This window comes from Phodopus roborovskii, unplaced genomic scaffold (genome assembly GCF_943737965.1).
Source record: "Phodopus roborovskii unplaced genomic scaffold, PHOROB, whole genome shotgun sequence".
NCBI classification, from domain to species: domain Eukaryota; kingdom Metazoa; phylum Chordata; class Mammalia; order Rodentia; family Cricetidae; genus Phodopus; species Phodopus roborovskii.
In genome coordinates, this window is record NW_026126434.1 from 28211595 (window position 1) to 28322003 (window position 110409).

Below are 110409 nucleotides of genomic sequence, written 5' to 3' on the forward strand. Positions count from 1 at the left end.
CCCACCCCCACTCTCAGCTCTGCCAAGAAGACCCATGTGGACCCTCTGGTGGTGGTGCACACATTTGATCCCAGCACTCTGGAGGAAGAGTCAAGGGAATCTCTGTGAGTTCTGATCTACGGAGAGAGTTCTGGCTACACAGAGAAACCCTGTCTTGAAAAACAAAACACCAAAAAAAAAAAAAAAAAACCACTACCTCTGCCCTTCCCTGGCTCACATTCAGGAGAGAACTGGGTGTTGAGTAAGGGTAGGAGAATGTATTTTGAAGTGGTGAGTCCAAAATTGAAAACAGCTCTGGAGAAAAGAGAAACAACACAGGACTGTGGCCAGGACCAGAATGGGTGAGGCTGGTTTTGAACACTAGACTTCCAATGAGGCAATTCTGACCCAGGTTTGCCGCAGACTTCACTTCTCTTTATTGTACCCCTGAGTTGATCTGCATGTGTCTATGCTTCCTGACTCGCCTGACCGTGAACTCTCACTGTGAGTTCTGAAATTCACCATTCTAGGGCTCAGAAGAATGCTCATTTAGTAAGAGCTCCCCAAGCACTGGTTCCCAACTAGATCTTTAGAGCCTAGAGGAAGACAACACCAACTGAGCAGGCCACAGGGCAGAACCTATGCTACAGTTGAACCAGGCAGTCAAGTGTGTAGATGGGAACAGAGGGATAGAATGAGTGCCCATTACAAAGGGGCTTGTTAGGTTGATTTACACGGTATAAGCCATCTTCGTGCTGGAGAGGCTGCTCCATGAGGCTGGGTGTTTGGCACTGAAGGGTTAGAAGATTTCCGAAGAGCCACAATAGTCCTTGCAGGCCCACAGCAGACATTGGAAGGTTGACGAGGTGGGGGTATGGTGGCAGCTGACACAGCAACGAGACTGATGTATCCACAAGCACAGACTGAAGGCAGGCAAGCAGACTTCTTAAGTCAGGCCTCCCCGTGGGAAAGTGTCTTCTCCCCTCAGTCAGTGATCCAGACCAGCCTCCACAGTGGATGGTGTTCCAGGGAGATCTGGAGGGCTCTGGGCAGAGCTGTCCCACAAGGTTTGCTGGAGGTGCTGAATGACAGCTGAAATCCTGGTTAGCCAGATGGCACAGGAGTCTGGGAACTGTTAGGCAAGGTCAGCACCTGCACTGAATGCAGGGTTTTTGGTAGCCTGGGGCTGATGAGACCCACCCTCTATTTCAGCCTCAGGTGAATTCTCCACACCTCAACCTGGAGTTTCCCATCAGCCCCGGGGATGGGTGGGACTGGCATGGGTGGGACTGAGTTCACTCAGCTCCCCAGAGAACCCTCAGTGACTCAGCCTCGTGGGGAAAGCTATTTAAGTAGAGTGTCTGGGACCTAGGGAAGCCACTGACACACCCAGGGCTGGTTTCATCATACTGACAGTGACAGTGGTTACACTTTCCTGGTAGGGTGCTGGGACCAAAGTATGCAAATCACTTAGCCTAGTAAATGGGAGAAATGGTGCTTACCTTCATAACCACAACTGTATATACTCCCATGTTTTCTCCCAGTGTTGTGGAATCTCTACCCCCCCAATACAATGCTGTCTACATAACAAGAGGCTGATTGCCCACAAAGGCTATATTTGGGGGAGACTCCCCCCCAAAAAGCAAGACACAGTTTCCCTGTGTAGCCTTGGCTGTCATCTTACAATTTGCTCTGTAGATCAGGCTGGCTGTTCTTGAACTTATAGAGATCTGCCTGCCTCTGCTTCCCAAGTCAAGCACTAAAGGGGTGGGCAATCACTGCTTGGCTTCCCTGCAAAGGCAAAGGTTCTTACAGAGCTGTGAAGAAGGGAAGGCCAGAAACCTGCCACTCCGTTTTTCATGCACTGGCCTAGCTCAGTAGTAAAGTGTTTTCATGGAGACAGATTGGAACCCAGAGGGTGAGGGTTGAGAAGGCAGCAGAGAAGCCAGTGAGCTGCTCTCTATAATAATAATAATAATAATAATAATAATAGTAGTAGTAGTAGTAGTAGTAGTAGTAGTAGTAGTAAAGCCAGAGGAGTCCACAGCACAAGATTTCCTGACAGGACACGTGCTGTCCCTTAATGGCAGACTTTGGAAGAGTGATAAGAGCTGGGAGGGTGCTCACAGGGGACAAGGTCGTGGTACAGTGGGAAAGAGAGGCTGGAGGCTGAGAGGGAGGCAGCTGCCCTCACAGGAGGGGTGGACCTGGTCAAGACACCAGGAGGGCTCTGAGAAGTTGCTCAGCTACCACAGTGCTCCTCCAGCATGTGCAGAGCCGCAGGCCCCACCTCTGGCCCTGTCCACTGAGTATAGTGCTGCCCCCTGTGATCCCAGCACCCCAGAAGCAGAGGCCGCATGGTCAGAAGGTCAGTTCATCATCATCCTGCACAAAGAGCTTAAGGTCAGCTTGGGCCACTTGGAAAATCAAACAGGAGGCCATGCAGGGTGGCACAAGAATTTAACCAGCACTACAGAGGCAGAAGCAGGCACATCTCTACAGGTTCGAGGCCAGCCTGATCTACAGAGCGAGTTCCAGGGCTGTTACATAGAGAAACCCAGTCTCGAAAAACAGCAACAACAAAAGTGAACATCACCCTCAACTGTCCAAGGCCACCTTAGGAAGATACATTCAACTGTCTCAGAGAACTCAAATCCCCTCCTCCTTCCTTCCCCTTCCCCCCTTCCCAAGCCTTTTTACTATCTGTAAGAGGGGGAATTAAAATCTCTCTTCTGCCTGCCCCTCTCCTGGGCCTAACACACAGTATCAATTACCAATCCATTATTCATTGATTGATTTATTTATTCCTACGCCTGCTCAGCACTGTCCACATGTCTTTTGTGTCTCACTGGCATCTGAAAACCCCTCAGGGACAGCCTGGCTCCTTGCTCTGTGAGGCACAAAGTCTGAGGGAGGAGGCCTTGGACTGAGGGAGGGAAGGACATTGTTGTGGAAAGAAAGCGAGGAGGCAGGGACACTAGAGAGGTGGAAAATGTTGGGGAAAGCAAACCTCGAGGTGCAGGAGCAAGGATGTCTTCCTTGAGCAGAGGCACAACCCTGGAGGGAAGGTGGGGGGTGGCACACAGAAGGGAGGGAGGAAAGGTGGGCTGGGGGCAGGGGACACAACAGGAAGGCGGGTCAGGTTCATCTCAAGGCAGCTCTGCAGTCAGAACCTCTGGAAGGAAGCTGTTCTAATTTAGGAAACGTGGACAGTCCATGTCAGTTCCTGAAACATTTTATTTTGGGTTATACGGAGATGGAATGTGTGGTAGAGTCTGTTCTCATTTTTTTTTCCAGCTTTTGGCTGCTAAGGTCCGAATGCAGCCCCAGCCACGCCTCAGCTCTACACATAGCGCCCCTGGCTGTCTTCTCGCTCCCCCCTTCTATTATTTATTTATTTATTGAGACACGGTTTCTCTGTGTAGCCCTGGTGGTCCTGAGACTCACTCTATAGACCAAGCTGCCTCGAACTCACAGAGATCTGCCTGCCTCTGCTGGGATTAAAGACGTGCGCCACCACCGCCTGCCTTAGCTTCTGACCTCTCCCTGGCCCCTGGAGCACTGCGATTACAAGCATGTGTCATCATGCCCAGTTTTGGGGTTTGTTGTTGTTTTAAGTTCTAAAAAAATATTATTTTCACTTTTTGAGACAGGGTATCCCTGGCTGTTCTGCAACTCTCTCTATAGACCAAGCTGGCCTTGAACTCACAGAGATCTGCCTGCCTCTGAGTGCTGGGAGTAAAGGAGTGTGCCACCATGTCATGGCTTAAAATGATCTAGTCTTATTATATGTGTTCGTGGCATGAATGATCTGTGTGTCTGAGGACAAGTGGCACACTGCACGTGTCTGGTCAGGAGACAACTCCTTCTCCAGCTGGGACCCCCTTTCTGCAGCCCTAGGCCTGGATTGATAACCAGAGGCCTGTGCATGCTCGCCAGGCACCCCCAGCCCAGCCACCCGTAGAAGGCCAGGGATTGACTTGGCTTTTGGTAGATGGGAATTCTGAAACACAGAGAGTGGAATCAATCAACTCATTCAAGGTTACACAGCACATTTGTGTCAGAGCTGAGGCTAAAAACAGACCTCTGAGCTGTGCCTCCCTACTTCTCATGGAACCTGTTTGGAGGCTAGGAGATGGGGCAGGAGACCTGACTGGCTGGGCCTTGGCTGCCCAGTGCAGTGTTTATTTTCTGAGCCCTCTTTCAGCACGGTGACTGGCAATAGGCTGTGCTGAGAGACAGACTTTCAACCCCTCTGCCTCACCTCACTTCCTACCCCGCCCCACCCCCACCCTACCCCCACCCCATCCTCACCCCACTACCTCCTACCCCCACTACCTCCCACCCCGCCACCTCGCCAGTTGGCCTCACACTTGCACATTGTGCAAGCATCACCTGCCTGGTGGACAGAGACTATTGCCAGCAGCACCTTAAATCCCAAGACCAGGGTGTCAGGAGTCTTGCAATTGTAGGTTTCTCTGCCTGTGACTATTGTCTGGAAGCCACACCTCCTCCGTGAAACCCTTGACCTTTGGGAGGTGTCCAGATTTAAGACTGGAGGCAGTTTACCCAGGAACACACAGACACTATGTCAAACGGAGATTTCTCCGTACCAGGTTCTTTCTGAATTTAAGGCATATGAACCTCGGGGAGACTGTGATTACTAACCATCAGAGAGGTTAGGTAACTTGAGCAATGTCACACAGCTGGAAAGGTTGGAGCTGCAATTTAATTCCAGGCAGTCTGGTGCCAAGGACCACATCCATCCTCTGGGGCTTGACCCTCACTGTGGTACAGGTGGCTATGGCTTGAACACTCTCGCCACCTAGTGGTATTGAACCTCAAATGCAAGCAGAATTCCCAAGCTGAGGCAGCGCCCATCTCAATCGGTGAGGATGTTTGGTGGGAGTTGGGGATGGTATTAATTTCTCATCCTCCTGCCTCCACTCCCCAATCTCCTGGAGCTGTTCAGACAGATGTGAGCCGAACCGCCACGTGGGCGCTGGGAAGTGAGTGTGGGTCCTTTGCAAGAGCAGTGTGTGCTCATAGCTGCTGAGTCAGCACCCCAGCCACTATGGTTGTTTGAGACAAGGTTTCACACTGTAGCCCAGGTTGGCCTTGAACTCAGTGTAATCCTCCTGCCTCACTCTCCTAAATTCTGAGATCACATGAACAAGTCCCACTGTGCTCATCTATTCCTTTTGGTTATTTTAAAAATTACTTTTATTATTATCAATGTGTGGGGGAAGGTCAGAGAACAACTTCTTAGAATTGTGGTCTACTGGATTTGAACTCAGGCCCTCAGACTTGCATCTTTGGGCAGCAAGTACTTTAAAACCATCTTGCTATTTCTATCCAATTTTTTTCAAGTTACTATTTATTTATTTGTATCAGGATGGGGGTGGTAGGATGTGTAGAGGTCAGAGGCCAGCTTTTGGGAATTGGCTCTCTCCTTCTACAATATGGGTTCTAGGGATCAAACTCAGGTCGTTGGTGTAAGGATTCAGGAATCACCCTGGCAATACCCTGGTCAGCTCAAGGTTCCATGACTACTAGTCTGCACGCAGGTGCAAAGGACCTCTTTAAAAGAAAGACCCCTGCCCAGCCCACTTACTCTCTCTTACCTGCTGTCTTTCCCCCGTTCCCTTGTGACAGTGAGGTTTTCCTGTCTCCCTCTTCTGTCTTCTCTCTGTCTCTGTGTCTCTTTATCTTATTTTCTTACTTCCCCCTTAATAAAACCTTCAATGAGCCACATCTACAGGTCTCTGTTTCCCCACCTGCCCCCACGACTGCAATCCTCATGGTCCCAAAACAGGACCTGGGACCCACCACCTGCGGTCCTAACAACTGGGCTTGGCAGCAAGCATCCCTACCCATTTAGGCACCCCATCTACCTGTAACATTAATACTTAGAGCCAACACGGTGATGCACACCTGTAATCTCAGCATTCAAAAGACTGACACAGGAAGATCGGGTTTCAAATAGGTTTGGGTGATAAAACAACGCCTTGTCTCAAAGAATCAGGCATAAAATACAATAGTTGGAGGAAGGGCTGTCTGTGAGGGTACTGTTTTTGCAGGGTTGCAAGGCTTTCACGAGTGGCTAGCTTTTCAACCATGCTATGTTAGTCATTCCTCACTGTGACAAATGCCTGAAAGGAGCCATTTAAAAGCAGAAGGGGTTTATTTTGGCTCATGGTTTGAACCCAGAGTCGGCTGGATCTATTTATTGCCTTCAGTCTGAAGCATAGTGGTGGGAATATGTTCATCATACCAGCCAGAGGAGACACAAATCCCTGTACTACTGGGCCTCCCTTTCTCACTCTTTTTTCTTTTGTTTTCTTCCTCCTTTTCTCTCATTTATTTATTTATTTATTTATTTATTTATTTATTTATTTTTGGACAGGGTCTCACTATGTAGCCCTGGCTGTTCTAGAACTTGCTCTGTAGACCAGGCGGGCCTTGAGATCTGCTGACACCACCATGCTCAGCCTGGGTCCTCTCATTTTCAAATCCTGTCAGGAAACAGATATATGCAAACGTTTGCTTTACTTACCCAGCCCCCACTCTTGGCTGCTTTAAGACAGTGTCTCACATAGCCCAGGATATCCTTGGATGAGCTCTGAGAACTCCTGACCCTCCTGCTCCATCTCTGGAGTGCAGGGATTACAGCTACATCTACCTCCCCCCACTTCTGCAGGCTGGGCCAGTGCCTTACCCCCCCCAGTCACGGAGCTGCGTCTCTAGCCTCTGCCACGTGTTGTTTTCCTTATTTGAAATGGTCTTGCTTGGTGGTGGCGGCACACATTTTTAATGCCAACACGCAGGAGGCAGAGGCAGGCAGATCTCTGTTTGGCCAACCTGGTCTACAGAGTGAGTTCCAGGACAGCTAGAGCTACACAGAGAAATCTTGTTTCTGATGGGGGGGAGGATTAGCCATTACACACCAGATAGTGCTAGAGACATGCTTTGGTAGAGATGAGGTGGTGGGGGTGGGAGTGGGGATGGGGGGTATGTGCCCAGGTCCCAAAGAGGGTGTGTGGAGTGGGGTAGGGAGGAGGAGATGGCATGATCTGAGGGTGAATTGTGATGGCTGCCAGCAGTGTTCACTAAAAAACAAAACAAAACAAAAGCAGCTTTAAAAAAATATTTTATTTATTTATTATTTGTACAGTGTTCTACCTGCATTGCCTGCATGCCAGAAGGGGGCACCAGATCTCATTATAAGATGGTTGGGAGCCACCATGTGGTTGCTGGCAATTGAACTCAGGACCTCTAGAAGAGCAGCCAGGGCTCTTAACTTCTGAGCCATCTCTCCAGCCCCAAGAACACAGCTTTTATATTCTGCAATTGCACACAGGATTAAATAGGAGAAAGGGGAAAGGGGCATGTGAGCTGGGGAAAGGAGGGGCTGAAGAATCTAGCACTGACCTTGATGATGGGCACCAGTCATATACTAACAAAAGGGGCAGAAGTTCTGCTAGCCAGAAATAAGGAGAAGGCTGCTTTAGCAAGAGGGAATGGAGACCCTTACACCAATGCCTGACCTTGGGAATAGGACTTCTGGCAGCCACTATACTACAAGTTCTTACTATATGGCTGTTTCCCTGTTTCCCTCATAATGTTCCCAAAAGGGAAGATCCTGATGTCTTATTGTTTTCCCATTATATCTGACCATTCTGATTTCTCTGTGTTTATTTATTAAGGTTCATTTACTTACTATGTATATAGTGTTCTCCCTGCTGGACACAAGGTCTCATTACAGATGGTTGTGAGCCACCATGTGGTTGCTGGAGATTGACTTAGAACCTCTGGAAGAGCAGTTAGTGCTCTTAACCACCAAGCCACTATCCATCCCTCTTCTCTGTATTTATTAACTGAACTCTTGCCTTTAATAGCCTCAGGCTCTGCATCTGAATTGTAGGTATTTTATCCTTGGGATCAGGTGTGTCTAGTAAACCTCTAAAATTCCTGTTCTTGTTAGGAGGGCACAGTAGAATTCCTGGTTCTGAGGAGGTGGGGATTTTTTCCCCCAAAGAATTATTTTGTCCAGAGAGGCTAGCAATGTACACATTTTCATCTTTTCCCAAAGCCTACACAAAATTTCCCAAAGGTAAAGTATTAATAGTGAAAATCATTAAAAACAAAAGTTAAAAGGTGCTGGAGAAGTGTGGTCTGCAATGTGGAAATGCTGAAACTTTGCCAAGCAGCAATAGTTGCCCTGTGGTCCACGCCACGGTAGGACGTTGGAACCCACATACTTTTGATAAGGAAATGGACTGCGCTGATGTGGAACCCAAGGCCAGAGCTCCAAAGTTTGCATCTTGTGCCCCAACAGTCTTGCTCTTGGCTACAGGGCTGGGAACACCCACAGGGCTGGGAACACCCATGGATCTCTAGGCAGATTCTGAATTGTAGAATGCAGTCACTCTCTGATCCCAGCTGTCACCTGCTTCTTTCTCCAAATCCAACCCTGTTGGAAGGAAAGGGGAATCTGTGCAGAGACACTGCCCAGGGCTCTTGGGAGCCTTCTAGCCTGTGCTCCCTACTTTTATGCTTTTTGGTCTTTTGGTGTGTGTGTGTGTGTGTGTGTGTGTGTACATATGTGTGTATATGTGTGTGTACATAGTGTGTGTCCGTGTGTGTGTGTATGTATGTGTGTGCATATGAGTACATGTACATGTAGTGGTATGTGGGAGGCCAGAGGTTTGCATCAGAGTATCTTTCTCAATCACTTTCCACTTTATTTTCTGTGACAGAGACTCTCACTTGGAACTCACTAATTGGGCTAACTTGGTTGGCCAGTGACATCTAGGGCTCCTTCTGTCTCTGTCCCCTCAGCACAGGGATTACATGTATGTTGCCACCACATCTGCAAGTTTTACCTGGGTGTGGGGAATCCAAATTCAGGCCCTCTGGCTCACACAATTAGTTAGCTCCTTACTGACTGAGCCATCTCTGTCTCCCCAGGTGCTGGTCTTAGGGGGACATTGTTTTATTTTATGTGTGTGGGTGTCCTGCCTGCATGTATGTCTATGTACCATGTATAACCTAGGATGTGATCTTGTCTCAAAAAACAGAGTGGAGCTGGAGAGGTGGCTCAGTGGTTAAGAGCACCAGCTGCTCTTCCAGAGGACCTGGGTTCAGTTCTCAGTACCCACATGGCTGCTGAAAACTGTAACTCCAGTTCCTGGGATCTGACACCTTCACACCAATACACATAAAATAAATTTAAAAAACAAAATAAAACGAGCTAGTGTAGTGGCTTAGCCCTTTGATCCCAGCACTTGGGAGGCAGAGCAGTGGATCTCTATGAGTCTGAGGCCAGCCTGGTGTAGAAAGCCAGTTAGTTCACTGTTGTAGAATATTAGTTGAAGATGTTGTTGCTGTAGAACATTTGTTTAAGATGCAAAGATGTGTTGGCATTCTTTTATGTTGCATTTGTCTCACTCTGTGAAGCTGTGTTACTTTGCCTGTCTAAAACACCTGATTAGTTTAATAAAGAGCTGAAAGGCTAATATCTAAACAGGAAAGAGGACAGTTGGGGCTGGCAGGCAAAGAGAATAAGTAGAAGCAAGAAATCTGGGAAGAGAAGATTGAGGAGCAAGAAAAGGCAGAGGACATCAGGGACCAGCCACCCAGTTACACAGCAAGACGCAGAGTAAGAAGTAAAGAAAAGTATACAGAGTAGAGAAAGATAAAAGCCCAGAGGCAAAGATAGATGGGATAATTTAAGTTAAAAAAAGCTGGCTAGAAACAAGCCAAGATAAGGCTGGGCATTTGTAAGAAAGAGTAAGACTTCGCGTTATTGTTATTTATTTGGCATCTGGGTGGTGGGTCCCCCAAAAGAATCAAAGAGTGAAAAACAACCAGCTACATACAATTCAGTCTAGCCAAGGCTACACAGCCAGACTCTGTCTCAAAAGCAAAACAAGTGAATGATGGGCTCTTCTTTGTAAGGGAGGTCACTGGATGTCCTGAGGATACCATCAATACAATATAAAAATGGCCTCAGGAAAACAACCAAAGCCAGCAGCAGCTTGGCTATCCAAGGACTGGGTGAGGCTGGTGCACTAGGCCCCCACAGTCAGGAGTGGAGACAGCTCAGCTCTCCCTGTAGAACCCTCTGCTTCTGAAGGCCAGGCTCACTCTCTGTTCCGGAGTGCAGGTTGGAAGCCAAGCTGGAGCCAAGCTGGAAAGGAGTGGTTGGTGTCTTCTGCCAAGGGTGAGTCCCACCACCATCCAGTGCTAATTTTCCATTGCAGTTTTAAGAGTTCTTGAGTCTGTGATCACACCATCGTGAGCTCATCTGACCTCAGAGGCTGAGCCAGTGAGCCTGGTTATCACTTGGATGGATGAAAGAGTCTCATGCAGTCCGGAATGACTCGCTGTGTACCAGAAGCTGCCCGAGAGCCCCTTCACCCTGCCACTTCCACCTCCTACTGCCATTTCACAAAGCTACCTGATGTGTGTGCGTGTGTGCGCGTGAGCATGCGTGAGTGCTACCCATGTGTGTGTTCAAGTGCTTGTGTATGTGTGTGCACATGAGTACACGCATGCATTCTCAAATGTGTGCATGCATGTGTGTATATTAATGTGTTTATGTGTGCATGTGTGTCTCTTTTTTCTTGGTTTTTCAAGACAGGATTTCTCTGAGTAGCTCTGCCTGTCCTGGAACTCACTCTGTAGACCAGGCTGGCCTTGAACTCACAGAGATCCTCCTGCCTCTGCCTCCCAAGTGCAGGCATGAGACAGTCTTATGATGTAGCCCAGCCTGGCCTGGAACTCAAAATCCTCCTGCCTCAGAGTCCAATATTCTAAGATGGGAGCTGTGCTGCCATGCCAGACTCAAGCTGCATGTTGAAAATCAGATCAAAGATGTTTCCTAGTTCAGTCAAACTTAACGACACGAAGTAACTGGGAATGGACATGAAGGTAAGTGTAGGGTGATGCTCAGACCTCCACAGCACCCAAAGGCTTCACTCATCCTGTGTGTCTTCATGCTACTGCCCCTCCAGAGCTGCCATGGGAGCAGATACTTCAGGCCTTTCAGATGGAAGTTTCCTTACAGAGGGAAGGGATGCACGTGAGACTTGACCAGAGGCAGAAAGTCATAGCAAGGCATGCCTGGCGTCCTAGCACTTGAGAACTGAGGCAGAACCACCATAATTCAAGGCCAGTCTGAGCTACATCTGAACTACAGAGTGAGACTTATCCAATAAATAAAAATAGCTGGACATCTTTGCACATACCTTTAATCCCAGCACTTAAGAAGCAGAGGAAGGAATAGCCTGATCTACATATTGAGTTCCAGACCAGCCAGGACTACACAGTGAAACCCTGTTTCAGTAAATAAATAAATAAAATACAAACAAAAACAAGAGTGAAATCTTCACTTTGACTGGATAGAGTTAGGCATAGAGAGGACAGCTGGAGGAGGCTGGGAGCCCTGTCTCCAGTTTACAAAAAACCAATTCTGTGGCTGGGGAAGTAGAACAGCCATATGGTAACAGCCTGGCCTGCCCTGCAGCAGCTCAGACAAAAAAAGCTGAGACAGGAGAGCAGAACACACCACCCTTTTCCCAGTCATTGACAAGCTCCAGGGGCGGCTCTTCCTAGCCCCATGGAGTTGCCTAGGCTCAGCACCACACCCTGAGTGCAGTCAGCAGGGACCAGAAGAACCACAGTGGGGTTGTTTACATTACCGTTTTTTTTTTTTTGTAGTAGTAGTTGTTGTTTTTTATTATTATAAATGTCATAGGTAGCAAACAGACTGGATTCTTTTGTTTTTCTGAGACAGGAGTTCTCTGTGTAGCTTTGGCTGTCCTGGAACTCCTGCTCTGTAGACCAGGCTGACCTAGAACTCCGAGGTCCTCCTGCCTCTGCTACCTGAGTGTTGGGCTTAAAGGCACGTGCCACCACGCTCAACTAGACTGAATTTCTGATCCTCCTGTCTCTCCCTTCCAAAGCTAGGGCTGCAGGTGTGTGTTTTATGTTCAGTTTATTGGGCACTGTGGTTTTGGGGATTTCAAACACAGAACCTTACACACTCTAAGCAAACACCTTAACAACGAACGGAGCCACAACCCCAGCTCTGGAATGACTTAAAGTGACCTGACCTGTCAGTCCATCTGCCTTTCATTCATCTGTCCTCAGCCTGTGTCCTGGGTGAAGCAAGGTGCTGTAATGTTAGAGAGATGGGTGTTTTCAGGTCAAAGACAGAGATAGGCCAGCCCAGCGCTCTGGGGCTATGAAATGCTTTAGAGCTGTGCCCACCCAGCAGTGTTATTTGTGGGGCTGTCTGTGAGCTGATAGGTGCTTTCTTGATGCTCCATCTGGCCTCATTGGCAGAGCTCCAGGCTTGACTTCCTCCTGGCAGGGCCATATGTCCTGCCAGCCCTGGGAGGCCTGAGAGTGATGGGGCAGGAGGCAGCTGAGAGCTAATTCCTTTCCACAGTCCTGGCTGCCAGACCTGACACTCCTAGAATCCACTGGTAACTGCCTGCCTAGGTAGGAATGGGAGACTGGGAGGCCTCGTCCACCCACATCCTCTGGTGATGTCACTGATGTAGCCTTCATTACCCAAGGGCCAGGTGTTCTAAGCAACTGAGATGGCACCTGCATGGGGTATGGGGTTTGACAAGCCTAAACTGGAATCTTAAAAAAAAAAAAATGATGTGTGTTGGCATTTGGTGGTAGCACATTCCTTTCATCCCAGCAAGCAGCAGCAGGCAGATCTCTGCTGAGTTTGAAGCTAGCCTGGTGTACAAAGCAAGTACAAGGACAGCAGAGGTTACACAGTGAGACAAATAAACCGGGCGTGGTGGCACACACCTTTAATCCCAAGCACTTGGGAGACAGAGGCAGACACATCTTTAAGAGTTCGAAGCCAGCCTGGTCTACAAAGTGAGTGCCACGACAGCCAGGGCTGTTAGGCAGAGAAAACCTGTCTCAAAAACAACAACAACAAAAGGAAATAAATCAATCTGTTTCCACAGGACAATCTGAGTCAGAAAAAGACAAGGTTCACTACACTGTGATGTCACAACTAGCAGGTACACTGGGATGCCAGAAACGTATATCAGATCCTCTGGAGCTGGAGTTATAGGCAGTTGTGAGCAGGCTGGCTGGGTGCTGGAAGCTGAACTTGGCTCCTCTGGAAGAGCAGCAAATACCCTTAACCAGTGAGGCATCTCTCCAGTCCCTTAAAAAGGTCATCAAGAAATTAACAGAGATAACCTCTGTGGGCCAGCACACCCTACACACAACACAACACACACACACACACACCTGGAGTTGGTTTTCCTGGTGTCAGGACTGGCAGCCAGAGAACCTTTATCCACCTAATTACCTCACTGGTCATAAGATGGTCAGATTTAAAGCCAAGTGTTGTCTTGTACCTGCAATACTCATATTCAGGAAGCAGAGGCTGGAGGATCATGAGTTTCAGCCAGCATGGACTATGTAATAGTTGTCTCAAAATGAAGCAGATTTGGGCACATTAGCAAAGCCTTTAACCCCAGCACTAGGGAGGCAGAAAGCAGATGGATCTCTGTGAGTTTAAGGCCAGCCTGGTCTACATAGACAGTTACAGGCTAGATCCAGGCCATAGAGACTGCTTACGAAATCATTACTCACTCACTCACTCACTCCTCACAGAATCCAGGACTCAAGACAAAAGTTCCAGCAGGCTATAAGTTGGGGCCATTTCCTGGACTCTGCTTTTCTCTCCTTGGCACGGAGTCTGATGTCCTGGAGGACAGAGTCTGATGTCCTGGAGGACAGTCAGACCAGGCAGGTGAGGGCAGGGCCAAAGGTGTGGTCGCCTACAGAGGAGTCCACCCTGTCTGCCTTGCCTGATTGGAAGGGACCACCAGACTCCGTGCAGAGAAGTCAGAGCTTCATTCACCCCACGCACCAGGTGCGGCGCGGGGCATGCGTGCATGGGTGAGAGCGTGTGCTGGGAGCCTATCAAGCACCGTCTAAGCTGCCCATTACCCACTACCACAACCCCCTGCGCTGGGGAGCTTTAATGGGGCCTTGCGGCACAGATGGCTCTTCCTAGGAGTCTCTGTGTGGGTGGGAAGAGGCGACGCGCTCGAGGCTTGCAAAAGCTATTCTTGGTGTGTGAAGGGCGATGTGCGAAGAGGTGAAGCCTAGGGCGTCTACTGAGCTTTATGTAGGTTACTGTTTGCGGGGGAAAGAACGTCTGCATCAGCTGCATCCAAAGCCCTAGAGGTCAGCTGCGCCACCAAGGTGCTGCCCGTAGGGGGCGCTGCTCCCCCAGATTGGATTTGAAATCCTGGAACTAAGGGAAGGAACTGGAAAGCCCACACCAGCCATCTTAACTCATTTCCAACCAGGGGCCCCAAGAACCCAGTCCTTGGTTTCTTGCCTGGGTTCCAGGCTTCAGCTGCTCTGCTACATCCCGGCCACCAGGTCGCCTTAAATGCATCCTTTATTTTACTTTGGTTTTCGAGACAGGGTTTCTCTGTGTAGCTCATGGATGTCCTGGAACTCACTCTGTAGACCAGGCTAGCCTCGAACTCAGAGATCTGCTACCCTGGTGCTTGGACTGGACTAAAGGCATGAGCTGCACTGCCTGGCTCTGTTTTGTTTTTTAAATTTCAACTCTATTTATTCATAAATACTTTCTTTTGTTTGTTTTTGGAGGAAGGGTTTCTCTGTATAGCCTTGCTGACCTGAGACTATAAATTCAAGTTTTTCATACACACACACACACACACACACACACACACACACACACGTTTATTCCAGCCAAATTTCCCCTCACCCTTACTTTTCTCATATTCCCCCATCCACTCCTCTGAAGCTCCATCCAAATTATTAGTATGTTCTCAATATATAACAGGCATGTGAATTGCTTGATGAGGAATGCATGTTGTGAATTTGTTTGTTTGTTTTTCGAAATAGGGTTTCTCTGTGTAGTCCTGGCCATTCTGTAGCAGGCTTACCTCAAACTCAGAGAAATCTGCCTCCCTATGTTTCCACTGGAACTAAAGGTGTGTGCCACCACCCCATTGCTGGACTTAAAATACATTTTTCTTTGAGACAGGGTTTCTTGTATAGACCTGAGTGACTTGAAACTATAAATAAATATTTTAGTAATTCTATTATTTTGTATTTTTTATTATTCTATTGTTTTATATATATTTATTTAACTTCCAATTCCCCTCAACTATCTTCCCATCCACTCCTCCTCCACTGTCTCTTCAGATATAGATGGTCCTCTCGTGGTTATTAACCAACCAACATATATAAAGTTGCAGAAGGGGGCTGGAGAGATGGCTCAAGCTGTTAAAAGCACTAGCTGTTCTTCCAAAGGACTCGGGTTCAATTCCCAGTACCCACGTGGCAGCTCACAGCTGTCTGTAACTCAAGTTCCATGGTTTCTGACACCCTTATAACAGACATATATGCAGGCAAAATCCCAATGTACATTAAATAAATAAATAAATAAATATTTTAAAAATAAAGTAAAATAAAGTTGCAGTGAAAGTAGGCACCTCCTCTTTTATTAAGGCTGGATGAGGCAATCCAGTAGGAGCAAAGGATCCCAAAAGCAGGCATTAGAGGCAGAGATAACTCCTGCTCTCACCGTTAGGAGTCACATATGAAGATTTTGTTACACAACTGTAACATATATGCACAGTGCTCCCTGATTGTTGATTCAGTCTCTGTGAGCCCCTGTGAGCCCAGGTTGGTTGGTTCTGTGGGCTTTCTTTCATTCTTTCTTTCTCTCTTTCTCCCTTTCTTTTAAGGTGAGCTCCACCACTGCTTGGAGGTTGTTGACTTTTTTTTTAAAAGATTTATTCATTATTATGTATACATTATGTCTACAGTGTGTTCTGCCTACATGCCAGAAGAGGGCACCAGATCTCATTATAGATGGTTGTGAGCCACCATGTGGTTGCTGGGAATTGAACCTAGGTCCTCGGGTGCTCTTAACCTCTAAGCCATCTCTTCAGCCCTCTGTGTGTTTTCTCTTCTTTCTTTCATTTTTTTTTTTTTTTTTAAAGGGGAGAGATAGGATACAGTCCCCTACTACCACAAAGTATGTAGTCAAGTTTCCCTGCATTTGGGAAACTCACAGTGGTCAGTATACTCCAACACTCCGAGTGCCATGGGTGAGCTTTGCCCTGGGAAAACCACTTGCTTGATCATGGTGTCACCCTTGCTAGCTAAGTATTCTGTGGGTTTTCTTGTGATGTCCTTGACCCCTCTGCCTCCTACAGTCCTTCCTCTCCCTAATCCATAGTATTTTCCAAGTTTGGCTCCGGTCTCTGCATATCTTCCCATCAGTTGCTGGGTGGAGTTTCTCTAATGATAATTGGGCTAGGCACCAATCTATGAGAATAGCAGAGTATCTATCATTAGGAATCACTTTGTTGACTTTTTTTTTTTTTTTTTTTTTTTTTTTTACCATTCCTGTTTGCTTCTATGACAGGTCTCTGGGGCAACCTGCCTCTGGCTTCTGGCCCTCAGGGGTGAGAGAGTATGGGTCTCCAATTGGGTGTGATATTTACAGAAGCTAGACTTTGGTGGCAACCCAACTGTCTATCCACTGATGAATAGAGAAACAGGGGACAGGGGTGACTTTCAAGGCCTAGTCTAGCGATGGAGGTGGGACAGACAATATCAATGCTCACTGCTGTGACATTAGTCAAGGTAGAGTGTACTGCAGTGAGTGGAGAATAGAAAGGGTACCCTGAGGAATTACTGGCCATATTCTATTCCTTGGCCTAGGTCAGTGGTTCTCAACCTCCATAATGCTGTGACCCTTTAATATAGTTCCTCATGTCGTGGTGTCTGCCAACCATTAAAATTATTTTTGTTGCTACCTCATAACTAATTCTGCTGCTATTATGTAAATATCAGATTTGCAGGATATCTGATAGGTGACCTCGTGAAAGGGTTGCTCCCCTTCCAAAGTGGTCCAGACACATAGGTTGAGAAACACTGGCCTAAATGGATCCACGAAACACTGTCCTGGGGTGTGACCTGGAGACTGACTGGGTTTTGCACACGAAGAAAACATACAAGTGTCCCTGCTTCTCTGTCTGTGTAGGTGAGTGTATCCCTGAACTGACAGCTCTCTGCCAAGAACCCACCCAAGCGCTATAAAAACACTTGTGTCTACTGACTGCCAGCAGGCGGTAACTGACACCCAGCACTGGCTCCAACCATGCAGTGGAGGAAGGAGGACCTCGCGCATGCGTCCTGGCGCCGTCCTCAGGCACCGCGGAGGCCACCTAAGGTGTCGCGCGGGTCCTGCAGGGGGGCGGGGCCACGCAGCCCGGAAAAGACGCTGCGCCGAGCACGCCCTTTCCTTTCCGGCCTCCGTCTCGGACCCTGTAGCCGCCACGGTGAGTTTCTCCGGGTTTGGGTTCTATCGGCCTCCATCCGGGCCGTGGCGCTGCCGTGGCGGGCCTGCGTCCTCGCGGGGAGACGGAGGGCTCCTTCGCCCGCCTCACGGGCCGTCTCGCTGTGGCCACAGGGCAGGGGTCACAGTTCTGGGACGACGAGGACTCGGGCTGACGAGCAGTGGCGACCCGGTGGCCGGGGACGGAGGAGCGGAATTTTAAGGTCACGTGTGGCGGGAAGCACCTGGGCCGGGGGCTCGGCGTCCGCCTGCTCGGGTCACTTTGGCGGAGGCACCTTATCTCTTATCCCTTGTCTGTCCGTCCCCTCCAGTCTGTGCGCCCCCACTGTGGAGGGGAGCTTCACGTCCTTTGCCCTAGGGTCCTCTGCGTCACAGGAAGCTGAGCCCCTTTCTCGGAGTTTCCTTGGGTTCTTTTAGGGAAAACCACACGACTTAACCCTAAGAATGGCCGCAGGTTCTGATGGTTACCAAGTTTTGTGGCGTCAGGGTCGGTGTCCAGCCTCCTCTCCCTGACACTTGCTGCAGGGGCTGTGACAGCGGAGCAGATGTGTGCTGCTGCTTCCGGTTTGCTCTTCGTCCTGGCGGAGGGGATCTTGTCCCCGGACAGCTCTGCAGTGGTGGTCTTTATGCGTGTGAATCTGCCATGTTGTCTCACTAGCTTTCACTCTGGCAACAGTGACTGTTGGAACTCGTGGCCGCAATGCTGAGGGAGTGCTTTTGTTTTGCTTTTAGAGACAGGATGTCTCTGTGAGCCCTAGCTGTCATAGGACTTGACTTAGACGAGGCTGGCCTCCAATGCACAGATACCTGCCTGCCTCTGCCCTCTGGATGTAGAGATTAACCTGTCCCAGCCTTGTTCTTTTCATGATCACTTCTTTCTTGCAGATGTTGATGCCTAAGAAGAACCGGATTGCCATCTATGAACTCCTTTTTAAGGAAGGAGTGATGGTTGCCAAGAAAGATGTTCATATGCCCAAACATCCGGAGCTGGCAGACAAGAATGTGCCCAACCTTCATGTAATGAAGGCCATGCAGGTATGGAGTGCCACGCAGGTGGAGTTATTTGTCTCTTGAGGTGGGCTGGGCTGCTCTGGAAGGAGGTGAGGTAGATCCACTGAAGCATGTCTCGGGGCAACGGCAGAGGCTGGTGTAGTTGGTCCTTTTTCTGATCTGTTTGTCCAAAAGGACCCTTGATCTGCAGGGATTCCTCAGCCTTGGCTTACCTACTGCATGGCTGCTCTGCTCCGTTTTGTCTGCTGGTTATGTGTTTACGGTGGTTCTGTCCTGCAGTCTCTGAAGTCACGAGGTTATGTAAAGGAGCAGTTTGCCTGGAGACACTTTTATTGGTATCTTACGAACGAGGGCATCCAGTATCTCCGAGATTACCTCCACCTGCCTCCGGAGATTGTGCCTGCCACCCTGCGCCGTAGCCGTCCTGAAACTGGCAGGCCTCGGCCCAAAGGTACGGATTCCAAATACCACAAGAGCCTTACAAACCACTTTGTGGGAGTTTTTGATTGTATGTTAAGAATTATTAAGGTCTCCTGAAGCTCATTGCCCCAGCCCCTGGGGTGCTGGGTTTACAGGTGTGTCCTGTTACTTCCAGCCCAGAAATGCTTTTAGAGTACATTGGTGTCAATTTTAAAGACACTGTAAAATGGGAGGTCTGGGGTCAAGTCAGAATTGTTGAATTGAATGAGCATTAAGCTCGAGTAAAGAAGTGTTTTGTGTATTTCCTTGGCAAGGGGAACTGTAAGGAGTATGGTTTTTCCTCCTGCAGCCGTGCCCGTCCCAATTAACACACCAAGACTCTGTATTAGATACAATTCTGTTGGCCAGTTACTTGTTTCTTATTGGCTAGCTCTGTCTTAATTATTAACCCATTTCTATGTATTTCCATGTGGTCTCCTTACCAGGGAGTGGGGCAGGCATCTCCTGGTCTCTCCATGCTGACTCCTCCCTACTACCTCCTCTTCCCTCCTTGTCTCCTAATCCCTCCTATCTTCCTTTCTTACTGGCCAACAGTATGAGAAACATATACATAATGGCATCTCCCAACATCTCCACTTTTCTGTCTAAATAAAAGGAAGGTTTTTAACCTTAACATAGCAAAATATATCACACAACAGTTATCAAATAAGAATCACAGTTAACACTAGTCCATTAACATTTAGCAAGATTAAAAGAAACTATTCTATCATCTATCCTATATTTGTGAGTCTAAAGTCCTATATGTAACTTATCTTTAAGCTTAACTAAGGAAAACTATAACCATAACTATCTGTCTTCAACTCCTTCAAAGACCACAGAAGGATATTATATAAACTCTAGAAATGACAGAGACAACTCACTGCCTGGTCACCCGAAGTTCTTTTGTAATCTTCCATTTTCAGCCCATAGGCCATAGTGTGTGTGTCTGGCAGACTCTTCAGCAAAGCATGAAAGTTTAAACTGTCTTCTTGTATTGGCAGTTTGTCAGTCACTTTTCTCTGTGTCCTGCAGACTGTCTGGCAGACTCTTCCATGAAGCAGGAACTCTGTAGCAATGTCCATCTTGAGTCAGCAGTCACTTTTCTGTGGGTCCTGCATGTCCAATTTATACAGGATAACATCAAACAGTCCAGACAAGAGCAGTATCTTGTCCAAATGGCTAGTCTTTCCATATTGAAAGCAAACTCCATAACTCCTTTCTTCAAGGTCCATCTTCCTTTCTGTGGCAGGTGGTGTTGCCAGGAGCAGTTATGTCTCACTGTCAAGAAAACCCTAAACCATTTTAAATGCCATATTCTGTAGGTCTTTGAAAGGTTTGAAGAATTCCTATCTAAAATATATCTATATATCTAGAAAACCTAACTCATATAGCTGTTTTTACTATTATAGGTAACTATCTAAAATCTGTACTAAATTATACATTACATTTTTAAATGAACTATATAAACACAATACCTAGACAAAAGGAGAATATACACATCACAAAATTGACCTTAAATTGTATCAATAAATGAAAATCCATTCCAAAACAAAGTTCATTTCTATACCATAATTCCCTTTTTACCTTAGAAAGAATATTGGTTATGATCATCAACCATTTATAACCAAGCCCACTTAAATGGAAACAAACATTTATAAACAATATTTGGGAATTTGGGCGTCGTTCTTTCCAAACTACTTCTTGCTGGTAAAGGGCGCTGTCATGGGAATCCTAGGAAGACACAGAAATCCTGGTTTTAGCCTGCAAGGCTGCTTTGTCCAAGCTGTTTTGAATGTTGGATCACCTGGTACTGTTTCAGGTGGTCTGGCTTGATCAAACCACATTAGTCTGGAAGGAATCCACAGCTTTTTATTTTTTGTGGAAACAAAAATAGAAATCCTTTTCCCCAGTAACTTGTCCTTGAACTTAAATCTTGGAGTCAAAGCATTTTTAAAATATATAAATTGAATTAATCCAGCAGTATTTCCCTTAACATTTGCTTCCTCAGCAGTCAAGCAATATAAAGACACTATCATGCCATACAGTACACAGATTCTCTACTACACTCTACTATTTTTTCATTTTTTGAGAGTGTTTCTCTGTAACTTTTATCTGTCCTGGAATTCACTCTGCATACCAGGTTTATTTTGAAATCACAAGAGATCTGCATGCCTTTGTCTCCCGAGTGTTGGGATTAAAGGCGTGTGCCACACACCCAGTTCCTCTTTGTCTTTAAAACTATTTTATTCTTTTTCTCTCCCAAGCCTACAAATATTTTAGAGCATACTGTAAGCCTTTAGCGCTTTTTCTTAATGTGAATCTGTCTTTACTGTAAATCTTTATCTTTGTCTGGCCACGAGTCTTTTATCTGGTAAACAACAACATTGCTAAAGTGAAAATCATAGCTGTGTCAGCCTTGGTTTATCAGATGGCAGCGGCTATTAAGTGTGGTCTGAGAAGCTAGGATTCTGTGTTGTGTCTGGAACTGCTGGCTCAGTCTCTTGAACTCAGAGGCTGAGATGATAGGGTAGGGTAAAGAGATTGCTGAACAGGATTGGGTTTGCCTGGAGAGGGATCTCACTCAGCACAGGGGCTTGGTGCATACAGAAGCACCTTGAGGTATGCTATTCCTTGGGTGGGCTTGGGCCTACCGTGTGTATCTCTGAAAGTTTATTAAGGGGCTGGTAGAGGCACATGCATTTAATCCCAGCATTTGGGAGGAAGAGACACTGTTGGAATTTCAGGACAGCCAGGGTTGCCCAGTGAGATTTTATGAGTCCCACAAAAATCAAGAAAACGAAGAAAAGGTTTGGTAGTTGGGAGTGGTAGCAGTAACTTTAATCCTACTTTCTTTCACCCAGGAAGAAGGGGCAAGCAGGCTAGACTCTGCCTCAAAAAAAAAAAAAAAGGCATTTTAAGTGAATATATGCTAAATAAGTGTGTTAATGTATTATGGCTTGTGGGAACAAATTTGAAAGTTGGGTCTTCCCTCCATGGAATCTGGTGATCAAATTCAGGTCTCTAGGATTTCACAGCATCTTTTATGAGCTGCACTATCAGTGGCTGCTTGCTTGGTTCTGGTTTCTTGTTTGTTTTGGGATTCTCTGGAAACCAGGCTGGCCTTGAACTTATTCTGCCTCCAAGTACTGGGATTAAAGGCTTGGGTCACCACTGACTGGCCGGTTTGTTTTAGTTAAGATGTGAACTAAATAGTGACAGTGGAAATTTTCCATCTACATGGAAATTTATTGCTGCTATTCTGCGCCCAAGGAGTTGGTGTCCCTGCGGTCGGGGTTTCTGATGAAGCTGGAAGCATACTGCACTGCCTGTTTTTCCTGCTCTCTGTTCCACTCCTGCCTTGTGCTCACGGTACAGTTTTGTTTCTGTAGGTCCAGAGGGTGAGCGACCTGCAAGATTCACAAGAGGGGAGGCAGACAGGGACACCTACAGGAGGAGCGCTGTGCCCCGTGAGTATCTCGTCTCTAGCTGGGGTTGAGTCCAGATTTTAAGCTGCCTTGGGTGGGCTGTAGTCCAAGGTGGCCAGAAAAGGTCCTTGGTGTGAGAATTGGAGGATGGCTAGTGTGTTGGAACGCTGAAGACCTGCCCTCAGCAAAGCTGACCTCTCAGGAGAGTGAATGCAGCATGCTTTCTGTCTTCTGTTGCCTGACTTCTCTGTAAGAACTGTGTGGAGTTTAGTTTTTGAGTAGAGGAAATGCTTGCCTTGAGCCACAGGAGCAGGTGTTTGTTCACCAGTTAGTGTGTGTCGGTGCCTGCTGTGTGCCAGACACTTTGTGGGGATCTGAGAGCAGGTCTTAAGTACTGCACTTTTTTTTTTAGTGGTGGAGGGTACTGTAGTTTGCAGGTGTCTGATAGCTTTACAGAGAGGTGAGGATTGCGCTCACTTTGGAAGAGCCAGGTGAGGGACTTCCGACTGAGACCTCTAGAGGAATGCAGAGGGGCCTGGGACAACAAGGGTGTGGGCCATGCTTTTCCTTTCTGCATTCTGTGTACTTGGAAGTGAACACATGGCCTGAGTGCTTTCCCCAGCTTAGTGGGGATCCTCACTGAGAGGGTGGGGCCTGTGAGGATGACATGGGTTATTCTGCACATTGGTAGAACTGACTTGTTTGAGGACAGGAAGTAGCCAGCAGCAGCCTATGGTGTGAAGGGGACAGAGGAGTGTCCCCGTTGTAATACTCAACTGGAGCTGTGTTTGTTCTGTTGGCCGTGACTCCTCACCCAATCCATGGGAACTGAATTTCAGTATAAAACCTATACTTAATGGAAATGTTATTTGGCTGTTACTGCATTATATTTAGCCCTAACTTGTCATTTTAACATCTGGCCTCCTTAAACACTGAGATATCTTACATTACTTTCCCTTCCCTCTTTAAAATGCTACATGTCATGCTTTACAGTTTGAACTGGGGCTGTTGTTTATTTATTTTTTGAGCGGCTCTTGTCAAGTAGTCCTGATCTTCAGTTTCTAAGTTTTGGGTTCCAGGCATACACCTTGTGTCTGCTGCTTTCTCGTAATGGATGTTAGATTTTATTTCCATGGCTCCTCACTGCATACCTTCATGCTTCTCTTGGCTGAGCTTCCTCTACCAGCTTTCGTCCTTTATGGTCAGAGCAGCTTTCCTAGAGGGAGGGGGTGGTTAGTGAGTTGGTTTCTATGCTGCCAAGCAGCACATTTAGTGAGTTTGGAATGATTGAAGTATCTGAGAAGGGGGAGGGAGCAGATGCAAACAGTGTTTCCACTACCAGCTTGATGTGATTGCATCTTGGTGGGGTGCCTATGGCTTGTCTTCCTTAAAACCCAGAGATCAGATCTTAAGACAACTCTAAATTGTTCTCTTTCCAGCTGGTGCTGACAAGAAAGCTGAGGCTGGGGCTGGCTCGGCCACTGAATTCCAATTTGTGAGTATTTCCTTGTTTGCTTTTCAAAGTTACTGCCACATGGGCTATCCTAGTGGGTTCTGGGGATGGGATTACACACACACGCACATGTACATTAGGATCAGTCTTGTGGTAGAACACAGTGTGCAAATCTTGGTGAATTCATGTTGATGTCATGTTGGTACCTATGGCATGCTAGTATGATTGGTTTTGACCCAGTCTCTGAATTTGCTTTTTGAAATTTGAGATTGAATTAAACACTGGAGATTCTGTGAGTCCCACAGTAGAATTGCTGAGTCAGATTACCTTCAGGTCTGATCTTGGTTCCCCCCCTGCCTTATTTTCTCTGATATGGGGACAATAATAATATCACTATACAGGTTCTTGTAGACTAGCTAATCCAAGTTGCATGCTTGGCTTGGGGGCTGCAGTCTCTGGAGTCCTGTGGCAGGGCTTCACAGATAGTTGCTCTCTGTCTCATACAGAAAGGTATGTAGAGTGTGAACCCCCTGTACAAGGGACCTTCCATGTGTCTAAACACTGAGCAGTCTCGACCCCATTCTAACAATAGGGAAACAGAAAAGGCCCCACGGCCAGTAAGAGGTGAGCCTGGGATACAATAGTCTGTGTTCCTCTGGCTTGTTTACTTTTGTGGCTGTCTCCAGTGAGGTCTGAGATCTAGAAATCCCAGAGGTAGAGCTGGGCCTGCTGCTAATGATCTTGTGCTTTGTCTTGCAGAGAGGAGGCTTTGGTCGTGGACGTGGTCAGCCACCTCAGTGAGCTTGAAGACTGTTTTAAATAAACTTTAAAGAAAATGTGTTCACTCTGTTGTGTAGCCTAAAAGGGACTGGTTTAAGTGTCAGTATGTGAATGGATGTGACTTTGACAACTCCCCAAGCGTCATATCTGTTTTGGGCTAGAGTGGGAATGATCTAGCTGCCTTTCCACCCCACCCCCCATGCTGTAGGGTAGAGGGTTTGCCTAGAATGTGAGGCCTGGGAGTCAAACCCTGACATTGACAAATAACTTAAAAGTACCTGAACCACCAGGCTTGTAAAGGATGAAAAATAAGCTACTGAGGATATTATTCTGGCACCCTGGGGAGAAAATGGATGGCAGTTTTCTGGGGAGATCAAGTGACCTTGGTTTGAACACCAGGTAAGAGGCCTATTTTCATGGCCATATATGCACATAGCTCATTGTGGGGCCAGAAGAGAACTCAGGTGTGGTTTAGGGTTCCATCATGGTCACTGACCACCCGTACTTTCAGGTTTGGGAGGTTGGCAAAGCAGACCCAGGATAGGTTCAAAGCTGCATTGTTGGGGAATATTATCTTCAGGTGTGTGACTTTTGCTTATGTTGCATATGTTTAAATGTGTGAAGCTGTGTTCTTTGACTATAACACCTGGTTATCTTCATGAAGAGCTGATTGGCCAGTAGGTGAGGCAGGAGCAAGGATAGACAGGGCTGGCAGACAGTATGAGAGGAGAGGCGGAGGAATGAGAAGGTCACGGGCAGCCACAGTGTAAGAAGGAAAACAAGATAGACAAAAAATATGGGAGCCCAGAGGGAAAAGGTAAGATGAGTTAAGAAAAACCGGCAAGAAACTAGCTAAGGCTAGGTATTTGTAAGACCCCATGTATAATTTATTTGGGAGCTGGATAGTGGGCCCCTCAAAAGAGCCAAAGTAGAAACAATGCACACATAACAAGTGTATTTGGATTTTGCACTAGGGCCCATATTCAGAGCTATAATTTGTTCTGGTAGTCCTTGGTAGTTTTGACCACTAGATGGCAGTTTGGTGGCTCAAAGAGAATTGTGCCTTTTGCTTGACCCCAGCAGTGGTGTTTGGGGAAGTTAATACTCCTTGGGATTGTTTAATCTCTGAGGGGCAAGTTGGCAGTCTGTCCAGCCTGTAAATAGATTTCCTCCACCTTTGTTTTTCTCTGCCTAAAAGGCTACTTTTTCAACTGGGACTCTGCAAATTTTATGATTACATTAGTTGAGGGTTTATTTTGAGGTCCTGCTCTAACTCAGATGTGGTGGGTAGAAGGTATGTATGCCTTTCCTTTTTCCTCTTTGAAACAGTGGTGTACACTGTTAATCCTAGCACTAGGGAGGCAGAGGCAGGTGGATATTTTTTTTCCCCCTCCTTTGAGAGGGTTTCTCTGTGGCTTTGGAGACTGTCTTGGAACTAGCTCTTGTAGGCCAGGCTGGTCTTGAACTCACTGAGATCTGCCTTCTGAGTGCTGACTAAAGGCATGTGCCATCAATGCCCAAAAGTGGATCTCTTGATTACATGGATATAGTGAAACACAGTTTAAAAAAAAAAAAAAAAACCAAACCAGGCTGTGGCTCTGCATCCTAGACAACCCTGTGTGATGATAACAGGCACAGGGCTGTCAGACCCAAGGTCTCTTGCTGGTCATTTCTGGGGGGCTCAGGTGTTCTGAATAAACAGATGTTCTATAATGCCAAGTACCAAGTCTTCTAAGAAAATGGAGGGCAGGAAGGTGGGCTGATGAAATTGTTCAGGGCAGACTTGTGTGAGGTCACTTAGGGTAGGTTAGAGACATCAAGAGATGGAGATTGGGTGAGGGGAGTTCCCTCCAGGCCTGGTGATCTCAGTTCAGTTTCAAGTGCACTTGGTGAGTGAACCAGCTTGTGGAATGTTGTCCTTGGACCTCTGCATGTACACTGCATGCTTGTTCAACTCCATTCATGTAAACATCTGGAAAAAAGTTCAGGGGCTGGAGATAGGGCAAAGCAGTTTTGAGCACTTGGCTACTCTTCAGAGGACCCAGGTTAGATCCCCAGAATCCACATAGTATTTCACAACTGAAACTCCAGTTCCAGGGGAACATATGTGCAGGCAAGTCCACAGCCATACCATCCTGAACATGCTCAATCTCATCTTTAAAAAAAAAAGCCTGGTGATGGTACACACCAATAATTGCATTACTGTGGAGGCAGAGCAGTCAGATCTGAGTTTGAGGCCAGCTTGGTCTACAGAGTAAATTCCAGGACACAGGATAGCCAGGACTGTGAGAATTTTTTTTTTTTTAAATCAATAGTTTCCATAGATGAACATAATTATTTGCCAGTTTAAAAAAAAAAAACCCCACTGGTGAGGTGGCTGGGTGGCAGAGTGCTTGCTTTTCAGCTTTTTAAGGACAAAGAGGTGCACTACAAATGCCTATAACCACTGCTGCAAGGGGCCTGATGCCCTATTCTGGTCTCTTGTGCACGCATAGAAATCTTCTGTTTGAGTTTTAAAACAAAACTGTGCAGACCAGGCTGGCCCCTGCAGTGCTGGGATTATATAGTGTGGCCAATAGATGAATTTTAAAAAAACCAAAAACTTCAGAATTGTGGTGAGAAAATGTTTTTTGTTAGTTCCCATACTAACAGGCTGACTGAACTCACTGTCCTGTACTGCTCAAGTACAGGCACTACGGGTCTGGGCTACTGGGCAGGGAGAGAAGTGGGAACCTTCAGGAGTACAGGGGTTTCAGAACACTGCTGCCTACATTACAGAATTGGAACAAAGCTGGGGGTTGCTCAGTGGCTGCTCTGGGCACTGAGTGGTCCAATAAGATAGTGGGTCAACAGCAAGAAAGGAAGGGAAATCCATTTTCTCAGGTTTAGAAAAGGAAGCTGGGACAGAATGAGGTCATTGGTGGGGAGGGGGATGAGAAGAAATTGTTTGGCGGTTCCAGTGCATGGAAGCCCTGGGCCACTGCTGTTGAGAGCTGCTTTATTGGAAGCTTGTGATAAATGCATGGCCCAGGTCCAGAGGAACAGCCACTTGAGCAATCAGCCCTGCCTGAGTGACTGACACATCAAAGAGGCCATTGTGTGGAAGAGGACACTTTAAAAAAAAAAAAATTATGTATAGTGTTCTGTCTGCTTGTATCCCTGTAGGTCAGAAAAGTGCATGAGAACTCACTACAGATGGTTGTGAGGAACCATGTGGTTGCTGGGAATTGAACTCAGAGCCTCTGGAAAGGCAAGCAGCACTCTTTTTTTGAGGGGGGAGGGCTTCGAAACAGGTTTTCTCTGTGGTTCTGGAACTAGTTCTTGTAGACCAGGCTGGTCTTGAACTCACAGAGACCTGCCTGCCTCTGCCTCCAGAGGCTGGGACTAAAGGCATGCCTCACCACTGCCCAGCCTCTTTATAGTTTTAATTTGTATTTTGCTGTTACTGATAATGTTCAGTGCTGCTTTGTACCTACCTGTCCAGTGTGTATTTTCTTGTAAAATATCTATATAACTACTTTGTGTGTGTGTGTGTGTGCGCGCGCGCGCATGCATATGCGCTTGCACAGTTCTGGCTGTCCTGGAACTCAATCTAGAGACCAGGCTGTCCTAGAACGCACAGAGATCCTGCTACCTCTGCTTCCTCAGTGCTAGGATTAAGGAATGTGCCACCTCATCAGGTAAATTTTTAATGCAGTGCTGGGGACCGAGTCCATTGTACAGGGTAGATAAATTCCCAGTCCTCTTGTTTTTTTTTTTTTTTTTTAAACATGTCTATCCCAGTTCCCTCTCCCTGTCCTTGTGACTTTTAATGGGTGTTTGGTGGCAGAAGTCAGAAGAGAGCATGGGATCCCTTGAAATTGGATTACAAAGCTGGGCAGTGGTAGTTCACACCTTTGATCCCAGCACTGGAGAGGCAGAGGCAGGTGGATCTCTTTGAGTTCAAGACCAGCCTGGTTTGCAAGAGGTAGTTCCAGGACAACCTCCAAAGCCACAGAGAAACCCTGTCTCGGAAAACCAGAAGTAAATAAATTGGAATCACAGATGGCTGTAAATCACATGTAGGTCCTGGTCTACAAGTCACCTCTCCAACCAGACCTTTCTACATTATTTTATTGGTATTTTGCCTTCATATATGTCTGTGTGAAGGTGTTGGATCCCCTGGAGCTGAAGCCACAGACAACTGTAAGTTGCCATCGGGTGCTGGAATTTTAACCCAGGTCCTATGGGAGAGCAATCAATTCTCTTAACCACTCACTCAGCCATTTCTCCAGCTTTTAATTTTTTAAATCAGAAAAAAAAAAAAAAAAAAAAAAAAGTTCAGGTGAGTTCCAACCCAGCCTAGTCTACAGAGCAAGTTCCAGGACAGCTGGGGATACACAGAGAAACTGTCTCAAAAAACAAAAGCAAACAAAGAAAGGTTACTATGAATGTGGACACATAGTCGTAGAGTGCATGTGAGTACAAGTACAGTTGAAGACTGTGGGTTCTCTCAGTGTGTGGGTCTAGGGATCTAACTCAAGTTGTCAGGCTCCATGGTGGGGTGCCTTTACTTACTGAATCATCTCTTGGGCCCCTCTAGACTACTGAGTATACTAAATACAATGATTAAAGTATGTAATAAGGGCCAGTCAGTTGGCCCAATAAGGTTATTTGCAGCCAGGCCTGACCATTTGAGTTTAGTATCCTGGTCCTACATGGTGAGAGAGAAAGAATTCACACAAGTTGCCCTCTGACCTTCACACAAGCATCATCATCACCAACACACACACATAAATATTTTGTGATTTACTGATAAATCTTGGCGTGTTTTTTTTTAGACAGGGCTTCTCTGTGTAGCCCTGGCTGTCCTGGAACGCTGGAATATCCCGGAGCTGGGATTAAAGGCTTGTGCCACCACTGCCAGTCTATTATGATAAATCTTGCATATCCTGACTGTTTTCCAAAGGTTTAGTGAATGGTGATGGGGCTGGGTTTGGTAGGAAATTTGGACCCACTTTCACGTTCTCCAAGTGGGCCATCCCTACATATACTTTCATGATTTACGTACTTGTGCTGTACACACACACACAAACACACGGTATCTTTTTCCTTCTGCTCTTCCTGTTTACCTTAGGAGGTTGCATTTTCTTTTGCATGCAAGTGGTTTACCCCTCAAGCTTCACCCCTGAACGGCCTTTGCCTTTTTTTTTTTTTTTTTTCAAAAATAAATGACTGCAGGACGCACATATGTCCTAATGGCCACTGCCTGCGAAGAGCAAACAAATGCCTCGCCCATTCCCGATTGCGGGCCGCTAGGGTTTGCCAGTCTGCAGCGAGGCACAGCACCCCGTTTTCAGCAGACCTGGGCTGTCACATTCACTCATGTCATCTGAGCGGCGCGACCTTGGGCCAGCCTGTGACGCACACCCGTTGACCTTGGGGGGGGTGGGGACTCTGCTTTCTGCCCAGCGGCGCCGCGGACCGCGGGGTCTCGGGTGGTGGCCACGCGCCGCGACTCGCCAGGCTTCCGCCGTCCGCAGTCCTAAGCTGCCGGCGTAGCGGCCGCTCTGGGTGCAGACGCTCTTTTGCGCCCGGCGCGCGGGGCGGGTGCGATTCCCGAACGCTGTGTGCGCTGCGCTGCGCACGCGCGACGGGTCCGTGGGCCCGCGTGCCCTTACGCAGCTGACGCAGCGTGCCCAAAATGGCGGCGCGGTCGTCGTCGGGGGCGGCGGCGGCAGAGGGGGCGGTGGGGGTGGCAACGGCGGCTGTGACTGCGGCGCAGGGCCTGGGCCGGGGGCAATGAGGCTGACCCGCCGCAGAGCCGTGTAGCGGACACACAGACCCTCCTCCCCGCCGCGGCCGAGCCGGGGGCGCGCGCGCGCGCGGCCGTCGCAGCAGCCTGCCCTCTCCCAACTCCGAGGCCCCGCACGGCACCCCACCAGGGCCCGGAGGATGATGAAGCTCAAGTCGAACCAGACCCGCACCTACGACGGCGACGGCTACAAGAAGCGGGCTGCGTGCCTGTGCTTCCGCAGCGAGAGCGAGGAGGAGGTGAGCGAGCCGCCGGAGCGGGGGTCGGTCTGGAGGGCTCCCGACGGGGTTTCCCTAGGAGAGGCACGGGGAGCGGAGGGGACGCGCGGGCCTGAGGCCGGGGGATGGCTCTCCGCGACCGGGGCGTCAGGGGCCGGCTGCCGTCCTCCTCAACACCCCCAACACGGGCGGCAGCTCTGACCCGGGAAGGGCGGCTTCGACGCTTGTCAGCTCACACGTGCACAAGGCGCGGGCCGGCCTTTGTGGCGAGCCGAGCGAGGGCCGCTGGCCGAGGAGTTGTGGCAGCGGGCGAGCCCTGGCAGGGATGGAGCATCCCGGGCGCTGTGCACAAGCGCACAAGCCGGTGCCAGCCGTTTGATTCTGACGTTGAGCCGATGAGGCCGTGTGCTGGAGCCGGAAGAGAAAGCATACTGGATACAGTATTTTGTGTGTGTGGACCGAAAAAACGCACAAGCATTGCCCTGGCAATTTTCTGTTGTGCATTATAGGATAGTGCTAGGAAAATGGAAAAATTTGGAGTCTGTTTCTTTTTGCTTAAGGGACTTAAAAAAAAAATCTCTGCTTCACAAAATGAATGCAGAAAAGGCGCGTGTTTTGTAAATCCACAAAGAATAGCTGCTTTGGAAATTCATAAGATGCCTGTGGGGACACATTTCTGTCGTGTGCATGGAGGTAAAATGGCAGTTAGCTTGGAAACAATGAAGGACAGTGAAACTAGGTATGTTCTGTCACGGAGGTCAGCGGTAGGATGTGATGGCAAGGCTGCAGTAGAAGTGCATCGTGTTGAAATGGGGGAAAGGAACTTGACCCGTTAGTTTTGAAAAGCTGTGATGAAACAGGCAGATGAATTGCCAGGAGTCACTGTCCGGAGATATTTAATAGTAGGAGGAGGAAGGAATTTAAATGATGGCCTGAAGGAAATCGGTGAAAGCGCTCATTGTATTGTTGAGGGATTGCTTGGGGCGCTTACAGCAAAACAGTTCGGAAATGTATACTTTGTTACTTTGCCTTTGTTACAGAGGTCCTTAAAAGAGATGCTTGGGGGGGGGGGGGAGGGCGCGGGCGCTGGTGTTTTAAGTGATGAGTGGTTTTAGGATACATTCTTAAGTAAAGTAAAAGTGTCATTGATGGTGATGGTCATTGATGGCTTTGTTCTCTCCATTATCACATGTGAAGTCAGATGGGATTTGGGGCAGTTAACTGGAGGGAAAACTAATTAGCATAATAACATGCCTTTCCACAGTACTGTGGTCGTCTGTACCCCAGTTTTAGTGGAAGGTTGTGTAATTTAGTCACATGAATGCAGCAAGACTTAAGATCATCCTAGAGGTTGAAAAGGTGAGTATTTTGGATAAATACTGGAAACTTAAGATCCTAAACAAAGGAACAACCGAGTTTTCATTTTTGGTTAAAAGTTTTATGTGGACTGACAACAGCCTTGATGTCTAGGCTTATTTGTGTGTTTGGCAGCCTATGGCCTTGTGCAGGTCAGACCAGTTATGGGACTTGATTTTTAGGAGCTTGAAATTTTAAACTGTTAGAAGAATTAAAGCATTTGCTTGATGGTGGAGTTTCCTTTATTGAATGTCTTTTTGCACACTGGTTAATGAGCAGAACAGACATACTAATCTTGAATTACTGGTTCAGTGGGTGCTATAATCATAGTCTGGTAAGAAAATAATGTTAACGGACACAGGCCTGTGTTAGAGACTTGTTCTGTTGAGTGAAACAAGCAGGCAGAGCCCACTGAGGTGCAGCCCTCTGTTAGGTGGCATTTGTGGACCAACACTCTGTGTGAATGTACAGGTCTGTCTGTGCCCAGAGGAGTTTTTGATAATCTCTTAGTTCAGAGGGAGTTTAGACCAGAAACTAATCTCTAGGGTACTGTTTAACTCTCAGATTATATAATTGTGTTGGGAAGGGAAGTGATTTGTTAGTTCCAGGGAAACTTCTATGGTCTCAGTAGATGTGCCAGGAACTGGAAGTGTTAGTTGCCACCATTGTGGGAAAAGTGAAATTCACATTTAAGAGGGCATTCAGCCCAATTTTACTTTATTTTTTTAATTGGCACTGATGTCTTTAATGAAAAGAGAATTGTTTACAGACTATCATTAGCACAATGCTACAGTAATAAACAAGACTTTGATTTTTAAATTTAATTAGCCAGTGTCAAGAGAAACATGAGGTGAAGAGAGATTAAAACATTAAAGAAATAATTGACCAAAAATCACTCAGCCACAGAAAACTGTAGTTACAGGTCCAGCAGTGAGAGCAGCAGAAACAGATGAGGGTGAGGGTGGATGTGTGCTTAGCAGGTGTTGAACACTCAATGAAGGCCAAGCTCTCTCTCTCTCTCTCTCTCTCTCTGTACAGTAATAGGAGAGAGCAAGCATTAGGAATGAGCTTAGAGCCCATCAGGAGGGACAGAAAAACCTTCTCTTCCAGGGTGTAGCTGTTGTTTTTGTTGATAAATTGAAATTAACAGGAAAAGAAGTCCCTGCTTATGGGTACTACCAACTGTTCCAAGCATTTCTGTGAATGGGTGTTTGAGTGAGCTGATTTAGTTGTTGTGGTGCCTACCATGGTGCCCCAATGATTGCTATGCTCAGCAGCTGGTTCCCAGCCCTCTGCTCCCTGCAGTTGAATGGTGCTCATGTGTTAGTTTAGGTTTGTCATTCTTGTCATTGTGGAACTTAATTCAATATGAAACTCCCATTCAAAAAAGGATGACTCTCTCTCTCTCTCTGTGTGTGTGTGTGTGTGTGTGTGTGTAGAGGCCTTTCAAATACTTGAGAAAGACTGACTGCATGTCATGAAGGAAATCCCTGCTTAGTTATGTGCATAGGCCAACTGGAAAGGGCTGAACAGCTACTATAGGACTTTGCTCATAGATACTTCCTAGTGTTTTCAGATTTGTATCCCATTTAGAGGCAAGACCTAAGCATAGGTCATTCATTATGTGGGTGGCATAGGAAACAAAGTGAGATGTTCATTCACTACTTCTTTTTGTTTGTTTTGGTTTGAGACACATTGGAGCCTAGGCTGGCCTTAAAGTCCTGATCTTCCAGTCTCAACTTTTTTTTTTATTTATTTTTATTTAATTTTATATAACAAAGTCCAATTAAATGAAAACAAACATTTATACACAATATTTGGGAATTTGGGCGTCGTTCTTTCCAAACTACTTCCTGCTGGTAAGGGGCGCTGTCTTGGGGGATTCGAAGAAGATTCAGATATCCTAGCTGTAGTCTGTAGGGCTGTTTTGTCCAGCTGTTTGGAATGTAGGATCAGCTTGTACTCTGTTTCAGGCGGTCTGGTGTGATCAAACCACATTAGTCTGGAAGGAATCCACATCTTTTCATTTTCTGTGGAAACAAAAATAGAAATACTTTTCCCCAGTAACTTGTTCTTCAACTTAAATTTTGGAGTCAAAGCATTTTTTTTTTTTTAATTTATTATTTTACATGTCGATCCCAGTTCCCTCTCCCTCCCTCCCTCCCTCCCCTCCAGCCCTCCCTCCCTTCTCTACTTTTTAAGTGCTGGGAATACATGTCCAGCTGAAATACTTGTTTGAAAAACAAGATGGTGGGATGATTAAGCAAAGGGTTGAGCATGAGGAGTGAGCCTGGCAGACAACGAGGGAGAGAAAGAGCACTGAAGTCAGATAAGTGGAAAAAAGGGGAGAGATGATGTTAGAGCCAGAGCAGGCCTTCCTAAGCAAGGGACGCCATCTGACTTCTGGTCAGTGATGCTGAGTGCACACCAGGTGATGTTCCAGTGCCTGAGAGAGTCAGGGCAGCCATTACCTAAAGGTCTGCATTACCCCAATGAGTCTTTTGTTGTTGTTGTTTTGTTTTTAGAGACAGGGTTTCTCTATGTATATCAGGTTGACCTCGAACTTGGATATTCACTCGCCTCTGCCTCCCAAGTGCTGGATTTAAAGGTGTGCATCACAACCTACTGGCACAGTCCTGTGAGTCAGTTAGATTTCCTCTATGTGCTCTGTGTGGTATGTGTGTGTAATGTAAATTTGAATGTGTGCGAGTATGGGGACCTGTGTCTGCCATGCCTCTGTGTGGAGGTCAAAGGGTAAGTATCACTCCCTGTTTCCACCTTTTTGCGGTAGGGTTTCTTTGCTGCTAATCAAGTCAGGCTAGCTGGTCTTCACTTCCTGTCTACTGTAGGAGTGCTAACATTGCAGATGCATGCCACCCCATCTGGCTTTATGTGAGTTTGAGTGATGGCTAGCACCTTACGTGCCTTATCCACCCCATCTCCCAGCCCTATTTCCTAAAAGAAGGTTGCCACCTAATGGCTTTCCATGGTGAGGTGTTAGGTTTGCCTGGCAGGTTGCTGTTTGTGCTTTCTCAGACCCTTGAGCTCACCAAGTCGATGGGGAGTGGACTGACTCTGGAGATCCTCAGTGGGTAGAGAGACTCTGGTGGCCTGAGTGTTTGTCTCTGAAATCCCTCAGAGGGGTGGGTGGAAGGACGTCACTACAGACCACACCCTCCAGCAAGCTCTAGAGAGGGCAGGAAAGCCCTGGTGGCAGTCTCTGATGATAACCCTGACAGGGCTTCAGCAGATCTCAGGCTGGTGGGGGAGTCCTTGTGCAGGGTGTCCAGCATTACATTGTTCTAATGTTAAAGTAGGGGCATTTCTGTTCTTCATCTCTCTAAATTGGTCATGGTGACTTTTATCTAATTCCCCTCCTTCCTAGGGTGTGGGTTTGGTCTGGTCTGTGGTCATACCGTACTGTACCTCTTTTTTTTTTTTTTAATTTCTTCTCCACTATGTTGTTTAGGGAGGCCTCTAACTCTCTGTGTAGGTCAGGATGGTCTTGAACTCTCTCATTCCTCCTGCCGTGTTCAACCTCCCAATTACTGGAATTACATGCACTTACACAACCCCCCCCCCCCCCCCGTGACCAGCTGCCTTCTCTATTCTACTTTTAGAACCACTCCTTGCCCTAGCCCTACTTTTTGCTTTTAGATGGTTTTTATTTCTCAATCACAAGTTACACATCTACTGTGTGCAACCTGTATCTTTCTTCATCACCTGTTACAGACGAGAAGGATCTTTATTTAGAAACACACTTATTGTCTTCCTTTTTTTTTTTTTCTTAAAAGACAGGTTTTCTCTGTATTGCTTAGAGCCTGTCCTGGAACTCACTCTGTAGACCAGGCTGGCCTCGAACTCACAGAGATCTGCCTGTCTCTGCCTCTGGAGTGCTGGGATTAAAGGCGTGCGCCATCACTGCTCAACTGCCGTGATCTGTGTCTCTCCCGTGGCCCTTCTTATGGATTCCTTCAGGTTACTGACTTGGTTGCAGTGTGTGAGGCACAGTCTTGGAACTGCTTCTACTAAGTAGTTGGGGCTTCATTCTTGTTATTTTCCGAAGTTTTATTTTTAGCTCTGAACTCTTCTGAAACCAAAACTAATGGCCAGCAGTCTACTCCATAGTTCCATTTGGGAACCAGATTGGTGTCTCAAGTTTCAGGTGGTGGAATGATTTTTTTTCTGGGGGGGGGCAGGGTTTCAAACTGAGATTTTTTTTTACTCAGTTTAAAATCCCCAAACAGCCAGCTTCAAAGACCTGCCTCTCCTATAAAAAAAATCAGACTGTATATTTAGGAAAAGAAGTCTCTGTTTTTTTCTGTTGCATAGTCACATTTTTTCTTGCTGTGTAGCTCAGGATGGATCCTTCAGGGTCACCCTTGGCTTTTCCTTTTTCATACTCAATCTAATCTGGCTGGAATCCCAACTGCAGCCATCTCTCTCCAGCCTTCCCTGTGCTGTTCTAGCCTAGTTCACTTTTGCTTCTTTTCTGGGCCTTTGCCATGGCTTCTTAGCTGGCCTCCCTGCCTCTGCCCTTCTTCCTCCCATATTATTCTCCACCCCAGCTGCTAGGATGACCCTTCTAACCCAGAAGTCAGATGGTGTCCCTTGCTTAGGAAGGCCTGCTCTGGCTCTAACATCATCTCTCCCCTTTTTTCCACTTATCTGACTTCAGTGCTCTTTCTCTCCCTTGTTGTCTGCCAGGCTCACTCCTCATGCTCAACCCTTTGCTTAATCATCCCACCATCTTGTTTGTTTGTTTTTCAGTACAGGGTTTCTCTGTAGCTTTGGAGCCTGTCCTGGAGCTAGCTCTGTAGACCAGGCTGGCCTTGAACTCAGAGACCACCTGCTTCTGCCTCTAGAGTGCTAAGATTAAAGGAGTGAGCCACCACTGCTGGATCTCATCAGAACATCTTTATGAAGCATTTTAAGCCAGGCCTACTTACTTTAGAGTGCAAGCTGGTCCTTAAGCTAGGGACTTTGTCTTTTTTATTTACTTATTTTAACAGTTGATTCTCTGTCCTGCAGACTTAGAATGAGAGGTGCTGAGTAATGTTTGTTAAACCTGTGAATGGATGGATGAGTCCTGAATAGTCTGTCTTTGCCATCGAACCACTGTGTAATGGAAGAATTAATAACCACAGCTCATGAAATGCTAGTATATTGTAGGAACACATTAATGAGTGTGTCCTGAGAAATCCTCCATTTTCCCACAATTCCAGAGTAGTGAGAGGGTGTTTGGTAGTGTTGGGTAGCAACCCAGTAGAGTTTGTTCCTTACATTGTAAACTTTTTTGGTGAAAGAAGAAATTTTAATATTTTATTATTTTTAGTTACATGTTTGTGTGCAGGTTTGTGCATGTGTGTACAGGTGCTTACAGAGGATAGAGACAGCAGATCCCTCTGGAACTGGAGTTTCAGGTAGTTGTAAACTGACTGATATGGGTGTTGGGAATCAAACTTGGGTCTTAGTTGCTGAGGCCTCTCTAGCCTCAGGAGGGAGATTTTAAGATAGGTCATCCTGTAACCTAGCCTGTCCTCAAACTTATGTATCCCAAGCTGTTCTTGCACCTGGCAGCCCCCTTGCCCTCAGCCTCCTGAGTGCTGGGATTACAGACATGTGCCACCAGGCTTAGCCCCTTCTCTGAATCTTACTAGATAATCTTCTGGAAGAACACACGGGATTTCTTTAGACATTGAACTGTGCCATCTGGAAGGATCTGTGTAGTGTGATTGGCATATCATATGATAGACCCCAAGCCTTTAGTACCTGCTCTGGCTGTCCTGAAACTCATTCTGTAGACCAGGCTGGCCTTGAACTCACAGAGATCCCCCTGCCTCTGCCTCCTTAGTGCTGGGATTAAAGGCGTGCTCCAACATTGCCCCCATGTATCTGGAATCTTTTTAGCGATATTTTTGTCCCAGCTCTGTCCTGGAATCTTTATATCCGTGTCTAAATAGACACAGGCTGAAACCAGAGCACCCTAATGGTCAATGGCTTGATGGTGGTTCAGAGCTGACAGTGTATGTCAGATTTGTGGCTTTGTTGTTTTGTTTTGTTTCATTTTGTTTTGTTTTTCAAAATAGGGTTTCTCTGTGTAGCCTTGGTTGTTCCGTAACTCGCTCTGTAGACCAGTCTCCACTTTTGGCCTTGAACTCAGAGATCCACCTGCTTCTGCCTCCTGGATGCTGGGATTAAGGGTGTGTGGCACCATGCCCAGCAAAAGGAAAATAAATTTAAAAATATGTATTTCTTATGCATGCTTGTCAGGACAATTTTGAGGAGTCGGTTCTCCTTCCATGATGTGGGTTCTAGGGATTAAATCAGGTTGTCAGTCTTGTTGGCAGCAAGTCCCATTGTCTGCTCAGCTATTTCTCCAACCCCAAGAAGCAGTTAGCTTTTATGAGGTGCTTTTTGTGTGTGACTTAATGTGGACTCGCATGGTGCTCACCCTCAGGGATTTATGTGGTTATTAAATGCTCTCATTGCTGCTGCTTTACCAAGGTGACTCAGTTGCTGCACTCATATATGGCCACCGTTGACTTGAGAAGACTGAGCCTGCAGGGCTACAGTGGTTGGCATTGGTTTCTTTCCCATATACACACTTAAAACCTATTGCCAGTGAGGTAACAAGAGCAAATGTCAAGACTACGTATTCCATTCCCCTTTTAGTGTAAAGAAAAGATTTAGGCTTGATGCAAAACTATATACAAAGACAGTAAATATCAAGTATACTCAAGGAAAGGGAAAATTAAGAACATACACACTTAAGACCTATTGCCAGTAAGGTAACAAGAGCAAGTGGCAAGAACTACAGTTGTGTAGTGTGTATAGTCTGCCTTCAGCAAAAAGATGAAGTGGTGAGTGTTGCACGTGTGTGCGGTCGGTCACTTGTGAGGCAGAAACCAGAGGGTCAGGGATTGAGAACCACCCTCAGCTGTCCATATGTGACCCAGTTTCAGAGAGCAGAAACCAAACAAAAACTCAAGAAGATGAAACATTCAGTTAGGAAAATAATCCAGAAAGAGTCCAGGTAAAACAGCTTTATTTCTCAGCTGGGCATGGTGGCACACACCTTTATTCCCAGCAGAGGCAGGCAGATCTGAGTTGAGGCTAGCCTATAGATTGAGCAGCTATTCATAAGATGTTGTCTTGAGATCATTCTGTCAGGCACTATAGGTTTTTTTTTTGTTTTTTCGTTAAAAAGGAATTATTTTTTGTGATGGAAAATTATATAGTGGTATCCAGAAAGAATACTTAAATAGAGGAGTTTTAAACATGTAGAATGTTGAATATAAGCTTCTGTTTTCAAGTGCAGGTTAGTGTGAAACATGAATGTGATGGGCAGGGTGGGGTGTTTAGGGATTTGGAAGAATCTGTGAAGATGAGTGTCCAGGGCAGCTTTGGGAGTGTGAGGTGCTGGGTGTGAACAGCCTGGTTATATTGTGTTAGTTTAAAGAGAAACATGCTTGGCCTGGTGAGTAAAGTGGCTCAGTGGGTAAAGTCACTGCTGTCTGTTGCTAAGACTGATGATTTGAGTTGGATCCTTTGACCTCCGCATGCAGGCGCTTTCATCATGTGTGCACACTATGTGCATGCTTGGGCCAGCACACATGAAATAAATAAAAATGTACTTAAGAGAAGAGCCTTCTAGGTAGAAAGTCTTAGGCTAGCCAGGCCATGGAAATGCATAGGTTTGGATGCCTAGTTCCTAAAGCCTGTTTGTCTTAAAGTGTTGCTTGATTGTGGATAGACGTTTCTATCCTGCCTGGTCCCGCAGCCATTCCCAAATAAACACAGAGACTTATATTAATTATAAACTGTTTGGCCAATAGCTAAGGCTTCTTATTGGCTAGCTCTCTTAATTATTAACCCATTTTTATTAATCTATGTAACTCCACATGGTCTTGACTTAGCAGAGAATGCCCAGGTATCCTGCCTTCCCAGTGGCTACATGTTATCTCTGGTAACTGCTTCCCTGCTTTTTCTCTTCCCAGCATTCTCCTAGTCTGGTAGTCCCACTTACACTTCCTGCCTGGCTACTGGCCAGTCAGCATTTGTTCATCAATCAATAAGAGAAACACATATCCACAGCATACAGAAGGACATCTCCCATTAATTGATGGTGAATAAAATACTTGTCTTCTGCTTGCCCAGTAGCTCCATCTGTGCCGAGAGAAAAAGAAAGAGGATCTAGGCCAGAGGGTGGGTGGGCCCTTCCTCCTCTGGAATAGACTCTAAGGGAAGGGTGCTCTAAGAAAAGAGTTGGCCAGAGAGACTAGACATGATAAACATCGCTCTCCCCACAGCCACAGCCCCTCTCCCCAGAGGGTTTCTCTGCGTATCCCTCTGGCTGTCCTGGAACTCAGAGACTCTTTGCCTGCCTCTGCCTCCCAGTGCTGGGGTTAAAAGCGTACAGCATCATTGCCTGGCTAAAAATTTCATTTTTAAAAATTATGTATATACCTTATCTTCCATATAGCAACTGTTTTAACAGTTTTATTATTTACAATGATTCTTGTGGGTACTAGAGAGATGGCTTGTGGTTTCAGAACATGCTCTGTTTTTGCAGAGGACTGAATTTAGTTCCCAGTGCTCAAGTATGGCAGCTCACAACTGCCTGTAACTCAGGCTCCAGGGAATCTGACATGTTCTTCTGAACATGTGAATGCCTTGAGAAAAGCTTGGGTGGGTAGCTGTGGTGACAGTGAGTATGGAATGATTGCGTTTGGGTCTATAAAATCAAAGAATGTGTGGGTAATTTTAGAAGTGGCTGTGGGGAGAGAGACATTTCTGACATCTAGTATCTCTGGCCAACTTTCTTGAAAGCACCCTTCCCTTCTTTTTGGAGAAAGCTCATTTGGGAAGGAAGACGGGCCCACCCCTTGTCCTGGTCATTGAGTGGGCTGGCCATTTGCTACCTCCCTTTTGTGTGTACTCGGAGGTGCCACTGTTCTATGCCAGGAGCCTGGGTCCAGGAGAGGTGGAGCAGAAGATAGTCATGCCAAGGCCCATATTAAGGCTGAGCGGTGTAGCTTGTCCTCCATACTTGGTCCTTGGCATCTCTTTTTAGAACTGTTATAAAGACTGAGAGCATGCAGACCCTAGGCCACAAAGGAGAAGAGAGATTAGTTATGGAGAAAAGATGGAACTTGGGATTTTATCATGGCAGGTTGAAGTGGTGATGTTAGCTGTGACAGGGATTGATGTGGAAATAGCTGGAAGTGAAGCTGGAGTTGCAACGTTTGGGGCTTTGAAGGGAATGGGGAGCTAATGGTGCACAGGAGAGGAAGGTAGAGTGGAGATTGTAAGGGGAGAGAGGAGAGACGCCAGGAGATTGGTTTGGTTGACTTGCTGGGGAGTTCTCAGTGCTATCTACACTGGGGAAGCAGAGGCCCAGGTAGCAGTCACGTTCCAGAGCTCCTCAGAGCTCTCTGAAGAAGCTGGAGTGGATGGCAGCCAGGCCTGAGTGAGTGCTCAGGAGGAGAGAGCAAAGGTTCTGCTGCTGCTTTCCTGGGGCCTTTCAGCATCAGGGAGTTATCCTTGCATGTTGCCTGCTCCCAGAGGTGTGTCTCCTGGCTGATTCTGAGGCTTTCTAAGATGATGGTATTAAACAAGGCGTGGTGGCACACATCTTTCTTTGATTTCAGCTTGTATGTAGGAACTAGAGAGGGAGAAGGGGAAATCTGGAGGTGTCTCCAGATTGGAAACTTACTTTAGAACATGGTATGACCCAGATGTTGACTAAGAATTTCACATGCACGCACATGGCGCGCATGTTTTGTTTTTCAATACAGGGTATCTCTGTATAGCTTTGGGACTCACTCTGTAGACCAGGCTGGCCTTGAACTCACAGAGATCCGCTTGCCTCTGCCTCCCAAGTGCTGGGATTGAGGGTTTATGGCACCACACCTGGGGAATTTGTTTTGTCTATGAAATGGATCTAAGGTCTTAATTCCAGGAGCTTTGAGAGATTTGAAAGAAGAGAGAGAAATGGCTTTCAGGGACATGGTGAGAGCTCAGGAAAGGTTAGCCCTTGTTGCTGAGACACAGACACATACTGGTCAGCTTGATCAGTGCTGGAACAAAACTATTCAGTATGCTTTAGGTACAAATACTAGATGAAGGGCTGGAGAGATGGCTCAGAGGCTAACAGCACTGACTGCTCTTCCAGAGGATCTGAGTTCAATTCCCAGTAACCACATGGTGGTGCACAACCATCTGTAATGAGATCTGGTGCCCTCTTCTGGCCTCTGGCCTGCAGGTATACATGTAGAGTATAAATAACAAATAAATAAATCTTAAAAAAAAAAACCACAAATACTAGACAGAAGTTTGGAATGGCAGGAAGGGGCGTGACTGTGAAAGGGTTAGTGGGAGTTTGCTGTCACTGAACTGCAGATTCTACAGGCATTAAAAGGTAGAGTACAAGTCTAGAGGGGAGATAAACCCCAAGTCTAGCCACACAAGATAGATTTCAATGTAGTTTATAAGAAGGAAGGGAAGGTTTATTGGTACAATGTTGTCTGCTTTGAAAGTTTCTTTCTGGAAGAGGGTAGACTGAGATTGACAGTGTCTAAATCTGTCAGCCTGGAAGTGACTTTAGCCATGACCTGTCCATCCACCTCAGTGAGTTATAGGAACTGAAACCAAGAAGGCAGCTCAGCTCTGTCTTTGATGCTGGTTTGATAAAATGATGCACACAAGACAGGACATGCCTTTTAATTAGTCAGATCCACATGGAAAAGATTTAAACAAAAGTATATTTCTAAGATGAACTGAGACACACAAACTGATGGCATGTACAGGACCAGTGGGGGCCTCTGCTGCTGCTGTCACCATAGCTGCAGCTGATCACGAATCTTGGCACCAGTGCATGTGTGTTGTGGGCAGGAGCTTAGTTTGTTAGAAACATGGCTATTTTGGGCAAGTCTCAAAACAGGCTTGACATCTGCTATTAGTTTTTCCATTATAAGGATGTTTCATGTTTGTTATACAAATTATTTTATTAACGTTTTTATTTTATGTGTATGGCTATTTTGCTCCTGTGTATATCTGTATGCCTTGTGTCTGCTTGGTGCCCTTGAATGTCAGAAGAGGATACAGATCCACTGGAACCATAATTACTGGAGCCACAGTGTGGGTGCTAGGGACCAAACCCTGGTCCTTTGCAAGAGCAGCCAAGTGCTCTAACTGCTGAGCTGTCTCTCTGACCCTCTCTTTTCATTTTTGAGACAGGATCTAACAATGCAGCTCTCTGCCCTGGACCTCATTATGTAGACCAGCCAGGCCTTGAAGTCACAGAGATCCTCCTGCCTCTGCTTCTGGAAAATATGCTTCTATGAGTCCACCAGATTGTGACTTACTTGCATTCTAAAGTGTTTCTTGTGTGTGGTTTGTCCTTTGCAGCATTGTGTGGCATTCTCTTCCATCAGGTTCATACCATGCAGTCTCCAAGTAATGCCCTCCAATGCATAAGAAGGAGATTCCTTTTCTTAGTCAATAGATTTGTTTTACATTGTGAATGACATATATATATATATATATATATATATATATATATATATATGTTTCAGTGTATATAATAAACATTTTCCTAGTCTAAATTCTTTTTAATTTTTTTTCTTTTTATAAAAATTTATTTTTCTTATTTTACATATCTATCCCAGTTCCCTCTCTCTCCCTCCCTCCCATTCCCTCCCACCCCACTCCACAGGGAGGGATTAACAAAATCTGTCAAGTCATTTGGAGTAGGGGCTAGGCCCTCCTTCCTGCCTCTAGGTTAAGGTAGTATCCCTCCATGGGGAATATGCTCCCAAAGTCCCTTCATGGATACATCCTGCTTCCACTGTCAGAGGTCCCTTAGACTGACTGCCCAGGCCTTCTAACTGAGACCCATGTTAAGGGGGTCTGAGTCAGTCCAATGCTGGTTTCCCAGATATCAGTCTGGGGCCCCATTAGCTCCCCCTTGTTCAGGTTAGCTGTCTCTGTGGGTTTCTGTAGCCTGGTCTTGACCCCATTTTCTTATCACTCCTCCCTCTCTGCATCTGGATTACAGTTCGGCTCAGTGTTTAGCTGTGGGCATCTGCTTCTGTTTCCATCAGCTACTAGATGAGGGCTCTGTGATGGTTGATAAGTTAGTCATCAATCTCATTATCAGGGAAGGGCATTTAAGGTAGCCTTTCCACGGTTGCTCAGATTGTTAGTTGGGGTCATCCTTGTAGGTCTCTGGACATTTCTCTATAGTCAGTTTTCTCTTCAAACCTATAATGGCTCCCTCTTTTATGGTATCGCTCTCTCTTTTTTTCTTTTGTCTATTCCTTTCCTGACTCAGTCCCACATGCTTTCCTCTCCTCCCCTTCTCTTTCTCCTAGCTTCCTCTCCACCTACTGCCTCCTCCACTCCCAATATACTCAGGAGATCTTGTCCGTTTCCCCTTCTGTGAGGGACCTTGTATGAATCTCTTAGGTTCCTCCATGTATCCTAGTTTCTCTGGCGGTGGGAATTATAGGCTGGTGATCCTTTTTTCTATGTCTAAAATCCATATATGAGTGAGTACATACCATGTTCCTCTTTTTGTGACTGGGTTACCTCATTCAGGATGGTTTCTTCAAGTTCCATTTGCCCTAGTCTAAATTCTGTACATGCTTTTAGTGGCTTTGTGCTCATTAAATGGGCCAAGAATCTGATTTATAGGAATATAGAGATGGTTCAGCAGTTAAAAGCACTGATTGCTCTTCCAGAGGATCAATTTCCAACACCCATAAGGAGGCTCATAACTGCCTATAATATCTACCCTCTCTGGCCTCCAAGGGTAGCAGGTACACATGTACACAGACATGCATGTAGGCAAAATACCCATATACATAAAATAATTTTGTTTGTTTGTTTTTCGAGACAGGATTTGTCTTTGTAGTCGGGGCTGTCTGGGAACTCTATAGACCAAGCTATCCTCAAACTCAGAGATTGATTAACCTGCCTCTGCTTCCCAAGTGCTGGGATGAAAGGCGTGTGTCACCACTGCCTGGCCAAAATAAATTGTTTTTAAAACAATTTATTCTCTGGAGTTGGCTCAATTGGTAAAGTCATTTGTCTCCAAGCCTGTCAACCTGAGTTCATTCTGAGGGACCCACAAGGTAGGAGAGTACTGACTCTTCACTATTCCATCCCTGACTTCTTGTGTGCTAAGCTATGTTCCTACATAATACAAGTAACTAACTATAATAACAATATTTTAGAGAAAAGAAAGGTAAAGGAGCTATTTGGAAAGTTTTAATAGAGGCAGGAATAGTTGAGGATGTGAGCATAGATTCTCTTTCAGGCTACAGGAGAGACTGGGGAGACAGGACATGTACTGGGAGACTGGTTAAGCAATTTATGTGGTTATCAATCAAGTGAGTGACTTGAGTTATATTAACAGCAGTGAGCAGAAGGAAGCTGATAGATGTCACTAGGGAAGAGGTCAGGTGGGAAGAAGTATGGTTTGTGAGTGGTTGTGGTTGTGGTTGTTGTTTTTAGTTGGTGGTGGGCTTCAGTGTGAAGACCCAAGAGAAGCCAGGCAGTTTGACCCTCAGGCAATCTGATTTATTTATCATTTATTTATTTTTAAAGAGATAAGGTCTCATTGTATGGCTTTACCCTTGACTGTCCTGGAACTCACTCTGTAGACCAGCTTGGCCTTGAACTCAGAGATCTATCTGCCTCTGCCTCCTGAGTGTTGGGATTAAAGGCGTGTGCCCCCACCACCCTGCAGGTTTATTTTTGTGGTGCTGAAGTACATGAGGACCTCTCATTTGCTAGGCAGCTTAAAACCAATTCATTCTGGGAGGACTGAGAGATAGCTCAGAGGTTAAGAGCATTGATTCCTCTTCCAGAGGACCTGAGTTCACTTCCCAGTAACCACATGGTTACTCACAACTATCTGTAATCTGTAATGAGATCTGATGCTCTTCTTCTGGCCTTCAGGTGTACATGCATGCAAAACACTATATACATAATAAATAAATAAATCTTAAAAAAAAACTAGTTCATTCTAGATGGTTCTTACGCTTAATCTTTTTAATTTGGTAAAGCATATTAGTGCAAAGTATGTTTATATTTAGAATATTTAAAAATTGTGACAAAAGCTACATACCATAAAATTTTTATTTTCACAGTTCTGTAGCATTTAGTACACTCACATAATTCTGTAGCCCTTGTTCCTGCCCGTCTGCAGATCTTCCCATCTCCCATGCTGGAACCTAGTGTCTTCTCCCAGTAAAATCTTCATTCCTTAATTTCAGAGCCCTGAACAATCACCTTTCTCTTTGACTTCTGGAGATTCCTCTGAGAAGCAGGTTCAGGCAACTTTTTTGTTTTTTCAGCTTGCATATTACATGTAGCATAGTTGCTTCCATGCTTATCCATGTTACAGGGTCAAATTTTCACTTTGTTTTCAAGCTTACATTCTGATACTTTACTTACTTTTGTGAGTTTAAAAGTCTGGAAATCACTTGTCAACATTGCGCTCTGTCAATCCTTTACTGATGGATTTGATGTGAGTAATGATTTTTTTTTTTTTTTTTTTTTTTGAGACAGGGTTTCTCTGTATAGCTCTGTAGACCAGGCTGGCCTTGAACTCACAGAGATCCACCTGCTTCTCTGCCACTCTCTGCCTCTGCCTCCCAATGCTGGGATTGAAGATGTGAATCACCACCAGGTGTGATTGTGTTTTTTATGCAATTTGAGGCCTTACAGAGTAACCAAGACTCAGGCCCCATTTGAAAAGGTTCCTGATGTAATGGGGAGAGGCTGGAGAGATGGCTCAATGGTTAAGAGCTTATGTTACTCTTGCAGAGGACTGGTTTTGATTCCCAGAATGAAAATGGAGTTCTTAATTGGTCTAGATTTAAAAAAAAAAAAGCTGGAGTCAGATATAGAGGAAAATGCTGAGAGATCTGAGAGAAGGAGCAAGCCACAGCACACATTACCTCCTTAGAGTCTCAGCAGAGGGGAGTGAGTTCCTGTTTCTCCCTGCATATATCCTGTTTCTGCCCAGCTACCTCACTTCCTGCCTGTCTGTACAGCCCTCCAGACATCTATGGTTAGCTAGTGGCAAGCTCCATTCTCTGACCTTCAAAAAGGCTTTATTTGTATAAGTAAAGATATCACCACATGTCCCCCCCCTTTTTTTTGTAGAAAACTTAAAAAAGGTAATAAAATATAAGAAACCTATATACAATAAGTACAAATAAGTATATGTACTATATATAGGCATAAGTATATCAACAATGTCTAGTTCATTAGCATTTGAAAAATTCAGAGAAAATATTCTATTATCTATTCTTTCTTGATGAGTCCAAAGTCTTGTACATAATTTACTTTTTTTTTTTTTTTTTTTTTTAAGACAGGGTTTTTCTGTGTTTTTGGAGCCTATCCTGGCACTCTTGTAGACCAGACTGGCCTAGAACTCACATGTCTACCTGCTTCTGCCTCCTGAGTGCTGGGATTAAGGGTGTGCACCACCACTGCCCAGCTTACTTTCTATTTTAATTTGCAGTATCAAATTATCTTTTATCTTTTAAACCCATTTCACTTAACACATCTTCAGTGATTTCTTTACTGATTCTGGTAAATAAGGAAAACCATAACTATAATATCTAGTCTTCAACTCCCTCAGAGACCCAAAAAGGAAATAGTATTAACTGAGCAAACAGAATTACGAACAAATGACTTCCAAAAATGTGAAAAGAAATAGAGCCAAAAAAAAAAAAAAAAAAAAAAAAAAGCCCGGCTAGCTCAGTTAGAGGGACACAAGACTCTTAATTTCAGGGTTATGGTTGGGCTCCATTTTTAGACGGAATTTCTTTCCAGCCAGGTCCTTCAGTTCTTTAGTCCCAAATAAACACACAGAGGCTTATATTAATTATAAACTGGCTGATGGCTAAGGTTTCTTAATGGCTAGCTCTCTTAATTATTAACCCATTTCTATTAAACTATGTATTGCCACAAGGCTATGGCTTACCCATAATACTTTGGCATGTTACATGGTGTCTTCTCACGACTCTGTTTTCCTCTTCCCAGCATCCCTAGTCTGGTAGCCCCACCTATACTTCCTGCCTGGCTACTAGCCAATCAGCATTTATTCACAAACCAATAGGAGGAACATATTCACAGCATACATAAGGACATCCCCATCACCAGCATCTACATATGGTGGTTGAAAATCACCCACAACTACAGTTGCAGGGATCTTGACACCTTCCTCTGACCTCCTCTGCCCCAAGCATACACACAGTGCACATACATATACAAAGGCAGAGATGACTAAGAAGTTAAGAGCTCGCTGCTCCTCTATAGAGTCAGAATTCATTGCCCAGCACCCATGGCTGGGGAGAGGATTATGCTTATCACCACCCTTAATTTTAGCTCTAGGGAGTTTGATGCCCTCTTATGACCTCCGAGGATAGTTGCAATCATGTGCACAAGCCCACCCACTACATAGACAAATTCACATGCATAATTAAAAATTAATAATAAATTAAAATGTACAACAGGGAAACAACCCAGTGAACTTTTATTTGTAAACATTAGAAATGATTGGGGAGTTTTTCTTGTACTAAAGAATAAATACATGTAGTTGCTAGATGAGGGAAAGACCTTAGTGAGTTCCTTCAAGTTAAGTTAAAACTACAGTAAGCTGAAACATGTTTTTCGTCCAGCTTCAAGTCTTTTTTTTTTTTTTTTAATTGTTATTTATTAGCCAGGTGGTGTTGGTATAAACCTTTAATCCCAGGAGACAGAGGCAGGTGGATCTCTGAGTTCAAGGACAGCCAGGGCAACACAGAGAAACTATCTTGAGAAATACCTTCCCAATTTCATTTTAATTTATTGGACCAGGTATGATGGTGCATACCTTAAATTCCAGCACTTGGGAGGCAGAGGCAGGTGGATCTCTGTGAGTTTGGATCTAGCTTCTATATATTAAATTCCAGGCCAGCCAGGGAACATGTCTCCAGAAATTTTGTTATTATTGTTGTCTGTGCATGTGTGTGTATATATTTGGGTGTATGTGTGCCGTAGTGCACACAGTCTCCCATTCTTTCTGCTGCTGCACTGTAAGCTGCAGGCTGTGTGTGGTTCCAGTCAGTTCTGCTCTCTATGTCCACCTTACTGTACAGTAAGTACTGTACTTACAGATGTGCTCTGCTGCGGCCTGCACTCTTCCTGATGTGGGTACTTAGGATCTGGCTGAGAGAGACAAGCCACCACACCAGCCCTCTCTTCCTTAAGTCTGATGTCCAGCTGAAGTAGGTTACAGGGTACTGTTAGGAGGTGGGTTGTATTGATGTTTAATAAGGATCAGGAGAAACAAATAGGCCAAATAGATGTTTATTCAGGGAGAAATAACTCACAACATAGACAGATGAACATCAGCAGGTTCCTGGTCCCAAGGATGCCTCCAGATGTACCCCTGTCCCCATGCTGCAAGCAAGAGAGCTCTCGGATCCCCCTCCTCAGTTTTAGTTCCCCCAGGTCATGTCCAGCCCTGTCTCCACCCCCAATGGGTGTGGTCTATGCCACAGGTGTGGAGAAGGTGAATATCTCACTACAGGGTTGTGCTCTCATAGTGACATGGGAGTGTCTGTCATCTCTAACCAGCTGTTGGCTGGGTTAGTTTCATCTGGATTTGTACAAGTTGTAAGTTTGCCATTACTAAAAACACCTGCTGCTCAGAACCCCCCTTAGCTGCGTTTATTTGGGGCCCTGTCCACTGCCAAGACAACTCTGATCCCCCATAGCTGCTTCCTTCATGCCATTGCAGCCGGCCCCTGGGATAGTTGTGTTTTAGTGCTGTGGGTGCATGGTAAAGCTGCTCTTTATCTCCTTCCCATTGGCTGTTTGACACTTTAAGGGATCTCTTTTTTTGGGGGGGGGTGTCGAGAGTTTCTCTGTGGATTTTGTAACACTGTCTTCTCTAGTGGAAGTTATTAAAGGCCAGTAGATGATGGAAAGTCACTAAGCCAAGCTAGTTTAGTAAAGGACCCAACTAGTAGTATCCTGGTTGTCTTCAAACTCTCTTTAGACCAGGCTGGCCTCGAACTCAGAGGTGCTCTACCACATCCTGACAACCATGTATCTAATAGTGAGGTGTGGCTCTAGAGGAGTCCCAGCTTTCTGTCCTGAAACCCAGTGAACCTTGGTGAGTGTAGCTCCTCCATTCACAGAAACAGCTTCTGGAAGGGAAGGTTTGCTTTGGTTCATGGCTTCAGCGATTTCATGGATCATAGTGGGGAGGTTAGGGGCTGTGTGTGGTTACAGAGGTGTTTGGCCCTCCCTCATACCCAAGGAACAGAGAATGCAGCAGTCAAGGACAGGTGGAAGCTTGGAAGACCTGCCCTTTTTGACTTACTGCTGAAGGCTAAGCCCCAGTTGGAACCTAAACCTCACAGTCTGCAATAGTAACACAAAGCTGGAGACCAAATGTTGAAAACCTGAGCCTACAGAGGACATCTCAGATTCAAACTATATTTGCCCACATCCCCCAAATGCTTGTCATAGCCATCTTCTGATGCAAGATGAACTTAGCTCCTGCTGAAGTCTCCAGAGTATAACAGTCGCAAACCCTGCTCTGAGGTCCTGTCTCAGTCTGTCTCAGCTGGAAGGTGTAGCTCAGTAGCAGAGCAGTGGCCTGTTGAGAACAAGGCCACTGGACGAACATCCCTGAGGGCTGAGGACAAGGCAAGATAAAAAAGAATGTTCCAGTGTACAAGGACACACAGTAAACATTTCCAGGGCAGATGGGCAGTAGGCCTGACAAGGAGAGAGCTGACCAGATCCTATAGTTCTGTCTAGCATCTGAGGCATGGTGGTGGTGGTCCCACCTCCTTGGCTTTGCCATTTGCAGCACCTGTAGTCTGAAGCTTCCCTCAGCAGACATCCTACAATCCTTAGGGTGTCTCCAGCACCCTAAGATCTCCATTGTGACTCACTCACAGTCTACATGGGATCTCTGAAGGAAACCTAACCCTGCAGTATGTTGTCTGGCCTTACTTGCTTTTCTTTTGAACCATAGTGTAAGCCTTCATCACCCAACTCTTTAATTCTGCAAACCTGCAAGCTAGCACCACATCCATAGTGTTACATTCGTCAGCAGAAGATATAGTTAGGCCCTTTTGAGCTGTGGCTGTAGTGTCTTCTGAGAGCCTACATAACAACATTTTCTAGACAACTCCTTTCTATCAGTGTACCCCTTTGGCACTCTGATTGATTGATTGATAGATACAAGGTCTTTGTATATTAACCTGAGTTAGGATCCTCTTGCTTAATTCAGCCTCCTGAGTGCTAGGGATGTACCACCATGGCCTTTTCTTTTCTTTCCTTTCTTTTTTCTTTCTTTCTTTCTTTTTTTTTTTTTTTTTTTTTTTTTTTTGTTTGTTTGTTTGAGACAGTGTTTATCTGTGTAACAGTCCTAGCTGTCTCAGAACTCACTCTTTAGACCAGTTTGGCCCCAAACTCATAGAGATCCGCCTGCCTCTGCTTCCTGAGCACTGGAATTAAAGGCGTGTGCCACCACTGCCTGTTGAACCTGTGCTATTTTACAGTGACCAAAACCTTACAGTGACCAAAATCAGACAAGCAAGTCATTCAAAACTAAAGATTTATGTCAGAAAGATTCAAGTTTTGAGGCTGGAGAGTCTCTGTTGGTAAAGCATTTTCTATGCAAACATAAGAAAAACCCAAGTTCAGTCCCTTTTGCCCACCTAAAAGCCATTGGAGAGCTGAGGAACCAGAAACAGGAGGGTGGATGCCAGCAGCTGGCCAGCCAGTGAACAAGCCCCAGATCCTCTAGGATACCTCATTCCATTTAAAGTAAGTGCACACACAAGTTCAAGGCTTGTGACAAATGACTGGTAGAATCTAAGTGGTGGTTGATATAGGGGTATTGTGTTCAGAAGTCTGAGTGTGGCTCATAAGGAATGTCAATTTTGCATGTGCGTAATCGACATTATGGGTATTGTGCTGACTTGCCTATCAGAGAAGGAAAACTGAAGTATTCAGTAATAAAGATCTCCTGATGTCTGGAGTTTGCTTTGAATGCTCACTGGTGGGGCTGTAGATGAGTCAGACAGTGCATGGGGGAGGAACTAGAGGAATTGTACATCTTGATTTCAGCTATCACCAGAATGCTGGGTAAGTCTGAATTAGTAAAACTCTAATCTTTAAAGATTTCTGTTAGTTTTTTGTTTTTTGTTTTTTAAGATTTATTATGTATATAGTGTTTTTGCCTGCATGTATGTCTGCACACCAGAAGAGGGCGCCAGCTTTCAATTTAAATGGTTGTGAGCCACCATGTGGGTGCTGGGAATTGAACTCAGGACCTCTGGAAGATCAGGCAACACTCTTACCTCTGAGCTATCTCTCCAGCCCTCTGTTAGGTTTTTTTTTTTTTTTTTTTTTAAAGTATATTTATACATACATACATATATGTATGTACACATGAATCTGTTACCTGCTGAGTCAAGAAGAAGATGTTGGATCCCCTGTGCTGGAGTTCTAGGTGGCTATGGTCTACCCAGTGTGTGTGCTGGCAACCAGTACCTCTTTGAGAATAGCAAGCCCTCTAATTGCTGAGCCACCTCTCTAGCCTCGTCTTCCTATTCTTTTTTCCTTCTTTTTTTCCCCCCAGACAGGGTCTCTTTATAGCTCTGGCTGTCTTGGAATTCACTATATCATCTTTCTGTTTCTTTTCTTTCTTGTTTTCTTCTTCCTCCTTCTCCTCCTCTTTGGTTTTTAAGACAGGGTTTCTTCTCTGTGTATCCCTGGATGCTCTGGAACTCGCCCTGTAGATCAGGCTGACCTCTAACTCATAGATCTGCCTGCCTCTGCTTCCCAAGTGCTGGGGTGAGAGGCCTATGGGGCCACCACCCACATATTTTCCCCTCCACCCCTCCCTTTTTTTCTCCCCCCCCCCCAAGACAGGGTTTCTCTGTGTAGCTTTGGAAGCTGTCCTGGAACAAGACCAGGCTGGCCTTGAACTCACAGAGATCTGTCTGCTTCTGTCTCCTGAGTGCTGGGATTGAAGTTTTTTTCTGTTTCTTAATGTACATTCTAAGTTAAATTCTGGGCATGATGGCACACACATGTGATCTCAGCACTTGGGAAACAGAGGAAAGAGACCCTCCCTTCTCCTGTTCCCTCAAGACAGGGCTTCTCTGTGTAGTCCTGGCTATCTTGGAATTCACTTTGTGTAGATCAGGCTGACCTCAAACTGGCAGAGGTTCCAACTGCCTCTGTCTCCTGAGTGAGTGCTCGGAGATCAAGACCACTGGTTACTCTTCCAGAGGACTGTAGCACTTAATAGCTCAGACATCAGGGTAAATGCTGAAAGGTCAGAGAAATAAAGGAGCCAGCCATAAGAGAGGCCTCTTTCAGAACAAAGGGACAATCCTGTCCCTACAAATCCTCAGACTCCCTGCTTTGGACTGCCGCTTCATACTGCCATGAACCCCCGTCTCTTCCCACTTTATATTCCTCCCTCAGCCCTGCCATATCCCTTCCTATTTCCACCTCCTTAGTGCTGGGATCACCTTATGTGAGTTCTGTTTCTCTTTTAGACTGGATCAGTTTTGTGTAGGCTAGAGTGGCCTTGAACTAACAGATCCATCTGCCTCTTTCTCCCACATGCTGAGATTAAAGGTGTGTGCTACCACTGCCTGGCCTCTGTGGCTGACTAGTAAGGCTAGATAGCTCTGCACTCTGATATTCAGGCAAGGTTTATTTGTTAGATCATAAACAAAATATCACCACAAAGGACCCAGGATCAATTCCTAGCATGAACATGGTAGCTCACAGCTGTTTGTAATTACAGTTATAGGCGATCCAGCATCCTCTTCTGGCCTCCATGCACATGGTGCACAGACAGACATACTCTGTACACATAAAATGATCACATTTAAAAACAGAGTAACTAGAAAGAACTCTACTGGTCAGCTGTTGTTGGAGTTGAGTGAGTAGCGGAAGGAAGGACCACTGCTCCGGAGCCAAGAGTGAACTCAGCTCTTGATGTGTGCTTCGGGCTCAGGCCAGAGTTGTGTGGCCTGTGCTGGCATCCCCAGGCAATGACATCATTTTCCTGGTCCTCTTTCAGCTTTTCTAGGCTTGCCAGTTCCATCTATTTTATTTGTTACCTCATCAGTTCTGTGTTCTGAGAGCTTTAAAGAAAGGAGACAGACGGATGAAGGGGAGAAGGGTGAGACAGACAGCTGAGCGTGAGGGGAGGGTAAAGACCACAGCCTATGGTGGCTCCCAGCAGATGCCCTTGGCATGTACTGGGCAGGGTGTCTGCTGCTCTCAACACAAGACACCACCTCGTAAAAAGTTATTTGGGGATGTAAACAAGAGCTAGTCCTTAGTGGTATTTGTTCTGTTTAGACTGATTGTGTTTTCTTGAATATTTAACCCTCTCTGTGACCTCTGACTTCAGGTGCTGCTTGTGAGCAGTAGCCGCCATCCAGACAGATGGATTGTCCCTGGAGGAGGCATGGAACCTGAGGAGGAGCCGAGTGTGGCTGCGGTCCGTGAAGTCTGTGAGGAGGTATGTCCTGAGGGCCTGTCCTATAGGTCCTACTGTGTCCTGTCTCAGCCCCCTGAGCAGTGTGCTTGTGATCATACAGACAGCATTTCACCGTCACCCAGTGTCACTGCTGCAGTGTTTGTCAGCCTTCTCTGCAGAAGGAAGTCTGTCAGCAGTGACTGTATCTAGTGACATCTGCCAGCACTTTGTGTGACCTCTCATGGCTCTCTTCCAGCATTTTCTCTGGTACTTGTCATAGATCAAATATCAGTGTTAACAGGAGCCAGCTGGTTAGTGTAGCTCATGCTGTTTCTTACAGGGGACCAGGCCCTGGCTCCTGTGCCTGTCACCGCTGCTAGTGCTGGTGATGGTACAGCTCAAGAGATGATAGGATTTTAGTCATACTGTGTGCAACATACATGGATGGATTTCTTTGGCCACACCCCTATACCTTACTAACTAAATATGTCTGGATAAACAAAAGTCAAATTGTGAGTCCTGAGTTCCCTTAGTCTGAGAACTTACAGCTTAGGAGGGCTGGGTATGTGGCTCAGTGAAAGAGTGCTTTCCTAGTGTGTTTAGGACCCAGGGTTCAGGCCCCAGCAACTCTTCCCCTCTCCAAAAAAGCTCATAGTCTGGGGGAGGGGACCATGAGGAAGGAACTAGTGTTTCTCCACAGCTTGTGGTGGCGACACTATGCTCAGCTCTTAACATGTAACCTCACTGAAGACTTGTGGCAAATGCAGCAGTGTGAGCTCTCATGTCCCCATGTACTTCCTTGCCACACGGAGTCATTATTTTGTAAATCTATTTGCTTGTTTAGATTAAATTAAGCCTGATTTTATGGGCATAGAAAGTAGCACCCAGGACATACCAGGCTGGGAATATGATTCGGTGGTGAAGTGCTTGCCTAGCATGGCATGGGTCCACTCCTATTACTACCAAAATCAATCCAGAAGATTGTATAGGCTAGGGTTGTGGCTCAGTGTGTAGAGTGGCTACCTAGCATGCCTGAAGCCAGAGTTTAACCCCCGGCACTGTTTAAACTGAAGCATGGTACATGCCTGTAGTCCTAGAAACTACCAGGTACAGGCAGGAGAATCAGAAGTTCATGACCTCTTCAGCAACAGTGAATCAGGTAGGAGATAGCCTAAGCTACACGAGCCCATGTCAAGCAACAGCAGAAACCTGCAACATTCTTATTGGTCAAGCTCTTGCTGAAGCCCCATGACAGTTTTTTTTACCCAGAGCATTCCCTAACATTTGGGCTCCATCACTCTGCCCTGCCCGTCTCTCTCCTCTTAACCTGTGTCTGCTAGCTACAACTGGACTGACTGTGTGGGACTACTCCCCCTAGTCCTCCCTTCTTGTCCCACTGACTTTGCTGCTTTGGTGTTTACTTTGGCTTGTCTCTCTGTGGGAGCAATCTGGCCATCAGTGTTTCATCCTCACAGCCGTCAAACAGCCTGCATGTTTGCCTCATAGGTCTCTTTATTTATCCTTCTCCCTGCATCTTCCAGAGTCATTTCACGTATCATGTTCACACTAGCTTCTGCCTGTGGATGCTAAATAAATAAAATCTTATCACTCAGGAGGTAAAATCTAGTGGGTCTCTGCCTTACAAAACAAGTGAAGAAATAATAAAAGGATGATCAGTAGAAGATAAAATTATAATAATTATTGTTATTGTTTATTATTATTTTGGTTTTTGAGACAGGGGCACAGGCTGGCCTTGAACTCATAGAATCCACCTGCCTCTGCCTCCCGAGTACTTTGACTAAAGGCATGTGCCACTACCACCTGCCTATAAAATCTTTAGAGTTTATTTGGCTAGAAGTTTACATGATTTTAATTCCCAGCACTTGGGAGACAGAGGCAGGCAGATATCTGAGTTCTGAGTTTGAGACCAGCCTAGTCTGCAGAGCAAGTTTCAGGACAGCCAGGACTTCATAGAGAAACTTTTGTCTGTCCATCCCCAAAGAAAGAGAAAATTTATTAATTTTAAACATACACCTTTTCTATAGTGTGAAATTAGAATGGATAACTGTGGTGATGCACGCCTGTGATCCTGGCACATGGGACGTGGAAGCAGGAAGTCAGGAGGCTCCTGCCTGAACTACCTGTGACATGGAAAAACAACCCACGGATCATGCATAGTTTTAGTCAGCTAGACAAAAGGACTACACAGGTGTCATATAATCAGCCTCTACTGTAGGATTGGCCTTGGATGATATAGGGCCTGGCTATACAGTGAATATAGGACCAAGTCATAACCCTAGCACCCCAGCACTGGCCAAAAGCTGGTTAGAGATGGGGAGTCCAGCCCCAGCCCATCCCACTCTGCAGGTGTGAAGTACATAGGTGTGACTGCACCCGCTTTGTTGATGTGTATGAAAGTATATGAAGTAGTGTTTTACACTTTCTGACATGGCAGAGAAGTGCTCTTGCAGGACTTGGTTCTGGATGGGCCAGTTCTACATCCTCTCCAGTCTCCTCGGTGCACAAGGACACAGAAAGCCAGAGAGTGCTTCTTCAAGACTCTTATGGTAGATGCAGCTGAGTTTCCTTTGGGAAACTGAGATTGTAGTATAAAGCCACCTTGCATAGATCACCCTAGCCACAGGCCAGATAGAAGCCAGGGGGCTGAGAGGGGAGTTGGCCTGTTGGAGGTATGTGTTTGAGAAGGGAGATAGGATTGTGCAGTTGGCAGCTGTAGTGTCCACTTCCTGAGCTGGCTGCTTTCCTTTGCTTTTATTTTATCTGGGCCCATCTTCAGGCAGCAGTCTCCTTGGCAGTGCAGTTGTAAAGTGTGTTTTAGGCAATTGCTCCTGGAACCTTACATGTCCCAGTGATCCTGTGGGCTGTTCTTATTCCTTAGCAAATCCTTCTCTTAACCTAATCAGATTAGCATCAGCTGATTGTTCTTGGAGGACTGAGCTCTGAGAAGGTCTTGAGTAATGATCCTTGTAGCTGTGTCTGCCATCTTTCCCTGTTTGGCCCTGCTCAACTGCAGGAGAGTGAGCTGTGGGACTGAGTATCTTCCTCTGGCTGAGAGGTTCCTTCAGCTCCTGAGAAAGCAAAGCCATTGTGTGTGGTAATCAGATGGGCTTGAGTCTATGGGATGTGAAAATGGACAGAGTTCACTCCAGAGCTGCTGTCCCTCCTCTGAGCTTTAACAAGTGAATGCTGTCTGGCTGTTCAGCAAGAAGACAGTGCCTTTCTGTCATGCAGCAAGCCCTGAGCCTCCTGCCAGAAATACAGGAACGTACTTATATTGCCTTCAGTGAGATTTAACACCTTACAATGAATACAAATGGATAAAAACTATAATCTGAAATTTTGAAGATTTGAGAGAAGTTAGTATGACATGCTGTGGGCCCTCCTCTAGGATGAGGTCAGGATGGCTTTAGACCTACTTGTTCATTTGTGAATGTCGAGTATCAGAACAGCTTTGTCTGCCTGGGAATACCATGGTCCTTCCTCTGACTTCCCCTGAGGGAAGTGTTACAGGAGGGGTAGGAATGTGGAGAGCAGCTTTTATTTTGCTCCGGAGCAAATTGAGTGTCTCATATCTTGTAGGATCTGAGGTCTTGGGATGTTCAGGGTACAGGCAAGTCCTGAGGGGCAGTATGACTTTGTCCTTAGCCTCCCTAGGCCTGGGGCTCTCAGAACCTTTGCTTGGTTATTTCAAGAGGATTGGCTGTGAAACAGTTAAGATGATCCATGCTGCAGAAGTTGGGTCTAAATCTAGTTGGCTTCTGTCATTTTCATGGTACCGGAGGCAAAGTGATATTTGAGTTATTTGTCATGCCATTATGGATTCAGGCAGGTTGGTGAAACAGAGAGAAGGAAGATGCTCTGAGAGCTGTGTGCACTCTGCTGCTCTGCGTTAGCCTCTCAAATGGGCTGATATCCTGTCATAGAAATCACACTTGGATTTGATGTCTAGCTCTGGAAAACTTACCTTTATGTTTTATGGCTGGATTTATTTTCCTTCCTGTCCCCTCACCCCATGTAAATATGTATATAGGCTCAGTCATACTGTTTCACGTGAGAGTCACAGGAACTGGTTCTGAGGACTAAGCTCACACAAAGCCTGTCAGCAAGTACTGAGCCACCTTTATTGCCTCTTTTTTTTTTTTGAGAGTCACGAACTGAATTGTTTCTAGTTACACAGGTTCAGCCAAGATGCAGCAAAGTAGGTGTTATCTGTAGCAAGTGTGGTTAGGAGTTAAGGATGTGTAGTTGGTTATTTTTTTACTCTTTGGCTCTTTAGCTCTTTTGGAAGGCCTGCCACCCAGCTCCCAATAAATCAGACACCGAGGCTTAATCTTACTTATAAATAAATACCTGGCCTTAGCTTGGCTTATTTCTTGCCAGCTTTTTTTTAACTTAAATTATCCCATCTACCTTTTGCCTCTGAGCTTTTACCTTTCTCTTCTGTAAGTATTACTTTCACTCTGTTTCTGGCTGGGTGGCTGGGTGGCCCCTGGAGTCCTCCCTTCCTCCCTTTCTAGTTTCTTCATCTCTCTCCATTTTCTCAGACTTTATTCCCTCTGCGTGTCAGCCCCACCTATCCTCTCTAGTCTGCCCTGCTATTGGCCATTCTGCTCTTTGTTAGATCATTCAGGCAGCAAAGTAACACAGCTTCACAGAGTTAAATACATGCAACATTACCAGATGGTGATGGCAAGGGCCGTTATGCCTTTAATCCCAGCACTCGGAGGCAGAGGCAGGTGGATCATTGTGAGTTCGAGGCCAGCCTGGTCTACAGAGTGAGTGCCAGGACTGTTACACAGAGAAGCTCTGTTTTGGGCAGGGGCAGGGGAGGAGGGAGAATGCAGCATATCTTTGCATCATTAAACAAATGTTTCACCGCACAAACAAATGTAATACATCTTAAAATAATATTCCACAGCAGGGATGGATGCAGGGCCTTCTGCTCAACATTGTTTCCCTGGAAACTATGCACCACCCTTTTGGAGAAAGAGGGGAGAATAAAATAGGCATAAGAATCTTGAAAATGGAAATAAAAAAATGTAGTGCCCATCACTGAAGAACAGTCCTGAGTCAATATTTCATCTGCTTTGAAATTCATTTGTCTGCCATCATAGTCCTATAGTCCTGCCTATACTTCTGCAGACAAAGAACTTAACACACCCCATTCTGTATTCCAGAATTAGTGAGAGGAAAAAAAGTGTCTAAGGCTGGCAAGATGGCTCAGTGAGCAAAAGTGCTTACCATGTAAGCCTGCTGTGCAGCCTGACCTGAGTTCAATCCCTGAAGTGTGTTCAGTCTCTGAAATACAACCCATGTAAAGGTGTAAGAAGAGAGCCAGCTTCACAGCATTGTCCTCTTGCTTCCCCATGCAATCCACAGCACATACATGTGCCTGCATGTGGGAGTGCACAAAGCACATGTACAAGCACACACACAGCTGCTTTTTTTAAAAGTCAGGGCTTAGTTATTAGCCAAGGTGGTACACACCCTTAATCCTAGTACTCCAGAGGCTGAGGCCAGCCTGGTCTACAGAGTGAATTCCAGGATAGCCAGTGCTACACAGAGAAACCCTGTCTTGGGAAAAAAAACAAAACAAAACAAAACAAAAAAACAAACAAGATAAGCAAACCAAAAATGTCAAGGCTGGAGAGAGGGCTCAGTGGTCTCAAGCTCAGGGCATTGGGTCACATGGCAATCACACTGAGAAGCAGGAAGGTGATGGTGCTCAGCTCTCTTTCTCCTCTTCATTCAGTCCAGGACCCCAGCTCCTGGGGTGTTCCCACCCCAGTAACACAGTCTAGATAATCCCTCAAACCTGACAAGATAACAGTCCATATTAACCATCACAAGAATGCAATATTCCTTGGTGGTAATTTACATTGATTAGGGGATTAACTAGGTTAGTTTGGGTTGATGACAAATGAGAAGAGAATTAGAGGGGAATTAGCAGCAACAGGAGGGTGTCACTTAGTATTCTCTGTAAACATAGATTATAATTTGATTTATGTTAGCTACATAGGCTCCTTTTTTAGTTCATTCAGGGCCTTTTTCAGACAATGAAATGAGTTAGGGAAGAACCTGACAACTTTGTAGGGGGTTACTCTGTTGTTCTGGTGTGTAGATCTGAGGGCTGTAAACACCCTATTCTGTCAGTGAAGTGTTCAACTGGACATGGAGGCACTCACCTGTAACCCTGGCATTTGGGAAGTGGAGCAGGGTGATGATTGTTCCGGTTCAGCTCCGTGACTTAAGCCTCCAAAAAACAAAAACAAGGATGGGGAGAGGGGCTAGAGAGATGGCTTAGTTGGCAAGGTGATTGCTGTATGAGGACCCGAGTGTGGATCCCTGACACCCACATAAAACATAACAAGTAAGCCAGGAGTGGTGGTATCCCCTTTAATCTTATCACTTAGAGGCAGGGACAGGTGGATCTATGTGAGTTTGAGAACCCTGTCTTTAAAAAAACAAAAACAAAATAAAAAAAAAATCCTCATCAAACTAAAAGAAGACCTCTTGACAAAAGGTGTATTGAGGAGGGAAGGGGTGTGACCACTCCACTCAACAATTGTACACTCATGCACAGAAAGCTTGGACACACATGCCTCCCTGTGTTGCCTGATGACCTAAGTCCCCTCCTTTATAGAATAAACGTGTTATAACTAATGTATTCTCCAGTGCACATCTTCACAAGCTAAAATAGAGTTACATTGTAGGCTTTGAGAGTTGAAACCAGACTTCCCACCCACATAAAATGTGTGGCAGGACTCTAAAACGAACATTTGTGGTCTCAGACTGTATAGCAGTCTTGGTCCTTTCCTACTGTGTCCCCATCCCATGCCGCAGACACCCTGACATGTTTCCCCACTTGTGGAGGATGCTGGTTTGGCAGGGTTTGCAGCTCTTTTGTCCTCCTTGCACACCTTGCTGAGTTATTCATGCTGGCTTAGTAGCAGTCAGGCTCTTGCTGTTAGGTGCAGAGGGAAAGCATCCGTGCCTAGGAGTCTGCCAAGGAGAGCACAGTATTGCTCAGTGAATCACAGACCTGTGGATGGACCTGAAGGATAGCCATGGTTTTTCTTCCTGGGCTTTCCCACTTTTAGGTGGAGAGGAACTTGTAAATAAAGAAAGATACATATGCTGTCTCACTGGCATCAGAGAAGCCAGGTTCTACCCCCAGCACCATTGCAGCTAACAGCTATAGCTGACTCCAGTCCCCGGGATCTGATGTCTCCTAGTGGCCTCCTTGGGAACTAGGCACACACATAAACACATACAGGCAAAGCATTCATACACATTTGTTGTTGTTGAAGTAGGGGCTCCCATCTGCTACACACACACACACACACACACACACACGCAAATTGGGATTAAAGGCATATACCAGCATGCTCAGCTAGAATATGTGGGATTTTTGTTGTTGTTTTGAGATAAGATCTCTTCTATTAACTGTGGAGTTTGCTATGTAGACCAGTTTGCCTTTGAATCTGCAGAGATCCACCTGCCTCTGCCTCCCAGGTTCTGATGTTAAAAAGAGTGCAACACCACATCTGATAATTTAAAAAGGAAGCTGGTATCACACCCTTATCAAATTAGCCAGAGTGTAACAGCACACTCTGCTGATGTTGGAGGAAGTGGCACACATCAGGACTCTGAGGAAACCAGAGGGTGACACATGGTAAATAAAGCACTTAGTACTGCACAAGCATGTGTCCCTGAGTCTGTCCCCTGCACAGGTGGACTCTTGTAATCTCTGTTAGCTGAGCTCCATGTTTGGTCACTGAATGTTGATCCCTGGCCACCACCACACCCAGCCATGGTTTTATTTTTGTTTGTTTTGTTTTGTTTTTGGTTGCTTTTATTTTTATTGTTTGAGATAGGCCCTAGTTGTCTTTGAACTCTGTATAAGAATGAGCCTCTGCCAACCAAATTTGGGTTTTAAGGTGTGTGTAGCTCTGACTACGCTGGAACTCACTCTGTAGACCAGGCTGGCCTTGAACTCATGGAGATAGATATCTCTGCCTCAGCCTCCTGAGTACTAGGATTAAAGAAATAAGCCACCATGCCCGGCCAAGCATTTGTTTTTAATGTAGACATTTGGAAATACATATTTTATGCCATCAGTAGCATTTATCTGTTTCCCGTGTGTGCTTTTGCTTTTCTTCCTTCTCCACTGTAGGCTTCTTAAGACTGTTCTCAAAGATCAGAGTACGTAAGAGATGAGATTGCAAGAGGCCAGCAGGGAGTGCACCTGAGTTCCACCCCTAGAGCCAGTGGTAGAAAGGGAGGGAACACTAGATCTCTTGCAACTTGTTCTCTGAACCCCAGCTTATGAGCTGTGTTACACACATACAGAAATTAATAAATGTAATTAAAAACAGGCAGAAGCAGGTTTGAAACTAGCCTGGTTTACATAGTGAGTTCCCGGTAGAAAAGTTGCTTCCCTGGTCATGGCATATTTGTTTGGGGTGGGTTTGTATTTGGCTGTTTTTGTACTGTTGGAAATTATATTGCAGGCATGCCACCAGCACCTGACTGCACTGAACTCACACATGTCTGAGTCAAATGTCTGAGCCAAGTAGCTGTCAGATGCTTTGCTGGACGCCTGTCCAGACCTGCATTCCCAGTCATGTGGGTTTTAAAAATACCCAAGTGCACAGTTGAGAGCTGGCTTCTGAGAACTGTGAAAACATCAGGAGTTTAAAAGAGTGGTCCTGGGGGAGATCTCTATGAAGAACCTTCCTCCACTAGCATTAGACCCAACTAAAGTCTTTCTGTTCTACACCACTGTATGTGCTGGGGACCACACCCCATCTCCATGCTAGGCAGAGGCCCCACCTGGGGATCACACCCTGCCTCCATGCTAGCAGACACCCCCCCACCTGGGAATCACACCCTGCCTCCATGCTAGGCAGAGACCCCCACCTGGGGACCACACCCCATCTCCATGCTAGGCAGACAACCACACCTGAGCTGTTCTACAGTTCTGAAATCCTTTTTTGTTTTCTTCATTGTTGTTTTGGACAGGGTGACCCAGGTTGTCCTCAAACTCAAGAGAGTCCTCCTGCCTCAGTCTCCAAGTGCAAGAATTACAGACATGAGTCATTATGCCTGGCTTCTGAAATGTGTTTAAGGGCATTTCCTCTAAGAAACTACTAAGTCCCGGTTTTTAAAACAGATAAAGGAATGTTTCTGTTGTTTGGGTTTGTGTACTTGCTTGTTTGAGATAAAATCTCACCGTGTAGCCCTGGCTATCCTGAAACACTCTGTAGACCAGGCTGACCTCTAGGTCACAGGTCTGCCTGCCTTTCCTCCCTGCCAGGATTGATGGCATGAACCACCACGCCTGGTGTGTCTCTACTTGCACTTGGAGAATGATGGTAGACTCACTTTAGATAGGCTTCTGTCAAGTGGATGGATACCCAGTTAATTTAAAAGTATAGGTGACAGCATTATTTGAATTATGCTATACTTCATAAGAATGCATTCATCATTCTGAAAAAAAAAAATGCTTTTTTTCTATTTCCATCCTCTTCTGACTCAGTGTGTGCACAGACTGCTGTGGTTACATTCGGAGTGGTTCAGGCCATGAGTGCTCCTCCAGCATGCATTGGTTTCATCCCCTAACCACGAAAATGAGGGTATCATGCCCATAACCCAGCATTGGGAGATAAGACAGAAGGGTTAGAGTTCAGGATTATCTCAGCTCTACAGGAAGATAAAGACTAGCCTAGACTACATGAGTCATTGACTAAAAAAGAAAAACAAAGTTATTGTTTGCATTGTCAGAATTGTACATTGAGGGGCTGGGGTAGCAGCACTGGAATTAAGAGCACTGTTGGGCTTGCAGAGAAAACCAGGTTACAGGTTCCCAGTACCCATGTGGCAGCTCACAGCAGTCTGTGTAGTAACTCCAATTCCAGGATGTGATGCTTTTTCTAACCTCTGCAGGCACTAGGCATGTACGTGGTTCAAAGATGTGCAGGAAAATATTCATATACATAAAAGTAAAGTTGCTGGACATTGGTGGGGCGTGCACCTTTAATCCCAGCACTCAGGGTTGGGGGGGGGGAAAGAGGGGGAGGTAGAGGCAGACAGATCTCTGAGTTTGAAGCCAGCCTGGCCTACAGAGCGAGTTCCAGGACAGCTTCCAAAGCTACACAGAGAAACCCTGCCTCAAAAAAACAAAAACAAAAAAATAAAAAAGGAAAGAAGCCTTTACACTATTTCCATCACAGACTAATTTGTCATTGTGATGTTGGAGGCCATTTGAAGAAACATGCACATTAGCTAGATTGCAGCTGCTGGAAAGAGCATACTGCACAATGGGAGCAGTGTCTTCTGTGACCAGTAGGCCTCATAGGCCTTACCTATGGAGGCCAGTGGCAGAAACTCAAGTGATCATGGCCAGAGGTGACATGTGTTCATGCTGCTGGGATCAGAGCTAGCTGGCTTTCTAGTTGGATGTGCAAGAGCACAGCTTTGCTCGGGCCACTCCCTGGCTAGCTCATGCACTAGCTGACTTGAGAATGTGAGGCGGTCCTCTTCACCTTACCAAGAGCCTCAAAGGTGAGTGGATATAACAGACCTGCGGATTCCTTGAGAGGTAACAGATTAATTTCAAAATACAAGTCTTTTTTTTTTTTTTTTTTTTTTTTAATGACAGTGTTTTTCTATGTAAAGCTAGTTGTCATAGAACTCCCTCTGTAGAGGAAGCTGGCCTCACAGAGATCCACCTGCCTCTGCCTCCGCCCCCCCCCCCAGCTAGAATTAAAGGCTTGCACCACCACACCTGCTGGAATCTAATCCTTTACTTACATCAGTCTCTTTGTTTCTCTTATTGTCTCTTAAGAATTGTCGTGGCAGTGGTAATGCCACCTCTAATCCCATCAAAGGAAGGTGCATCTCTGTGAGCCTAGGCTACAGTGAGACATTGTCTTAAATTACAAAAGAAAAAAAGTTTCCAAAAAGAAAACAAACAGTTTCTAAATCAAGCCTTTAACCCCAGCACTCAGGAAGCAGAGGCAAGTGGACATCTGAGTTAGAGGCCAGCCTGGTCTTCATGGGTTCTCAGACAGCCAGGGCCACACAGAGAAACCCATCTGGATTATTTTTGAAAACGAGGCTAGAGAGCTGACACAGCAGTTAAGAGCACACGCTCTCCTGATGACCCGGGTTTGGTTCTCAACACTCAGGTTTCGTGACTCAACCTCTTGATGCTCCTGTTTCAGGGAATCCAGTGTCCCTTTCAGTGAATAAATAACTTTAAAGAGGGGAAAGCATGGAAACCAAAGTATACATGATGGAATGGAGATGAGAAGAACAGTTAGATGTGAGAACTACCCTGGACATGGGAAAGCCATGTCCAGGAATGCATTGAGGTGCCACTAGCAATCAGACAGGCCTTGGACAGGAAGAACATGCAATGAGAAGGTAGAAATAGCCATGCAGATGCTCTCTCCCTATTTCTCCATCATGGTAAATCTGTCGTGACATGTCACTGGGAGTACTGTATGTTGATGGTTTCATTGGCTGACTGTGGGTCCTTGGGTTTTTCAACTCTGCTGCAGTCTTTTGCACACAGACAGCCAAGGGCTTGTCAGTTAAGGCTCTAGTCAGGGACCATGTTTGTACCCCAGCCTGGGCATTGCTGGCCCTCTGACCCTCTGCCACCCACCTTGTTTCCTGGCTCAGCATATATTTGTTGCATGAATAAATAGGTGTTTTAACAGGGCTGGAGAGATGGCTTAGAGGTTAAGAGCACTGACTGCTCTTCAAGAGGTCCTGAGTTCAATTCCCAGCAACCACATGGTGGTTCACAACCACCTATCATGAGATCTGGTGCCCTCTTCTGGGCTTCAGGGATACACACACATAATGTTGCGTACATAATAAATAAATAAATAAATAAATAAATAAATAAATCTTTTTTTTTTTTTTAAAAAAATGGGTGAATTAATACCTCAGAATGTTTTAGTATAGCTGTTTGCAAAGCTCTTCAGTAGTGTGTCTTCCTCTAGTGTGCCTTGTTGTGACCATTCTGTGTGTGACATACAGGAAATCTAGGTGTAAATGAGCTCACAGGCCTGAGTGGGCGAGGTGTGAATGTGTGTGTGTGTGAGAGAGTGTGTGTGTGCGCGCGCACGTGTCCTAACATGGGAGTTGAAGATCTTCTGGAAAGAGCAGCATGCAGTGTAACTATGTCATTTTTCTTTCTCTGTCTTTCAGGCTGGAGTAAAAGGGACCTTAGGAAGGTTGGTTGGAATTTTTGAGGTAAGTTTGTTACTACCTTTGCTCTGGACTCAGTAATTAGCCAGGTTGTCCTGATTTTAGAAGGGCATCTCCCTGAGTGTCAGAACAGGCAGCAGGGCAGACTAGCATTCTCTTTTTACTGGTTTGTGTTTATGTGGATGCATGTGTCTGTGGAGGCCTGGGGATGACTTCACGTGTCATTCCTTAGAGGCCATCTAGCTTTTTAGTTTTTTTGTTTTGTTGTTTTGTTTTTGAGGAAGGGCCTCTTACCGGTCTGGAGCTCATTGATAGGCTGGTTTGAACCAGGAGTCCCCTGTTCTTACCTTCCCAGGCTGATATTACAGGCTTAACCTCTATGCCCAGCTTAATTTGGACTCCAGGCATATACAGAGTATTGTTTATCTCCTTCCTGATGTCTCTCCTGTTCTTATAAGGTGAGGGGAAAAGTAGAATAGAAAAGATGGGAAGAGTGGATGTGAAAGGAGGTCAGGAAGTGAGAGAGAGAGACAGGAGTAGAGAGGACGGCAGGCCTCACTCAGCTTGCATGGTGGCCCTGATACATAGCCTATACACTCCCAAGTACATCGTTCCTGTGGAGTTGTAGTTAGGAGAAGAAGGAAGGGTGCAAAGTTTAGACTTGAAGAGTCTGGCCATGAGCTGAACAGGTGGCTCAGCCATCAAGAGTGTTTGCCAACAGGCATGGTGGTGCACTCATAAGGCACCATAACCCCAGCACTCATAAGGAAGACACTTAGGGATCTCTGTGAGTTCAAGGCCAGTCTGGTCTACAGAGTGAATTCCAGGATACCCAGTACTATATAGAAGAGAGGCCCTATTTTTAAAAACAAGAAAGAAAAAAAAAAAACAAAAAAAAAAAACTTGTTAATTGGTCATGGTGGCATGCCCTTTAACCTCTGTACCACCTGGGAGACACAGGCAGCAAGAGGATCTGTGAGTTCAAGGCCAGCCTAGTCTACATAGCAATTTCCAGGCCAGCCAGGGCTACATAGTGAAACCCTGTCTCAAAAAAAAAAAAAAAAATTTGCACCAGCTGGTGGTGGCACATGCTTTTAATCCCAGCACTTGGGAGGCAGAGACAGACAAATCTCTGAGTTCAAAGCCAGCCTGTTTTACAGAGTGGGTCCAGGACAGGCTCCAAAGATACACAGAGAAACCCTATATCAAAAAACAAACAAATTGCTGTTCAATTCTCAGCATCCATGTCTGGTAGCTACCTCTAACTCCAGCTCCAGAAAATCAGACACCTTTTGACCTTCATGGGTATGTGTGAATATGCTCTCCCTCCCTCTCTCTCTTTCTCATATGTGTGAGTGCTCTCTCTCTCTCTTACACACACACACACACACACACACACACACACACACACACACACACACACACACACACACTCAGTCAGTCCAAAGGTGTACTCTATTCTGGTGGAGCCCTGTTGAAACACAACAGCAAAAGCAGAGGGCATTGTATAACAATGTTTCTTCTTCAAGCATCTCAACCCACTAAGGAGAGCTCTCCCTCTGTCCTTTCTGTGCCCTTCAGAACCAGGAGAGGAAGCACAGGACTTACGTGTATGTGCTTATTGTCACAGAAGTGCTGGAAGACTGGGAAGACTCCGTGAACATTGGTAAGTCACACTACAGGACCAGCCTGCTGTGTTCAGACACTGCCCTGTGGCTGGCTGGGGAAGATGCTAGAGTGTGTGCTAAGTAAGCAAGCATGTGCATCTTGAAGCTGAGGAAGGTAGCATTTGAGGTGTCTAAGAAGAAGCTGAGGCCAGGCAATGGTGGTGCACACCTTTAATCCCAGCACATGGGAGACTGAGGCAGGAGGATCTTTGTGAGTTCAAGGCCAGCCTGCTCGTGGAGTGAGTTCCAGAAATGCCAGGGCTACACAAAGAATCCTTTCTTGAACACACACCCCCCAATTAAAAAAAAAAAAGAAAGAAAGAAAGAAACAGCAACAGCTGAGGTTGGGATTGTTTCTAAAATAAAATTGGATCCTCCCCAAGGTCTGTACTCTGCTATACCTTTTGAACAGATACTGACCTGGGCCTGGACCAAAGATGAGAGCAAGATGCAGTCTTGGGTCTTAAAGGACTGTTATTCGTACACTGGGCTGGGGTGTACAGAAGCAGAGGGCCTGGATTCCATCCCCAGCATCACACAAACATTCAGGAAAATTAATCAGGGGTGCAGGGATGAAAAGATCAAGGTGGGTTTGTTATGTACCTGTCCTTGCCACAGCCTGGCAGAGCCACACCTGGGTTTTAACCCATTATTGCTCATTAGTGCCCATGCAATCCTTTTCGTCACTTCTTAGCATTGCTCACTAGTAATTCCAGTGAAGGCATCTAAAGCATTGGAAGTGGCCATTTTGGGAAACAATCCAGCAGCAGAGCTATGGAAGGCCAGTCCTTCCTTGGGGCAGCCTCAGGCCCTGAGTCCTTTCCTGGGAAGTTAAAATAGCAGCTAAGTATCTTTTCTCAGGGACTAAGGATTTAGCTCAGTGTTGGGGATTTGCCCATCACACACAGGGGCCAGCCAGCTGGGGTCCATCTACATACATACAGCCTGTCTATGTAGAGAGATAGATGTAGACATAGATGTAAATAAAAACCATGTCACCAGGTGGTGGTGGTGCACGCCTGTAATCCCAGCACTCGGAAGGCAGAGACTGGTGGATCTCAGAGTTTGAGACCAGCCAGGTCAACAGAGATGGCCAGGGCTACACAGAGAAACCCTGTCTCAAAAAAAAAAGTAAATGAAAGAACAAACTACAATGTTAAAAAACAACCTTTGAGGAACTGGAGACTGGAGAGCTGGCTCAGTGTTTAAGAGCACTGGCTGCTCTTCCAGGGTTCAGATTCCCAGCACCACATGGTGGCTCACAGCCCTCTGTGGCTCCAGGTTCAGGGATTCTGATTCCCTCTTCTGGACTTTACAGATACCAGGTATACATGCAGTTACACATAAAATAGGTAAATCTGAAAAGAAAAGGGCAGACTCCTGTCAGGGACTGGGTGCTAGGTGTCACTGAGGGGCTTTCTGTAACTGATCTTCAGAGGAGATCCGGGGCTGAGTCCTGCTTATTATCCACCTTACAGATGAAGAGTCGAATACTGAAGGGTCTGTGACTTGGCCAGTGCTCCTCAGTTTGTTGGAGCCAGTGATCTGCTGGGGTATAGCACACTGACTTCATGGCCTTGCTCCTGGCCTTGAGGCTGTATTTTATCTATTTTTTGCACTGTTGGAAGTAGAAGCCCAGACCTCACACTTTAGTGTCCACTCATTGAGCTCTTTCCATCTCAGCTTCTCCATTTTGAAGCAATTGTATTTTCTTGCCCACAGAGCCAGAAGAGGGTATTTATAGGAGGAAAGTAGGCCAGTCACGGTGGCTTACCCTTTAGTATTAACACTCTGGAGGCAAAGGCAGGATGATCTCTATGAGTTTTGGGCCAGCCAGTCTACAAAGCAGGTTCCAGAAAGACACCAGGGCTACATAGAAAAGACCACACCTCAATAAAATAAAACATCAATTTTAATAAAAGTAGGCTCAAAAAGGTAGTTTGGTAAATTGTGTGAGTTTTGTTTTCTCTTTTTTCTATATTTGCATGTGTGTTGTATGTGCATGTGGGTGAACTCTTTATTGTTTGTTTTTGTTTTTTTGAGACAAGATTTCGCTCTGTAACCCTGGCTGTGTAGACCAGGTTGGCTTTCAACTCACAGTGATCCACCTGCCTCTGCCTCCTAAGTGCTGGATTAAAGGTGTGTGCCACCACTGCCTGCCATGTGGGTGCACTGTTGCCATGCATGCACATGGAGTCAGAGAACAGCTCTGTGGAATCAGTTCTCGTCTTCGTTTTTATAGTTTCAGAGCCTGAACTCAGGTCACCAGGCCTGCACCATTACCCCTTATTTCCTGTGACAGATCCATCACTTACACATTTTTTAAATAAAAGGAGGATAATAGCAAATTTTAAGTCTAGCATCACAATCATGCTGGCAGGCCTGTGTAGTTTTGCCAAAGATGAGGAGGATGGAACCCTCCTTGAAAGTATAGGCTGATGTGCTCAGACCCCTGGAAGGGCTGGTCTCCCAAAGTCAGCTCTGTAGGACATTTGGATTGTGTGGAGCACTGGCTTTACTTGTGTAAGGAAATGAAAGCATTGAGCAGCTTTGGACATGGGGTTGAGGGAGGCTCTCTGTAGCCTACCTAGGCTGGCCTTGGGTTCCCTGGGTAGCCAAGCACGACCTTTAGTCCCTGTTCCTCCTGCTTTTGCCTCCAGAGTGCTGGAATCACAGGGACCACAGCAGCCATGAAGCCTGGCTGGAATGTTCCCCCCAAATCCTCTCAGAACTGTGCTCAATGTCTGCAGCTTGTCTTCATGTCTCCCTCTGCCTCCACAGGAAGGAAGAGAGAGTGGTTTAAAATAGAAGATGCCATCAAAGTGCTACAATGTCACAAGCCTGTGCAGGCATCCTACTTTGAGGCGCTGAGGCAAGGCTACTCTGCCAACAACGGCACCCCTGTCGTGGCCACCTCATACTCCACTTCCGTGTCAGGCATCAGATGACTGCAGACTTGCTGTAAGAGCCAGAGAGTGGAAACCAGACTGAAGTGTGGCTCTCCTCACCACTCCCTCACCCTCCTCACAGCCTCCTCTTTGACCCAGGCATGGTGGGCAACAGAGAGGGGTACACTGAGGCGCTGCTGGGTTGTGGAGTGATGTGGGTGGTGTGTGGGGTGATGGGAACTTCTTTCTCTTTTTCCTGAGGGTGGGACTGGGATGTAACTCACGAGTACTTTCCTGCATGCTCCATTCCTCCCTCCCTCACCCTGCCCCCTGAGAGAGGAACCCTGTTCTCCCTCCCATTTTGGGTTCTGAAGCGTTCCCATTTGCCTCATCCCAGCCTAGCCAGGTATTTTCTCTAAATTTTTTTTTTTTTTTCATTAAAAGACACCCATGTGAGATGAAACCTTGTAGGAATCTGTCCTGTGATATGCTGTTGAGGCCCAAGGGGTAGCCATGTCCCTCAGGATGCATTTGTCTACACAAACAGGATATGTGTAAATGAGAGATTTAGAAAGAACATCTTGACTGTTTAGTTTTTGCAGAGTTTTGCTTTTCTTTTTCTTTTATTTTTTATCCTGGGTATTTCTAGTTTAAGACCCCTCACACTTTACATGTTTGTTTCAATGCTGGTGACTGGGCAGGCTTCCCTGTCCTCTATTCCCCAGCCACGGTGAGCTTAGCCATCTTCCTTTGCTCCTGGGACCCTAGCCTTCTTGAAGGCTGTTTCCATACCAAGGAACCTGTTTTCTTTTCTGTTACCAAGCCTGGAGCAAATGGCCTCAGCCAGAGCCAAAGAAAGTGCTAGAAATTGAATTCTGCTGACTGATGTGTGTTCACAGTAGGCTTTAAACTGGATACCTTCCCTGTCTTAGAAACTGGACCATCACGCACCATGTCTGTCCTGCTGCCTGGGAATTTTTTCCTTAACGCTGTTCATTGCTGACATGGCCCTTACCCTTGTATGCCTTACACCACTCTGACCTGGATATGACCCAATGCTCTGAAGCCATCCTGCACAGACCTGTCCCTGTGCTGAGGCCCCACTGAGACCCTGAGAAGGACACAGGGAAAGTGTACCTGTGTCTCTGAGGTCGGAGCATGTGCCAATGGTTGCACACTAGCTTGCTGTCTGCCCCTGTAAAAGGTCATCTGTAGGAGGGGCTCACTTTGTGACCCTCTGGCTTGCTAAAGGCTCCTGTTGGTGTTTTGTGCTGAACTTTTCTACCAGTTGTGGTGTTTAGTTGAGAAATAAAAGGTCTTGGACAAGACCTTGAACAAGGAGGGTGGGAAGGAGCTGATGCCTGGTTTAGTGTGGGCTCGGGACTCTGGCATTGCCTGTTTGAAACGTAGCCAAGATGTGAAATTAAAACAGTACTTCTCTTTATTTAAAAACTAATAAATACTCAAACTTTGAAAAGCTTTTACTCTTTCGTTGCACTTGAGGAATATGTGTGAGCCTGAGCCATCAACATTCAACACTTTTTGGATATCACCTGGTAAACTTTAAATCTTTCATGTATCTAATTTGCATCTTGTCCCCCAATTTTGACACCACACAGATCCAACTCAGTGTGGGTGGGTGGGTGGGTGGGTGGGTGAGGTCATGGACTCTCTCAGACCTGTGAGACAGAAATGGCCTCCCAGGGGAGGGGTCCAGAGGGTAGAGCTAGCACCATGAGATTTGAATCTAGAGACCAACTTGCTGGACCACTTGTAGACAAACACTCTGCTGTTTGTTGCCTGGCTTAGAGTCTCGTCCACACACACACAGAGAAAACGTATTCCCAAACCATGTCGTTTGGGTGCCCAGCAGTGGAGCTTGCTCTGCTGGGAACTGTACTCCACAGCTGTGCTGACTGGGCTGCTACTCCAATAACCCATCCCCAAAGGCTGCTTTTGAATGCTCTTAGAATCACTGGGTCAGAAAGTGAACTGTGCCTCTTCAGTGGCATCAATGGTCCTGTTGGAGTGGTTAGCAGTCACCACCAGTTAATGGAAGCCAGCTCTGAATAACCCCACTGTCAGGGTTCTGGTGCTTTCCTGTGCCCTGAGGAGGAAGGCCGACCTTTTCCCTCCTGACACCAGCCACACACTGGCTGTTGCTGCTGGCATAGTTGGAGGCCTTTTGTGATAGATTGTTAGAGCCATAGCCTTTAACTTGGTGTAGAGGGTAGAAAGAAGAAAGTAAAAACAAGACTAAACTACCTGGGATCCAGACTGTCACAGACATGGAGTCACCACAAATTTTCCTATGCTTGCTTCTTCTAGGCTTTATAGGAATAGGTTCCTGTGCTCAGTGTCTGGTCACAGAATTGCATTTTCTAGATTCTATTGCTACTGAAATACCCATTAGAGTCAACCAAACTTGGGATAGAAAATGATGGCATATTTGTTTGTTTGGTTGTGTTTTTGAGACAGGGTTTCTCTGTAGTCCCTGGCTTCCTGGAACTCACTCTGTAGAGCATGCGGGCCTCGAATTCACAGAGATCTCTCCCATGAGTACTGGAATTAAAGGCATGTGCCACCATTTCCTGGCTGTGCAAAAAAAAAAAAAAAAAAAAAAAAAAAAAAAGGCTTCTTTATGATTTTTAAACATTGAGGAAACACCACTGAAGTCTTACGATCCTTTTTGAGCCAGGAATTAACTTTGCATGTCTGATATGAGAACAAGCAAGAAGCCAGGCATAGTTTTACCCCAGGTTAATGAGTATAATCTCAACATTTGGGGGCTAAGGCAGAAGTGACTCAGACAAAGAGTCCTATTGGACAACAGTTTGGTTTCTGCAGTGTGCTCCTGCTCAGTCAGTGCTGCCCGGAGAAAGCCCCTTGTCACCTTACCTGGATGAACACTGTGGGCATGTCACTGCCTGGGAGGCAGCTGAACGCCTAGAATCTGGGCACAGAGGACTTCTGGCCTCTGCCTTGTGCTGTATAGTCCCCACAACAGGGAGGCCACTAGAGGCCTTGCTTCCTGCAGTGCCAGGGACCATGGGCCACTGCACCCAGGAGTGGTCAGAGTAGTTTATAAAAGTCGCTGCATAGCCAAGTTCCTTGGTAGCAAAGAGATAGTGTGTGGATCAGGAGTTGGCCTACAGACCTCAGCTTGCTGGGGCGGAAAGGCTGGCTCTCAGGGAAAGCCTGGCTGCCCTCCGACCTCCTTTCTCCTCTGGTGCAGTACCCGTTAGGGGCTAGGCTCTTGCTCACCCTGCTGCCCTGTGTCTGGCAATGCTGTCCTTCATTCATTTCTATTTCATCCAGGCACATGCCTAGAGTCCCATCTCCATTCTAAAAATAGCTCAGCATGAGCTACATGCCCATCCTGGGTCACAGAAAGACCTGAAGGAGCACTGATTTTTTCCCCCCCCAGCCTGAGACAGTTTCTCTATGTAGCCCTGGCTGTCCTAGAACTCGATCTGTAGACCATGCTGGCCTTGAACTCAGAGATCCATCCACCTGTCTCTGCCTCCTGAGTGCTGGGTTTTTTAAGGCATGACCATCCCCCACCCCCTGTTAAACAGTGTGGTTTGTGTTGCAGTGGACTGATTTTGCTATTTTTGAAGTGTACTCTGAGTGTGTCCTCATCAAGATAAGATTTAGAATTAAAGGGGAAATACCTGAAGAAAAAATTTTTGAGGAAAAGGAGAAATGGCTGTATTTGACAAATTTTCTTCTTGACAAAGGTGGGCGGGAGCAGGATGGTGCAGCCAGACAGCATGGGGGAACACAGAAGCCATGTGGCTCTTTCCAAAGGTATATCTGCCCTCTTCTTCACCTTGTGTGGGGCCAGCCTCCTCTGGCAGCCATGATGGCCCAGTAGTGACCTCCCTGTCATTTGGAATGTGCAGGAGCAGAGCCCAGTGTCCAGAAAGCTCTGTTTCCATTTCACATTGTACTGTTGAGAGAGGCTGACTGACATGTAAGGGTGTCCCTAACCCACTCTCTGCAGCTTTGTGTTGTGACTGTGGGTTGGTGCTAACCCAGAAACCTGTTAGCCGAGTGCTAGAAGAGTGGGAGATGCCTTCTTTTCCATCTGTGGTGTTTGGGTGGGTGCACTGCCTGAATTGAGTTTGGCCATCTCTGACATGAAGCTTTGTAAGAGAGTTCTGTCCCTGAAGCTCCCTGTACAGTGATGATTCAGGGAACACTAGCTTGGCTTAGATATTGCCTGTGCCCTAGGAAGGAGAGCCCAGTGGGAAGACTGCTCTCTCACCAGCCACAGGGCCTCTGCTCTTCCCTGATGGTCAGTTGTCAACCCAGGTTTTTATCATAACTTACAGAGAACCAGTTTTGAGCCCTAACACCTGACTTATTACACACCACTGGGAAGGACCTCTATTTTATTTACTTTAGTTTTTCCAGACAGGGTTTCTTTGGCTGTCCTAGACCAGGCTGGCCTTGAACTCAGAAAGACCTGCCTCTGCCTCTTGAGTGCTGGGATTAAGGGTGAGCTGACTTTAGAGTAGTATTTCTAACTGAGTGGAGAAAAGGATGAGTCTCAGTCTGGCTGTTAGGCCTTCATTCCTATGAAGTGGTTCCTTATAGGAAATCTTTGTGCCTGCAAACTCCTGCTGGCCATTTCTTGATTTGAGCTGTGTTTCTGGTTCTTTGGCCTTGAATTCAACAATCTAAGCCACTAAAGGGTCAGTAGCTTCCCCAACTCTGCATGGTGAGAAGCTCTTCAGGACTAACCGAGCCCAGGTTATCATTCCTTCTGGGATGGAGAGACTAGTCACTAGTGAGAAGGCATGAGTGTGGATTACTCTTTGCCTTCAGTTTTTGTTTTTTTATTTTTCGAGACAAGGTTTCTCTGTGTCATCCTGGCTGTCCAGGAATTCAACTCCAGCCTGGTCTGCAGAGCAAGTTCTAGGACAGGCTCCAAAGAAATACAGAGAAACCCTGTCTCAAAAAACCAAAAAAAGAAAAAATTAACTAATGAAGAGATCACCTGCCTGCCTATGCCTCTCGAGTACTGGGATTAAAGGCATATACCACCCACACCCAGCTCTTTGTTTTGGGTTTTTTTTTTAGGGGGGGGTTGTGGGGGTGATGCCTACAGTTTTAGAGGCCAGATTTTCCCAGAGGAAGGTCAGGGCTATTGGAGAGCCTGGAACAAGACAGGACCACCCAGGAACAGGTCTAGGGTGAGACTTGAGAGAACACTGATGTGTAGGCAGGGTGAGGAGGCCTTTCTCAGAGTCAGAGGCCAGATCCTCCCAAGAGAGGAAGAGTAGACTTCCAAGCTGCAGCCCACAGACAGTCTGCACCCGTGGCTATGAGCCTTTTTCTCAGAAATTCTTAAGGAACATCTAAGAACCATAACGGAGGACTGCAGAGGTAGCTCCACCTGTTGAATGTTTGGCCAGCATGCACAAGGTTCTGTCCCCAGTACTGAAAAGCAAAAGCCTGTGTTGCTTAGGCTCTTTGGCCTCAGCAAACAGACATGGGTGTGTTCTGCAGAGAGCAGAATGTGACATGCTAGTCTTGTCAAACAGCCTATGGAATGGTTGTGTGTATTGGCTATGCTGTTTTTATGTCCTGAAATTTTAGCACAGATGGCTCCCAGTTGGGTGAGGTGAAAGCTAGGTGCTGCCCTGCCTGTTGAAGCCAAGCAGGAGCACCTGTGTCTGCCCTTCTGGCTCTGCTTGGCTCAGGGATCTTGCTTCCATCCCATCTAGAACTCCGTGGGGTAGGGCTCTGAGGGTAGCAAGGCCCTAGTTCTGTGTGGTGACTGCTGCTTGCCACAGAGCACACCTGCACCACTCACCGGAAACAGAGGCAGGTGGATCTCTGTGAGTTCAAGTCCAGTCTGGTCTACAGAGCAAGTTCCAGGCAGGCTCCAAAGCTACAGAGAAACCCTGTCTTAAAAAACCAGTGGGAACAAAGGAATCCTCTGCTGGTGCCTGGTCTCTTTCCAGTGGCTTCCTGGAGTCCTTCTTGCTGTCTTTTTAAAAACTTCGTTGTTTTTGTTCTTATTACGCCGGTCTCATCCCTCACACCCTGCTCTCCAGTTCAGACTGCAAGCTGCCCTTGTCCCTTCCACCTCCATTCTGTGTGTGCAGAAGCCAGCACTGAACTGGACCTTCTTCCTTATCTCCACCTTGCTTTTCACTTTAATTTTTTAAAATTTAGTTTTACTTTATGTGCATTGGTGTTTTGCTTGCATGTAAGTCTGTGTGAAGGAGTCAGATCTTCTGGCACTGGAATTATAGACAGCTGTGAGCTGCCACATGGTTGCCGGGAATTGAACCCAACCTCCAGAAGAGCAACTAGTGCTCTTAACCACTGAGCCGTCTCTCCAGCCCTCGTTTTTACTTTTGAGATTATAATTGCATCATTTTTCTCTTCCCTCTCTACCCTCCAAACCCTTTCATCTTCCTTTCTTGTTCTCTTTCAAATGCACGGCCACTTTTTATTATTATCACTTTATTCTTTATGATGGACGGAGCCTCTCTCTAAACCTGGAGCTCACCGATTCAGCTAGACTGGGTGGCCAGCAGCCCTAGAGACCTGCCCAGCACTGAGGTTCCAGGCCATGTGCCTCTGTGCCAGCTTTTATGTAAGTACCAGGGATCAGACTTAGCATGGTGTGCTGCAGAGCACTTTACAGACAGCCATCTCCCAGTGCCTTCTTGTCTTTGAGAATGGATCTTGTGTTACAGGCTGGCCTTGAACTCATAACAGGCTGAGTTACAGGTGTGAATCACTGGCCCAGCTCAGCTCCTCTCTCCCATCAGAGGAATGAGACAACTGACCTGTAGTTAAAATTTGTTGTTTTTTTTTTTAAAAGACTTCCTCAGCGGGGAAGTGATAGCAGTGCACACCTTTAATCCCAGCACTCAGGAGGCAGAGATAGGCGGATCTCTGTGAGTTCAAGGCCAGCCTGGTCTACAGAGTGAGTTCCAGAACAGTTTCCAAGCTACAGAGAGAAACCCTATCTTTGAGATAGGGAGAGAGAGAGACTTCTTTTAACCTAACCTACATTATAATGATTACCATGGACCAATCAACAGGCTTCTGTCACATCAGTATCTGAGGTCATCCTCAGGGTAAATGCAAAGTGTAGGATTGTCTTCCTGCAGGCTGACCTCCTAGTGACCTCCAGGGTTTGTAGTTAGAAAAGAGAGAAACATTAAAAGGCCCACAGAAGTTTTGGCCTGGGTTATGGAAGGGAAGTCACCCCCAAAGCAGTACTGCTCCTGACCTTGGGGAAGGCTGTATTCCTGCCACCCTTTGTTGACATTCAGCATGGTAGCTCTGCTCACCCCATCCCTGAAGATCTGATCATTTTGCCTGAAAAAGCCTGTTGTTATAGGCCACTGCCTTTCTGGTTTCAAGCCAATTTGGGGTGTGAGGGATTTGTTTTCTAGTCACTGTCTTATGACACCCAGCTGATACCTAATTATCTGAGGGTATAGCCATGAGCCTCCATGTTCAGCGTTCTGAATACCAGCAGTGTAAACATGGGACACACAGTCCTCATGAAGGCACCTGTTTGGGTGACAGGTGGCAATCTGGAGAAGGTAAGCCATGGGATCAGGGAAGGAGGAGCAGTGGGGGGTGGAGACCATAGAAGCAGGTGTAGGGAAGGAAGGTAGCTGGTGTGGTGGGTGGTACGCTCAGGAGTCAGACCAGGAACAGCTCTGCTGCTGATGGGCTCTGTGAATCTGCACCATTTGCCGGCCCCAGAGCTTGAGGTGTTGTGGTGTGATTATGAAATGGCCTCCATGGACTCAAGATAAAAGCCCAGGTCCCAAGCCAGTGGCACTATTTTGGGAGGCTCAGTTGGAGGAAATAGGTCTTTAGGGGCTCTCTTGACCCTGGCACCTTACTGACTTTCTCTGTTTTCTTGTCCATCATGCCCTGAACAGCAATGTACATGCACACACCTGAGTCTGAGAAAAAGCAGCCATTCCTTTCTAAGTTGTTGCCATCGGGTATTTTGTCATAGCTACACAGGACTGTACTCAGCTCAATAGCAGTAAAGCAGATAAACAGTAACATGACAAGCTGTCAATGGGGTGAGTAAAACTAGATCCCAAAGACAAAGCAGAATGATTGAAGGCTGAAGGGTAGCCCAGACTACAGAGTGAGTTCACGACCTGCCAGGGCAACTTAGTGAGACCTTACCTCAAAAAGCAACTGGGCATGGCAGTGCGAGCCTTCAATTCCAACACTGGGTCCCTGTGAGTTTAAGGCCAGCCTGGTCTACATATGAGTTCCATGAATGTAGCCAGGAATACATAAACTGTTTCAAAACACATACATACATACATGTATGCATACATACTACATACATACATGCATAGCAAAAGTCAGCAGGATGGCTCAGCCAGTAAAAGCATATATATGCCACCAAGCCGGGTGACCTGAATTTGATCTCCAGGACCCATGTGATGGAAGGAGAGAGGCAATTGCTACAAGGTGTCCTCTGCCCTCTACACATGCCCTGTGGCATGCACACACATACATAGGCATGAAGAATAAAAATTGAATCCAGGTAGAGTGACACCCACACCTTAATTCCAGCACTATTGTAGTGAGATATTCACCTTGTCAGCACCTGTGGCATAGACCACACCCATTGGGGGTAGAGACAGGGCCAGATGTGACCTGGGGGGACTAAGGCTGAGGAGGGGTCTTGGAGAGCTCTCTTTGCTTGCTGTGACAGAGGACATCCTTGGGACCAGAATCTGCTGGCATTCATCTGTCGTAAGTTATTTCTCCCTGAATAAGCATCTATTCAGCCTCTCTGGTATGGTATCTAGTGTCAGAAGTCTGGCCCTGTCTCCACCCCCCAATGGGCGTGGTCTATGCCACAGGTGCCGACAAGGTGAATATCTCACTACACACTTGGAAGTCAGGGGCCGGTGGATCTCTGAGTTCAATCAAACCAGACTGGTCTACATAGTTTTAGGCCAGAAAGGGTTACACAGTAAGACCAGTCTTTACAAAATGTTAAGTGGTTCACCAGTGATGGTGCACACCAGGGTTTATGAGGATGAGGTAACCTTTGCCTGGGCTATGCTTGGTGGCAGTGAGTTTGCTGGTCTTGGAACATGATGGCATTGGTGAGCAATGCTGTGGGAAAGGTAAGCTGGGGTCAGGTAGCTTAGCAGGGAGGGCTGCACCACTGTGTCCTCCTCAGCAAAACCCTTAGGGTCCAGACCCTGATCACTTAGTTCATGCAACCCTGTGATGTACAGGGAATGGCACAGCATGGGATGGAGCCTGTGGAGGCTGGCACCCTTAAATGATGCAGTGACACTCCAAGCCCCCTTAAATGATGCAGTGACACTCCAAGGACGGTTAAGACGATTTGAAAGTACTCAGAGAAATGAGTGCAAGGGAGCTCTGTCCTGTCACCAAGACTTCACACAGGTCCAGGCATGGTGACATATGTCTTTAATCCCAACACACAGGAGGTTAAAGCTGGTGGATCTAAATTCGAGGCCAGTCTGGTCTACGTGGCCAGTTCCAGGCCAGCCAGGGCTACATAGCAAGACTGTGTCTAAATAAAAAAGTTAGGGGAAATCCCAGGTAGCAGTGCTTCAGTCAAGCCTGAGGGCCCTGACACCCAAACCTGCTGCCTGCTCTCTCCACCACTGGGCAAGCAGAGACTAACCTTAGAAGGTAGTGTGTGAGAACTGGGACAGGGACACTAGTCATCATACACTCCATGGGATCTTAGTCAGTAGGTGGTGCAATTGGCTGTCTGTCCATTGCTGTAACAAAAGACAACTTAAAGTTTATTTTAGTGCATTTTCACCTGCCTCGTTTTTTTTTTTTTTTTTTAATTTTGAGACAGTTTTCTTTATGTAGTCCAGGCTTGCTGGCTTCCAATTCACAGAGAAATATCTCTGTATCCAGAATGCTGGAATTAAAGGCATGCATCACCCAGCTTCTTTCTGGTTTTGTTTTCATTTTATTTTGTTTTTGAGTCCACACTAGCCCCAAACTGGCTCTGAAGTGCATGGCAATCCTCTACCATCGGGTAGTGTGAAGCCACTGACCAAGCCTTTAACACCTAGGTCCTGGAGGACAACAGTCCAGCCCACCTGAGCCAGCACCAGTAGTACCCAGACCTTGACAAGTGTCTATAGAGAAATCATCCAGCATTCAGCAGCCACTGAGGTGGTTGTCACATGTGTCAGATGTGACAAGGTTACATGCAAGGCAGCAGTAATAACCAGGTGTAGTACTTAGGGCTGTAATCTAGTGCTCAGTGTGCAGAGGCAGAAGGGTCTCAAGCCAGCCTGGGCTACATAGAGAATTGCTGGTTAGCATGGGCTGTGAAGCAACATCTCATCTCACACATGTATACATGCACTCAAAAAGGAAAGGAGCGACTAAAAAAATGTTAGGTGACAAGCAGGTGAAATAATTTTCCTTGGGCCAAGCCAGCCTGTCACTCACGTGTCATTAATTACCCCATCCTCATCGACATGTCTTTCTGAAGATTGTAGATTGCAGCTCTCTCTAGTGGCTTCCTTCCCACCCCCTGGTAACACTTCTGCCTTTTTCCCTATTGGCCCTTTCAGGGTAAAGTCCACTCTCCTTTAGTGCATTGGCTCTGTCTCCCTGATGCCTTGCTATTCCTGTGTCCTGGAACCTCCTGTAGTTCTCCAAGTGCATTAGACTTTACCACAGTGCTCCCTGTTCACATGCTCTATGCCCCACTTTGGGAACAACCTCAGATCTTTGCCTCTAAACTGGACTGTGTCCCCTTGGACGTGACCCCATTCTGAAGGTACTTTCAGAGAACTGACTCTCTCATAGCTCAAGTGTTACAAAGCGGGTTCCTGGGAAATTAGGGCTAGAGAAAACACAGCCAAATGGCATAGGTTTTTGTTTGCTTTCTCTTTCTTTTTCCTGAGACAGGGTTTCTCTGTGTAGCCCTGGCTGTCCTGAAACACACAACCTGTGCTATAGACTAAGACCTGTCTCAAAAAGCCTATATTCCTTGATCATTTTTGTCTTACATGAAATACAGTTGTAATTTGTGATGCTCCCTGGGTCAGTTCTGGGCAGTTTTCAGTTAAAGATACTTTTTTTACTATGAGCTGGTTTATTTTCCTGCTTCTTTGCAATACCTCTAATTTTTTGTTTTGTTTACTAATCTGAGCTGCATGAGACAGAGGCAGTGCTATCTCCCTGGGCATGGCCACACATGCCCACTCAGCATCCAGGAGGCCCACAAAAAAAAAAAAGTTGAATCCCATCATTTTTTAAAAAGATTTATCTGATTTATATGTGTTTTGCTTGTGCCACCTGCTTGTTCGCGGAGGTAGAAGAGGACATTGCATACTCTGGAAATGGTTGTGTGCATCTAATGGGTGCTGGGAACCCAACCGCAGGCCTCTGTAAGAGCTCTTACAGAGCCTTAATCCCTGAGCCATCTCTCCAGCCCCAATTTATCAGGTTTCTCCAGTCTGAATAATGATCAGACCATGACAACACCGACCCAAGCTTACCGAGCCACCCACCCGTGACCCAAAGAGGCAGCACCCTGCTGCTCCACCTTGTCTTTTCCTCCCTCCCGCGGGCTCCAGTCCCACACCATCGTTTATTTCAGCTTCACCAGGTGGGGACAGAAAAGAGGGAGGCCTTCTGCACCCGGACACAGCCCAGCAGGGCAGCAATCGCCGAGGACCCGGTCACTGGATTCCGCAGTGACCACACGGCCGCCGGGCGCAGCTCAGAAAGCGCCGCGCGGCCCTCTGCCGCCCCCTTCTGCCGCAGCGTGGACACTGCAGACCCGCTCACCCGCCTCCGGATTGGCCACGATGCAAACCCGGGCGCCGAGGCCCCGCCTCCTCTCCGGGTTCTTTGATCACGCGCCGGAGGGCTCTTCCGGGGCCGGAGCCAACCCACGGTGTTGCTGTCAGGGCTGCACGGCGGGAGGTAAGGCATGGCCGGGTTGGATGGGCTGCAGCGCGCCGGCATCCGGCAGCTCGGGGTTCCAAGGCGCCCCGGTGGGCAGCGACCCCCTCGGCATGCCCCAGCACTCCCCTCCAAGCCCCGAGCTTCCTTCCCAACGCCGTGGGAACCACCTTCTGCCCGCCAGTTGGCCAGCACCCTAAAAGCGGCCCTTCCGGTTCTGGCCCCCTCAGACGGGAAGCTCGCGACTGGGAACCGGTGAAACTGGCCTGCGGACATGGGGGCAGTTAGTCCATCCCTCTTCCTCTGAGAGTCCGGGACAGGAACTTGGGCCGCCGCAGGGTTATCTCGTTTTTGTGGATGAAAGCCATCCTCTCCACCTCTGCCTGTCAGCTCTGGCCCAGAGGGGAGGGACATGGGCGGAGCCCCGGGTGTACTAGACAGGTGACATCATCTGGAATATAATGTCTATCTCTACAGTGTCCACACTATTACAACAGACCGAAGCTGAGGGTCGTGTCTAGGATTACGTCGGGTACCAGGAGGGTGTAGAACCCAGGCCTGGAGCTCCTAGCCCGTAGTGTGGGGATGAAACCAGGGCCACTTCACACACTGCAGGTCCCTCTCATCTAGCCTCTAACCTCCATTTAGCCTTGCACCTGAAAATGTCTAGCAAGCATCTGAGCAGGAAGCAAGGCAGGCCTGGCTGGGATCTAGGCCTACCTATCTTTGGTGCTCAGAATATGGTTACCTGGGTGTCCCATCCCAGTGTTTGGCCTTAAATTCTCCTGGATTTCCACTCCAGCTCTTGGGGAGGGATACAAACCTGTTTGTCACCATTAAGTACCACTGATAACCTCACTTCCTCCTCCCCAGGGAGCCCAGGGGAGGCGCCCTCCCGAGGCCACCATTGCTCATGCAGACCATTCAGCCATCTGGCTACTGATGTCATGAGTAACACGACAGTGCCCAATGCCCCCCAGGCCAACAGTGACTCCATGGTGGGCTATGTGTTGGGAACCTTCTTCCTGATCACCCTGGTCGGGGTGGTGGTGGCTGTGGTAAGGAGCCCCCACATCAGACATGGCTAAGGCAGCTGCTGGGGGGGCCTAGCCTGGTGCCCACAGCATCTCAGATGGTCTTTAAGGGTTGGAAGTGGGTCCCTGACAGGCCATGTTGACCTCCCCAGCTTCCACAGTCCTGTGTCTCTGTTACAGGTGATGTATGTACAGAAGAAACAGCGGTGAGTGTTCCCTTTCCCGGGCTCTGGCTAATCACTGGCCCAGGTTATCTCTAGCTTGAGGGAGGGGAGCAGACACCAGATTCAAGTGTCAGGGCCTGGGCTGAGCCTTGCCTTTCCATTCCCTAGAGTGGACAGGCTTCGCCATCACTTGCTTCCCATGTACAGCTACGACCCCGCCGAAGAGCTCCATGAGGCTGAGCAAGAGCTGCTGTCTGATGTGGGTGACCCGAAGGTGAGAGCACCCTGAACCCAGCACTGTTCTGCCCTCTGGACCAGCCAGGTACCTCTAAAAATGCTGGAGAACAGGGTGGTTGGAGCCGCTTGCTCTCCTCTTCCCCACAGGTGGTACATGGCTGGCAGAGCTACCAGCACAAGCGGATGCCCTTGCTGGACATCAAGACATAAACTGTCACCCAGACAGGTGCAGGATGTCCATTGTGAAAGCACCCTCAGCTGGCCCCAATGATGGGCCTTTTCCCTCCTGGAGTGGGTGGCTGAGTGACAGCTTTGTTCCCTCTGGCTTGCTTGGGCCTCGCTTTGGCATAATCTAAGAGGCCTGTAAAGTTGTTTCCATGGTGACAGGCCCAGTATCCAGTGTATATATTTTGTAAATAAACTTTTGTGGCTTCTTACCCTTGCTCTGTGGGGTAGGGTAGCTGCCTGCCTGCAGCAGCACCTTTTACCTCTTGCTTGGTTTATGCCCTCCCTGCTTACCCCCACCTCAAACCAGAAAAACTTAGTCCAGAAAAGGCTTTTTTATTCAAGTAACTGCAAATAGGAAACCAGAGGGGGAGCCCCAGGCTGGGACAAATACTGGCCACCCCTCCCCCACAGAACAAGGGGAGGAGGTGGTCCTACACCCTTTTCCCATCAAAATGGGCCCACCTCCTCACTCTGCTGCAGCATCCAAGGGGCAGGGCCCCACCTTCCCTGGGGTGGTGGCTAACCAGCCTGCTGCGCCCCAGCCCCCCTTTCCCCTAGAGTGTCTTGGGGAAAACGCAGGCAGAAAGGGAGGGTGAACTTTTGGCGCTGGTAGCAGCAGCAATGGTGGGTGTCTAAGAATGAACATTGAACAACAACAACAACAACAAAAAAAAAAAAAACCCAAAAAAAAACAAAACAAAAAACACAACTGTCCAGAGGTAGTTTGTGAACAGAGGAAAAGATGAACCAGAACCTTGGGGGGGGGGGCAGGGAGGAGCAAAAGTAGGGTGGCAAGGCTAGCTCCTTAGTGCCCCACTGGGGGAAGGGAAGCAGCCTAGAGTTGGAGTGGGGGAGGTGAGTTAGCGCCCCATCTGCCTTAGGTGGACATCACCCTGGAGATGGGTGGTGACTCCCATCCGCTGCTGCACTGGGTCTCATCATGTCCTACTGACTGTAGCTCAAGGGGCTCTAACCAACCTAGTGCAGGGTCTAGGGAAAGTGGCTGAGAAACCCACCTGGTGACAGTGGTAGGGGTGGGCATGCTAGGATCTGAGCATCCCAGCACTGACCACACTGGCTGCTAGATCAGAACTGAGATGGGGCTGGGGCCCTTTAAGGCCAGAGAGTGCTCCCAGAACCCTCCCTCTACCAGGAAGCCAGGGAGAGCAGAGCAGAAGGGACCTGCAAAACAAAGAGCCCACAGAGCAATGTCTCTAAGAGAGGTGTGCAGCAGAATAGACTGCGGCTAGTGGGAAGTTAGCCTTGTCGGGAGAGGGCAGGTGTGTTCGGGAGGGCACATGGACTGAGCCAAATCCTACTCCCGTGGGTGCCGCAGAGCCTGCACCAGAGCCTGCAGCTGGTGCGGTAGTGTGCAGAGGGGGTGAGGAGGGACATGGAAATGGGAGCAGGGCTTCCAGTCCCAAGGGAAAGCTGCTCCTTTGATGGCCAAGGAGCAGGCGGCACTGCGCGTGCAGTCACTGTTCCTCCTCTGAGGACTCCTGGGAGATACCCTCCTCTTCCTCCTTCTCCTGTGGGAGGCAGAACAACTCTGGGCCTGGCCCTCAGTCTCCACCAACACCCCTCCCTCTCTCCCTCCCTCCCAGGCTCTGCAGAAGGGGGATGAGTCAGGGCTGAGTGTGTGGGTGACTCAGCAACCTCCACGATGCTTTTCATTCATAAAAATGAAGGATTTAAAGGGAGGAAAAAAACCACACACACACACTTGCTCTCAGAGGCCAGACCAGGCACCTAGCCCAGGCCTATGCCGAGGGTGGAGGAAGTAGCAAGCTCTCCAGGGAGGAGGCAGAAGGGCAAGAGACAGAAACCAGAGGGCAGCCATTAGGTGACATAGGGCAGGTGTGGGGCTGCTTAGACACAAGAATTCCTGGGGTAGCCTGATGGTGATCTTGTGAGCCAGAGTGGAAAGGAAGTTTGCCCCAGGGGCTCACTCACCAGATGGGAATGTTGGGACACCACAGGGCTTGGCCCCACAGTGCCAGGCAAACTCCAAAACAACCAGTTTCCTGTTACTCATTCCTGGGGTCTTGCCAGCAGGGCCCCCAGCCCCTTCACTAAGGGGTGGCTCAGCTCAAGGAATGATCATGCTTTGCATAGCTTGGAAACAGGCTGAAGGGACCCATAGCACATGCTTCCCTGTCCACATCTGCACTTCCTGGTCTTTCCTAGAGGGTCCTAGGAAGGCTAAGCACACCTCCCAGAATGATAACTGAAATCAGGGATGGTTTTCTGGGGACAAGGGATCTTCTAAACCAAGGATAACCCCAATCTCACATAATAGGTTTCACCAAACATCCCTGGCCACACTGCACCACCCCCATGAGAACCTACCAGTTTCTTGGGTCTGCCCCTTGGTTTCCTCCCTGGAGCTGTGGTAGCTTTCTAGAGGCAGAAGAGGGGAAAAAAAAAACAAAAGAAACTCCTAAGTCCAAAGTGCTGAACAGTACAGAGTTTTCTAAAGCCCCCTGCAAGGCGTGACACGGCACAGGCTTGGGGAAGCCCAGGACCACCAAGAGGTCCACCCCAGTCCAGCTGCTGATGACTGGCTAGCCCACACCCCCACACTCCCAAGTGACTCAGAGGATATGAATCGTGTGCTTAAAAAATAAAAAACAAAGACCACTTTTTCAAAAAGCTGATGCTACCGTGACCCTGGCCCTCCCTGTATGCTGCATGTCCTCAGGATGAACAGGTTGACAGTCCCAGCCCAGAGCTGGTACAGCCCTCACTCTCAGTGTCTTGCCTTTTTGCAGACCAGAAAAGCTTCAACTCCTAACCTGGTGTCCCCACTGTGCAGGGCACCCCTGGCACAAACACAGGGTGCATGTAAAAAAGCCTCACCCGTGTCTTGGCGGCACCCTTGTTTTTGCTTCCCTTCGGCCGGCCCCGAGGTCTCTTCGGTGTTGGCACTTCACTTGGCTCCTTCTACAAAGGTAAGCGGCAGTCAGGGACATGGCAACAACCAAGCTGGGCCCCAAAGAGCTTACCCTAACCCAGGACCCATAGGAGCTGCAGCAGGCAAAGCCCCGGGGATGCCAAACTCGTCTGACCATCACCAAAACAAGACACCAGAAGGTGGCCCTGATCAACTCTGTCATCAACACCAGCACTCAAGAATCTGAGCCAGGAGCATAGTGCATGAGGCCATCCTGGGCAAACTGTCTCAGAAGAAGCCAGCTGGTCCAGCAAACAGGATGCAAGACAAGTGGCTGAGCTTATAGTCCTAGTCTCCCACCCTCGCTCTGGTCACACCCACTAGTCTTTGTCACCTGCAGAGGGCCACCAGCCTCCCTTACTTGGGAGATAGCTGAGAGCTCCAAGGCACAGCCAGGCAGGTGGCACAGCCAACCTCCTGCTGGCCACCCTCCCAGGGACCTCACACCAGCCTTCAATGACCATTTACAGAGCCAGGGGCAAAACAACCCCCACCACACACACAGGATCTCTTTCCCACCTGACATGAGAACAGAAACGACAGTAAGGATATAGAAACAACTTGACAAGACTTGGATTATGTGTTTAAAACTGTACAGTGAGCTACAGGCCAGTGGAAGAGCCAAGCCCTTGGCTCCATTCTGGGCAGGGCAAACATATTCAAATATTTGTAAGACGGCCTGGCCTTGCTGACTGATGACCCTGTGTGTGGCCCACACCTGCCTCCACTCTTCTGAGTGGATGTTAACACAGGGGTGGCTGTCCATAATGTGATGCTTGACACAAAGTCCTTCTGATAGTTCTTTCAGATGCCATGTTGACCGCCTTTGGGCAATGGGCACACACATGCAGTTACACAAGGAGATAGTTGTGTCACACCCTACTGGGGTGCCAGGTACCTCCCTAGCCCAAGAAAGGAAAACAAAAGCAAGATTCTGCTTTAGTCACCCACCTGACTACCTACCAGCGCCGTCCCAGGACTCACCGGAGGCTGCTTGCGCGGCCTGCCCCGGCCTCGTTTCTCAGTCCCGTCCTTTTCCTGCTTGGAGGCCAGGGGCTGGCTGGACTTTGAGCTTGACTCACTCATCTTCCTTCTCTATGGGGCACTGGCTGTGATGCTGGGAAACAAAGTGGTGTTGGTTACACAGGTGCTCCCACCACTTCCCCACCCCTCACCATCCCAAGGCACATGGCAGTAACTGCCAGTGGCAGAAGGCCCCTCCCCAGTTCACTGCCAGGGTGCCACCTGAGAGGTCAGCCAGGGCAGCCCTGGCTAGAGGGGTAAGGCTGGCCCAGGGCAAGCTGAGGTGGTTCCTCCAAGCCTAAGGAACCAGAACAGATATCAGAACCCATCACATCCAAGATCTAGAAGTGGTGGCAATGGGTAGAGATGGAGGAGCTGAGGGTGTGCTTGATTAAGTAGTATCTGAACTTGCTTTGATAGCGACTTCAGGGAAGGACAGACTCTCAAATAGACCCTTCACATTAAAACCCTCTGGGTAGCAAGGCCCAATTCCCCAGGTCCAAAACGAGGCTGCGTGTGTGTATGTGAGAGAGGCAGAGACCGAGTACGTGTCACAAAGAGGGATCTCCCTCTAGAGAGGTCAAAGACAATCAGGCATAACCAAGTTTCAGTCACAGGCCCAAGAGATTCCACTCCACACCTCTTCAGGGACCAACACAGCCTGTCTCCAATGAGGGCAAAAATCAATGGCACAGTCAGTGGAGGACAGGGACAATGCCATCTGCAGAGCTACCTACCACACTGGTGTTGAGATCAGGCTGAGGCTGACCCTGGTGCCTTAGTTTGCCGGACAGTGAGTGCTCTTTCTTACCAAGGAAGCTATGCCTGAAACCCTCTTTTCAGACTTTTGAGGCAACTGCTAATTTTGACCCAATGACAGGAAAATATTTTGGAAACTTGTGATTTTTAAAAACACTTAACGATTCCTAATTCTCAAGCATCAAGAGACTCTCCAGATGGTGGGACTCTGCTAATTATTCTATTACAATATTTCAAACTTGAGACCCCTTTAAGCAGGGTGGCTGGGCCAGCTCCATCATTAGTGGCTTGGTCTGTTCTCTAATTACAGGCCGTGATTAGAATCTTAGATTGCACCACAGGTCTTCAAACCAAACATCAAAATTAATCAGCTAAATGAGTGCTGACCTCATACTGAGGTCTGCCGGAGGCCCTTCAGAGGGGGGTCATGGGGGGAAAACCGGCCCCTATCCCAGAATCCTAGGCCAAGGGCCCAGCTTGCCTGGAGATCCTGGCCCCTGGACAGTTATGCCACCTGGTGCCTTCCCAATCCTTACTGTTTGGAACTCTTTAAACCACCTGCTCCCCACAACACCCCCACTGAATTAAGAGTTTCGTCCCTGTCCAGCGAGGCCAAGAAAACACTCATCACTTCCACCTGTTTCTGAACATCACCAAGGCCTGGCTTGCAGAAACCACATTTAGGGTCTCCGGCCTGTCTTCTCACAAAGGTGCACACACGGTGGCCCTTCCATGTTTACGGGAACTACGCAGGAAAAACCAGAGAAATAATATACTGGCAGTTCCATTGTTAGTTGTTTTTAATAGTTCAGAGAAGACCAAGCAGTTGCCAAGGTCACACAGCAACTTGGTAAAATGGGAGTAGGTTCTTGCGGAATGCTTACAGACCGACACTTTGTTCACTGAGGAGAAGCAGGTTAAGACCCTGGCGCCCTCTACTCCAGATTGAGGGTGCCTCCGCCAGCGTTCCGGCCTGGCGGTTGTAGGCCAGCGAGTCTAGGCGCTAGGGCGAGGGGGAGGGGCGCAGGCCCTGCAGGCGCGGGAAACGGCGCACCCCGACCACATGCACCGCCACGCGGGTGCGCCCGGCCCCACTTCCTGCCAGAGGGGGCACCCAAGCCCGCCTTGGGGGCAGGAAACCTGGTGCGAGTGGAAGAAAACCCCCATCCTCCCTCCCCCGAAAACCAAAACCCCAGAGAGGGGTGTAAAAAAAAAAAAATCAGAAACGGGGAGTCAAAGGGACTAGTTCTAACAGAACCCAGCAAAGCAGAGGAACCAGTTTGTAGGGGCGGAGGACAGGCCCGGCCCTGGGGGCTGAAGAAGCGCAGGGCAGGGCCAAAGGTGTGTGGGTGAAGCCCCGAAACCCAGGGCCTCGAGATCCGGCCTCGTCCACACTGAGCACTACCCAGGCAAAGGCCAAGGAAAGGCCAGAGAGGAATCGCGGGGCATCGGGCCCCTCCCCCGCACTTCTAGAACTTCCCTGGCTGAGGGGGGTGCGCGCCCACCCCCTGCCGCTGCGCAGCGCGCGCCCCTCCCCGAGGCCGGGCTCGCGGAGCGCGAGGTGCACGGGCGCCGCCGGGTGCACAAGCAGCGCTCGCCGCAGCCGCGCGCCCCCTCCCCCTCCGCGCGCCGCTACCCGGGGTCTCCGCACTCCATGGGCACGCGCGGGACGCCCTGGGCCTGGGGGGGCCGCGAGACGCGGCGCTCTGCGGAGTACCCACCCGGGCCCCGCCGCCAGCCCGCCCGCCTGCGCGCACAGTGCGGCCTCCCCTTTCCCGCGGCCCGCGCAAGCCCGGGCCTGGGAATAAAGCGGGCAGCGCGCGCCGCAGGCCCCCCGGGCGCGCCGCGGACACTCACCGCGGGCTCGGCAGGCCGCCGGCGGGGCGCGCTCGGGGCTGCCGGTCGCGGCGGGGCTGGGCGCAGGGGACCGGCCTGGGCTGCTCCGCCGCCGCCGGTCGCAAATGCGGATCTGAAACCTGGAGGGCAGAGGCGCTGAGACCGCTGCGTGCGCGCCGCCCGGGCCCCCGCCGGGGATGTGTGTCACATCCGAGCTGGGGCGAGGGAACACTGACGGATCCCGCTCCCCCGGAGGATGGCGAGGGGCAGGAAGCTGGGCACGGCCCGTGCGCGGCCTCAATAAATAATAATGTGATTAGATTCTAGACCTAGAGGAAAAAAAGAAGCCACCCGAGCGGCGGCGAACTCACGCCTTCTTGGAGCGGCGCCAACACCAGAAATAGCCCCGACTCGGAGTCCCAATTAGAGGAGCGCAGCCCCGGCTCAGGGGAGCTTAAAAAGAGCGACCCAGGGGCAGGGGGGACGGGCCCGCCCGCGCCAGCCGTGTCACCGGGGGGCGGGGCCATGCAAATGAGCCCGGGGATTTAAAAGGGCGGCCAGCCGCCGCTGCCGCCGCGCGCGTGTAGGTTGCCGGTGCCGCGGATTCTGCTCGCGCCGCCAAGGCGGGAGCGCGCGCCGACGGCCCTCGTTTCTCACTGTCCCTGGGATAGCCAGTGGAGGTGGCAGCCGCCCAGCCGTCGCCACGGGGTGCCAGGGCTCCAGCCTCGCGGGCTGTGTGCTAAAACGCTGGTACCCGCGGGGGTCCTCGCGCATCGTGAGCAGCCTTGCGTGGCCTGCACGCCTCCCTTCAGCCCCACGTCGACGGCCTCGCCTCAGTCCCTCGCTCCGGCCGGACCGGAGATGGCATGTGCGTCCCTGCTGGCCACATGGCCCATGCAAACCCCAAACATGAAACTTAATGAAACGCGAGCGAACGGTTTAGGTCTAGTATCGGCCGCCACCCAGGTGCTGGCTTCGAGGGAGCCGTGCGGTCGGCGCGTTCGCAGGCACTCGGGAGGGAGGAGCCATGAGGGGACCTGCTGCGTGGTGTTCGGGAAGCACGCGGTCCACCGGTTGGTCCCTCCGCTGTGTCTGAGACAGGGATGCCTGGAAGCACCTTGAGGGCAGGGGTTCGAGTTTCCCGCCATCAGGGCGCCTGGCTCAACAAAAGACTTGTTGCTGGGCCTGAGGAGAAAGCCAAAGTGGGAAGATGGCGCGCGGGGAAGCAGGCGGCGGAGAGGCGCGCCCTGCAGGCCGGGCGCGGGTCCTGGACGCACCTCCCCACCTCGGTCCCCTAGGAGGCCTCTCCACACCTCTCGTGATGCAGAGAATTGCAATGCTGGCCCCAATGACACACGACTGTGACTCATAGCTCTGCTCCCCTTCCTCCGCGGTCAGCCCTCTCCTCGGGGGGCGCCCGGGCGGCGGAGAGGGGAACGCGGGGCCCAGCGAGCGCCCGGCTGGAGGCGGGGTGCGAGCTGGGACGGGGGGGGGGGGCGGGCCTCCAAGTTTCAGGAATGTCTCAGGAATGTTTCCGGTGGGGGGTGGGGAGCGCGGCGGGCCCAGCCCCCCACGGGCCGTGGGACGGAGCCCCGGGCGCGGGACAGCACGTGCTCGGTGGGGGCGGGGCGCGGCGGTAAGGCGCGGGAGGCCTGGGCGTGCGGTGTACCCGCCGCGGGTCCCATACCAAGGTCCAGGTGACCCTCAGCTCCCGGGATGCCACTGCTGGGGGAGGAAGTCACGGAGGGGCGGGCCACCGGGTGGAGGGGAGCCTAGGGCGCCGGGGCAGTCTGGGGGAGGAGCGGCTGCCCCTTTGTGTGCAGCCGCCGTGGGGGCGGGGCGGGGTGGAAGCGCGCCGCGCCCTCCATCTTTGTGCCCCGCGAGCAGAGTTGGCTGGAGGGGCGCGAAGTTGCTGTGAGCGCTGGAGATCTTCGTAGCGAGGTGTGGTTGAGCAAAGCTACCAACTCCTACCAGTACATTTCCCATGACACAGGTCGTTGCCCGCAGCCTAGGACACTGGGCCCTTGCTATGGTGTTGAAGAGGGAAAGTGTGGAAATGGTCCCGCAGGCTCCTTCCCCCAGTGTAGTAGTGAGTCCTTCGAGTATGACGCCAGTGACCTGTGGTCATCCCCGGGGAAAGAAATGGAGAGGCGAAAGGGATAGCGTATCCTTTCTGAGTGGGCTTTGGGAAAGCTTGGCCAATTGCTTGGCCCATTTCTAGTAAAACTGGTGTGATCTTATTTTTCCGATTATTTCTTTTCGCCCTGATTTCCTCACCGCCTTATTTGTATCTTGTGTGTATTTTTGTAAGCTACTTAAGATCCTCTCTAGAAGGAAGCAGATATGTCTAGGCAAATAATTACCTTAGTTTGCCCCCCTTCTGGCTTATCCACTCTTGAAATATAAACATTTCTGCCCACTGAACCTCCCCACCCCCGTCCCATGCACACACCTCCATGCTTTCTGGGTTCCATGTGCCCTGGATTCTATTCCTTTTGTATTAAGATTATGTAGAAGAGTAGATAGTGTGTGGGGGGGGGGGGGTAGAAAAGGAGACTTACCCAATTCCATGTATGTAACAAAACAAATAAGGCAGGTAATAGACCTGGCCAGAGACTGCCATGAGGGAGGTTGAAAACTCCCAAGTTCTTGAGGTACATGAGTGATCAAAGTTCTGTGAAGTTTGGACTTGTGGCGGCGGGTACTTAAAGACTTAGTAGTGGGAACACCAGTTTCGCCTGAGCAGGCCTTCCTTGGATCTGGAGAGTGGGTGGAGCAGTACAGCAGGGCCAGGAGGGGCATGCTTTCTGGGTATGAATATGAGTTGTCCTCCACGTTTTCTCTCAGGAACATTGCTGTAACCGTCACAGATCCCAGGACAACCGACTCTTAAGCTCATCTGTTAGAATACTTTGGAAGGACTGGTATGGGAAGCCCCACTTAGATTGGGGCCAGTTGTTCCCAAAGGGCATGGCATGTAGGAAGAAAGACAAGAGGGAAGATGAGAAGTGAGGTGTTATCTAACTTCCTGACCAAACCAGGATACGTTGAAAGGGGAAAGGCTGTGGAGTATGACCCTGGGTTTGCACCGCAAACTTCAATAAAAAAGTGACTTTGGGCCAATGTCCAGACAAAGGCAGGCAGGCTATGTAGAGAGATCCTGTCTCAAGAAAAGGAAAAACAAGTGAGCATGGTGGTACTCAACGGCTGAGGCAGGATGGGAGTTTTTGGCCAGCCAAGGCTATTTAGAAAGACCCTGTCTATAAATAAGTTAATAGAAGGGTGGAGATATGCTGTGATTCCCAGCACCCAGGAGGCCAAGGCAGGTGATTCTGAGTTTGAGGCCAGCCTGGTTTACAGACTTCAGGACAGCCAGGGCTGTACAGTGACAACCTGTGTGTGTGTTTGTGTGGTGGGGGCTATCAGGAAAGGCGCTGTAGTCAAGCCTGATTATCTGAGTTGCATTCTGGGATCCCAGATGGTGAAAAGGGAGAAATAACTCCCACAAGTTATACTCTTGAGTCTCTCATGTGACCCCACACATACATATAAGAGACAAAAAAATTAACCGTTTATTATCGATAACTATTTGTGCACCAGGAGACTGAGACAAGGGGATTGCCACAAGCCTGGCAACCTAGCTGCACTATTATGGCAAGTACTTGGCACTGCAATATGACATTAAAAAAAAAGAACAAATTACATGTCTTAAGTGTTTTGCACATTGATATCTACAAAGTGAACACCTCTAAAGCAACTGTTCTAAGATCAAGAAATGGGTTTGCCTCCCCTTGGCAGAGCAAGCACCACACCTCTAAGTGTCCATGAATGTACAGTGGCCGTTGGTGTGCAGTGTGGACTCTGGACCGACTGTTCCTCAACCTTTTGCCAGGCAGACTCATCCATGCCATCATAATTGGCTGCAGAGTTTGCTCTCGAGGCTCTGTCTCCCACTTTGTTTACCCTGTCCATCCTTCAGTTGAAGGACTTCTGTAGAGTTGCTTGTTCAGGCTGTTGTTACAGGGAGTGCTGCCATGGCTGTTTCAGGACTCTGAACAGATCTGCCTAGGAGAGGAACTGCTGGGCCACAAGAGGCATGTGCTGGGGCTTCAACAGACATCAACCTGACCCTGCCCAAACCAGCCAAGACTGACTGGCCCACAGCAGCCAGTGTCAGGTTGGCACACAGTGCTGGCCCTGGGCCATACCAACCAGGACTGATCCATGCCAGGACAGTTGGGGCCACCCTGACACAAGGTACTTGCCCACTCTCCTGGAATCACCCAGCTGCTGGTGTATCTGGTCCTCTGGCAGGGTCAGGCCTCTGAACTCTGCCGACCACAAGCTCCACTGCCAGGAAGTCTGGCAGGCAAGCATGGGAGGAGGACCTTTTCTGGTTCCAACTTTCTAGGGAAAAACTGTCAAGCAGAGAAGACAGACCAGGAGGAAATACCTCCTCACCTCCCTGCTGTGAGATCCAGGACGCACACGCTCACGCACACACAGGAGATGGGGCTCCAGGGCACACTGGAATACACATATGTACACACACAACCTGGGGGAGTGGGGGGAACTGAGGAAAAGGGCTGCTGAGCAGGAACAGAGCTGAGCCATGAAGCTGTTTCAATCCTTCTGTCTCCCCTACCAGCAAACAGAGTTCCTACCCCAGTTCTAAGGGAAGGGTGGGGCATGGGGATGTGGATTGTAAAACAACATACTGGGAAGGCAGAAACATGCAGAGCTCTGTGTTCAGGGTCAGCCAGGGCCACTTAGAGAAGCTTTGTCTTAAGACCACAAATAAAACTGGGTCTTAGGCTTCTAGAAGCCTCTTTCTACTCAGTTGCTCCTCTTAGCCTACCCAGAGGCACCATGATCAGCGCCAGCCTTGAACAGGGCAGCTACATCTGTGTATCAAGCAAGGTACTTACATTGGGATCAGGCATGGTGCACAAGGACCCAGGAACTGGGCAGGGGAAGCCTACGGCGTAGACAAGATAGATGTCAGGCATGGGGACAGACTTGGCAGACTGGTATTCTGTCGTGTTCCCACCACACCTTTGAAGCTACTGCTTCAGATGTGAAGTCTCAGTAACAAAGAACGACAAAAGGAGAAGCCTTTGATCCATCCCAGCACTCGGGAAGCAGAGGCAGTAGAATCTCTCTCTCTTTTAAACTTGGGAGGTTTTATTGGGGGAAGGGAGTGGGGGAAGGAAAGAAGGGAGAGAGGGAGAGAGAGAGAGAGAGAGAGAGAGAGAGAGAGAGAGAGAGAGAGAGGAAAGGCCTGCCTGTCTCTTCAGAGGAGCAGCAGGAAAGAGTCAGTTGGATCTCTATGAGTTCAGGCCAGTCTGGTCTACAGAGTTCCAGAACAGAGCTACACAGAGAAACTCTTCTAGGGGGTGAGGGAGAAGGGTAGTAGGGGGAAGGGCCTCTGCAGTATTCCCACCAGGAGCTCTAAGGAATACTGGGTTGCCAGTGTTTATGGGGTATGGTGGCAGCCAGGCTTCCTGTCCCTGCCTTTCTGGTGGGTCCTCCTACTCTTTGCCTCACTGGGGCAGAGGCCAGCAACTCAGGCCTGTTGTTCTAGGAGGCCCAGCCTGGATCCTGCTCCTCCAGTTTTCCAACAGTTTTGTAAGCTAAATCTCCTTCTACCAGAAATGCAAGGCCTGTTCTCCTAGCTTAAAACCCTCAGGGTATGTGTATGTGGGTGGGGGGATGGGGGTGGGGGATCCCATCTTAGACTTGGGTCCTTCCTTGTAATTTGTGCCTTTCTCTGCCATCAGCCTTGGCAGGTTTGAGCTTACCTCAAGGCCCCTGCACTGGTTGCTCCCTCTGCCTGGCATGCTATGCTCTTAAGGGCCTGCCCCCTCAATGCTTTGAGGTCTATGTCCAGTGTTTTGCTATACTTCTGATAACTGAGTGTCTCATTGATGTTGTAGCAACATGCCTTTAATCCCAACACTGGAGGCAGAAGAAAGAAGGTCTCTGTGAGTTGAAGGCCAGACTGATCTACATAGCAAGTTCCGGGTCAGTCAGAGCTTCATAGTGAGACCCTATCTAAAACTCACAGATAAACAAAACACCCACCTGGCTTCCTGTTACCTTATTTAACTGTCATCAGTAAATGGTTCATGTGCTCTTGTTTGGAAAGCCAGCTCCTTGAGTCACACAGTTGTGTCTTCTGTTGTTTTTGCAGTATGCCCAGGGCCTAGCAGTGTTCAGTGTCTGCTGTCCATACACTAGGGCACCGGTCTCCAAACTGAGGGCAGGAGACAGTGATCGCCATGGGATCGCAGGCATGGCTCCTGCACCCTCAGGTGGCAGATTTCTCTGTGTGGACCTTACTTCCCTGTGCTGTCCTTTGTCATCTTGGGGAAATGTTATTTCTTTAGTTTTCAAGAGCTAGCAATGACCTGACAGCTCTGGGTCCTTTTCGCAGAGGGGCCAGCAAGTTGCTTGATGGGCACTGAGAGCCGGTCTTTGGCATTCAAGGTGAGTGGGGCAGGGAAACTGTCGAGTGTTTGGATTTTTGTTGTTGCTGTTTTGTGTAGTCCTGGCTGTCCAGAGATCCTTCTGTAGACCAGGCTGGCCTTGAGCTCAGAGATTTGTTCCTGCTTCTGCTCCCTGATTGCTGGGATTAAAGGTGTGAGCCATCTCACCCAGCTGTGTGAAGTCTTCATAATAGGAAGATAAAAAACAAACAAAATGAAAGACTTTCCCTTTGCTCCACAGGACTTGCAGAGCCCATCCAGTGTGACAGATGCTGCAGTTTAAGGACAGGCAGGTGGAGGACAAAACCCCCCTCCTACCCAGGGCATCTGTGCAGCCCTTGAGACTCCTGCCCCATAGCACCTGCAGGAGATAGTGGCTTAGAGCCTGTTAGGTATTGGGCAACAGGGCAGTGATAAGAGAAATTCTGACTCTAGTTGAGGTCCTGGGCTGGCCTTCCCAGGCCATACTCAGTGTTCATCAACTGGCTCTGAAAATGGTGTCTCTTTAGCCACCAGCTTCTGCTCATGTGACACAGGTCCTGGTGTTACAGGTGATTCTCACAAAGTTGTAACAGTAACCTTGTTTCTTTTCTCTTGCGTGCTCTTACAGACCTGGTTGGAGGACAGACTTGGTAAACAGAGACAGGCAGATCTCTGTGAGTTCCAGGCCAAAAGCCAGGACCTTGTCACAAACAAACACCTACCAAATGTGGGACAGGAAAGGTGGTGTTACCCTGGGAAGTAAATATAACAATGGCTGCTACAAGCCTGAGCCTGAGGAGGAATTGCTTGCTGTCTGTCTTGGCTGTGGGGAGAGAGAGCCCTTTACCTGAGCCCTCCGCCTCCTGATGAATTCAGAGCTGGTGTATTTCCTAGACTGCAGCCCCTAGGCCACCCTGAATTCTTACCCTGAACCGTTCTTAGGGTTGAGGAAGTAGTCACTCTGGTTTGTCTGGGGTCTGAGTGCTATTCAAACCAGAGAGGAGTGTCAGGAACTGATCGGAGCAGATGTTTGGAGGGGCAGCAGGTCATGGGGGGGCAGTGAGCACCCTCCTCCAGGACATTCATCACAACCCCCCAGGGATTTGTTTTCTCCTTTTTAACCCCAGCAGGCAGGCCCAACAACAGGCCCCAGGCCACCTTGCCTGAGTGAAAGTTGGGTGAATGGATGGATGAATGAAAGGCAGTCTCAGGGATGGAGGAGGGCAAAGGAAGTGGGTAGCTGGGAGGGGGGAGGACAGAGGGACTCGTGGTAGGAGATGGAGGTGGGGCCTGGAGCTGGACAGTGTACTGGCCTGGAATCTGACTTGGAGATGGTGGCTCAGAACCCACCTTCCCATTGTCCAGGCCTTGCTCTCCCCTGTGCTTTCCAGGCCTGTCCCCACCCCGGGCCTCAGGGTGACTTCCAGGACCTAGACTCCTTCACACTGGCAGCAGCCTCTTTGCATTCTCCTTTCTAGGCACAGCACCATAGATTAGTGGCCTCCCAGACAAAACACCTGGAGTGGACAGTGTGCTGTGTGTGTCGGTTAATTACACGGGGGTCCCTCACGGGGCTAAAGCATCTGCGATGGGGTCTCTAGGGATAGGGGGTTGCCCTGCTGACGGTGGCCAGCCACTCCAGTTCTTTTGGGCACTGCTAGGCAAGAGCTGCTGACAGCCAGGTTTCTGGGTCACCATCCAGGGTGCCCTGCCAGTTCCCAGGCCTGGGTGAGGAGCACGTGCGCTCTGCCTCTGAAGCCCATGCCTCTCTACTGCTTTGTTCTTATCCTTTGAGGCATGTTCCCATCCCCCACCTCCTCCAGCCTGGCAGCAGCCTCAGTCTGGGGCTCAGGGCCCCCAGGGAGGAGCTAGGTGCTGACCATCTCAGAGTTGATAGAGCTGCTGGAGAAAGGACTCAAAGCCCCTCCCAACAACAGCCTCTCAGCACAGGCCTGCTCCCCCCACCCTGTTCCTGGGGTGCCCACTGTTCAGATGGCCTCTTTCCCTGAGGGTCTGCTCCTGGAAGACAAAGCAGAAAAAGAAAGCTAACTATTCTAACAGATTCCAGGGCAAAGGGCAGAGGTTGCCACCTGAGGTCCCTACTCCCTACTCACACAATGTCTTAAGAGGGTGGCCTCTGGGAACTTCCCAAGAACTTGGAGCACTCATTCATACAGTCTGGCTGAGACCCAAGGAATGGGTAAAAGATTCAGGGATCCTGGTGGAGTGGAGGTTGGGCTAACTCCGAAGTCAGCAGTGAGCAGCAGGCTAGGTGGGACACATAGCTCCTGGTGACTGTTGCTTTGGGAACTGCCAACCATTTGGAAAGGAAAGGCTCCCAGCAAAGAGCAGGCCAAAGCTTGCAGCTTTGTGAGATACTAGGAATCCTGTGCCCCTCCCCCACTACCCTGGCCAGAACCAGGTCAGCCCCACACAGCTCTCTGATCCTGTTACTTACCTGAGAGGAGCTGCTCCCAAGTGTAGCCTCTAGCTAATACAGTAGGTTCTGGTTCATTCTCTCTTACCATATGGGTTCCATGATGGAAATCAGGTTGTTGGGCCTTCACCAACTAAGTTATCTCCCAGGCCCCTGAGTTGAGAGTACAGTCAACTTCATGCATTTTTTACATTTTAATGTAGCTATTAGAATGTTTAGCCAAATGTGGTGCCATATACAATTCTAACAGTTTAGGAAGCTGAGGCAGGAGGATTGTGGCAAGTTGGAGGCCAGTCAGGGCTACATAGTTGACACCTTGTCTCAAAAATAAATAAAATCTAAAAAAGCAATAGGTCAGGCCTGGTGGTACACACCTTTCATTCTAGCACACCCGAGGTAGGCTCGCTGATTCCTGTGTGTACAAGGCCAACCTAGTCTCCATAGTGAGTTCCACACTGTCCAGGGCCGCGTTGTGTACTGAGGTACATCCAAGCAGCCAAAATACTCATACACATAAAATAAACAAATCTTCTAAAAGCAAAACGAACCAAGTTAAAACAGAACATTAAGCATTTCTTTGGTGAGTCACACTCCACGGCACAGTAGCTGTCCTAGATAGTTCTCACATATATGGTTTATTTGTATTGTCCTGAGCCCTGAATGCCTGCTCTTGTTGTTTGAGATGGTCTTACTATGTAGCTCTGGCTAGCCTTGAATTCACAGTTCCTCCTGCCTCTCTGTGTCAGAACACCTGCTCTTGGTAAGGGAGAGTAGACATACTTTGTTCACTATCTTAGCTCATGTTTTGAAAATCGGGCAACTAGTAGGTGTTCAGAATTCCTGTCATTGCAGGGAAATGTCTATTTGGGGACAACCTGGGGGGAGCAGAGGAGGGGCTTTCACTGCCTGCCCTGGCACAGAAGGAATTCGAGACTGCCAAGGGTCTTCCCTACTGCCACCCTATGGAGGTGTAGGCAGGGGCCCTGGCTGAGTGCTCAGGATGCTGGGGTGACTGGCCTGGGGCATCAGTCTGCAAGTGGCTCAGGCTCATTCAAGGTCACTGTGTCAAAGGGGCATGTGGCACCCACACTTTCTCTTTCCCTGTGATTCCATCACACTATGAAAGCCCCTTCCGCAGGGACTTCCCTCCAGCCTGACTCAGGCTGCCTCATGCCAGTGACTCAAGCAGGCCCATTGCCAGCCCTGCCCCACCCCCTGCACAGCCCAGGCCAGGCAGCCTGAGCCCCGGATAGGGACTGGTAGGAGGGGCTCCCCGGAGTGGAGCCTACAGAGAGACATTCAGCCACAGCTAAAGTAAAACACAAGTGATACAGGTCTGTGACCCCAGCCCTGGGGAGGCAGGAGTGTCAAGGGTGTGAGGTTGTCCTGTACTCTACATTAAGATCAAGGGCCACCTGGGCTGCATTAAACCCTGTCTCAAACAGTGAAAACACAAAACTATGAAAAGAAAAACCAAGGCTGGCTGTGATGGTGGGTGCAGGCTTGCAATTCCACCTCTCAGGAGGCAGAGGTGAGAGGACTCGTGCAAGCTCAAGGCTTGCTCTGCAGTGTGGGTTTCAAGACCCCATCAGCTCAAAATCAAATGAAAGAAACTGTAGAGAGCTCGATGCACAGGAAGCACACAGCCGCCAGGGAAAAGGGCTCTCTCCACAGGAGCAAGAGAGCACTGAGAAGGCAGACGACAGAGGAAGTCACAAGTGAGAAACCAGGAGGACGGGGGCCAGCACATGGGGAAGGGCTCAGGAGAAGGCATCCATCCTTCACAGGCAGGGACTGTGTGCATTGGAGAGGATGAGCAATGTGAGATGTGGGCAATGGCAGACCCATGCTAGCCTGTCCCCTGCCTCCTGTGACTCCAGGGAGATTGTCAAGGGACCCTTGCTTTCTCCCAACTGTCTCTGGGTCTCAGTCTTGTCATCTGCAGAATGGATGGATCCCTGGGGAAGAGGGACAGCTGTGGAACTGTACCTGTAATTCTGTTTTGTCCCTTATTCTGACTGCCACACCCAACCCCTGGTTTTCCATGAGGGCTGTGCCAGAAACACAGCATCTTCCCATTGTTTCAACAGGAGGAGCCTGGCAGCTTCTGGTCACTGCCTGTTCCAGTCGCTCATCGCTCTCACTGACCCTGCAGGCGCCCCTGCAGACAGTCCTTCCTTCCATTAGGGCCCTGGAGCCCTCTGGGATGGGTTCCATCGTACTTCTCGCCAGGCCCTGACCACTTTGGGAAGCATGGACTCCCGAGCTTTTGAATCTGAAAAGCAGGTATGGGGATAATGGCTTGAGAAGAGAAATGAGAGGCCTGCATTTAAGGATGAGCGACATGGAACAGGCAGAGCAGCCACCTGGGCCAGGCCAGGGAGCTGGCATCGGTGGAGCAGTTTCCCCAGGGCCTGACTCACCAGGGCGGCAGTCTGATGAGGCACCCGCTTGCTTTCCTTGTAGCTGGCTGGCAGTTGAGGGGAGACCAGCACAGAGAGGGGAAGTAACTTTCTGAAGACCACACCACCTACCTGGTTCCAAATCTGTCACCCTAAACCTTTCCTGGAACTGGGTGTGGTTCAGTGGTGACAGTCTGACCTAGCAGGAAGGCAGCCTCCTTGCCCAGTACTTCCATACTGAAGCCAGTTTCCCAGCTGCTGGGGACTGCTATGACCTCCTGGAGAGTAGTGGGGGTGTGTGCAGAGCTGGAGAAGGGCCTGCAGTGCCCTTCTGGGTTCTAGGCTCTTTTTCTGGCAAGATTAAGAAAGGTCAGGGACTTGAGTCCCAGACTCTGAAGTTTGTCCCATCACCATCATAGTAAAACCAGAAGTAGAAAGGTCCACGGAGAGAGCAGCTGAGATGGGGAAGAAATATAACAGAATGTTTCATGAGGGTTAACGTGACTTTTCAGAGTCAACTCTATCAGACGTGAGAAGATGCATCTGGCACCTAGAATTACAGTTCACCACAGGCCTGGGGTCCAAGAGCAAAGTCAATGTCATGCCAGGGTGTCAGCAGCCATCAAGGGAGAGCTAGGAAAAGAGTGTTTGCTTAAGATAGGGTTTTCCTTTGTAGCCAGACTGCCCTTGAGTTTATGGCAGATCTCTGGCCTCCCATTGGCAGGATCTCACTCATGAGCCGACATGCTTGGGCTCTACTGTTGTTACCCATTTACTTATTTAATGATTTTTGAGAAAAAGTCTCATGCAGCCCAGGCTGGTTCAAACTTGCTTTTTAGCAAGGATGGCCTTGAACTCCTGAACTTCCTGCCTCCACACCTTGAGTGCTGGGATCATAGGCTTGGTCACACCCACATTTAGGTAGTTTTGTGGATTGAACCCAGCCTGAGATTCATGAATGCTGCACAGTGCTCTGTCAACTGAGCCACACCCCTAGCCCCTGGCTTCTACTATTTATAAGGGTTCCAAGAAAGAAGGCACTGGGTATAACAAAATAGACACAGCATACATGAGTAAATGATGGAAACCACGCGTGCTGCTGGAAGGAAGTAGAGGTGCGAGGACGCCGGACCAAGAAGGAACTGAGCAAAGCTCTGAGGTGGCCCAGGATGCTCATAGCTTCCCCCTGTTCTTGGTGGCTTGTTTGAGTTGGCTTCAGTTTCTGCCTGTTGTCACTTTGTGCTCACCCTATGTGTCTGTGGCTTCAAATCTCACCCAGAGCTCAGTTGTCCTGGGTGAAGAACTCATTCTTCTCCACTCTAGCCTCATCCTTGTTTGGTTTCTTTGTAGTCCTGGATATTCTGGAACTCACTCTGTAGACCAGACTGGCCTCAAACTCAGAGATCCTCCTGCCTCTGCCTCCTGAGTGCTGGGATTAGAGGTGTGCACCACCAGCTCTGCCCTGCTGGGCCTCCATTCTTTAAAGGACATTATTTTATACTGCGGAAAAACAAGAGTAAGAAAGCGGCCGTTTCTGGGCAACAGTGCAGCAGAGACCGCCTGTGTCCCACGTGCTCAGCCTCCCTCCTCTGAGTACTAACCCTCCTGTATTTTTAGCTAAGCACATGGCACAGTTGGCCCTCAAAATAGATTGTTTCCTTGCCTTCCCTTGCTAGATATGGTCAGTTGGAAAAAGCAAAATGTTTCTAAGAGAAAGAAACATTTTCTGCAGTAATTTCTCAGTAGTGGCTGGAATGGGTGCTGTCGGCTGCAGGAGCTGCAGCTATTTCAAATTCAGGAAAACATTTATGATGAGAGCTTCACTCAGACAGCAAGAGCTGGGTCCCTGGCCCTGAGGCACACCATGTCATGGCAGCTCTGACTGCCTGTAATCTTGTTGAACATGAAAGAGAAAGTGACTTCCCTCATGTGGGATCCATTTGTATTTCCCAGCATCATTCAGGGAGTGAAACTCATGATGGAGGCTGACGGGGGAGACTTAGCCAAATGGTGGTGGTGTACACCTTTATTCCCAGCACTCAGAAGGCAGAGGCAGGAGGATCTCTGAGTTCAAGGCCAGCCTTGTCTACAGAGTGAGTTCCAGGACAGCCAGAGCTGTTACTATAAACCTCCTCTCCCCACCCCTCACTTTTGAAAAATAGGGAGAGGCTTGAGGGCCTGGACTGCAGTGGAAAGTAGGGCTGAGGCACCTTCCCAAGCTGCTGATTGCATGAGTGTCCAGCAGAGAGGTGAGGGAGAGGAATGAGATGTTGTTTTGTGGCTTGGTGTCCTCATGAGGTGACCTTTATCTCCCAGACTTAGTGTTCCTAGACACTGAGTAAGGCAGATGCAGGGAGGCCTGTTATGTCTCAGGGTCTTCGTACTGTTGGCCTGCAGCAACTAGTGGGTTCCATGGGTCATTGTGTGGCAGGAACAAAGAGCCAGTAGGGTGAGGTGGCATCCCCATGGGAACTTCTGCCTCAAAGCCCAGACACCCCAAATGGCATAGGCCAATGTGAGCAGGAGACAGCCTAACACTTAACAAGAGGAAGACAGACCCAGTTCCAGGGTCAGGGTAAGGACAGGGTGGCTGGATGGTTAGCTTTGCAATAGCCTGTGAACTGTGCAGCTGGGAGAGTATGAGAATTAGGAGACACAGTGCTGCCCAGGCAGCCCACTGCAGGCTGGTCAGCCCTGGGGTCAGCCCTGTGGTCAGCCTTGTGGCCAGCCCTGTGTTCTGCCCTATGGTCTGCCCTGTGGTCAGCCCTGGGTCACACACGAGGATTGTGTGTGCAGGGGCACACACTGCAGGTGTTCACATAGTCCCCATCCCTGCAATGGCTCAAGCCAAGTTTAGAGGCTTCCCCCACTCAGAGCTCCTAGGGAAGGGCATGTCCTGCTCTGTAGCCTCTGTGACGACCTTCTGACACTTGACATACCTGTACAGGCTCTCCCGGGTCAGCCCAGCCCTCAGCAGATGAACAACCAGCAGAAGGCTCCACACAGGTGAACTGCATGCTTGGAGACGGGGGACAGGTGGGGAGCAGCCAGCTAGCTAGGGGGACTGTTCAGGAAGAAGTGTGACCTGTAGTGTCATCTCCATATCCCTCAACAGAGGTGCACACACTGTCTCCATGGTCTGCTTAGGGATGCACATATCTATTTAGTGGTGTTGGGAATGGGACATAGGGCCTTGATCTTGCTAGGCCAGTGAGGTGCCCAGCAAGCTACAATACTGGCCACCTGCACCCTTATGTCCTCTGGGTCAAAATTTGAATTTAATTTGGAGACGGGTAATTTGAGGTGTTGAGGGGTAAGGAAATTCCTACCTTATTCCAAATACTCTTACTAGCTTGCCCAAGGTGTTCGGATTCCGCCCTGGATGCCCCCTTTAGGATCAGAATAGTATGGCCTCCCAGCCTGCACCTGTGAGCTGAACAATGGCCCAACAAGTCACCTGTCACCCTGTCACCACAGCCCACAGCTAGAGAGTGAGGCTATTGAGTGTCACCAAGCTTCCTACTTTCCCAGTTTTGCTCTACCCCTTGGGATCCAGATTCCCTGCGCAAGCTCCAAGCATGCTGTTCCCTTGAGAGTCTTCCATGCTAGAGTCTTCCTGCCTAGGAAGCTGAGGCCGAGCCGGACTTTCTACCAGCACCACATGCAGACCTCAGGAACAATGCCTCTTGGTTTCTTTGTGGGATGTAGGTCAAGGTTCATGTAGACACCAGCTCAGAGCCAGGAGCTGGGAGAGGCCTGGGCCAGCCCCTATGTCTGGGAGAGAGGGAGGGAGAGCCACAGTGTCTCCTAGCAAGGCTCAGGTGGCTTGAGTTACTGTCCTTAGGCAAATGACTTCAGCCATGAGACGATTTAGTCTCCTCTGATGAGACCAGAGGTGAAGCCCTCCAGTCCTGCCTGGTGAACCAAGTATCCCCACAGCCTTGTGGAGAACCAAGGTTGTTTTTAAGCTTCATCTGTGTTGTTGCCAAGGGTACAGCCATGTTTTCCTGAAGGTCTCAAGATGGCTGCCACAAGATAGCTGCTAACCACCAAACATGATGTCTAAGCATGACAATTTACAGTGCAAGAAGGAAAAAGAATTTCCTAGAAGCAGCCAACAATAGATCCTGTGTTGTCATCCCCCCCCCCCCCCGCCGTTTCTGGCCATGGAATCCAAGGCTTGCACAGGCAGAGGAAACACTTGACCACTGAACTATGCCCCCAACCATGACCTCATTCACCCCCTTCATTCAGGAGCCGTCTCCTAGTGTCTGTTTTCCCTGTCAGTGAGAGATGCTGTGTCTCCTGGTGTCTGCACACCCTGTGAGCAGGCGCTGTCTGCCCTTTGCTACAGATTCTTTCCAGGGCTGTGGAGGTGGCAGCCCTGGTAGGCACATTTTCTTCCAGGTCAGGGGGTTGCTTAGGTCTTATTATAAAAAAATATGTTCCCTAATATCTGGGTACCTCTTTTGCAATTATTTGATTGCAAAAGAGGCTGGGAAATGTAGTCTTTAGCTGGACAGTCATATGCTTGGCTGAAATTCCTGTTTCTATGGAATAGGACAGAAGGGTAATGGGGCCTTTGGCATACTGTCCAGTTAATTCAGAGTTCTGCTGAGGGATGTGGAGAACAGTGTTGGAGAGGCAGGGTACCTGCTGCCCTGTTTTACAGAGAAATGATAGAGATTCCAAGGGGCAGGGGCTGGCAGGTGCAGAACACAGGCCTCAGTCTGTCCTACCTTACCAGGGCGAAGCCAGGCAAAAACCTTCACCAGCACCCCAAGTCCACACAACTGTCTCATCTGCTCCCCAGCCTGAAGCTGCTCCGTTCCCACAGTGAACCTTCTTCTCACCACCCCACAACTGTCTATCCTTGGACAGGAAACCGTCTTCTAGCTTACCCTCTGCTGTTCTGGGACAGTCACATGTCTGGGACTCAGGACATCAACACAAATTTGCTTCCAGTCTACTCTGCTAACCTCAGCAGACCCTAACGCCCACCCTTCAGCCTGGCTTCTCTGCTGTTTCCTTACCGTCTTCCTCTGCGTCCTCCATCTTGGTCAGTAGCCTCATCTGCAGCCACCAGGCCCCTACTGTCCTTCCGGTCTTTTCAGCATGCACTCACAGGTCACACCTTTTTTTAAATTTGGTTTTTGAGACAGAGTTACTCTGTATTACTTTGGAAATTGTCCTGGAACTCACTCTGTAGACTAGGCTGGCCTCGAACTCACAGAGATCCACCCATCTCTGCCCCCACCCCAGTACTAGGATTAAAGGCATGTACCACCAGCACCCAGATGAAAAGACATTTCCTGAACTCTCTACCTCTATACATTAATTTATAATTTGAATAGTGCTCATGACATCAGTCATAATGGCCAATAGTAAGGCAGCAATTAAACAATGAATTTCACATATATAATCATCATAGTAAATATAAAACAGGAGCCAGGCATAGTGGCTAATGCCTCTGGCAATGGGAGCCTGAGGTGGGAGACTGGGTGAGCCAGAAGCTGAGGGCTAGCTTGCAGAGCCCGGGAAGACCCATCTCAGAAAGCAAAGGGAAAATTCCACAAATAACAAGAGACAGAGAACAGCTACTCTCTTGTGGGTGTACGCTAACTGTGCCCTGAGTCCCAGGCTCTGTGACTTGTCAATCAGCTGAAGGAAGGTTCTTCCTTCCTTTTTTTTTTTTTTTTTTTCTCTTTGAGACAGGGTTTCTCTGTATAGTCCTTGCTCTCCTGGAACTCACTTTGTATACTAGGCTGGCTTTGAACTCACAGAAATCTGCCTGCCTCTGCCTCTGCCTCTTAGGTGTTATTTTATTTAAGTATTTTGAGACAGGATCTCTATAACTGTGGTTGATACGTGGCTCAGTCTAGCCTTCAACTCATAATCATCCTCCTGCCTCAGCCTCCTGAGTGGTGAGGCTGCATATTGAGCCACCAACCCCAGCTGGCCAGAGGACGCTTCACTTCAAAGTTCTACTTGGAAATGTTTCTTACATGAAGCCGAAGAGCCACAGCTATAGGGAAAGCCCTAAACACGCTCTCACTTGGTGGGTCAGAGAAAACCTTTCCCAGCGTGCTCCGGAGCTGACAGCCGCCCATGCTGTCTTCCGGATGATCGCAGGGCTTTCAAATGTCTTCCCAGTTGATAAATCGAAAACCTGGCCAGGTGATGGTGGCACATGCCTTTAGTCCCAGCACTTGGGAGGCAGAGGCAGGCAGAGCTTTGTGAGTTCAAGCACAGCCTAGTCTATGGAATGAGCTCCAGGACACCCAGGCTACACAGAGAAACCCTATTTGGAAAACCCAAAAATTAAAAAGAAAAAAATTGAAAGCAAATAAAAGCCCTCAGAGGTTACACAGTCTACACCGAAGTGTTTATTTCAATCCACTGTACTGCAGGATGGTATGGATGATAGGGAGTACATGGCCTTCCCCTCAAGGTGTGGGAGGGTGCAATTCTGAATCCACCAGCCCCTCTCGGGTAGCAGTGATACAACCCACATTTCTCCCAATTAGCTTTCTAAGAGAATGTAGTGTTTATTAAAGGGCACGTCATAAAAAATGTGTTAATTTGAAACAGGCATGTGCATTATTGAAAGCTGACATCAAGGAACAGTTGCTGAGGTCCCAAGAACTGAAAGAACATTGCGAGAGGAGGCTGTTTGCGTTAATGAGGAGCAGGCTCATTTGCTGCTTGGTTTTGAGACAGAGGCTCAATATATAGGCCGACCTTGAACTCTCTGGGATACTGGGATTGTGTGTGCAGCTGTTGTTGATTTAAGGAAAATAAAATATTAGTCAGGCAAAGTGGTGCACACCTTTAATCCCAGCGCTTGGGAGGCAGAGGCAGGGGGACCTATGTGAGTTCGAGGCCAACCTGGTCTACATAATGAGTTCCAGGACAGCCAGGGCTACACAGAGAAACATTGTCTGGAAACCTGGCCCTCAAACACTGCATTTACTTATATGTGTTGTCAGGACTCATGGGTGATGGTCAGAGGGCAGGTTGTAAGAGTCAGTTCATTCCTTCCCTCAGGTGGGCAGGCTTGGCAGCAAGCGCCTTTGCTTGCTCAGCCATCTCACCTGCATCTCTGGGGAGGAGGAAAGCTGAGTGGTTTGTCCAAAGTCACACAGCTAGTACTTTCAGGACCAGCTGTAGCCCTCAGTTCCTGTTCTTTGAGCAATTAACATCATTTTTCTTCCTAGGAAGAGAGTGTGGAGTGTGGGGGAGACCTGAGAGTCAAAGGTGTACTCGAGGCTGAAGTGACAGCACCGATGGACTTGGCTTCCTTGCACGGATGGGCAGCGGGCACAGTCCCATAGCAATCAGAAGTACTAAGGGTCATCTGCAGAGAGACTTGCCAGGCAGTGTTTGCTATGACTTTTGTCAATGTTCCAACCTGTCTCTTACAGTTGGGGGTAGCCGGGTCGCAGAGGGTCCTGTGGGAAGAGGATGCGCAGGCACCGCGGTGTGGCGGTGTGATCCAGCTCTGCGATGCGCATCCGGGTCGTGTTGGAACAAGGCTCGGATGCGGCAGGCTCTGGTTCCAGCGCGGAACGCCGTCACCACCTGGTGGTCGTGGCTGGAATTGCATTTTGAAAATGTGACCGCAGGAGATGGCAGATGGGTTTGTTTGGCCAGCTGGGCTCACGAGATGAACGGGGGGTGGGGGTGGGGGGGTGGGGGGTGTCACAAGC

At 48.2% G+C, this 110409-nt stretch overlaps 4 protein-coding genes and 1 pseudogene across 7 annotated transcripts; 3 read left to right on the top strand and 2 right to left on the bottom strand.

The window, feature by feature from the left end:
* Window positions 1-16016: 16016 nt before the first annotated feature.
* Window positions 16017-16189, bottom strand: LOC127224445 (uncharacterized; annotated as a pseudogene).
* A 1161-nt stretch (window positions 16190-17350) lies between these two features.
* Window positions 17351-24567, top strand: Rps10 (ribosomal protein S10). Its single transcript, XM_051187199.1, has 6 exons — window positions 17351-17366; window positions 18269-18418; window positions 18674-18845; window positions 22243-22320; window positions 23718-23773; window positions 24491-24567. Exons 2-6 carry the CDS (start codon window positions 18269-18271, stop codon window positions 24530-24532), a joined length of 498 nt encoding a protein of 165 aa, XP_051043156.1. The 5' UTR covers window positions 17351-17366; the 3' UTR covers window positions 24533-24567.
* A 5615-nt stretch (window positions 24568-30182) lies between these two features.
* Nudt3 (nudix hydrolase 3) lies at window positions 30183-72694 on the top strand. The gene is made up of 5 exons (XM_051187197.1): window positions 30183-30544; window positions 54348-54458; window positions 66663-66707; window positions 68244-68328; window positions 71111-72694. The coding sequence occupies exons 1-5, from the start codon at window positions 30446-30448 to the stop codon at window positions 71275-71277; spliced, it is 507 nt and encodes a 168-aa protein (XP_051043154.1). The 5' UTR covers window positions 30183-30445; the 3' UTR covers window positions 71278-72694.
* A 10374-nt stretch (window positions 72695-83068) lies between these two features.
* Window positions 83069-84863, top strand: Smim29 (small integral membrane protein 29). Of its 2 annotated transcripts, none has more exons than XM_051187206.1 (5): window positions 83069-83178; window positions 84031-84155; window positions 84372-84397; window positions 84524-84629; window positions 84740-84863. In XM_051187206.1, exons 2-5 carry the CDS (start codon window positions 84105-84107, stop codon window positions 84800-84802), a joined length of 246 nt encoding a protein of 81 aa, XP_051043163.1. In that variant the 5' UTR covers window positions 83069-83178; window positions 84031-84104; the 3' UTR covers window positions 84803-84863. The 2 variants fall into 2 exon arrangements, with proteins under 2 accessions (XP_051043163.1, XP_051043162.1); XM_051187205.1 differs by having other exon boundaries at window positions 84031-84215; window positions 84740-84861.
* Window positions 84864-86152: 1289 nt separating this feature from the next.
* Hmga1 (high mobility group AT-hook 1) lies at window positions 86153-91925 on the bottom strand. Of its 3 annotated transcripts, none has more exons than XM_051187204.1 (5): window positions 91763-91925; window positions 88758-88890; window positions 87680-87763; window positions 87170-87220; window positions 86153-86349 (listed from the first exon to the last, which is right to left on the bottom strand). In XM_051187204.1, the coding sequence occupies exons 2-5, from the start codon at window positions 88857-88859 to the stop codon at window positions 86296-86298; spliced, it is 291 nt and encodes a 96-aa protein (XP_051043161.1). In that variant the 5' UTR covers window positions 88860-88890; window positions 91763-91925; the 3' UTR covers window positions 86153-86295. The 3 variants fall into 3 exon arrangements, with proteins under 3 accessions (XP_051043161.1, XP_051043159.1, XP_051043160.1); XM_051187202.1 differs by having other exon boundaries at window positions 88725-88890; XM_051187203.1 differs by lacking the exon at window positions 91763-91925 and adding an exon at window positions 91413-91509 and having other exon boundaries at window positions 88725-88890.
* Between the last annotated feature and the right edge of the window lie 18484 nt (window positions 91926-110409).

What these genes read in the sequence shown, in the direction of transcription:
- Rps10 (XM_051187199.1), top strand. Translation starts at nt 18,269, where the DNA reads ATGTTGATGCCTAAGAAGAACCGGATTGCCATCTATGAACTCCTTTTT. An exon ending in ATGTAATGAAGGCCATGCAG is followed by an intron (nt 18,419 to 18,673) that starts GTATGGAGTGCC and finishes TCTGTCCTGCAG; the next exon opens with TCTCTGAAGTCACGAGGTTA. An exon ending in CAGGAGGAGCGCTGTGCCCC is followed by an intron (nt 22,321 to 23,717) that starts GTGAGTATCTCG and finishes TTCTCTTTCCAG; the next exon opens with CTGGTGCTGACAAGAAAGCT.
- Nudt3 (XM_051187197.1), top strand. Translation starts at nt 30,446, where the DNA reads ATGATGAAGCTCAAGTCGAACCAGACCCGCACCTACGACGGCGACGGC. An exon ending in GCAGCGAGAGCGAGGAGGAG is followed by an intron (nt 30,545 to 54,347) that starts GTGAGCGAGCCG and finishes CTCTGACTTCAG; the next exon opens with GTGCTGCTTGTGAGCAGTAG. An exon ending in GGAAGACTCCGTGAACATTG is followed by an intron (nt 68,329 to 71,110) that starts GTAAGTCACACT and finishes CTGCCTCCACAG; the next exon opens with GAAGGAAGAGAGAGTGGTTT.
- Smim29 (XM_051187205.1), top strand. Translation starts at nt 84,105, where the DNA reads ATGAGTAACACGACAGTGCCCAATGCCCCCCAGGCCAACAGTGACTCC. An exon ending in TCGGGGTGGTGGTGGCTGTG is followed by an intron (nt 84,216 to 84,371) that starts GTAAGGAGCCCC and finishes TCTCTGTTACAG; the next exon opens with GTGATGTATGTACAGAAGAA. An exon ending in TATGTACAGAAGAAACAGCG is followed by an intron (nt 84,398 to 84,523) that starts GTGAGTGTTCCC and finishes TCCATTCCCTAG; the next exon opens with AGTGGACAGGCTTCGCCATC.
- Hmga1 (XM_051187202.1), bottom strand. Translation starts at nt 88,859, where the DNA reads ATGAGTGAGTCAAGCTCAAAGTCCAGCCAGCCCCTGGCCTCCAAGCAG. An exon ending in CGGCGCTGGTAGGTAGTCAG is followed by an intron (nt 87,764 to 88,724) that starts GTGGGTGACTAA and finishes TTACCTTTGTAG; the next exon opens with AAGGAGCCAAGTGAAGTGCC. An exon ending in AGGGTGCCGCCAAGACACGG is followed by an intron (nt 87,221 to 87,679) that starts GTGAGGCTTTTT and finishes TTCTGCCTCTAG; the next exon opens with AAAGCTACCACAGCTCCAGG.